Source organism: Bufo bufo, chromosome 5 (genome assembly GCF_905171765.1).
Source record: "Bufo bufo chromosome 5, aBufBuf1.1, whole genome shotgun sequence".
Classification (NCBI taxonomy): domain Eukaryota; kingdom Metazoa; phylum Chordata; class Amphibia; order Anura; family Bufonidae; genus Bufo; species Bufo bufo.
Window position 1 is genome coordinate 79,977,006 of NC_053393.1, and position 144,179 is coordinate 80,121,184.

Below are 144,179 nucleotides of genomic sequence, written 5' to 3' on the forward strand. Positions count from 1 at the left end.
CGTGGCCTTCTATCAGCAAGCACACCGCCATACAGAGTATAGTATAGTCCTAGGCCACATGACAGATGAACGTGATGTCACTGGCTGATCAGCTGATCTCAAACAGCTGATCTCCGGGGGTCCCCACGATCAGATATTGATCACCTATCCTGAGGATAGGTCATCATTAAAATAAATCTCGGAAAACCCTTTTAAGGGCCCTAGGAATTCATAGGAATGCTTGTTAGCAATAATCTGCCGATGTAAAGATGCCGCCAACTACCCCATGAACGAGCGGAATATTCATTTATCGTCTAAACAGCCTCTGCAGCTGGCAAACAATGATTCTGTATGAGGACGAGCGATGGCATTAGCGATCACTCCTCCCCATACTATGGAGGAGATCTCTGCATGTAATTGCATCGGTCTCCTTCACTGACAAGCAGACGATTGTTGGGAAGGAACGTTTCCTTCCTGACAATCGCCTGCTTAATTGTCCTGTGTAAAGGGACCTTAAAAGGCTGAGTTCCTATCTCCGGTAACTGTATCCAACATATATGCCGGATTTCAGCGGTACAAGAAATAAATACTACGCACAATATTTTTTGAATGGCCAAAAGCGTCCGGATTCCATTACAGTGAATAGGCAATCAGTGGTGCATGATGGTATCCGGCTACGCGGATATATTCAACTCCAGAAGTCTGTTCCTCCGCCAAAACAGACTGCCGGAGTTCACAGTGAACACATTTTTTCCAACCTATAAGAAGAACTCTAATAAGGTGTACATAATACACTGGGGTCTAGTATAATATACTGGAACCAACCAAAGAAGGTAAACCAAAAATCCCATTGAAAAATTAGAGAACACTCATATAAAATATATGTAGTTTATTAAGACAAAAAATAATAAATATAGAATAACGCGAAGGCCCAAGGTAAAAGGGGATGGGACGCCCCGTGTAGCAGGACCGTGAACCCCCACCCACACATATACCAGACTAACAAGGAAAGAGTGTCATAAAACACTAAGTGTAGAACCGCATATTAATGGGAGAACTGTAGATTCGCCCAGAGTAACATATAAACATATGTATTGCACACATGTAAAAGATCAAGAAGGTCACACATAACAGACTTGCCCACCACTGGTAACATTAGTGGCCATCACATAAATACAGACAGCCAAATCACATCACATCACTGAATACGGGTGAAACAAGAGTGGTATGTGTAAGCAATGACACTACAATAACATACTAGACATGTATAAAGCAAGACATAAATTACCCATGATGTGCGGGAACACAGGGTGTATGACCAGAGCTGCACCTCGACGCGCGAAAGGCTTTCCTTGTTAGTCTGGTATATGTGTGGGTGGGGGTTCACGGTCCCGCTACACGGGGCGTCCCATCCCCTTTTACCTTGTGCCTTCGCGTTATTCTATATTAATTATTTTTTGTCTTAATAAACTACATATATTTTATGAGTGTTCTCTCATTTTTCAATGGGGTTATTGGTTTTTCTTCTTTGGTTGGTTCCAGATGTGAACACAGCCTTAGGCCTCCTGCACACGAACGTGTGCGCCCCGTGGTCGTGCTGCGGCCCGCAAAATGAGGGCCGCAATGCACGAACACTGTCCATGGGGCAGCCAGAGCAGATCGCGGACCCATTCACTTTAATGGGTCCAAGATCCGGCCGTTCCGCAAAAATATAGGACATGTTCTATCTTTTTGCGGAACGGAAGTACGGGACGAAACCCCACGGAAGCACTCCGTACTGCTTCTGTAGGGTTCCGTTTCGTGCTTCCGTTCCGCACTATTCCGCATCTCCGGATTTGCGGACCCATTAAAGTGAATGGGTCCGCATCCGTGATGCGGAATGCACACGGAACGGTGCCCGTGTATTGCGGATCCGCAAATGCGGCAACGAGACACCTACGGTCGTGGCAGGAGGCCTTACAGGCTATAACGTCAAAAAAATGCATTCAATAGCTGTTGGCAGAGCGATCATTCAGCCAACAACTACCTCTCCCGATTCCCACATACATGTTTGGTTCGGACGAACATGTATGTGTATTCAATGGCGAGAGAGGAGAAAGACGCCGTCAGACACCTCCGACGGTGGCTTGTCTCCTGGGAGTACAAAAGGATGCAACGGAAAAAACTCATTTTGCGCAATCCTTCTGTCCCTCAACATCATCTGTCTGGGTGGATTCGGGAGCTCTCGGCAGGTTCAGCCAACAATACACTAACATGTATGGTAACTTTTTGTGGGGTTTAATGACCTAAAGCAAATGTACAATAAAAAATTTCATTGTAACATGAGATTACCAAAACGTGTGCCCTCAGATAGGCCTTAGGCCTCTTTCACACAAGCAATACAGATTGTGTCAGGATCTGTTCAGGGAAAAACGGATGGTTTTCCACGTAAATGTAATCGGTTTTTACTGCGATTGCGTTCAGTGTTTCAGTCCGGCCTGTATCTGGTTTGCATGTGTTTTTCACGCATGTGAAAAGAAAAAAATGAAGAATCACAATCTACATCTTCTGGCAACCATCAGTGAAAAACACATTGCAGCGGATGCCCACTTCAATGGGGCCAAGGGCTGTGTGAAATTTCCTGAACACAACGACGATGCGTGAAAATTGTACAGAGACCCATAGAAATGAATGGGTCAGAATTCAGGGCTCATGCACACGACTGTATGTATTTTATGGTCCGCTAAATACGGATCCGCATAAAAAAAACGGATGTCATCGGTGTGACGTCCGTGTTACATCTGCATTTTTTGCGGATCCATTGTAACTATGCCTGTCCTTGTCCTTAAAACGGAAAAGAATAGGACATGTTTTATTTTTTTTGCAAAACGGACTTGCGAACATACAGATATGGAATGCGCAAGGAGTCATTTGCATTTTTTTTTTTTGTGGCCCCATTGAAATGAATGGTTCCACATATGGGCCGCAAAAAAATCCCCGGAACGGACATGGGCAAAATATACGTTTGTGTGCATGAGCCCTCAGTCTGGATACTATGTGTTCATTACACGCATCACATCCGGACAGAAAACTCGCTCGTGTGAAAGAGCATCCAGATGAACGCAAAAAATAAAAAAAATAAAAAAGATTAAATTTGCTTACAAAGCCTTAAGTTTTTTCCTGAACAGATCCTGACACAATGCGTATCGCTCATGTGAAAGAGGCCTCAGGCCTCATGCATATCACAGATGTATCGACCATCCATACAAAATATAGCACCCATAGATGATTATGGACCCATAGAGGCATTTTGGGGGGAAAAAATATCTCAGACTTCTCAGCATTGTTTAGTTGCATTTTTACTAATATATTGTTTGTTTTTTATTGGTGTTTTTGCTTACCTTGCTTATTTTATAAGAAAGTAAGTACCCCCTATAGTGTTACGCTGTAGGGGGAAAAATACATTTGTGTAAAAAAAACTCCATTCAATGGGACAAAAACTCCAGAAAATAGGGGTTTAAGAAGGGTTCCATAAGTAAGTGAAGCCGTATCATTAGAATATACGGTATCTTACTGTCAGGACCCCCACGATAATTAGGGTATGTCCACGGGGAACATAAAGACTGCAGATTTCCAACAGAAGATTTGTGTGAGGCAGTTCCGCAGGGTTTTCCAGTACCAGCAATGAGGATGATATTTTAGGAAAATCCCATCCACACAATGTGAAAAAAAATAACCTGAGGTGGATTTTGATTCCCCGGCATGTTAGTTTATGCTGCAGATTTTACAATTTGCAGTACAAAGGGAGAAATTCACAGCAAAATCTGCAACAAATCCATGGCAAAAATTTTGGTCCAGTGTATAACTGCACAGTGACACACACCACCCCCTGCAGGGGCCTAAAACACAGCCCCATTCACCTGTGCAGGAGCAACGCCAAAGCAATCTTCATTCACATATAACAGTTTTGTGTAGACAGGGTTTTTCGACTGACCAGACACAATAGATGGACAGATGCACTCTGATTACCTGTCAGATGTCCAAGGCCAGACAAGCACTGCATGCAGTATATCGCCATTCATCTCGGGGAGACATCCAGCACAACAACTAATGTCAATGGACACAACTGGTCCCATTGGAAACTATTTCCTGTCATTGCTGAACTTTTATCTCTGATAAGTTCTCGTTCATAAATGTCCTACCTCTTCAAAGACTCATCTCTCAGAAAAGTGCTGGAAAACAGTAGCAGGTTGGACCACACTTTAGGTGGCCATACACTTTTGACAAACGTTGGTGTAACCCACCAGTTTAGTTGGGATCTGCCAACCACCTAATGTGTATACGGGTGTCCTGACTCACCACAATGGCAGAGGTCAAGGGAAAGAAGGGTTAGGCACGGTCTGTTGGATTTCAACATGACCAATTCTTTTTTTCTCAAGGGGTGTCTGGCAACAGATTATTTCCCTCTCCCTATTGAGAACAGATGCATGCCTGGTATCGGGAGGTTGTAAGGAATAGATATCAGGCAAACAAGTGTTCCACCAGCCACCTTTGGTTTTAAATGGGGTTTCCAGGGCTAAAATACTGATGACCTAAGGATAGGTTATTATTATCAGATCAGTGGGGGTCCAACTTCTGGTACCACCACCAGTCAGCTGTTTGACAGGGCCACTGGGAGACGCTCTTTAGATTGGTATTTTATTCTGTGTCTGTATAGATAGATGATAATAATCATAAGTTTATGATTACACAGGATGTTTCTGTTACAGAGGTGGCTCGAGTGCCCTGCTCACCTGTCTTGGAAATCGTCCTTCCAGCAGCCTGGACCCGCTTCCCACTCTCCTCCTTTTCCCTATGGATCTAGTCGCCTAGGTAGCTTTGTTCCTTCACTAAGTCCTGGGACTTAGCCTCTCCTTTCTGGCTCATAGGTCGCTTGTGCTCTTGCTGGCTCTCTAGGGGTGAGCACATTAATTCTCACCAGCCAATGGCTAATTACCTGTGGGTAATTAAGGCACCCTCCCCATTGGGAGGGTGCGTAAACAATAAGGTATCTTAGCTTGCTAGGTATTCTGTGAGGTTGTGCTGTTTTATTGTCTGCTTGTGTACTGACCTGTGCCTGTTCACCCTTTTTGGCCCTCTGATACCTGACCTATACCTCTTTACCCATGCTGCCCACCCTGAACTCGGAACTGTTACCATTTTGCACAGCTCCACTTGCCCTGAACTCGGCCTGTCTCTGACCACCTTGGTGCCCTGATGAACCAGTGTCTCTGACCACCATGGGTCAGCTGTCAACTGTACAGGGACTACTACAAGAAGTAGTGGTCTGGTGGTATCCTGTAGTGGATCCCTGTCTAGGGGTTAAAGAGTGAATATCAGGGATAACAACTTTAGACCAAAGTCAAATTTGTTAGTTGACACATTGGTTCCATACCTACAATTTTAGAATATTTTTTCTTTCCTTTTTTACATGTGGAAAAAAAAAGCAGCATAAAAGCTGTGAGTGAAGAAGAAAATTAATTTCGCCAAATTGTGAGGTCCTCTCTCCGAGTAATGCCTACTACTCTCATGCATAATTATATTTATGTCAACCATTAGCTGCTGCCACTCATTTCTGTGATCCGGTTATCACTAATGGGATAATGACTTTTGACTAAGTGAAGCATCAGGAAAGTAAGTGGTTACTGTGTGTGTGTGTGTGTGTGTGACACTGACCAGAAGTGCCAAAGTGGCCTTGGCAGAACAGAAAATCTCATTACCTCTGAGACAGGACATTTGGTGACAGACCTCCTATGTAACAAACACATCACAATGGGTGACAACTACGTTTCCTCTGATGAATTTCGGAATTTTAGCTCAGTTTTTGTGGTAGCAGAGATGATCAAAGTAAATACCATCTCTTTAGCACCAGAAGAGGTTTCACACTTAAGGATCGTCATTGAAATTTAAATTTCTTTCTCCTCTTCTTTGATGTAACATGAAAGAACTATTTAACAATTAACCTAATTACAGCAAAGGCATTTCTTTTCTTTGGAAGAATATATAATAATTTACTGGTCTCAAAGGTTTTGTGTGTTGATGAATAGATGTTTATAGTTTTTATGATTTTGATGGTTCCTTCATATAGAGTCTCAGGAATAATCACTAGCAGCTTTATCATTATTTCTATAACACCATAACACATGAATAATGAAATATATACATGCACAAGACAGGGCAGTGGAGTCAGAGTCATGGAGTCAGAGTCGAAGCTAGCTTTGGTCGGAGTCGGTAAAAATGGACTGACTCAGACTCCAGCTTTAAAAATATCTGTTATTAATATTGTGCAATTAATTTATTAAGGCTACTTTCACACTTGTGTCAGAGGATTCCGGCAGGCAGTTCCATCACCGGAACTGCCTGCCGGATCTGGCAATCCGTACGCAAACGGATGCATTTGTCAGACGGATCCAGATGTGAAAATTGCATTGAAATACAGGATCCGTCTCTCCGGTATCATCTGGAAAAACTGATCCGGTATATATATTTTTTTTTACAGATTTAAAGGTCTGCGCATGCGTGGACCGGAAGAACGGATCCGGTAATGCGGCAATTTTAATGCACTTATACATTTCAATGGAAATTAATGCTGGATCCAGCATTCCGGCAAGTGTTCAGGATTTTTGGCCGGAGAGAAAAATGCAGCATGCTGCAGTATTTTCTCCGGCCAAAAAACGTAAGAGGAACTGAACTGATGCATCCTGATGCATACTGAACAGAAGGCTTTCCATTCAGAATGCATTAGGATAAAACTGATAAGTTTTTTTCTGGTATTAAGCCCTTAGGACGGAACTCAGGGATAGTGCATTGCATTTTAAAAGCATTCAAAAAGCAGTCTGTAATAGTCCCCTTGTGGGACTATTAAGTGGTTAAAAAAAACAAACAAAAAAAAATAATTAAATAAAAAAATCCCCTAAAAAAAAAATTTGCCCCATATGTTTGGTATTGCCACGTCCGTAACATAAACATCATGTAAATTATCCCCTATGGTGAACACCGTAAAAAAAAAAAAAAAAAAAAAAATGACAGAATTGCTAATTTATTCTTGGTTGCTACCGAAAAAACATAATAACAAGCGATCAAACAGCGAAATGAAAATACAAGTCGTCCCTAGAAAATCAAGCCCTCACACAACTCCATATAAAGAAAAATAAAAAAGTTATGGGTCTTGGGGAGTGGCAATTTTCAAAAACATTTTTTCTTAAAAAAAAAGGGGTTTTATTGCAAAAAGAAGTAAAACGTAAAAAAACTATGTATTTGGTATCACTGTAATCGTACTGATCCAGAGAATAAAAATGTTATGTTATTTATACCGAAAAATGAACGCCGTAAAATTTATAACGTAAAAGCGCAGTGACAGTATTGCTGTTTTTCCCATCTCCCTCCCAGAAAGAGTTAATAAAAGTTAATCAGAAAGTTATGTGTACCCCAATATGGTGCCATTAAAAACTACAACTTTTCCCACAAGAAACAAGCCCTCATAAAGCTTTTTAGATGGAAAAATAAAAAAGTTATAGCTCTTGGAACGCGACAATGAAAAAAAGGAAGAAAAACGCTTGGTCACTAAGGCCCAAAACAGGCTGGTCACTAAGGGGTCAGGAGAGGTGACAGGTCCTTTTTTAACTAGTTTCTAGGACACCTTGCAGGCAGTAATACGCTATTCATGCACTATTTAAAGGGATTATTGCATTATTGATGTAAAAAATGAAAGTCAGACATCATATAGTACATGACAATACCTTTCTAACAAAGCTAGAACCAGTCCTGTACCTCACATAGATCTAGAGATCTCCCCATTCACTGCTCCAGTTGCTCTGCTAGATCATCTTCAGCCCGGCAGCTCAGGGGGTGTGTCCTTTCTGCTGCAGCTCTCTCCATGTAACTGCCACAGCTTCTAAAAGTACATATGGCCTGTGGCAGTTGAAGCTTTAAACTGAGCATGTTCAACCAGCTCAATGAGACGGACAAAAAAATAAGGAAAAGAACAAACAGCAGGTGGCGCTATACAGATACATTTATTGAATGGCTCACTGGCTATACAGAATTTTTAATTACACAAAATTACAAAAGTATTCAGATCCAGGGGCTGGTTTGAAAATGTAGAATATGTTTTGTGACACAATCTCTTCAATAAAATGTGCATATGTACAGTATATGCAATGATCCATGCCATTAATCAGTGCACTGTTAGCACAGATTATGAAGGCACAGCCCTTAGTTGCGATGTTAGGCAGAGGCATGTAGCTTTACAAGAAATGGAAATTCTTGTAATTAACTGTACTGCCAGGAGGCACAATGTTTGTCTCCTGTAAGGCAGTGTCTGTGACTGTACACATTGCAGACAGTTATCATGACTCATTTTTACAGAAAAGATATTAACTCACAGGGATACACCGATCTCATGGGACCCCACTTCAAAACGTATTATGACCACCAGACAAATTCATAATTAGTTTTTATTAAGTGGAGAGATTTTTAAATAATAAAAAAAAAAGGTCTATCTTACCAACTTTACCTGACTTCTATGTCGGAATATAGTGGAAGAGGTGCTGATTAACCCTATAATCAGACTAATTATCTTCTATTCCTAGTGGCGCACATGTATGCCAACATGTTGCCATTTTTGCCATGTGATTTTGAAAGATGAACATGCTTAAAGGGAGCAAGTCACCTAAAAAACGCCTCCCAAACTGCCAGCATTACCTTAAAGGGGTTATCCAACCCCTATAATGACCCCCCCTAATGCCGGGGCCCCTCATATAGGTTATACTTACCCCGCTCCCCATGCCCACACGGCTGCTATGGAGGCTCATCCCCGTCACTGCCTGCTATTGGCTGCTCCCCCCATCGCCAAATGTTTTGATCCGCGCAATGGGGAGATGCAGCGGCGGCCATGCGGGCATCAGGAGCGGCGTAGGTGCCAGGGAGCGGGATAAGTATGACCTTTGGGGGGGGGGTCATTATAGGGGTTGGATAACCCTTTTAAAGTAGCCAGCAGTATGTTTCTATAGATCCTTTTCTTCCTCAGGTCAGATGCGCCAAAATCTTGAAAAACAAACTTTAATCCCCTGCACACGCTATGTAACAGCGGAGTTTGATGTCAAGTGGGCAGCAGCCTCCTCGCGTCAAGTCAGGATAACCATGCCCCCTTTCCCCGCCCCTTCGCCTCTGATTGACAGCCGATATTTTTCGGCTGTTCAGCAAAGACGAATCGAAAAATTAACTGAAAAAAAGATACAAAACATCCTGCACAATATGATAGTAAATATGTGGATGTGCATGGCTACATTGATAGAATCCCAGAAAATACTGCATTAAAACAATAGATGCAAACATAATATATAGACTAAGCCCTAACTCTAATAATAAAATCTGAGACGCTCTGCCAATATATTTTGATCAAAACACATCTGTGCCCGCCTACCAGCGCCACGGTGGTCTCAGTCAGGCAGGTCCTACTCTAAACCTTCCTATGCCATTGGGTATCTACATTCAGGAGAGCAGACCCTGCACATATAGTGTGCTGCTCCTAGTCACCTCTGTGTGCATCCACAACCAATGAGAGGAGGAGCACACACAGCTATGTGTACCACCTAATCAAAGTTGCCTATTAGATTGGTGGGGCAAAAGTGCACAGGAATGCTACTCCCAGGATAGAAGTGCAATCACACTTGAAGGTGCCACTCCTTCAAGACAAATACAAAAAATTCATGTAAAAAAGATACAAAACATCCTGCACAATATAATAGTAAATATGCGGATGTGCATGGCTACATTTATAGAATCACTGAAAATAAAAATTTCTGAATGAGACCACCGTGGCGCTGGTAGGTGGGCACAGATGTGTTTTGATCAAAATATATTGGCTAAAAGAGTCTCAGATTTTATCATTAGAGTGAGGGCTTAGTCCATATATTATGTTTGCATCTATTGTTTTGGTGCATTATTTTCTGTTCAGCAAAGACGGCCGAAGATTTCAGATAAATTTACATTTTTTCAAAATTAAGTGGGAGAAATATTCATTTTAATTAAATACAAACTGTAATTTTTTAAAAAGTTGCATTTGGCCTCACCTACTTAAGGCTAGTTTCTGCCGGGATCCATGCTGCCGCTAGTGCACCGTGCCGCCGGAAGTCCGCTCTGGCCCCATTGACTATAATTCCGTCCGCCTCTCGGCATGTTTGCCGTGTTTCGGCCAGATCTCTCCGGCCCGCCCCCATTATAGTCAATAGCCCTAGCGGCAGCACGGATCACCCGGGCTGTTCCCCCCCGCCGGAACAGCGTGCCGGAGAAGGATGCCGCTAGTGTGAAACTAGCCTTATCCAACTTTTATGTTTGAAACAGTGAAACAGATGCTTCAAATATATGGAGCTCATTCTGAACACCGTATTTCTCACGTGTTCACACCAGAAAACTAGTGAAAATACATAAATCTCTCAAAGTTCAATCATTTTTCTGTGAATGTGTTAAGTGTTGTACTTGTATGAGCCAGAGCTGTGTGAAAAATGCACAATATAGAACATGCTGCGGTTTTTCCTGACCGCAGAGGTGATGCGTGAAAAACAATGTTCATGTGCACAGACCCATAGAACTTAATTGGTCAGGATTTGGCTCGTATGCTATGCGTTCACAACACGTGTCGCATCTGGACAGAAAACTCACTCGTGTGAAAAGCTCTTACAACACAGAGGTCACAACTCCTATCAGAAGTTTAAAAGTAGTAATGGAAGACCCCTGAAGTGAACGGAGTTATCGGCAGTCCCATAGAAGTGAATGGAAGAGCAGCCTACCTTGAACTGTGCACTCTCTATTCATTTCTATGGGACATCCTTCACTGTCGGGGCCCATTCTGGAGATAGATGCTGGTCCCAGAGGACATTTGACATTGGCGGCATATCCTAGTGACGCGCCAACAATGTATGAGGAGGCAGCACAATGGCTTAGTGTTAAAATTCAACCAAGAACCACATCTGCACTGGGTTTGTATGTTCTGCCCAGGTTTACATGGGTTTCCTCCAGGTATTCCGAGTGATGAGGATGTCTGTAAAGTGCTATGGACTATGTCAGCGCTATGACACAACCACTCTAGGCTACTTTCACACTCACGTTTTGGCTTTCCGTTTGTGAGATCCGTTCAGGGCTCTCACAAGCGGTCCAAAACGGATCAGTTTTGCCCTAATGCATTCTGAATGGAAAAGGATCCGCTCAGAATGCATCAGTTTGCCTCCGTTCCGTCCCCATTCCGCTCTGGAGGCGGACACCAAAACACTGCTTGCCTGACGAAGCGGAGACAAATGGCACACCATGTAAGTCAATGGGATGGATCCGTTTTCTCTCAGACACAATCTGGCACAATAGCAAACGGATCCGTCCCCCATTGACTTTCAATGCTGTTCAAGACGGATCCGTCTTGGCTATATAAGACATAATACAACCGGATCCGTTCATAAGGGATGCATGCGGTTGCATTATTGTAACGGAAGTGTTTTTTGCAGATCCATGACTGATCCGCAAAAAACGCTAATGTGAAAGTAGCCTAACTGTTATATCATTATAAAATGTTCCAGATATTGCTGTTACATACTTGTTATGGTGCTCCCTGGTGCTCTTTGATTCTGACGCCAAATGTCCACCTAATGTGTCCAGGCTGATTTCGCACATGCTCTGGAGCTCAGGCTGGTGCGCTAGAAGCGGCTTCTTCTCACCACCACTAAACACAATAGGTGGCTCTTTTGAGAGGGAATAGAAAGAACAGCAGGAGGCGCACTAACAAGTATGTAAAAGTAATATCTGTTTATTAATGAATTCATTGGAATAGGGATGAGCGAACTTGTGTAGGGTGCAAGGTTCGTGTTATCTAAGCATTCCGTTATGGATCCCTCTAGCGGAATTCTTAGATAACCTGAACCCAAACCTTGTACGGCGAACTTGAAGCACAAGAACGCTCATCCCTACATTTGAACACTTGTTGAATGTGATCTAAGAGAGAGTACATTAATATGTGTTCGTAAGACAGCAGCCTGGAAGCTGATGACTAATGGCTGTAGTAGTATGGGTGGAATAGTGTAACTTGAGCCTACCCAGCACAACATATGCCTGGTGCAACGTGTGCAGACACCACCCTGCTGTTTGCACTGCTACATAAACACGACTCCTTCAAGTTCACAATGGAAGTAGATCAGGAAGCTACACAGCTGGGGGTGAGCCCCTGCTAGGAGAAGGTGCACTGTGTGAGAAAATGTACTGTACTTGTGTGTCTGTTGTGATCACTGGGGCAAAATCCACCGTATTTAGAAGTAAGAAGCAAAGTAATTTTTAAATAGAAATTTGAAATAGAAACTGTGTAAAGCCAAAAGGGGTTGTTCAATTTCCCTCTCCACACCCCCCCATAAAAAGAAATCACTGACCACCAGAATCAACCAATTGTGTATATTAGTCCTATTTAGGACGATGCTGTGGCTGGGGTTTCTGCTATTTTGTCCCCCTGGAGTGTTCCGTTCTGGTTTTAACTGTTTTCATTGTGGTTTGTCCAAGAAATCTTAGTCTATAAATGTTTTTTCAGATTTCACCAGTTTTTGCATGTGTCTTTTTCTTGGTTTCATAGGTGCATTTTTGCATGCAGGTAGCACCCGACCTGTATAGATATTGTGAGTGTTGCCCGTCTCCACTCTATCATCATAAATGTTTTGTTTTTTTATCAAACAAGTTTATAATATCTAATAAATTTTATTATTTCATTATTCTCAGTTTTTTAAAATAATATTCTTATCTTTTCTTCTAGAGTCAAATTTTGGCATCATTTTGTCAATAGCTGGAAGCTTCTTGATCAGCATCTCCCTTAATCTGCAGTGAGTGATGATGGCCCTTATTTAGTGATCCTGTCTAATATTTAGTCCAAGCAGCTTCATGATGTACCCCATTTATCACACTGACAATTTGCTGCACCTTGCAAGACGTTAGTCGCATGATGGTTGTAGTACCAACAGTCTCAGAACATGGTTCCAACAATGTGCAGCGCGAGTCTTCCCCCAGATGGTATTGTGTGGGTATAGGTCAGGATTAGGCTACTTTCACACTGCCGTTCGGGTGTCCGCTTGTGAGCTCCGTTTGAAGGGGCTCACAAGCGGCCCCGAACGCATCCGTACTGCCCTAATGCATTCTGAGTGGACGCGGATCCGCTGAGAATGCATCAGTCTGCCAGCGTTCAGCCTCCGCTCCGCTCAGCGAGCGGACACCCGAACGCTGCTTGCAGCGTTCGGGTGTCCGCCTGGCCGTGCGGAGGCAAGCGGATTCGTCCAGACTTACAATGGAAGTCAATGGGGACGGATCCGCTTGAAGATGACACAATAGGGCTCAATCTTCAAACGGATCCGTCCCCCATTGACTTTCAATGTAAAGTCTGGGCGGATCCGCTCAGGCTACTTTCACACTTAGAAATTTTTTTAAACTATAATGCAGACGGATCCGTTCTGAACGGATCCAAACGTCTGCTTTATAGGAGCGGATCCGTCTGAGCAGACATCAGACGGACCCGCTCTGAACGGCAGTGTGAAAGTAGCCTTAGATTCAATGTACTCCTTCACTCTTCTGCTGCAGAATCTGAGACTGACAGTAATACTTTTGATAAGATAGCTGTAGTACGCCACTGTGGTGTACAGATTTATGGAAATGACTGACCAGGGTCGTGTCTTAAGGTGCATTTAGACGCACCAATTATCGTCCAGATTATCGGGAACGACGATTTCCAAACATCTGGTCATCTAAATGTGCCGCCGATTATGTCCATAGCTTGTTGCTGACGCCACTGATCGTGGCTTCTGGGCAGCAGATCATGCTGTCTAAACAGTGATGTTTTGCTCAGGAGTCATGATTCTGTATGAATGCGCAGTCCCTTCACTGAACGAGCAGCCAACTATTGGGAACGAACGCTTCCTTCCAGACAATTGGGCGCTCGGTCAGCCTGTCTAAATCCACCTTAAGTGTGGATGGTGTCTTAGCAGTATTCCCCTCACAGCAGTAATGTTTATAGCTTTTGATAGCAGTGTACCTTACTGACTCCAGATTCTAGAAATTCCTTTCTCTATCCAGAAGTATTTAATTAAAGATGGTTGCTCTTGGTAGATCATTAGTTAGTCTCTGTAGCTTGAGGACAGAAGCACATGGACTTTCTCTCTTCTCCTCCTTTCCTGCTAACACTAGACTATCCCAGACTAGGCTGAGCTAGCGGTGGAGCTAACAGTCCCCATATCAGCTTTCCTAGGGGCCATGCCAGAATTAACACCATCACTCCCATTCATTACCATACTGGGGATAAAATAAATAAACACAACAATTTGCAAGTACCGTCTACTCTGGGATACTGCACTTTCAAAATAGTAAAGGTGCGCCAATGTCTTCAGAGTTTTTATTGCATTAAGTGGTGGATTAAGTAATCCACAGGCCCTTGGTTTTTCTCCAGACCCAGCCCACCTGGGTCACACTGTGTTTGTAGTCACAGCACCACCAGCCACAGTTCACTACCCCATAGCTCTAATAACAGCAACACAGATGGTGAGTGCTCCCCAAACCCCACATTTTAGAAGGTTCAGGCTCCTTTCAAACTACGTTTCGCACATATATAAAAGGTATCAATGGGTCCCCATTTGACCCATGGAGACCACCTCCATTGGGCTGGTACATGTCAGTCTACCTTTTCTTCGGCTGCTTGGAGTTGGCGGTGGTTCATGCCCACCAGCATTCCTCTGCTTCTGGCGAAGATGACTGCAGGGATACTCAACCGGATCCTGTGCCAGATTTGGCAGGCCATGCCATCCTCCAACATCTTTCTGGTGGGTAGGGCCACAGGAGCAGTGATGCTGTTTACTGGATTGAACATATGCTGCCTGCCCTGACCCCAGCTCATCCACTGGCTACAAGCACTTGAGTCTTCTGACCTGTGTGCATCCGAGGTCAGTGAATGGAGACTACTTCAAGAGATACTGGTGGTTCCTCTGCAGTAGAGACCGTAGCTGTAAGCCAGATCTGTTCAGTGTAACAGTGGGTCTTCACCTGCTGAGTTACATGTAGTATTGTGCTATCTTCTGAGCTATGCAATAGAGATGTACTCAGCAAAAAGAAATGTACACCACAAGGTATATGTTTTTTATAACTTGAAAGTACAGGCATACTGTGGCATCCCTTGGAGGCATCCATCAAAGGTGTAAACCTGACCTTTACCACTGAAAGTCGTAAAAAAATCACATCACCTTAAAACTCCAGTATCTTTCTTCCAAGACCATTTGGGGAAGGAACAAGCTTAGCGGCCATTGCTGTAGGTAGACCACTGTGCCCCAGCCATTAATTGATACCAATTACTGAGTAAGAATCTCAAAACCCCTTCACTTTTCCACAATGCAGTGAGATTGGGGTGGTTTCAGTATCATGGATCCCACAGTACGTTTTTTCTGATTATGATCATCCAACGGGACTTTGATCACATCTGACCAGCATGTACACCTGGTCCAGATGCAAGTTTTCCCTTTAAAATATCAGGTGGATGAGCCTCAAGTTGCAATAATATTCCATACAGTTTTAAGGCTCTATACAGTGCACAATACTCAGTAAATCCAGCGCCTCTCCACCTCCAGACACTACTAAAGTGCTCCATACCTGCGTAGAAGCAGATGAGTCACTGAATAATGGTAATAAGAGATTCACGTCCCATTTAAGTACGCAATCACTGCCTCAAGGAACGTTTAAAATACAAAACAAAAAATAATTTAATTAAATAATTGTTTAAAAATAGGGAAAGATAACCCGGTGAACCCTGTACGGATAGGCAGAGATATTGCTCTGGGCTCAGATGAAGCACCTATTTGCAAGGAATGTTCACGGTATTAAATGACATTACTGGATGTGTCATCATCTGCTGTGATGTAAATCACCCACAGACTAAGGCTACTTCACACTAGCGTTAAGATTTTCCGGTATTGAGATCAGTCATAGGGTCCCAATACCGGAAAAAAGTACGCTTCCGTTTATCCCCATTCATTGTCAATGGGGACAAAACTTACTGAACAGAACGGAATGCTCCAAAATTCATTCCGTACCATTCTCATAACGGATCTGACCCGTATTGACTTTCAATGGAGTTCATGACGGATCCGTCTTGGCTATGTTACAGATGATACAACCGGATCCATTTATAATGGATGCAGATGGTTGTATTATCAGTAACGGAACGAGTTTTTGCTGAAACCTGCCGGATCCAGCAAAAACGCTAGTGTGAAAGTAGCCTAATAATGGTTTCTGCTGCTCAATAGTCAGTGTATCCATTCAAAGCAACATTTGTATAAGGTAATTAATACACTGTGGAACAATGTCCACTGCCTGATACATTGTGTGCAATTGTAGCAGCAATACCCCAGCTGGAGTGTGTGTAGTTTAACAGATTGAGGATAGGGTAAAGCTCAGATGGGTATCAGAGAATAATTGCCTTTGGGGCGATGTGCTCTACGGTACCACTATGCTGTAACCAGAGCTGTTACAGTATGAAAGCAAGTATTATACTCTCAGCTGTAAAAAAAAATTACCTATCCTTGGGGAATGACTTTACGCCCTTGATGATCCCCTTATGAAACTTGCGCACCTGCATGCAACATCTGTCTCTGCAGTAGGATTAGCGGTTCATGTATATTGACCCTAATTTACCCAAACATACAGGACACACACATGTCTTAGAAGGAGGACTATTGCCCAGCTGCAGGGTCTATTTGCGGCTGGATTATAGCTGAAGTCTACATACAGGCCCGGTGCTATAATAAGGCAGACCAAGCGGCTGCCTTAGGGCGCTGAGAGGGGGGGCGGAAAAAAATGAAACTTTTTTTTTTCATTAATCACTTGCATGCCACCGGCCTCCTGCGGCTGTTCTCCTCTGTGTGGTGGTCCTCATATCTATCTTCTCTCTGGGCTCCCGAATCCTGACAAGTTGTTTGAGGACCTTTCCACTCTGCCAATCAGTGGCCGCAGCTGTGATTCGTGTCAGGGCAGTGATTTCCCCGCTGAGCCAATCACTGGTCTGACACATGACACAGCTGCAGCCACTGACTGGCTGAGTGGGAAAGGTCCTCAAAGTCTGGTCGGGAGCACAGAGAGAAGATACCAGACACAGAGGAAAGGGGAGCTGCTGCAGAAGGGAATAGGCCCAGATAAGGAGCATAATTTTTTTACACAACATTAATAGAGGGGGGAAATGTGCCATGGAGGGGGTTGAAATGTGACATGGGGGGGGAGAAATGTGACATGGGGGGGATAAATGTGCCATGGAGGGGGATAAATGTGACATGGGGGGGGGAGAAATGTGACACAAAGAGGGTGATGAGACATGGAGGGGGAGAAATGTCACATTTCTCCCCCTCCATGTCACATTTCTCCCCCCTACATGTCACATTTCAACCCCCTCCATGTCACATCACACCCTCCTTTTTGTGGGGGGGGGGGGCGCCGAAATGTAGCTTTGCTTGTGTGTGCAAAAATCCTTGCACCGGCCCTGTCTACATATCTAGCGTTGGTCTCGCTGCTCATTTAAATTAGCCCCTGTGTTTACCGGGACAGGCATGGACAAAAATTCAGTGAAGGTAAAGCATGTATGTTGGCTGTGGACTTCACTGCATCTGGTTGGGGTTAGAAGTGTCAGACTCTTTACAATACTTAACAGACAGATTGGCAATCTGTTAAGAGGCTATCCGCTACAGCTGGGTATTGTAGAAATACTGATTGAACACAAAACATCTGAGTGAATTTATACCCTTTGGCCAGATTGGAGAGATTGTACTCTTTAAATGGAAAGAAACTCAGAGATAACGATTATACTGCCTATTCATCCCTATATGCAGCCTTGAAAAACTGTTCAGTTGACTTGTTTTCACCTAGAAAAGGGTGCTACCCTTCCTTCACTTTACAGCCCAGGGAGCAGTGTCGGCCTTGGGTGCCTAGGGCCCATCAGTAAAATTTATTTTGGGGGCCCACAGTAAGGATACATTCAAATATTACCTGCTCCCAAAGCAGCAAGACGCTACCAGATGATTGAATATGGGGGTCCCTGCAACAACTTTGAGAAGGTAGGTCCTGGGGAGAAGAGGACACCGGCAGCTTTCCTCTATACCTAGAAGTATACAAACTAGAAGACAGGTTGGCATTAGCAGGAGCTGCCCAAACCCACATGCAGTTGTGCATATATACAGGGGAGCAAATCCTGCACTTGTGGCCCGTTGCTAATGGCAATCCCCAGCAAAATGCATACAATGGAGGATGCCCGCGGCGAACCACAAGTACCACAATAGACATCCTACACAAGATAACAAGTGCGGATGTGACAATTAATATAACAATATAACAAAACACTAACAAACATAGGTGCACTCTGCAGTCTCACTATTCTCAAACTGATTTTAAAATTGAGAGATTAGTCAACATGTCCTACGGTGTAGAACATGTCTTAAGCCCGGACACCACGACAAGGTTTCTCAAGTAGCCCGGGACCCTACACTCTCCTACCTGAGCCGTATAGGCGATACCAGGAGCCAGTGGGCCAAATTACTGGAGTATAGGCCGACTCGCAAACAACTCACCAGTTACCTCCAGCATGTGGCCATGCTTGCAATGGGAGGAGGGAGGAGTCTGTGAGTCCCACTCGAGGCTTGCTGATATAGCCCAGGCTTAACAGGTGCACCCAAATGTGACCTGTAGATGGAAAACAGGCACATTTAAATAGGAGTTTATACACCTCCAGAAATCTATATATACAAACTAAGAAGACAGGTTGGCATTAGCCAGGAGCTGCCCAAACCCACATGCAGTTGTGCATATATACAGGGGAGCAAATCTGCACTTGTGGCCCGTGCTAATGGCAATCCCCAGGCAAAATGCATACAATGGAGGATTGCCCGCGGCGAACCACAAGTACCACAATAGACATCCTACACAAGATACAAGTGCGGATGTGACAATTAATATAACAATAAACAAAACACTAACAAACATAGGTGCACTCTGCAGTCTCACCTAATTCTCAAACTGATTTTAAAATTGAGAGATTAGTCAACAGGTCCTACGGTGTAGAACATGTCTAAGCCCGGACACCACGACAAGGTTTCTCAAGTAGCCCGGGACCTACACTCTCCTACCTGAGCCGTATAGGCGATACCAGGAGCCAGTGGGCAAATTACTGGAGTATAAGGCCCGACTCGCAAACAACTCACCAGTTACCTCCAGCATGTGGCCATGCTTGCAATGGGAGGAGGGAGGAGTCTGTGAGTCCCACTCGAGGCTTGCTGATATAGCCCAGGCTTAAATGTGCCTGTTTTCCATCTACAGGTCACATTTGGGTGCACCTGTTAAGCCTGGGCTATATCAGCAAGCCTCGAGTGGGACTCACAGACTCCTCCCTCCTCCCATTGCAAGCATGGCCACATGCTGGAGGTAACTGGTGAGTTGTTTGCGAGTCGGCCTTATACTCCAGTAATTTGCCCACTGGCTCCTGGTATCGCCTATACGGCTCAGGTAGGAGAGTGTAGGGTCCCGGGCTACTTGAGAAACCTTGTCGTGGTGTCCGGGCTTAAGACATGTTCTACACCGTAGACATGTTGACTAATCTCTCAATTTTAAAATCAGTTTGAGAATTAGTGAGACTGCAGAGTGCACCTATGTTTGTTAGTGTTTTGCTATACCTAGAAGTAATCTCAGCTCGTGTCTATAATAATACACTGGGAGTTTCTTTAGTAATCTATCAAGTTTTTTATAGGCTGGTTGAGGTGCTGTACATTGAATATATGTATGTAGTGCAGTAAGTCTACTGTGTTATGTGCCACTTGTACAGTGGATGGGAGACTAGGGGCCCACCAGGGGATTCACCTGTACCCCTGTGGGCCAGGTCCGAGCCTGCCAGGGAGTGCTAGAGTGAGGACTGCCACCATAAGTACTACTGCCGACCATCATTGCAGTATTACAACCACTCTGCGTCTTTTCCCTCCAGGGCTCACTGCATTTGGAATATTTTATATACTGTAGGAATTTTTACATGGTTAGAATTAACCATTTCTGTATTTAGAACTTGACTCTGTGAGTGTTAATCCACCTATTCCTACAGACGAACTCTCTTAAACCATTTTACTGCTCTAACTAGTTATTCCTGTTTCTTGTTTTTTACATCTATTTCTAAGTCCTTGAAAACGTGTTTTCTATTAGTTTTAAACAACTACATGTATAATATTTTGATGGCCAAAAGTTGATAATAATCAGTTGGATTATTTTCTAGTTTGCTTATGAATCTGGTGGGCAGTTGACTATGCTATAACCTTGGTGGAGTTTCTTGACCGGTTCTCTGTGCTTCAGCTAAGTGACCACATTAGGTATGCAAAGAGTCAAATCCGGGAAACAGGCAGAAGTCGGTATATGAGCAGACTAATGTAGAAACAGCACACCTTTGCAGGACAGTAGCAAACTAGAACTTATTGGCTGGTTATGATTAGAGTGCCTTTTAACAGGTGAAGAGAGCATGTAACCTATGGGCAGGAGTAGGCTTAACCTACAAGAAGGAGAGAAATGTCTGCACGAAGTAGGCCGCATCCTGCCAGGAGGAAAATGAGTTATTCTGGTGGCTGGGCCCAACAAGTAAGAGGAGAGATATGTCAGTTGGTCCAAAACCGCAGAGCCCCAGGAGTAGGGGAGCAAGTGAGCAGAATGCAGCCGTGCCTTGGAGGAGAGCAGCGATGAGCATAGATCATAACAGTATGGCCACCAGACTCTCAGACTACCCTATCCTCACAGTATGCTTCGGTAATCTGAGACCCTCCCCCCTGCTCTCAAACCAGTGCTGATCATCTAACCTATATCTTCTCCTGCAGGTTCCTTGCCACAGGGGGGCAGTGCCTCAGACTACCAAAGCATACTATTCCCCCTTTTTCCCTACTTTTCAATAAAAATGAATCCCTTTCTGACAATGGGTCTAAATGACCTAAACTAACATTATCAAAGAGACTTAGGATGATGTTCATTCATGTTATTTGAAGAAATGCACCTATCATTATACTGACCTGAAACTACGTAGAAACGTTTATCTCATCTATCCACCTTTGGGTCCCTTGTCTTGCCTTGATCCCATAACCTAATTTTCCCAATTCATAGTGGATACTTTCCACACTGAATCAAAGAACATGCTTTTGAGCCTATGGGAGTTATGGAAAGAGCTGAGTTCTACTTTCTTCCTCTTCTTCTTGTAAGTGAGACTCGCAGAAGTGGGACTTGATAGGAAAACCTTTAGGAAAGGTAACTCAGCATTAGAAACAACCCCCTTAAAAGGAACCTGTCATTAACTTTATGTTGATCTCACTGAGGGCAGCATAAAGTAGTGACAGAAATGCTGATGTCAGCGGTGTGTCCCTCATGAGCTAAAAGTAAGTGGTTTCCGAGAACCAGCATCATAATCATTGCAGCTCAGGCCTTGAGAGGAGTCAAATCTACCTGAGAAGAGTCCTGGTTATTATAATCTCCTGCTCTCTCACTATCTGCTGATGATGGCAGTTCTCTCCTAGAGAGAAAGGGAGAAAACTAGGTAGAAGACCTATCGGCAGGAGAGCAGGAATTAATGAATAACCTTCTCAGGTGGCCGTGACTCTTTTCCAGGCCCAGTCTGCAATGATCGTGAGTCGGCAACCACTTACTTTTAACTTTTAAATGGCAGCCCGCTGAAATAAACTCGCCTGTCTCTGTTATGCTGCCGTTAGTATGAACAGCATAAAGTTGAGACAGGTTCCCTTTAAAGTAATCATCCAGGCTTATCCATACTAAGGCTCCTTCCTTTCAGAATTTGTGTGTCATTTTTTTTAGACAAATTTGTGAGTGAGCCTACTCCCTTGGATAACAAGCATCCCCACATATGAATGATATCAGGATGATTTACTGTTGGAACACAAAATGATGCAAAGGCTTTTGGAGGATTGCCTGGTATCAGGAAGGGCAGCAAAGAAAAACATTAAGGACAGACTGACATGCTGCAGGAATTTCAGGGATTGGACTGCAGCGGACTGAAGTAAAGTTATTTTTTTCTGATGATGGCCCCTTCAGACTGTTTGGGACATCTGAAAATTGATTGTCCAGAAAATAAAAGGTGAGCAATACCGTGAGTCCTGTGACCTGCCAACAGTAAAGCATCCTGAGACCACTGGTGTGGTGTTGTTACTCATCCAAGGTAGTGGGCTCACTCACTCAATTCTGCCTAAGAACACTGCCATGAATAAAGAATGGTATCAGAACATCCTCCAAGGGGAACTTCTACAAACCATCCAGGAGCACTTTGATGATGAATAATGCTTTCTCCAGCATGATGGAGCACCGTGACACAAGACGAAAAGTGATAACTAAGTGGCTTGGTGAACAAAACATTGAAATGTTGGGTCCATGGCTAAGAAAATCCCCAGAAATTTAATCTCACTGAGAACCTGTGGTCAATCCTCAAAAAGCAGATGGAAAAACAAAATTGTGATAAACTGCAAGCACTTATTAGGCAAGAATAGGTTGCCGTCAGTCAAGATCTGACCCAGAAGCTAATATCTAGCACATCAGGGCGAATGGCAGAAGTATTGAAAAAGCAGGGTCAGCTCTGCAAATATTGAGTCTTTGCATAAACATGATGTATTTGTCAATAAAAGTAAAAAAAAGTTACAAAAAAGGTCCATCTTGCCTGACCTGTTCTTACCAGCATTAAGAAAATTGCCTTACGCCAGCCACATGGGTCATGGACACAAGGGTCTGAAGGGAACCTCATTGACTTCTATGGGAGAGTTTTCTAGACATGCTCTGTGACCTCTGAGAGTTCATTGTGCAGGGAACAGGAGTAGATATGCTCTAACCATCATTTATTGTGAATGGTTGATTTATTTATTTTATGTATTTATATAACGCTGACATATTCCATAGGGTTTTATATACTTTATCATCACTTGCTGTCCCCAATGGGGCTCATAATTTAAGGTCCCTATCAGTATGTCTTTGGAGTGTGGGAGAAAACGTGAGTACCTGCAGTTAACCCACTCGAACACAAGGAGGACATACAAACTCCATGCAGATGGTGTCAGATTTGAACCTAAGACCGCAATGCTGCAAGGCACCAATGCTAACCACTGGATCTAGTGTTATCTATTCATAGTTGTCATGATACTGGATTCGATACCAAGAAAAAGTATTGCGATACTCGATACCATGCAAAAAAAAAAATCACAAAAAATACCCACACATTAACCTCATGTTGCCAGCGCAATACGATTACAGTGATATCAAACTTGTATAGTTTTTATTTTATTGTGTTAAAAAAAAAGCCTTTGAAACAAATCTAAATTTTCTTTGCATTGTAATTTTCTGACAGCCATAACTTTTTTCTTTTCAGTCTACAGAGCTTTATGAGGACTTGTTTTTTTCTTTTTTAATTGATATCTCATATGTTCATCTTTTTTATTGTTTACATTTTTATATGTAAAATTGGGAAAGGGGGGTGATTTAAACTTTTAATATTTTTCTGTGTGTGTTTTTTTTTTTTACTTAATAACTTTCAGCTCTCTAAGGGAGTTAGAACCTGGGATATTTTAATCCCTTGTCCCATTCACCATAATAGTGACCTATTATGATGAATGTGATTGACATGCTCCCTGCTGAGCCATGCCTTGTACACAGCTTTGCAGGCAGATTACTATGGAAGGCCTGGGAAGCTTCAGCAGTGCCAAGGCTATCGTGGTAACCAATCGGAGCCCCGCAATTTCACTGTAGAGGCTCCAATTGGAAGGTAGAGGGAGCCGTCTCCCTCTGCCTACGCTCACAGATGCTGCGATCGCTATTGAACATGGCATCTGTGGGGGTTAATTGATTGGTTTTCTGCGTGATTGCCAATCCCATCGTGGAGCATATGGAGCGGGGCTCAGCACATACATGTACGGCGTTATGCGTTCAACTGTTAAAGGGGTTTTCTGAGATATTTTATTGATGACCTATCCTATAGAAAGGAGCCGTCCCATAGAAGTGAATTGGACGGCTTCTTGCAATTACACCTGCTCACCGCTGAGATGTTGACGGCGAATAGGTAAACAATAAAGGGAAGGCTGCGTTGGCGCGGCGCGCGACCTTCTCTTCAACCAGCTGATCGGTGGTGGTGGCGGGTGTCAGACCCTGGCCTATCTGATATAGATGGCCGATCCTATCTCAGAAAACCCCTTTAATGGGAGGCACATGGTGTTGTTTATTTGAAACCTCCATGCGCCTCTTATTAATAGTAAGTGACATCATTAACTCCATGTTGCCCATTATATCAGGTAGTACATGATGGGGGCCACTTGCTATTAATGTGAGGCACTAAAGTAATAAGACCATGTGCCCCACATTAATACATGCACACAGCATAAAGCCCATATCTGTAAAACTGCAGGAAACCTCCTCTTACTGGTTGCTGATAAGTTAAAGGACCTTTGATGATGTCATCACCATGTGACCAGTAACAAGTAGATGTTACTGGTCACATGGTGATGACATCTACAAGAACCGCAGTGAGTTTATTTCTTCTCTGCTGTCCTATTCCTCCCTGTCACCCCTCATCGGGCCACTCCATTATTTCATTGGTGGCATCGGCCGGCTGCTTCACAGTGAGGAGGGAGGGGCACTCTCCTTCTTTCTCCACTGTGCAGCCGCTTATGAGAACATGGCCACGGCTTCGCTTTGTGTGCGCCCTGTTCTCTGGTAGGGACTGATACTAAGCTTAGTATCACAAAAAATGCCAAACCGGGTATCAAAGTATCAAAAACTTTCGAGACTTCGAAACCCGGTGCAACCCTATTCATAAATGTTATCGGTTATTTTAATCCTGCCTGTGATGAATAATGAGAATGATTGCTAAATAGCAAGCGTCACAGAACAGTAATTGTTGAGGTATTAATAGACTTAGTTGCCAGTTTGAAAATTGCAAGTACTTATTTTTAAATATAAATAGTGACAAGAAAAATAAAAAAAAAACTCCAGAAATTCTTGAAATATATGTTTAACATAAAAACTAGATTTAGACAATGGGTCATTTTCTGATGACACAAGTTCCCGAGTTAATGCAAGTGAAAAGTTAAAAGCAGCCTTAGAGCTATATTACGCCCTGCAGAGGTGTTGACGTATGCAAGCATTTAACCCAAAAGGTTCTCTATGTAGTTTTACATGAAGTAATCTCTGCAAATGTTATTGTATATGATGAATTTGATGTGTTTATAAGATAACATGTTATCACCATTAACTTGATTCTTGCATTTCAGAAATACACACATGTCCGGCTAGCTCAGAGGCAAGACCCATTACCTTATTATAAAAGCAAGCTATGGTGGTGTGGAATCCTGCTGATGGGCGTTGGTGAGCTGGGGAACTTTGCTGCTTACGGTTTTGCTCCAGCTACACTTATTGCTCCTTTAGGCTGTGTTTCGGTCATAGGTAAGTAGTATTGCCTTCACTCACTAGCTGTCATGTTGGTTTTATACACTACTGCTGTTAGTCAGAACATATTTAAAGGGGTATTCCAATGACATAGGGTATGCTGTAAATGTATATAGTTGGAGTTCCCTCCTCTGGGACACTCGCCTAGACCTGTCCATCAGTTGCCTGCATAGAGTAACAGCCTATTAGTAAACTGATTATAGTGCCTTTAACTTTTTTTCCTGTATTGTGACTATTTACTCAGTGTGCTCAATAAAATAAATACGGTAAGTGTTTACTACTGTTTGTGCGGCACTAGTTTAGTTATAGTATGTCGCTAATTGTGACTTAGATTAATGACCATATTTTGTTAAAAAAAAGTCGTCACCAGGAAGTTCACTGTTAAACCAGGCCCAACGGAGGGCTAGCTCAGCTGAATGCAATGATACCATTCACTTATCGATCCATACTTTTAATCCATACACAAATTAGCAGTTAAGTGCATAGGAGGTGCAGGCCCAAGTCCCTCTGTGCACCCTTGTCCCTACTGCTTCCTATACAAGCTCCACCCTTTCCATCCTCATTGACAGGGCCAGGGGGGATGACTGTGCAGAAACCTGACCCTGTCCATCAAGTAAAGGGAGGGCTGGCAGAGGAAGCTGCGCAGCATGGGGTAGCAATCAGTTCAAACGCTCTCAGGATTACTATGCATTATAGCGATTTACTTATATGAAAAATAAAAGGACTAAAAAATACAAGCAAAGCTTTAAAACAGTGAGTATTGATTATACTTCACAAATAATACGACTGAGTGGATTATGAGGACACAGCTCTAAAACACAACTCTGCCCTCAGCACGCTGATGTCTAGTCCTGTCAATCAAGAAGTGAAGTTTGCAGCGCACAGGGGTGTTAACACAGTGCTCCAGGGATTCATCCCCACCACCTGGTGCTCCAAAGTGCTCATTTGCATATCAATGAAATGCAGATATTTCTGCTTTTGTTTAACCACAGACAAAAGATAGGTATCATTTTAATCAGCATGTTCAGCTCTACCAGACTGGTTTAATAGGGTTGATCATGCTGACAGAGGCTCTTTAATCAATGCAGAAATCCAAGTAATTCCAAAGAGTTCATTTACTTTATCTTTCAACTGTATATCCATGCTGTATTACTACCATTATTAGTCTCTGTTCACATCTGCATCAGAGGTTCTATGCAGTGTTTCACTGAGTTTCGGATTTGACAGGAAAGAAAACGCTACGTGCAGTGCTACTCCTACAGGTCAAAATCACAGAAACCACATCCAAACCTATGGATCCTGTAAAGATGTAATTTAAGGAAAATATAGTTATTTGAAAATATCATAAGAAAACTAAATAGAAATATAAGTCAAAGTACAACTATTTACATTTAAAGAGGACCTTTCACCTCTCCTGACATGCCTGTTTTAATAGCTTCATGCATTCATCATGTAATAACAATTCTGGAGCATCTATTCTTATGGCTCTATGTTGTGTCATTCCATTATTATTTCAACTATAAGTTATGAATGAATTGCTAGCAGTCTGCAGTAAGGGTACAGAGGGGTGGTAACAAGTTGGGGGGGGGGGGGTGTACCTGCACAGTCTGAAATGACAGCCCTGATTGGATAGGAGTCAGTCTGTGCAGGGACACACCCCCAACTTGTAACCTCCCCTCTGTACCGTTACTGCAGACTGCTAGCAATTCATTCATAACTTCTAGTAGAAATAATAATGGAATGGCACAACAAAGAGCCATAAGAATAGATGCTCCAGAATTGTTATTACATGGGGGAATACATGAAGCTAATAAAACAGGCATTTCAGGAGTGGTGAAAGGCCCTCTTTAACAATTAGACAAGTTATATGAATTTTATGAGAAATGACCAATATTGAGCAATGATAAATTATACTCTTATTGTTTAGTAACATAGTAACATAGTACATAAGGCCGAAAAAAGACATTTGTCCATCCAGTTCGGCCTGTTATCCTGCAAGTTGATCCAGAGGAAGACAAAAAAAAAAACTGTGAGGTAGAAGCCAATTTTCCTCACTTTAGGGGAATAAAAAATTCCTTCCCGACTCCAATCAGGCAATCAGAATAACTCCCTGGATCAACGACCCCTCTCTAGTAGCTATAGCCTGTAATATTATTACACTCCAGAAATACACCCAGGCCCCTCTTGAATTCCTTTATTGTACTCACCATCACCACCTCCTCAGGCAGAGAGTTCCATAGTCTCACTGCTCTTACCGTAAAGAATCCTCTTCTATGTTTGTGTACAAACCTTCTTTCCTCCAGACGCAGAGGATGTCCCCTCGTCACAGTCACAGTCCTGGGGATAAATAGATGATGGGGAGAGATCTCTGTACTGACCCCTGATATATTTATACATAGTAATTAGATCTTCCCTCAGTCGTCTTTTTTCTAAAGTGAATAACCCTAATTTTGATAATCTTCAGGGTACTGTAGTTGCCCCATTCCCAGTTATTACTTTAGTTTCCTCCTCTGGACCCTCTAGTGTTGTTATTAAAAAAGGAATGGCCCTTTAAGCCGATTCACAGATAAAATTACCAAAGCAATATCTCTGAGATGTGACATTTAGATACAGGAAGAGCGTTCTCAGGCCTTTTGGCCTTATCGGTTTAATGCACATTGCTGTCAGAGATTAGGCTTGAGCTGAGATAACAGATCATTTAGAAGTAAATGTCATGTTTGTTTTCCCCCTTGGCCTTCAATAAACTAGAATTCAGGCTCCAAGCAGAACACCCTGCCCTGTACCAGCAAAAAGATGCAGATATAAAACCTAAAGAAACCGTAACGTAATAATTACATATCACTTATTATACCATGCGGAGACTAATCTAGAGCAGGGGCCCCCTTTCTGTGTTTATCTTCTGTGCACAACTGATGTGATCTGCTGTTACTTTTTTGACTATAAGACTTTAGATTTATTCGGTACTATGTGCATCTAATGCATTTTTCATACTGATGTGAAGGTTTCCGTTTTTCATCAATACCAGTGAATCTTAAGAGACAGGCCCTATTGACTTGAATTATATTTTTTATGCCAAGATTGGCGCTGAAGGCTGTTCTTTTCTTGCAGTCTAAAAATACCATAAAACCTAGGGTTCTCGTAGATAGGCAGCAAATATGATGATGGTTGTCTTTACTGTTCTGCATTACTTGCTCTTCAACTCAACTGAAAGGACATGTATGAAGAATCCACCTTGCCTCCATTAATCCCAGTATAATCAATGGGGAGATTTATCAAACTGGTGTAAAGTAGAACTGACCTAGTTGCCCTTAGCAACCAATCAGATTCCACCTTTTATTTTCCAAGGGAGCTGTGGAAAATGAAGATGGAATCTGATTGGTTTGCTATGGGCGACTAAGCCAGTTCTCATTTACATCTGTTTGATAAATCTCCTCAAATATCTTCTAGCTAAAACAGCCTGTTTCTAAAACCACGTTCACACCTGAATTCCCACTGCAGAACAGCTCAGGAAATCTGCAACAAGCCTGATCCGGCACAAAAGACCAGATTCGGTGACCATTGACTTAAAATGGTTTGAGTGCCAGATCCCTGACGGATCTCAAAACTGTACAGCAAAAACGCTGATGTGAAAGTAGCCTTATTCATGTTTCTATTGTATTACATTTTGATTTGTCTGGGGAGATATATGTTTAATGTCCATACATGCCTCAGTGAGTGTAACTTGGGATACTGGATATTTATCATGTCTGCTTATAGTAAGCCAACTATCTTTATTACAGGAAGTGCAGTCATCTCAATTTTCTTCTTGAAGGAATCTTTGAGGGCATCGGATATAATAGGTAAGAATTAATGTTTGCCAATACATATGTGTAACACCCCCAGAGTGGTGTTACCACTCCTGCACCCTGCTTAAATCTCTAGTGGGCTAGTGTCATGGTCATTTATGGATGTACCAGACATTAAGCCCGTTACAATAACGGGCGCTAAAACAGTAAGTAGTGCATAAACATTAGTAGGAACAGTCTATATTAAATGGCAAGGGAACTTGACCACACTGACTGGTGGCTGAGACTGGTGGCTGCGGCTTGTGGCTGAGACTGCTGGCACTGAGTGCTGGCTGTGGCTGAGACTGCTGGCACTGAGTGCTGGCTGTGGCTGAGACTGCTGGCACTGAGTGCTGGCTGTGGCTGAGACTGCTGGCACTGAGTGCAGGCTGTGGCTGAGACTGCTGGCACTGAGTGCTGGCTGTGGCTGAGACTGCTGGCAGTTGGCACTGAGTGCTGGCTGTGGCTGAGACTGCTGACTGCGCTGTGGCTGAGACTGCTGGCACTGACTGGTGGCTGTGGCTGAGACTGCTGGCTGCGGCTTGTGGCTGAGACTGCTGGCACTGAGTGCTGCCTGTGGCTGAGACTGCTGGCACTGACTGGTGGCTGTGGCTGGTGGCACTGACTGATGGTTGAGATGGCTGGCACTGACTAGTGGCTGACACTGCTGGCACTATGACTGGCACTGACTGCTGCGTGCTGAGACTGGTGAGTCAGACTGCTGACAGGGGCTCCTCTCTATATGGCTGATAGTGCTGTGACTAACGAACAGAAATGGCGTCTGGGACTGACGAACAGAAAAGGTGGTGCTCCGACCGGCTTGCTGGCACGCTGGTGTGAGCGGTGCGGGGGGCGTGTTATTATTAGGGTTATTCCTGCAGTAAAGAAATCTTTTGCAAGAGGTAGTTGTGCAGTGTGTGTGTGTGTGTGTGTGTGTGTATATATAACACTCTTTTTATGAGGCAAGGTAACCAAAAAATGGCTGTTTTTTATTATTTGTTTTTTAACAATGTCCCACCTGACAGAGTAGATGTGAAATTTTTATAGAGCAGTTCGTAACGATGCGGCGATACCTAATAAGTCTATTTTTTTTATTTTATTTGGATTTACACAAAAAATAATTGAAAAAAATCATGTTTTTGTGTTTCCATTTTCTGAAAGCCATATTTTTTAATTTTTTGGGAGAAAGATGATGGTTTGATTGGTACAATTTTTGGGCACATATGAATTTTTGATCGCTTGGTATTTTTGGGCACAATTTTTATTTATTTTTTTTACGGCGTTCACCAGACGGGTTGGATCACATACGATTTTTATAGAGTAGGTTTTGGCGATGCCTAATATGTGCATTTTTTTTTTTTTTTTTTACACAATAAAAGCATTTTTGAAAAAAAAATAACATGTTTTTGTGTTCCATTTTCTGAAAGCCATATTTTTTTTTTTTTTTGGGCGATTGTCCTTAGGTAGGGTCTAATTTTTTTTCCGGGATGAGATGACGGTTTGATTGGTACCATTATGGGGCACACATGACTTTTTGATTGCTTGGTATTACACTTTTTGTGATGTAAGTTGACAAAAATAGATTTTTTGGGCACATTTTTTTTTTTATGGTGTTTACCACATGGGTTGGATCACATGCTATTTTTATAGAGCAGGTCGTTACAATAAAAGCATTGAAAAAAAAATCATGTTTTTGTGTCTCCATTTTCTGGAAGCCATGTTTATTTATTTTTTGGACGATTGGCTTATGTAGGGCCTCATTTTTTGTGGGATGAGGTCACGGTTTGGTTGGTGCTAATTTTGGATACATATGACTTTTTTTTATCACTTTTTATATCATTTTTTGGTGGGCAAAATTGCAATTCCATCAACATTATCCTTTTATAGATCAGGTCCTACGGACACGGCGATACCAAACATGTTTAATGTTTTTTTTTTTGTTTTTGTTACATTTTTAACCAAATATGTGTGGATATAGGAAGGTTTTTTAATTTTCTTTTAAGCAGGAGCCTGATCAAGCTTAGATATACCATGGCAAGCCGGATGTCTGTGAAGGCTTTCGGTTGCCATGGTTAACCATCGGGACGGCCTGTCACAGGCGCAGCGGCACGATAGGGGAGGGAGGGAGCTCCCTCCCTCAGTTTACCTTTCAAGCATCAGCCGCTGCCACAGCAGATCAGCGGCCCGATGGTTAGCCCCTCCATACAGTGGTCCCCTAAGGACCGCGGCATGGAAGGGGCTAAATGGCCGGAATCGGTGCCAGCACCGATGTCAGCCGTTTTAAGCAGAGTGAGCTATGCATCTCTTCACACGCCCACTCATCAGGATCTTCGCTGCACAGACTTCTGGGAATTGAAGGCGGCGTATGCGCACTGGCTGCTTCTCGCGCTACACTGCTGGTGAGCCGAGAGAGGAGTGGACGGCGGAGGGGGGGAGCTGTGGCCTGCCTATAGGGTCTCGTGGTATCAATGGGCAGTCAGGCTGCTGACACCCTGCAGGGGAACTTGTGTGGGGGAATTTGTGTGGAGCGCTGTGTCCTGATTGGACGCCCCACCACGCATGCCAGTGCATAACTGGTGACACACATACGGACGACAGCGCACTCAGACAGGGGATTTTATATATGTAGGATTTCCAGGTCTGTACAATGTGCATTCATAATCTTGTTACGTAACTGTTCAAGTGTAATGTGCCTTGTTCACCAGCAGGTGGCAGCAAAAATGGCATGAGCTACAGGTACATAGAGTGGAACCTTCTTTCCATTCTATCCCCCCCTCCCCACTTCCGTGTGGTGTGGTGGGGGCGTGTCCCACTTGCTGCAAGGATGGAGGAGGTCTAGTTTAGAGTTAGTTTAGTTTACCCCCTTCCAAGGGAGGGTGTGCAGCAGGTTCACAGGTTCACGTCCTTGCTGGACAAGCCCTGTCTGGATCAGCTAGAGCACCTTCAGCTCTGCTGGACACAGAGGCCAAAGCCTGAAGCCTCAGAAGCCAGGAGAAGAAAGTTTTCACCTGGAAAAGTCTAGAGTCAGACTACAAGAGAGAAGTTGCAGCACCCAGAGGAAGAAAAGTTATGCAGCTACCCTGTTAGTACAGCAGAGTCAGAAGAGCAACAGATGTAGCAGAGAGGAGTTTGCCTGTCGCAGTTAATGCTAAAGTCTGCTGGAACCAAGACAAAGCCTGAAACTGTTTGAAGAAACGTTTACTGAAAGTAAAGCTGTTATCAACTTCATCACAAGGTCTGGACTCAAATTATTTCATCATCCCCTTCATCAACAACCCCCCATTTTTCATTGCTTCGGAGCCAATGCCTAGGGTCTACTGTATCCATGTAGGAGCACAGTGACACGTGCATCAACATTAAGGGACTTTATAGGCTTACCCTACACCCCTCTGGCATTCCTACACCTGGGTACCATCTACTACATCACTAAAGGGCCCTGTGCCTTGGTTGCTTCATTGCAACTGGCGTCACGAAAAACAACAAATCTTTCCTCTTAAAGGGCCCTGGGGAGGCGCCTACTGCATATGCATATAGTTTATGTAATTCTGAATGGTGATACTGATTATTCCTGAATTCTGCTGCAACACACAACATGGCTGCCACCCTACATGTAGGTTAAACTTGCATGTTTTTGGTGCCCCAAGCCATATGGAGGACAGTAAGTGAACACAATCCTTAGGCTCTGTGTTTTTGACAGCAGCACAGCTCTTTCCTTTGAAACATCAGGAGGATTAGTTGGGATCCATTGGAAGATAGGGTTTGTAGCTTTTTTCTTTATGGTCATGGCTCCATGAGGAAGAGAATCCAGGACTGTACTGTGACTGAGGTTTACAATTTTAGAAATTACTTTACCTTTTGGTAAAGACACTGTTTGTTATATTCATATTATTTACTTTTATAATATGATAGTAAGATGCGCCCTCCCTCCAAAAAAAAGCAAAAAGTAAAAAAAAAAATTGCAAATATTCTATACTGTGATGGCTGGGTAATTAGCCAAGATTGTCAGAATTATCGCTCCCACAGATGAAACTTTACGCATATTTGTGAAAGGGAAATCTGTACACCTGCAGCCACATCTTTCATAGGAAGATGAATTCACCAGCACACCTCTTCACCAGCCAATTTGTCACCCTTTAAGCCACATTCACACATTCATGTCCGTGCTCAAATCCGTGAGAAGGTAGTCAGTGATACATCCGTGAAGCTGTCCGTGATGGATCCGTGTTGGGTTTGTGTGTCCGCTTTTTGTTGTCCGTGTGCCATCCGTGTTTCACTGACACTGAACAGCTAAAAAATTATTTTCAAAGCATCTCTTCCTAATGATCCGTGAAACACAGACGGTATCTGTGTTGCATCCGTGCTTTCACGGACACATAGACTATAATGGGGCATGAGTGGATCCGTGAACATGGACAAAATAGAGCAAGCATCCATGCTAAAACACCGACGCACGGACCGTGCTAAAACACTGATGTCTGAATACACACATTAAAAATTAATGGGGACGTGTGCTGTCCGTGAACACTGATGTGTGAATGAGGCTTTACTTTGAAAAGAGTTCCTGGGCGGCCAGAATTTGAAAAGAGAGATCTGTTGCGAAAATATGTGGCTTTTCATCAACGTAATAATTATGCCTGCAATTTAAAAGTCTGCGGCATGCTCATATTCTGTGCTGATTCTTCCTTCCATGTGCGGATGGAGTTTTCAAAACTGATTTCATGTGCACTGTGCTGTAAATTGCCACCACAACATAATTTTTTGTAAAATATTGAACATTCTGTAGATTTTTCCCACTACATATGGATGAGATTTTTGCAAAATACTGAGGAAGTAATTCAGAACAGTGAGCTACATTTACTGATGTGAATGCACCTAGACCTTGTAAAATGTGTCAAAATTTGGCTCAAATTGTTCACAATTTGGGGGATGAAGAAAATCCACTGCAACTAGGTCACCTAGAGAGAGGGAATGACTTAGCTGGAAGGGGCATGGCTTAGAGTCTTAGGGACTGTAACATTTCGTACCAAAGTTGTGCCAAAATTTAGAGATTTATCACACGGGAAATTTTTTGGAGTCCATTTTCTTGGTTTGCGTTGCCATAATGTGTGCCAAAGTTATCAAATGTCATACATTGTTTCATATAATTTGGCACAGCTTTAAAAATACCGCTTTTGTCTAGATGTTACTACTGTTTTTTTACACCCCACTACTGGATGAGATTACGACAGTTTTTTGCACTTTTAAAATAATTGGCAAAATAAAATCACAAAATGTCGCACATTTTTGAGCAGACATGGCATTCACCAAAATTTGCAGTTCATCTGCAGAAAATCTGTGTTTAGGACTGATAAATTTCCCTAAAATTCTGTTGCAAAGTAAGCCAAGTAATAGGTGGTATAACATTAGACAAAAGTTGTCTATCCTGCAGCGGAACCACTGGGAAAAATGTGGTGGCGGTCTATGTTTACAATGTCTACAGAATTAATACATTTGCTCCATTGTATTTTTAAAATGACCAATGCGACCCTGACCATGTAATCACGTGTTTATTATTTTAGAATTTGCAAGAAATTCCCTTACAGAGCAGATTATGGGCTGATGTAGTCGTGAGGTGACTCAGCTCGTAGCTGGCTTTCAATTTAAAACTGTCATCAAAATGTCGATTAATAGAAAGCAAATTGTATTCCAATTAGTTCAGTATTTACAGGCAGCATCTTGTTGCTCAGAACATCTCTGCCAGTGGAGATTTCTGGCTAGGTCAATACTAAATTCACTGTGGACAACTGTAACAATAATGACCTCTACAGGATACAGAGGAGCTTCATGTAAAATACAGATAAATGTATTCATATGTTAATCTAATATATAAAGCTGAGTGTATGTGTGTCCGCTAAAGGAATCCGCACCGTCGCATTTACAATCACGTAATTTGGCACACAGGTACATCAGGTGCCCGGGTCTCAGCTCTCTAGCACGTACTGTTCCTGAGATATTCCCCAAAAATGCAAAAATGGCACCATCACATGACTTACATTAGCCAATAGAAGCCTGCAGGTCTTTCTCCTCATATCCCAACTGCCATACACATGATCACATGACCCTTATTAGCCAATAGAGGCTCCTAGGCTCTTAGTCTCCACATGCACACAGTTTTACTCAAGGTTTCCATAACAACCCAGCCATTTTTCTTCACTGCTGTAGATCCACTTTAAAGGGCCAGGGCTCTGTGGATGACACTGTTAAGGGAGCAGAGCGCTGTAAATGTCACAGTTAATGGGGCAGGCTGCTGTGGAGGTCACAGTTAAGGGGACAGTCCGCTATGGACGTCAGTATTAAGGGGCAGATTGCGTTAGAGGCCACTGTTAAGAGGGTGGGGTGTTGTGGAAATCACTGTTAAGGAGATGGGGTACTGTGGAGGTCACTAATAAAGGGGCAGCCGCTGTGGAGGTCACTGTTAAAGGCGCGGGCCGTTGTGCAGGTTACTGTTAAGGGGGCGGGATGCTGTGGAGGTCACTGTTAAAGGGGCAGGCACTGTGGAGGTCTCTGTTAAGGGGCAGGGAACAGTGGAGGTCACAGTTAAGGGGACGGTCAGCTATAGAGGTCAGTGTTAATGGGCGGGGTGCCATAGAGGTCACTGTTAAGGGGCGGGGTTTTGTGGGGGGGGGGTCACATTTTAAGGGAAAGGAGTTCTGTGGAGGCCCCCGGTAAGGGGGCGAGTTATTGTGGAAATCACTGTTAACGAGACCGGGTACTGTGGAGGTCACAAATAAAGGGCCAGCCACTGTGGAGGTCACTATTAAAAGGGGCAAACGCTGTGGAGGTTACTGTTAAGGGGGCGTGTTATTGTGGAAATCACAGTTAAAAAGACGTGGTACTGTGGAGGTCACTAATAAAGGAGCAGCCGCTGTGGAGGTCACTGTTAAAGGGGGGGGCGCTGTCCTGGATGTTATTGTTAAGGGGGCAGGTCACTGTGGAGGTCGCTGTTAAGGGAGGAGGGGGACTGTGAAGGCCACTATTAAAGGTACAGCGAGGTACTGTGAGGTCGCTGTTAAGGGAGGAGGGGGACTGTGAAGGCCACTATTAAAGGTACAGCGAGGTACTGTGAGGTCACTGTTAAGGGAGCGGAGTACAGTGGAGGTCACTGTTAGGCTACTTTCACACTAGCATTTTTGCTGGATCCGGCAGGGCTCAGCAAAAACGCTTCTGTTACTGATAATACAACCGTCTGCATTCGTTATGAACCAACACGGATCATCCTAAACTCTATTGAAAGTCAATGGGGACAGATCCGTTTTCTATTGTGTCAGAGAAAACATTGTGTCAGATCCGTCCCCATTGACTTACATCGTGGGTCATGACGGATCCTTCTTAATACCGCATCCCATGATAGAAAGAAAACCACAGCATGTTTCGGTTTGCTCTCCGGTATGAGAACACAACCAAACTGAACAGAATGCATTTTGGAGCATTTCGTTCTGTTCAGTTACGTTTTCTCCCCAATGAATGGGGACAAAACGAAAGAGTTTTTTTCCGGTATTGAGACCCTATGACGGATCTCAATACTGGAAAATAGAAACGCTAGTGTGAAAGTAGCCTTAAAGGGGCAGTCGCTGTGGAGGTCTCTGTTAAGGGGTCGGGAATGGTGGAGGTCACAGTTAAGGGGACTGTAACCTATGGTCAGTGTTAGAGGCGGGTGCTGTAGAGGTCACTGTTAAGGGGGGCGGGCCCCTGTGGAGGTGGGCTGCTGAGGAGGTCCCATATTAAGGAAGTGGTGCACTGTGGGGGTTGGGTCAGTGTTAAGGGGTGGGAGGCTGTGGAGGTCACTGTTAAGGGGGCGGGGTGCTGTAGAGGTCACTGTTATAGGGGCTACTGTAGATTTATTTTAACGACACACAAACATTAAATGAAATATATGAAATATACCTGTGCTAAGCCGGGTCCTTCTGCTAGTATAGGACTATAAAGTCACATTATTATGACCTTCCTACTTTCGATGTCGGCAGTGTGTAGGTAATGAAGGAAGTCACGTGTGGTGAGCAGGCTTGGTGGATATCTTAAGAAGTGCAATAGACTGTCTGCACACATATCCATCATGGTAAAAGGGGCGATTTATCAGAGTTATAAAAATGGATGATTATTGGCTTTCGGGCCATGGGTGGCAGTATTTCTAAGACTACGGACTGGCACGCTACATATTCTAAAGTTCTACTTTATAACGGCACAACTTAATATTGCATACAATGTAGTGGGAAGCTGGAAAAAAAAAATCTATATTGGGTGAAATTGGAAAAAAACACCAATTCGACCACAGTTTTTGGTTTTGTTTTGTTTCTGCTCTTAGAATGAAGCAGCTCACCCCCAAAAAGAACCAGACGTGTGTCTAAAACAACAGTTTAGCGAATCCTACTGCGTATGGGGCTTCCGAAGCAGATGGATGGTCACTGCACCTCTGCTAACTACTCAAAAGCACTCTGCAAGGAAATTTACCAGTACCTTTCACAAATGTAATACGGTCACAGCTAGAAGAACGTTGTGAATAAGCAAAACTTCAATAATTTATTGGATATGCACTAAAATAGGGAAAGGTGTGAAGGTCCCTAAATAAACATACAAACATAAATATGTGCTAGGTCACTGGACATTCATGAGATGCAGCTAGACCCCACCAGTACCTATGGCTGTGTTATCCGGTGTGAAAACAGTCTCCTCCATTGGTACAGTTGCCACCCATGGCCTTGAAAAAAAGGCATACCAAAAGGGCAATATCTGAGGCTACGCAGAAACTGCTCGAGGCTCACAGACTACCAGGTGGCAACGAGGGACCTCCAAGTCGGTTTGAAAAGAGGGGTTATGCACGACAGGTCCTCAAGAGCGCATACCAACATTCGCTTAGCAGCAAACCGTCATACACTGTTGAAGCCACGGGCTAGGAGAGGACGAATCAAGTCTGTATTATTGCCATTTCTTATGAGGCACATAATAGTGTTCGAGATGTTCTCACCCAATTTTGGGGTATTCTTCAATCATACCCTGATGTGGGACACCTTGTGGGTACTACCCCCACTATCACATTCCGCCGGGGCCGCAATTTGAAAAGATAGGCTGGTTCACAGTTTTTTACAAACCCCACAGCCAGCCACGTGGCTTGACCGGCAACCCAGAGGGACCTTTCGCTGCAGAGGTTGTGTTGCCTGTGAGGCGATCCAACGGGGGAATAGTTTCACTAGTACAGTGACACAGAAAAGATTTACAATTCGATCTTTTATCAACTGCAGAACCAGTGGGGTATTTATTTAGCTACGTGTGTGTGCCGCCTTCAATATGTAGGCAAAACAGTACGGGAGTTTAGCGGAGGATAGGTGAACACCTCAACGATATCCGGCAGTTGTGCGGATACTCCCATCACACGTCATGTTTCCATTAAGCACGCTGGTAATGTAGGGGGCCATCAAGTTCCAGGACATTGAAGTAATTAAAAGGACCTTGATAGGTGTCGATCACGACAAGAAATAGCTACAAAAGGAGGCGAGTGACATTCAGGCTGCAGACTGTGCGCCCAGAGGGCCTGAATGAACATATATCATATGTCCTGTTTCCTGTAACTGTACACATTTGTTTCCGTTGCTTCTTCCTACCCTGGTTAAGGACATACTATTGTTTGAATACACTGTATTGCCCCCACCCCCCACCCCGCCCCTCGTGTGTCTCAAGTGGGGTTTACAATCCTCGTCATACAGCCCATATGTACTGTTTTCAATATAGCCTAAAGGGTTTATTTGTATCTACAGTGGCCGGTACATGTTATCTACATATTTCATATGCGCATTCATATCTATTTAAGCGTTATTTATACCCCTTCTGTCTTTTTTCCCTAACATTTTTAAAATCGCCGATTGCTCCCTGTATTATACTTATGAGTGTGTTGACACTCAGCACAGATCGCGGCATGGAGAGGGGGTGGGTCATCAGGGCGGGTATAACACCCGTGCCTCTGACATACCCACCACCAACGTGACCCGCCGGCTGCCGCTAGATCCGCCCAATAAAGGAGAGGGGTTCCCCCTATTTAAACTGCTGAGAGTGGCGGCCATATTACGGCCACCAAATCGCTGATGCTGTTGCCTCACCACCTGAGGCGTACAGCACCTCCATGTTTGTTTGTCCTGTACTTGACCTAGCTCCTGATGAGCCTCTACATGGCAAAACGTTGAGCTGAGAATTAGGTTTAGGGTACGGACATAGCGCATCCATATGTGATTAACTCAGGGCAGACAGCCTCTTGCTGGATTATTCTCTGGTCACTAGCCGTTGCAGCCACTGTTTTCCCACCGGATAAACACAGCCATAGGTACTGGTGGGGTCTAGCTGCATCTCACGAATGTCCAGTGACCTAGCACATATTTAGGTTTGTATGTTTTATTTAGGGACCTTCACACCTTTCCCTATTTTTAGTGCATATCCAATAATTTATTTAAGTTTTACTTTATTCACAACGTTTCTTCTAGCTGTGACCTCTGCTAACTAAGATGAATTGGCAGAAAATGCTTAAATTTTCTTGGCAGTGTCGGATGTGGAAATTCTGATGCTTGTCAAAGGGATGCCTTCTCCGAATGGATATATGTTAGCATGTCAGGCGGGAAGCATCAGAGAACAAACACTTTGCAACCACAGCTGGACGAACACAAGCTGTGGTAGTATTAATAAAATAAAAAACTAAACTTTCACCTAGGCGTTCCCCCGATGATTAGAGCACATCTGGCACTCCCCAGCAGTCACAATGCGGTCACACATTGTTCCTGCTGAGCTGTGTAGGAGAAGCGCACAGGCCGATTCCCAGGCCCGCACACTGCTCCTACACAGCCCAGCAGGAACAATGTGTGACAGCATTGTGAATGCTGGGGAGCACCATAAGCTGTGTAGAAGGATGAAGCAAGGGGCGGACAACTCCCTGCTTCACCTTTGCAATCAACTGTCTCTGCTTCCTAAGGATGCAGAGACATTTGAAAGCGGGACGTACCTTAGCCTTTCTAGACTGCAAGACAGCGGTAAAAATTTGGGACTGTCCCGCCCGATCCAGGACGGTGGGGAGGTATGCATAAAGTTCTAAAAAAAAAACAACACATTTTTTATAATGATCATCATCATAAAGATATGAAAGGGATTTTTCCCAATACAGAGACATTGATGGTTTATCCTCTACAGCTCTACTCATCAATACCAGATCAATAGGGTTCTGACACGCTTCACCCCCACAGATCAGCCATTACGGGCATCCACTAGCACCAAAAACATTGCAATGGAAGGAGCCTCAAATGAATGGGAGGCAAACTACAGTGCCTAGCACGGAGCCTTCTGTCCAATGTATAGTTTCCGATGCTAGCGACTGCCCTAAACAGCTGATGGGGGTGTCAGTGGCTGTTGGAATCCCACCGATCTAATTTTGGTGACCTACCTTCAGGATAGGTCATCAATATCTAAGTACCAGAAACCCCCTTAGAAAGAAAAAAACACGGCCTCATTTATCAAAACTGTCCAAGAGGAAAACTGTTCTTGTTGCCTGAAGCAACCAATCAGAGCTCGGCTTTCATTTCTTAAAAAGCGCTGTAAGTTTGGAAGCTGCACTGTGAATGGTTGCAAACTTGACTCGAGTTTCTCTTTTCTGGTAAATTAAGCCCATTATGTTCTAAGAAGAGCTGTGTTGCCCTTACAGTAATATGCGATATTGTCTGCTATTGTTATGAAATTTATAAAATATTAATATTCTGTAATAAATGTGCAAATGAAATGTACCTGGAAAAAGTATATGCTACATAAGAGATTTTTTTTTGGTTGGCTTGAGAAAGGCGGTAAATGTTAGGACAGAATGCTGGCGCTGCTATTTGGACACCGATATTTGGAGGGTTGCATTGGTCTTTATAGGATTATGTACATTTTTCCATTACTGTACTTTTATATAATCCGAGCTATTTCACGTTCTTGTTGCTTTCCTGTCATGTACAAAAGATTTACATACTTCTTTGTCTATGAGGATAAACTGTATACTCTTTGTGCTCCAAAATAAACATAGGAAATCACACCACGCGGAAAACAATGAAGTCATATTGGATTTTGGAAATAGTTTTGAGGATGATATTACTGGAATGCAATATCGCTAAATAGTTTATATAAATGTAGCATATATAATAAAAACTTAACACAGATTTCAACCAGTTTACCCATTCATACACGGAATCTGAGAGTGCAAAACCCAGAAGCGCTACATGTCCGGGCCTGGAACGGATCCCTTACCTGGCGATCGGGGAACCGTTTGCTGCCTGTGAAAGGCTGGGGCCTGCTGAGGCTCCAGTGCATAACACTGAATCCTCTAATTGTAAATAGATTTTTTTCCATTGATATATAGAAATGGCAAACTAAGAACTGAATTATGTTAGGCCCTTGTGGGCTTAAAAGAAAATAGAAATATATATTTTTTTAAGTTTTAAAAAATATATATGTATAATTACAATCACCCCCTCTCCCTAGAATAAAAATAAACAATGCAAAAAAAAACACATAATGGGCATTGCTGTGTGCGAAAAATGCCCTCTATTCAAATATAAAAATATTTATTCCATATGGCAAACATCGTAATGGAAAAAAACATCAAAATGGCCAATTTGCTATTTGTTTGTCATTTCACCTCCCCAAAAAATCTAATAAAAAGTGACCCAAAATTCACACACACACATCCCAAAATGGTATCAATAAAAACTGCAGATCATCCCTCAAAAAAATAGATCTAATTATAAAAATAAATAAATTATGGGGATCAAAATATGGTCCGCATATGGAACCATTCCTTTCAATGGGTCCGCAAAAGATGCGGACAGCACTCTTTGTGCTGTCCGCATCCGTTGCTCTGTTCCGTGGGGGGTGATCACCCCATACTCAAAAGTTACAGGGAAAGAGCAGCAGCAGAAAGGACACGCCCCCTCAGCTGCCAGCCTGAAATAGATTTAACAGAACAATTAGAGCAGTGAATGGGGAGATCTCTGGATCCATGTGAGGTACAGGGCTGGTTCTAGCTTTGTTAGAAAGAGATTGTCATGTACTATATGATGTCTGATTTTCACATTTTTTTTTTATCAAGCACGGCAGAACCCCTTTAACCACCTCCGGACCGCCTAACGCAGGATCGCGTTCCGGAAGTGGCAGCGCTGCGCAGAGTCACGCATATACACGTGCTCTTTGGAATGTGGGCCCCTTTGCCCACCTAGGCTGCAAAAAAGTTTGCACGCATTTGGGCCCCTAAAATGCCAGGGCAGTATAACTACCCCACAAGTGACCCCATTTTGGAAAGAAGACACCCCAAGGTATTTCGTGATTGGCATAGTGAGTTCATGGAAGTTTTTATTTTTTGTCACAAGTTAGTATAATATGAGACTTTGTAAGAAAAATAAAAATAAAAAAAATCATCATTTTCCGCTAACTTGTGACAAAAAATAAAAAGTTCTATGAACTCACTATGCCCATCAGCGAATACCTTAGGGTGTCTACTTTCCGAAATGGGGTCATTTGTGGGGTGTTTGTACTGTCTGGCCATTGTAGAACCTCAGGAAACATGACAGGTGCTCAGAAAGTCAGAGCTGCTTCAAAAAGCGGAAATTCACATTTTTGTACCATAGTTTGTAAACGCTATAACTTTTGCCCAAACCATTTTTTTTTTTTTACCCAAACATTTTTTTTTTATCAAAGACATGTAGAACAATAAATTTAGAGAAAAATTTATATATGGATGTCGTTTTTTTTGCAAAATTTTACAACTGAAAGTGAAAAATGTCATTTTCTTGCAAAAAAATCGTTAAATTTCGATTAATAACAAAAAAAGTAAAAATGTCAGCAGCAATGAAATACCACCAAATGAAAGCTCTATTAGTAAGAAGAAAAGGAGGTAAAATTTATTTGGGTGGTAAGTTGCATGACCGAGCAATAAACGGTGAAAGTAGGGTAGGTCAGAAGTGTAAAAAGTGGCCTGGTCTTTCAGGGTGTTTAAGCTAGGGGGGCTGAAGTGGTTAAGGTATATCTAGTCTTTGCTTGCAAATAAGCAGATTCTAAGGAGAGACGCCTCTGTCCCCCTATATTAAGGGATGCCTTTCAATGGTTATGGATCATTGCAGTGTGGTCCTCCACATGGTGAATGTAATGTAGGCTTTCCATAAAACCACTAAAAGGTGGCGATCCTAAAGGCAAACATATACAGGGAGTGCAGAATTATTAGGCAAGTTGTATTTTTGAGGATTCATTTTATTATTGAACAACAACCATGTTCTCAATGAACCCAAAAAACTCATTAATATCAAAGCTGAAAATTTTGGAAGTAGTTTTTAGTTTGTTTTTAGTTTTAGCTATTTTAGGGGGATATCTGTGTGTTGCAGGTGACTATTACTGTGCATAATTATTAGGCAACTTAACAAAAAACAAATATATACCCATTTCAATTATTTATTTTTACCAGTGAAACCAATATAACATCTCAACATTCACAAATATACATTTCTGACATTCAAAAACAAAACAAAAACAAATCAGTGACCAATATAGCCACCTTTCTTTGCAAGGACACTCAAAAGCCTGCCATCCATGGATTCTGTCAGTGTTTTGATCTGTTCACCATCAACATTGCGTGCAGCAGCAACCACAGCCTCCCAGACACTGTTCAGAGAGGTGTACTGTTTCCCTCCTTGTAAATCTCACATTTGATGATGGACCACAGGTTCTCAATGGGGTTCAGATCAGGTGAACAAGGAGGCCATGTCATTAGATTTTCTTCTTTATACCCTTTCTTGCCAGCCACGCTTGTGGAGTACTTGGACGCGTGTGATGGAGCATTGTCCTGCATGAAAATCATGTTTTTCTTGAAGGATGCAGACTTCGTCCTGTACCACTGCTTGAAGAAGGTGTCTTCCAGAAACTGGCAGTAGGACTGGGAGTTGAGCTTGACTCCATCCTCAACCCGAAAAGGCCCCACAAGCTCATCTTTGATGATACCAGCCCAAACCAGTACTCCACCTCCACCTTGCTGGCGTCTGAGTCGGACTGGAGCTCTCTGCCCTTTACCAATCCAGCCACGAGCCCATCCATCTGGCCCATCAAGACTCACTCTCATTTCTTCAGTCCATAAAACCTTAGAAAAATCAGTCTTGAGATATTTCTTGGCCCAGTCTTGACGTTTCGCTTGTGTGTCTTGTTCAGTGGTGGTCGTCTTTCAGCCTTTCTTACCTTGGCCATGTCTCTGAGTATTGCACACCTTGTGCTTTTGGGCACTCCAGTGATGTTGCAGCTCTGAAATATGGCCAAACTGGTGGCAAGTGGCATCTTGGCAGCTGCAACGCTTGACTTTTCTCAGTTCATGGGCAGTTATTTTGCGCCTTGGTTTTTCCACACGCTTCTTGCGACCCTGTTGACTATTTGAATGAAACGCTTGATTGTTCGATGATCACGCTTCAGAAGCTTTGCAATTTTAAGAGTGCTGCATCCCTCTGCAAGATATCTCACTATTTTTGACTTTTCTGAGCCTGTCAAGTCCTTCTTTTGACCCATTTTGCCAAAGGAAAGGAAGTTGCCTAATAATTATGCACACCTAATATAGGGTGTTGATGTCATTAGACCACACCCCTTCTCATTACAGAGATGCACATCACCTAATATGCTTAATTGGTAGTAGGCTTTCGAGCCTATACAGCTTGGAGTAAGACAACATGCATAAAGAGGATGATGTGGTCAAAATACTCATTTGCCTAATAATTCTGCACGCAGTGTACTGTACATTCAATAGCTGTTCAGCTGACAGCTTTGTCTCCCGACTCCTTTGTACACAAGTTTGGCTCGGCTAGAAGTGTACAGATGTAGCCAAGCCTAACGTGACTCTGATAACACATTATCTCGTGACTATGGGTACTTTCACACTAGCGTTTTTCTTTCCCGGTATTGAGTTCCGTTACAGGAGCTCTATACAAGAAAGGAACTGATCAGTTTTATCCTAATGTATTCTGAATGGAGAGTAATCCGTTCAGGATGCATCAGTTCAGTCCCTCTTACGTTTTTTGGCTGGAGAAAATAGCACAGCGTGCTGCAGTTTTCTCTCCGGCCAAACATCCTGAGCACTTGCCGGATCCATTGAAATGTATTAGTGCCGTATCCAGCATTAAGTGTTCCGGCAAAATGGAACCAGTTTTCCGGTCTGCGCATGCGCAGACCTTTAAAAATGCAAAAATAAGTAAATACCGGATCAGTTTTTCCGGATGACACCGGAGAGATGGAGCCGGTATTTCAATGCATTTGTCAGACGGATCCGCATCCGGATCCGTCTGACAAATGCCATCCGTTTGCGTCCGGATTGCCGGCAACGTAACTGCCTGCCGGAATCCTCTGCCGCAAGTGTGAAAGTTCCCTAAAGCCATTGAAAAGTCAGTGAACATTTTCTTGCCATTCTTTACATAATGCGTTAACTAGGGTTGTGTCACGAGGGTATCGAGAACCACGCCTGACTCCGTTATACCCGGGGTCAGGAAGTCCCAGCGGTTGGCTGCACGCTCTATTTAAGATAGGGCTGTTTTCCTTATGGTAGCTTTCTGGGTTTGCTTTGCAAACCCTTTTGGCTCACTCAGGGATCCGTAGCTCCTTCTCCTCAGCTGTTCCTTGTCCAGCACTCCCAAATCTCCTTATATTCCTCTCTCACACTTCTCTGGTTGCCAGAGATAGAACTTCCTGCCTGGACATCTATTCTGACCTTCTGGAGCTGTGTTGCTGCGTTCTCTGGTAGTTGGTCCAGAACACTACCCTCCGGATCCCTGTTGGACCTTTGTGGTCTATTGTGATCGCCCACCTGGGTGTATGTGTTTGTCTGTTTTGTCTGTCCTCTCCCTGGTGTTTCCCTCTTAGTGATAGTGGTGCGGACTAGCGATCCCACCGGCCCGTTCACTATCTAGGGCTCATTTTAGGGAAAGCCAGGGTTTAGGCACGTGATCGCCGCACGGGTGAGGAACCTGTCTAGGGACATCAGGGCAGTCAGGTGCCAGCCGCAAGGTAAGTTAGGGGTCACCACCTTTCCCTCTCCCTTGGGCAGGGCTTTCCCTTTTTTCCTCCCTGTGCGTGACGTCGGTCATTACAGGTTGAGCGAATTGAAGTATCTGATGTGGACTTCGATCAGAACTTCAGGGAAAATTTGATTCACCGTGAAGCCAAATTTCCTCGTGCTTTGTGGTAACGAATCAATTTCCTCTGAAATGGCGTTAAAAAAAAACCATACTTATCTCATCCGTTTGATGGTGAAGAGGCCGCTGCAGCCTTCTTGATTGAAGATCTCACGCAAAGTCTCGTGCTCGGTAATGTATGACAGCACCACGCCGCCCAGTGTGATGGCATCATCATGCACGCGCAAGACTTTGCGCCGGATCTTCAATCAAGATGGCTGCGGCAGTCACTTTGCGCTCAAATGGATGAGGTGAGTATTATTATTATAATTTTTTTTACCCCTAAAAGGCCTCCATTTTTACATCAGATGCTGCAATAAGTGATGAACCCGACATCTGAGGGGTTCAATGACGGGGGGCAACGCAATTTCCGTTCCCTGTAATTGCGCACACTACTTACAAAGAAATGCTGTTCACGAAGCGATTTTCTTCGTGAAATTCGGCGAAGCAGCCGAGTCGAAGCTCAACACTAGCGTTAGCCATCAAGTTAAGCTCGGCTGCATCTGTATGTGTATTCAATGCTGAGAGCCAGATAGGCTGCTATCAGACCTATCTCCAGGGAGAACAAAAGTATTGGGCGAAAATATTCACTTCGATAGGAAATAAGTATAGAGAGTCAGGGTTTGCAGTAAAGCAATGGGCTTCCTTACTGGAGGAACTCAAGTGCAAAACAATACAGGCAATGCACTGAGCTGGCTTCTCCAGTTAACCCTCTGGTAGCAGAAGTTTCTGTGCTGAGAAAAGGCCTGAGTTAGCTGTCCCTCTCTTTATTAAAAGGCTGTTAACCTGGCCAAGGGACTGGTGGCACAGGGTCTGTGGATCCAACTCCTGGTCAAAGGGCTGGTGACCCAGGGTCTGTGGATCCAACTCCTGGCCAAAGGGCTGGTGACCCAGGGTCTGTGGATCCAACTCCTGGCCAAAGGGCTGGTGACCCAGGGTCTGTAGCATAGTATTCCCATCTTAGCATCTTCTTCTAGTCAACCCTGCAGTCTGACAGAGTCTCCCCTACCAAACACTGGTCCCTATCTGCAGATATCTAAGGGCTCTGACTGCTCTACTTTTACACAGTCTCTAACTGATCTACAACTTTCTAGTGGAAGAATTGAAGCTGGAGAAACAAAGCCTAACAGAAACAATGTTGCAGTTCAAGGCTGCCATATACTTGCATTGGGCATCAATACCAGTCAATGGGAATGACTAAGCCATTTTCAGTCCTAAACAACAGTCTTATAGAGGTAAAACAGACGTAACTAACAGTCTGACAGTGCTAAACCAGATGGTCAAAACTTTATTGTGTCTGGCTTTTCCCTCCAAAACTCAGCTCTGCATAGTCTTTTATGACCACAGCGGAAAATGACTAGCTTCTCAGTGTAAAGACTGAAAATTCACAAGTCTCTTAGTGTGAACTGGCCGTGCATTAACCCTTTCCACAATTCAGTGCAATAACGAAGCAATTGAACAGGGTATATCATGAGAAATGCAATTCAACAGTATAAAAAAGTATAAGTGCAAACAGTAAAAATCATAGTGCAAAATACCCCTTCAAAGTGCACTAAAGTAGTCACTTAATGGGTTTGCATATCAGCAATAGGGGCAAATGTCCACAAAATGTCAGACTCCAAAGTACCATTGCTCCATACACATACACATTAAACTGTAAGCCGAACTCGCTGTTCTCGGCAGGTTCGTCCAACAATACGCTAATGTGTAGCAATGGTTGGTCTTGCTTCCAATAGGAAATGTTTTAGGGATTTTCATAGGTGTATAGATATAAGTAAGAGATAATTAGACTGCCTCAGGGGGTACAGGACTCGCCTTAGTATAAAACAAAAGCTTTCTTCCAGAAAAATACAGTAAATGTTTTTTAAAAAACTGTAAGGGTACGTTCACATGACGGATTTTGAAAACACCCTTTTAAAATCAACGCAAAATCCACTCTGATTTTAAAAGCGGGCTTTCTGTGCAGTTTTTGGGGTGTATACTGTACTTCAATGCAAGTGGAGGAGTATTTTGTTAGCGTTGATTCCACCCTCCAAACACTCCAAAATCAATACCAAAAACCTCACTGTGATTGAGCCCTAAGATCCGTTAGGGGCCTTCATCACAGATTTCATTAAAAAAAAGCCAGACTAAAGAGCACAACATGTAGCCAGATATGAAGACGGAAACCCGATGGACCTCATGGTAGTCAAGGGAGTCCATTGGGTGCCTCGGTGCCCCTAAGGTGACATATCATCATTTTCACTGTTCTGATCCTAAGACAGAACAGAACATTGGAAATGAACACTGGATATGTGAAGTCTAAATGTTCTTTCTTTGTGTTCAGTATATGTGTGTGTGTGTGTGTATATATATATATACACACACACACACACACACACACACACATCACATAGTAATCAGCAAACCGTCTCTTCTAAAAATATTCTATCTCTTCTATATTGAGTCATTTCACATGATATATTCCACTAGATAAGCCAATATTGGGGAAAACTAAGCCTTTGCATTTAAACACATCACTTGCGATTCATTTGCCCCCCTTCAACAGGCAGAATACATTGTGTCCTCTTCAATGCACCCATATCTACTTTGCAGTGACAGTGCAGTGTAATTACAGCTGTTCATCCCATACACTTCAATGGGAGAAGATATCAATTACACTGCACCAGCACGATATAATAGATAACATGAATTATCTATTATATTTATCTAAGCATTGAAGAGTTCACAGCAGTGGCACCGCAGCCCCTTCAAACAGCTGATTAGTGGGGGTGCCCAGAGCTGGACCTCTGCCTCTCTGACTTGAAGACAGATCATCAGTATCTGTAGCCTTGGCAATGCTGTTAAGTGCATTTATATATCTGTATGCAGTTAGCTCCCCCTTGTGGTAGTCAGAAAAAATAGTTTTCCTATGAAATTATGAGAAACATCAGCACAAAATATTGCAGTTAATGGCAGAATTGAGGACATTAAAGGGTAGAGCATTTTCTGGATGCTTCTTTGAGGAGCGAGGCACATGAGGGGCCCAATGTGCACCTTATGTCACTCTTGAACAGTGCCTTACAGATAGTGGGAGGAGAAGCTAATGCGGGTCTATTTTTCAGGTCGACACCTGTATTACATATGGACTGAATTTTCTAGCTAGAATGTCACCCTCTGATGGTCGAATTCATATAGTGAATTCTCCTTTTCACTTCAGACAGATTTGCAGGGTCAGCTCTTTAACCAGACCATAGAAAACAGGGCAGAACAGATGAAAGCTCTGAATCTAAAGTCAGGGAGTGATTTTTCCACCACTGGCTTATTTATTTGCAGGATTCCCACACCGATGTAAATTACTGCAGTCATCTTTGACCAGAATTCAGATGGCATACACATGTTTCGAGGAATTCAGGCCCCCGCTTTTTGCCTTCTTTTTTCCATGTCTTGGTCCAGAAATGACTTAGCATTTACTTGGAAGCAGACAAGGTTGTGGGTTTTTTGTAAAAACCAAACTGAAGAGAATTAATGAGATGTTTGCCATATGGATGTCAATGCATTCCATCATTTTGTGTTGGCTCTACAAATAACATGGCGCTCCTCATTTCTCATATTTATCCTTGATCTGAAGAATTTTTGGACAGTAGCTCTTGCTGTCAGTGAACTTTGAGTAGACTTGCTTGTGTGTGTATATACGGCATCTTTCATGCTGCTGAACTGCTCCATTATAGGAACAGAAAGACGAAAACATTGGAAACGCTGGAACTGGTGCATAAATGACCCGAATGGAGCCAAACAGATCCCATTGACTATGATGAATGTTTAGGAGACTGTTGTCTATAGCGGAGAAAAAAGGCTTTTCTCTGCTCTGTTTTTGACTAAATGTGCAGTTGTGAACAAGCCCTAAAAAAATAATACATACAGTTGTATTAGTAAATACATATACTCAGCCATAACTTTAAAACCACATCCCTAATATTGTATAGGTATCCTTCTTGCCGCCAAAACAGCTCTGACCTAAGAAGGCATGGAGTCCACATAACCCCTGTACAAGGCTCTTTTCATCTGCCCCCTAGACATAGACTGGAGTGGAACAAGTCCAAAATTGACCAGAGATGCCCCTTTTCTGGTCCAGATGTGCGACAGTTCCGCAGAAATTGGGGCTGCAAGTATGAGCACAGTGTTCCTAATCTCAATCGTCTTCTCAAAGAAGACGGCCAGTAAGTATCATATAGTTATATTGTTGGAAAGGTTGGCAAAAGACACAGGTCCATCAAGTCCAACCCATAATTCTACAGTGTTGATCCAGAGGAACTGCTAGAACTGAAAATCTGTCATAGGAAATCTGGTCTGGATAAGGGGATGATCTTCTCAAGGTGGTGTTCTTTTGGAGAGAATATAATGTTTGGGTAATCACACATCTCAATTACAGTTGTATTGGAATAGATCTGGTATGTTTCCCTTGAGAGAACTCTTAAAGAGGTTTTCAAGGGATAATAATTTTTTTATCAAGTGCTTGCAGTATGTCCCCTAAAATAGAAGAATAATAAGTAGCTGCTCCCCACCGCTGCGGTCCTTCACGTTGCCTCCGCTGTCTCTCTATCTTCTGGTCCCCATGCTGTTTACATTCAGCTGGCCATAGTCACATGCACCGCTGCAGCCAATCCACCGACTTCAGTGGTGATGTCATGCTTGTAACCACATCACCACTGAACCCAGTCCTTGGCTGCAGCATGGCAAGCCGGAGGCAAACAGTGCAGGGACTGTAAGATGGAGGCAGCAAAGATGATCAGAGCAAGTAAGTTTAAATCTTCTGTTCCAGGGGGCAGGCTGCAAGCACTTGATAAAGCCTCTTTAAAGTTAGAAGCAACCATTTATGGAACTTAAAGCTAATTAAAACCAGATAGAGACCCATATCCTTATTTCTAATCAGTTTTTATTTTCTGACTGTAGATTTTTGTAACATATTCTCTGTACGTGATTATGGGGGTGGCGATCTTGCAGGAGCTACTGTAAACAGTATTTAGGAATATGCTTTCCTGCAGCCACATAGAAAAAGTCACAGTAGGCAGGAGATGACTCGTCGACATCCATGGGAGAGTCTTCTAGGCATGCTCTGTGATCTGCACAGGGGTCATTGTGCAGGGAGGGGGGAAGATGAGCTGTGACATCACCTGGTGTGAATGGTGGATCCTCATTTATCTATACAGAGAAGTGTTCTCTTTCATCATAATCCTGCCTGCCTATGATAATGAGATGACTGCTGAAAAGCGAACTCTACGGAACGGGAAGGGTCTATCCTATGATTAGGCCTAGTAGCCACTTTATAATTTTAAGGTTATATGATAATGATATAGAGAGTGACATGAAAAATTAAAAATAACCACCAAAAATACATAAAAAATATGTTTATTATAAAAACTTGATGCAAACACATTTCCTTTGGTGAAAATGGTGAGTAAAGGAAATTATGGTAAAATAATTACAGCTCTTAAAAATACTGATATAAGATTACATTTTTTTTTGCACTCAGAAATAAATCCATAAAACACATCCAGATATGTCTTTTTCTAATATAATGTTCCATATTAAGAGGTGCCATGGCATTCCTTTTTTTCATTTAAAATCTGGCCCACTGTGAGACCTTAAATATCAGCAGTGCCCACACTGGCGCTGATCCATTGGACTGAACTGACATGTGAAATGCGTTCCTGCTGGCCGGGCTGGAACTGGATGCTCGATGTGGCACAACTGGCATTGAGTGCCCATAACCTGTTCTTATGTACCGTACCGATCCAGGCCAGTGGCATCACGGCACTGCAGGAAATATTCGTATCAGAAAGATACTGTCATATATGGAAGTAATTATTTCATGTTGAAAGAGCTTTGTCAGTTTGTATAATTCCAAGTTTTCCCCTAGGAAGGGTGTAAGCTGAGAGAGTTCGCATTCCAGATGTATCATCTTATAAATATTTGTTTGGCTACATGTGAACAAGTATATCATTGTACGAAGACGGCGGAATCTGTAGCTCAGCCTTGTGGGCTCACATCAACATTGTAACTAAAAACCTGGCAGTGTAATAGCTTTAAAAAAAAATGTTTCATTTATTTACGACGTGTGTGCTCTTCATTACACTGGGGTTCATGTGTGGACGTTAGTGTCATGACTTTTTTACACTTTTTCTTTTACATTTTATTTTTATTATTTTTATTTTATTTATTTTATTGCCAGTTTATATCAAGTAGAAAAAATAAGGAACAATTAAAGGGGTATTCCAGTTGTTAGACGTTATCCCCTATCCACAGGATAGAGGATAACTATTAGACCGGTGGCAGTCCTACTGCTGGGACCCCTACCTCTTGGAGCCACCTGTAATAAACAGAGCATCAGGGCAAGCATGCGAATTGCCACGCCATTAATCTCTATGGGAGTTCTGCAGACAGAAGTTCAGCGTTCACAAATCCCTCAGAGAAGTCTGAAGTGGCATTTTGCATGCACGACCTGCCACTCTGTTCATTTTGGGGGGCTCCGAGGTGTATGAGGTCCCCATTCTTGTGAACAGTGGGTGTAACCTAATGTGAATTCAAAAGATTTGAGAATTAAGAAGCTTATGCAGGCTTAGTGAATAAATATATTTACTAAGTGTGATTATATATACGATAACACAAACAAATCACATACAGAATAAGGCTACATGCACACGAACGTTGTTTGTTTCCGTGTCCGTTTTTTTTTTTTGCGGATAGGATGCAGACCCATTCATTTCAATGGGTCCGCAAAAATGTGGACAGCACACTGTGTGCTATCCGCATCCGTATGTTCGTTCCGTAGCCCCGCAAAAAAAATATAACCTGTCCTATTCTCGTCCATTTTAGGCATTGTTACAATGGATCCGCAAATAAAAACCGGATGGCATACGAATGTCATCCATTTTTTTTTTTTTTTGGCGGACCGCAAAACTCATATGGTTGTGTGCATGTAGCCTAATAAAAACTAAATAATGCTATAACCCATGGCTGTCTTCCACGTTATAACAGATGACCGACACCCCAGGGTCTACAAGAGATAAGGAAAACAATACTTACATCCTACCTAGGATGAAGTTCCTGGTCAAATCCCAATTAATTTATTAGTGCAGACCACAGTTATTCTCATCAGCCCCTCCTCCAATGTGCATCACACATGTCTCTGAGATCACTCAGGAATGTGTTCTTATCAGCATAATGGGGGACGGGTACGGTCTCTAACCCACTTCATTACAAGGAAAACTTGTAAACTATTACACAGAGTATTAGGCCCCTTCCACACGAGCGAGTATTCCGTGCGGGTGCAATGCGTGATGCGAACGCATTGCGCCCGCACTGAATCCGGACCCATTCATTTCAATGGGTCTGTGTACATGAGCATTCGTTTTCACGTATCACATGTGCATTTCATGCCAATCGCAGCATGTTCTATATTCTGCGCAACGCTGGCCCCATAGACATGAATGGGGCTGCATGAAAATCGCACGGATTCATAGGTTGCTGAGAGATGTTGTTTGCATACCTTCAGTTTTTTATCACGCGCGTGCAAAAAGCATTAAATTGCATTGCACCCATGTGATAAAAACTGAACGCGATCGCAGGCAAAACTAAATGAACTTGCTTGCGAAATCGCACATTTTTCACTGAACGCTTCTGGACCTATTCCGCTCACGCTCGTCTGCAATGGGCCTTAAACAGAAGGAGACAGAACCAATCAGTACTTAAAAATACCCTTTCAATACATTGGGGTTTCTAGTGGTAGGACCCTGGCCTATCCTGTGGATAGGAGATAACTTGTAACAACCAGAATACCTCTTTATATTCCACAGCTAACTAAAATAAATAAATAAATAAAATACCAAAAATATAAATAAATAAATAAATAATGGCTGACCAGCCTCTGTTATCCGTGGATTTTCCTTTGGCTCACTATTCCAAAATAGGGAGAGTTTGCAGATGTTTGCCACCTCCTCCACATACTACTGCTTACTTCCAGAAACAGTGCCACACCTTTCCATGTTTTGTGTCTGGAATCGCAGCAGTAAATGAGGTTGACATGCAATACCACAGACGACCTGTGGATTACATATGGCAATGTTTTGGGAAAATAGGAGCCATGTTTTCCTAATTTTAGACAATCCCTTTAAAGGGAGTCTATCAGCAGTTTTCTAGATGCACAACTGCTGACAGACATATGTAGGGGCAGGGGACAGGAGGTAGTACATATTCACTGGAGTGCTTTAAAAAGGAGGGCTGAATGTTGTGGGTGCCACTCTAGCAAGTGCACTGGGGGCTGAAACGCCGGCTGCAGTGCTTCAGGTTCAGTGTATAAGCAGCTCCAAAGGTGCTAGTGCTTGTAGTTGTCTTCTTATTGCATTCTGCAACCATCATTTATAGCAAAGGGGGGGGGGGGGGGGGGGGGGGGGGGGACTGTGGAGCTGCGCATACCCTGAGCCTTCAGGCCCACCCTAGTGCACTTGCAGGAGTGGCCTCCACTGCATTCATATTTTACAGCAATCCAACTTATTTCTGTCAGCAGTTTTGTATTGATAAAACTGCTGACAGACTCCCTCAATATCCAAAATGACTGTCTTACCGGCAGTCGCTTTAATTTGTTAAATAATTATTTTGATTAAATGAAAGCTTCTTAGCTCTTTCAGACTTCTAAATGTCAACTGTATATATATAATGGGAGGCAGCGCTGTCGTTTGTGGGCTGGTAGTGGGCTTATTGGTTTGTTCTGCAGATGGCTGCCACTTGGCGCTGCGGCGGGTGTCCACTTACGGCTTAGCTGCATTCAGCGGAGCTAAGCCGCATCCAAAGTGAACAATCATGGCAGAAATCGTGGCAGTTTCTGCCTCAGTATGCACAGCGGATTTTGACAGTGCGAAGTGTGAATGGGCTCTTAAAGTGATTTTGCAACATCCAAGATTCAGACATGGGGAGGGCTGGTGTTTCATGCCAAGCAGTTTTCCCTTTGTTGTTGGTAACCACTTCAGTTTACTGCTATAATTTACAATTGCAGACTGGTTACTGGAGATTCCTAGACGTACCTGTGCAGTTATAGGGCAGTGCGCTCCGAGAACCATTCAGATTACACAACTCATAAAAGAACTAAGTGACTAGTGTAACTAAATGACTGCTTGAGAGTATTATCCGATCCAGTTGTGTCACGCTAACTTAGTCATGTGATTTTTATGCCTCACTTTGATGTTTGCCACTTAGAAAAAATGAACACGAGAAAGATATTTTTCAAGTTTTTCAAGTTTTATGGTTTTTTTTTCCATTTAGTCACTGTCTGAACACCAAATTTTCCAATGTATTTAGGACAGAAAATGGGTTGAGCTGCAATATCAGACAACATGCCTGTCTTATCTATACATAGAGGTGATATCATCACAGGCAGGATTAGAATGACAGATAAGCAGGTAACTGCAGTAAACTGATCTGTACAGACTAAAAAGTGGCACCTATTATTAGGCTTAGTGGCCAGTGCAAAAACGACAGGGATTTATGTTTTTTTTGTTTAAATATAGATATTGACATGGAAAATTTAAAATAACATCATCAAAAATTCTTTAAAAATATGTTAAACAAAAAAACATGATTTTAACAATAGGTCATTTTCTGATAATACATTCCCCTTAGATAGTCCCTGTACTTCTAAAAAAAAAAAAACATCGTATGCCATAGTGACATATAAAAGGTTTTGATCAGTGGGGGTCTAAGTGTTGAGACGCTGTCTCTCCTTGCACACAGTCTGCAAATTGTGGATTCATAAAACACCGATCCCGGCGGAGTGCATTCCATTTTTTTAAAACTTCTGTAAAAATGTCTTATCCTTGTCCGCAAAATGGACTAGAATTGGACATGTTCTGTTTTTTTATGGGACCGCGGAATGGACGTGCCGATGTGGACAGCACACGAGGGTGCTGTCCGCATATTTTGCGGCCTCATTGAGATAAAGGGTCTGCATCCAATCCGCAAAAAGCGTAGATTGGATGCGGACTGAAACTATGGCTGTGTGCATGAGCCCTGACACAAAGGTTTGTAAAAGGACAAGTACTCTTTAAAGGGAACCTGTCACTACAAAATGCTGTGCAATCTGCAGGCAGCATGTTATAGAGCAGGAGGAGCGGAGCAGATTGGTTTATTGTTTTATAGGAAAAGATTCAGTAAAACCTGTAATTTATAAAAAATTAATCTCTGCTCTTTCTGACTTCAGTTGTACACAGGGTCTGTGATTGATAACATTCTGTGTATAAATGTGTATACAGAGATAGCTGCCAGTCACTTATAGTTTTGCACGGGGGTGGTCTGAAATTCAGAAATAGCCGAGATATGAATGTATAAATTGCAAGTTTTACAGAATATTTTCCCATAAAACTATATCTCAATCTGCTCCGCTCCTCCTGCTCTATTATACGCTGCCTGTAGATTGCACTGGATTTCATAGTGACTGGTTCTCTTCCAGCTTTTTTATACTGAGCTTATGTCTTCAGTATAAGTGCACAAGAAGAATTTCTTGTAACCATATTGTCGTAGGGGGATAGGATTTCATGTTGAAACACTGGCTAAAATTTATGTATGCAGCTGTAATGCTTCTCATTAATTTTAAGTGTTTTATAACTGTCTTGTGTCCAGTTTGGCTTTGTGTTTTATCATGATATAATCCATTGATCATTGTTTTTATCACTCTCAGCTCAGGAGACTTTAAATTTCAATACCTTTTAAATACTTTGCAGATAAAGTATCATTGAAATGTCGCTATACTATACTGCTTCTACCTGTGTTTCTGTATTTATTAATGTATTATTTGTCTTACAGGTGGGACACTGGCAGTCACAGGGACTTATCTTCTGGTAACCTTTTCTCCGAATGCATCTCAAGATATTACAGCACTGAAAGTAGAACGCTATGTTGTAAGCTGGCAGTTCTTGGTGTACTTGGTAAGTGTTGGATTTGGACAGAAATGGGGTCTTGTCAGGTGAATAAAGCAATATTTTTTTTGGGCCTTTTATGTTCTGAAATATCTCTTATAATTGAAGTATTGACATGAAGCAGATGAAGATAAAGTTGTAAAATAAATACAGTAAAAGATGTCTTCCAGCAGTTTTGACCATGCTAAACTGCTGACAGCACTAGGTAGGGGTTTGGGATTATAGTACAAACCTACCTTTTGTGGAGTTTTTGTCATCAGAAGCAGTGAGAATATAAACTTTTATTCTGCCAGATGCTGCTTCTCAAGTGCAGTGGAGGCGGAGCTTCAGTGTCAAGTGCATTGAGCTGCTTCACGGCCCCTCCCTTCTGCTCTGACATTTGTAGCGGTCTCCTGGTTGAATGCTACAGTTGTTCCTCAGACGGGAGGGGCTGTGAAGCAGCTCAATACAGAGAGCCGTCTGCACTTGCTGGAGCATAATCTGGCAGAATAAAACTTAATATTCACACTCCCTATGATGTTTGTCATGCCCGTCCATAAAGCTGGCAGCAGCTTAGCGTTGTTAAAACGGATGACAGATTCCATTTAAAGAGGTGAACTCATCAAAAATGAAAATCTGAAAAATATTGCTGCATATAGTAAAATATGCTGCATTTCCTAATAAAATTGGTGCTTTGTCAGGAGGAATTTCTGGTGTCATATAGGACAAACGTCATACTTCAGGTTTCCACCAGATATCTTAGTGCCCTATTGCAAAACATAGGATGGGTCCTACCCCCAACTCTGTCCTGACAAATGTACTCTTTGTTTTAAAGTTAAAATCCATCATTTTATAACTTTATAGGGGTCGGAGGTTCGAGCTCCAAATTCCCTGTTTTTTATTTATTAATTTTTTATTATTATTATTATTATTATTATTATAATAATACACAAGGGGTTGCTCGGTGCACATGGATTTACCCAGCTTGTGATCTCTCAGAGCTGACAGTGTTAAGGGACGGCCTTGGTCCTGACTTACAGCCTTTATTATAGTTTAAAGCTGCTTTCATAATTCTACAAGCTTCGGAGCTGAAATCTCTCAACAACCCCATCAGTCTTTACATCAGAGACTATGGTATAATGTAGGGAAAATAAACTGGTTCACTTTATTTTTAGAGCTCAGTTTAGCTGTTAGGCATATGTCCAACAACAATCTTGTTGACTGTTTCCCTTAACAGTCAGCAGAATTGTGAATGCAGCTAGCCCAGTACAAGATAAATAATACAACATACGGTATCTATCAAATGACTACATTTTTATGTATCTTATGCCTTTAAGGTGCCGTTCGCACAGCTGAGCGCCTGCTATAATTTGGCAAAAGCAGTAGGGCCCCACAGATTACTAAGGAAGGAAGTGGTAGCTCCTTGCAGTTTGTTAATGGGCGTGAGGTTTGCTGGGGAAAAAAAAATTGGGGGCCATTAAAAAAAACATATTAATTTACCACTTATTTCATTAGCAATCTGCAGGGACCTGACAGCATCATGGCCGCCGCTTGGCTATGAGGCAAGAGTACACTTGGAAGCATCCTTATGTAATTTATAAATAGGGTGGACACACATGGAACATCTGCCTTCAGACCCTACAATACCACCCCATTGGGCATTTTCCCGCTCAGGCCTCATGCACACGACCGTATTTGTTTTGCGTTACGCAAAATACAGATGCTGTCTGTGTTGCCTGTGTTGCATCAGCATTTTTGATGGATGCTTTGACTTCAATGGGTCCGCAGTCCGCATTTTGCGGACAAGTATGGCCTTGGCAGAACAGACATACGGATGCGGAAGGCGCACAGATCGTCCATTTGCTTTCTGCATCCATATGTCCATTCGGCAAAAAGATGCGGACCACATACCCATTGAAAACAACGTGTCCACAAATAAAATGTGGGCGACATACGGTCCAGACCCCATCCGTATTTTGGGCATCTGGGATATGCTTGAGGCCTAAACCTGCAACTGCGGGAATCTGGACTGGCTGCTATTGAGGACTTCTATTGTATATCATGTTTTTGCAGTTTGATTTCTTTTGGAGAAAACGCACAGATGTGCATTACTAGATATGTTTCATTAGCGTTCCCCGGTATCAATTAGCGGCTGCTTCGGTCATCGGCGCTGTGCTGGTAATCTCTGCCGCCCTCTTCCTGACATCCCTCATATTGATTTATCTTCCCATAAGCGCGGCAGTCACTTGGTTCTCCTATCTATCCTGTGCAAATGTCACTGCATAAACACAGCCAAAGAAGAAGAAACTGTAGCTGGGGTGCACCCCATGGCACTAAGAGTGTCATCGATTTCCTGTGAATGGAGTAAGAGGAGAAATTTGGAGCACTCCACAGTTATAAATTCATTTTTATTATGACAATTTATGTCATCCTTAACTTAATGGCGTAGTACATTCCATAACCATCTGTTCACTATGTTTACTTCGTCAGTAAAAATAAGCAGCGCAGTTTAAAATAAAGCCGCCCGGATGAATAAGATTATTCCCAGCCGACCGTAAAACCTGTGATATATAGAAATGTTCTATCCCCCTGGTATACATTGCTTTCTTATTCCATTTATAATGCAGCAAAAGGCAACACTGTGGATTTAGGTCTGTTTTAGTCAATACTTGTATCCTCCATGAAATAACAATTCCGAAAAATCTTTTCTTTGAGATCTGCATTGATATGGTCCTCTGTTATTTCTCCTGGAAACTTAGCATCATACTAACGGGTAGGTATTTCTATTTCTCTCCACAATAAGGGCTCATTCACACGACCGTATGAATGAGTCTGCATCTGTTCCACAAGTTTGCCGTGTGCTTTCCGCATCCGTAGTTCTGTTTCGCGGCCCTGCAAAAAAAGATAGAGCATGTCCTATTCTTGTCCGCAATCCCGGACAAGAATAGGCATTTTCTATTATAGTTGCGGCCATGTGCGGTCCACAAATTGTGAAACACACAGGGGCCAGTATCCGTATTTTGCAGATCCGCAAAACACTACGGACATGTGAATGCGCCCTAAAGCATCCCTCTACACAGTCTGACATTGTCAGGAATGATTGAATACGGTCACAGTGTGTAGGGACACTCCCCATTTGCAAAGGGAATGGTAGCAACCATTTGTCAATTTACGAGAGGAATTAGAGAGGAAAGGTACAATTCAGCACTGCCCTGCCGCCCCCCACTTGTCACCGGGGCCGCGCCACCTGAGGCGATCGCCTTGCCTCGCTTAATTGGCGGTGCGGCCCTGGCTGTGTGCCATGAAATGGATCCTGTACCAGCAAATTCTAAAGCATTCCTACAAGGACACAGCTAAAGTGAAGCCACTTATACTTAAAGAAGTTTTTCCAGACTAAATAGGTCAGCACTATCTGATCGGTGGGGCTCGTGGATCAGCTATTTGAGAAGGCACTACCACTAGCTTAGCACCGTGACCTTCTTGCAGCTTTGCCTAGGCCATGTGATGTCTCGTTCATGAACTGAATGGGGCTGAGCTGCTATACAATGTACGACGCTGTCCTTGGTGAGCTGAGACAAGGCCGCGGCATTGCTGCCGGTGCTGATGCCTTCTCTAACCGGGTGTCTCGAGTGTCGGACCCCCACCAATCAGATACTGATAACCTATCCTGAGGATGGGTCATTTGTATAAAAGTCTCAGAAAACCTCTTTAAAGGGACATTCCTGTCAAATACATTTTATATCACATATTAACAGCCTATATGTGAAAATGCAGTGGAATTTTTTGTTATAAATAAAAGGGTGGATAGTTTTCTGGATATAGTTTTTTCAAGTCACTCCATGAATTTTACTTCCTGTCCTGGCCTTTTTACTTCTTCTTAGTTTGAACTTTTAGCATGGCAGACAGCCTCACTTCACTTTTTCAGTCAGGCCATCACTGGGACCAGAGAAAGCCCCCTGTAGTGACCTTGCACTGAAAAGTGCAATGCTCTTCTGTGGACATCTTTATCAAGTCCTATCAGGAGAACTATAGAGATGTTATCCCAATCTACACCTGCTATTATCACGAGGGTTACCTTGCAGATAACCTCTTCCACTCACAACAACAGTAAACTGGCACTCCCTAACCCTTTCTGATAGACGTGTCATTTTAAATGCTGCTTCTTGTCCGGACCGATTTAGCCTGGAAATGTAGTTTTATATGGCAATCCTTCACTTTGACTATTAGGTGGGAGTCCTGAGCTAGGGACCTTGTTTTTGATGTCCATGTGGGTATCTTATTGAAATTTTTCCAAAAGTGATGTATACAGCACTATAATTGACTTACAGTGGTCCTTAAAAGTTAATTTATAATAATACACTTTATTTAGCACCAAAATGTTCCACAGTGCTGTTTTAGAACCCTGAGAATTTTCTATATTTCTGCATGTATTTGACCTAAAACTACATCAGATTACCAAATCAAACAAAGTAGATAAAGATAACCAAATTAAACAAATCAGTAAAAATGTATAAACCGGGTAGCTTATTTATTATGTAAAGGCTGATCGCATAATTTTCACCCCTCAGATGCCATGGTCAAATGTGACCATGGCACCTGGGCAGTCCGGAACCGGGAGCTCCTGTAACAGCGTTCCCTGGCTGAGATCAGGGAACCTGTTACGCTGTACTAATAGACCAAACCCTCAAGCAGGCTTCAGCAGCTATTAGTGAAATATACCAATACAGGCCACTAGGTGGCAGCACTGTATTGTTATATTGAAAATGAAGTGTTAAATGATGGCTATATAGCCATCAATGAGCACAATGAGCAATATAATGATTGCCAGTTATAGTCAAATGGCAAAAAAAATAGTTTGCAAAAATAAAATAAAAATTGAAAAATCTGATAGTTCAAATCATGCTCATTTCCTCAAAATACTTAACCAATAAAAAAAATAAACATCATGGGCATCGCCGCGTGCGAAAATTCCTGTACTATTAAAATATAGCAATATTAATTCCATATGGCGAATGACGTAATGGAAAAAAAAATAGCCAATTTGCCATTTTGTGTCACTTCAACTCCTCAAACAACTTTTTATAAAAAGTGATGAAAAAGTCACACACGCTTCAATATGATATCACTAAAAAAAAAGTACAAAAAAATAAGTCCTCGTACAGCTCCGTATGCATAACTACAAAGAAAGTTTTAGGGGTCAGAATATGGTAATGAGAAAAAAGTTAATTTTTTTCGGTTTTTAATTTGTTTTCAGTATTAAAACGCAAGAAAAACCATGCAAGTGTGATATTGTTGTAATTGTATTGACCTGGAGAATGAAGGTTACATGTCAATTTTGAACTCTGTAAAGAAAAAATATAATTGCGGCAGAATCGTTGTGTTTCTTCCAGTTCCACCCCATTTGGAAATGTATGCAACCATAAATGGTGCTATTAGAAAGTACAACTTGTCCTGCAAAAAAAAAGTCCTCATAAGGCTATGTGAACGGAAAAATAAAAAAGTTATGACTGTGGGAAGTGAAAAACAAAAATAAAAAATCTCCTGGTCCTCTAAGGGTTAAAAAAGAATAAAGATAACATTTTGGAATGGCCAAGTCAAAGTTTTGACCTTAATCCTATAGAAATGTTGTGGAAAGACCTGAAGTGAGCAGTTCATGGGAGGAAACCACCAACATAAGAGAGTTGAAACTGTTTTGTATAGAGAAAAGGGCTAAAATCCCACCAAGCCGATGTGCAGGACTAATCAACAATTAACAAACACGTTTAGTTGTAGTTATTGCTACAAAAGGGGGTCACACAAGATAGTGTCAAATATTTTTGTTTTATTTGATGATTTTTATCTACTTTTAGAACTTGTGTGAACATCAGATACAGGTCAAATTTATGCAGAAATATAGAAAATTCTATTGGGTTCACCAACTTTCAAGCACCACTGTACTATAAGGGAATGTGCCCCAATGTCCACATATTGGAAGTCCCATTCCCTTGATTCAGTACAGTCTACACTGTATAAGCACAACGTTTGAAATCCAGTGTTCCTCACTGGAGGCGGTCAATGGCCGGGTTTGGTCACAGAAGCAGCGTACAGTCAGTGAAGAGAACTATATTGGAGTAAGGTAGAGAGACTTCCCATATCAGGATATCAGGCAGCCGCAGATTCCATGATAACATTATATGAATGAGATACTTTTAAGACTGTTTGCCGAAATGGCAGCAGAAGATGCGAATATTCAAGATGCCTATGTTGTCCAATGATCCACCAAACAGAATGTTTCCAGAACAAAAGTGATAGGACATTTTACCCCATTCTTGGAAAACTGGATTGCAACTCCACTCATGTGATCTATGTACTTGAATGCCCATGCAATCACATATACGTTGGGAGAACAATACAAACGCTAAGAAATAGATTGAATAAACACCGATCTAATATCAAAAAATTATATTTGAAACCGCGTCCCCAGACACGCTGCAGACTTTCATGGAGGGAGCACAATAGGTTTCAGAATCACCCCAATCGAGCAAATACCCATATGCCAGCGGGAATATACCTAATATATAAGAAACATTCTATGTTTCTATAGGGGCAAAGGTTTAAAAGTAATATCAGGAAGTATTACTTTACTGAGAGAGTAGTGGATGCATGGAATAGCCTTCCTGCAGAAGTGGTAGCTGCAAATACAGTGAAGGAGTTTAAGCATGCATGGGATAGGCATAAGGCCATCCTTCATATAAGATAGGGCCGGGGCTATCCATAGTATTCAGTATATTGGGCAGACTAGATGGGCCGAATGGTTCTTATCTGCTGACACATTCTATGTTTCTAAATGTACTGGATCTTTGAATTGAACAGTCTAAATCCACACGGACTTAAAGGGAACCTGTCACCTGGATTTTGTGTATAGAGCTGAGGACATGGGTTGCTATATGGCCGCTAGCACATCCGCAATATCCAGTCCCCTACTGTACGTGAGATGAGTCCTGTATGTGAGAGGAGTCAGGGACAGGACTCCTCTCAGGTTAATTTGCATATGTATCAAATCGTTTTTATACACAATAAAAGCACACAGAGCTATGGGGACTGGGTATTGCGGATGTGCTAGCGGCCATCTAGCAACCCATGTGCTCAGCTCTATACACAAAATCCCGGTGACAGGTTCCCTTTAATGAGGCATTTGAAATCAACTTATAAGCCTCATCCCAATCACCACAATACATTGCCACGAAAAAAAAAAAAATTCATCAATACCAGCATTCTCATCCTTCAGCTCTTTTTTTTTTTTTTTTTTACTAGCCATTTTATGTATTTATATCCAGTTCTTATCCTTTTATAGTTATTTATAGTTTTCCTTCCACCTACATTATACATACGGTATATAGGCTTCCAGCTTATACCCATGTCCCCCTTTCTCTACCACCATTATATATATATTCTTTCTAACAATAAATTAGGAAGCTCCTATATACTCCCTTTCACCCTACAACTCTTCATATAGGTTATGACACCGAATAGTGACACGAGTACTCATGTAAGTCTAGACAGTATCATATTATCATATTTAATAGTAATATATCGCATGCATTATATATACATACACAGGTGAAACTCGAAAAATTAGAATATTGTGCAAAGTTCATTTATTTCCGTAATGCAACTTAAAGGGTGAAACTAACATATGAGACAGAATCATTACATGCAAAGTGAGATATCTCAAGCCTTTATTTGGTATAATTTGGATGATTACGGCTTACAGTTTATGAAACCCCAAAGTCACAATCTCAGGTCCCCTTTGCTCAGGGGGTATGGATTAATCAGCTGACTACAGTGTGACACTTTGAGCCTAGAATATTGAACCTTTTCACAAAATTCTAATTTTAAGCTGCATTACTGAAATTCCTTTAAATTTGCATTACTGAAATAAATGGACTTTTGCACGATATTCTAATTTTTCGAGTTTCAACTGTATATAAAAAGTTTTTTATGTATATTCCTTTTGGTATCATCTCTTATGTATTATATATTTAATTGCACTGTTTACATTACTAATTTTAGTCCCTCATTTTTTATGTATTCATAATGTATTACCTATACATTCTTTTTTTTTTCCTCCTATGTATCGTGCATTTAATTGGATTGTCTATATAACTTATTTATTTCAGTTCCCCATTTTTATCTCTTTATTGTATTGCCTACACATTCTATTGGTCCCCCCCTCATAAGTTTTAGTATATCTGCACCTTTTTGCCCCTAAGTAATGTAAGTTACATTGGCTGCGGTGGCTGAAGATAGGATGAGCGTTGTTCTCTCCATGACAACGCATCACGTGACTCCAAGCACCCCGGGCACCACCCACAGCCTTTTCTACATACTGAATATTCTCTCCCCACACTGTATTGGCTATTAATGTCAACCTGATGAAGGGGATCTGAACTCCCCAAAACACGTTGGTTTTACTTGTGCGCATTTTTCAATGGAATAAAGAAACCTTTCAACATTCAAGACTGTCTGAATTGGGTTTGAAGCGCCGGAGCAGGATTTCCTTTTTACCATATCAGGATATCAGGCAGATTCCATAATAACATTATATGAATGAGATACTTAGACTGCCGCACTTTTGGAAAATTTTCAACAAATAGGGCACATGGATTAGGGTTTTCTTTGTTAACCCACCCCATGAATGCACATGTCATGTACTTGGGTGGACTTACAGCCTCTTAAATTTCACATTTAGCATTTTATACTATCCAACAGCTGCAGCAAGCATTGTTTTTTTAGATAAGTATGGTGAGACCGCTCTGGGCATTGAATATAATAGAGAGATTAGGTTGTTCTTTAAGGGATTAACTTTTTCTTTTTCCTTTTTGCATCTCGTACAATAAGGGATTGGGTTGTCCTGAGAATGAAGACATGAATTTGAACAATGAAATGAACTTATGTTGAGTGAAGATAAAGTCCACCTTAGAAAGGGATTATTTTATTTCTGTCTGTTATCTTTATGTTGTAGCCTCGATACCATAATGTTCATATTGTACAACTTAATCATTTCAACTATAATACATAGAGATAAAGTTCTGAAGTGATTGAAATGCCTATTTGCCTCATCCTTACGTTCACTTTGGCCATAAAATACAAATGTCTGTAAAATAATTTAAAGGTGTTGTCCACAATTAGAAAAACATGGTGGCTTTCTTTTCATAAAAGTTACCACACCTGTCTACCGCCTGTGCGCGGCATTGCAACTGATCACCATTCATATCAGCAATACAAGACACGACCCAGGCAATGGAGCTATTTTTATTTTTAAAAAAATCAAATGTTCTTAATCCAGTACAGCCCCTTTAAACTATTTTTTTATGTAAAGGTTTACACATCTACAAGCTGTATCTACAGTAATTAGGGACCAGATGGGCCGTGACAGCAAAAGGGCCCTCACACTAACAAGGGTGTGAGGGTGTAAGGAAGAGGAAGGAAAAACATGTATTTGATTACACTGGCTTGTTATTTGAGAAAAGAGACCAGGAGACCACAATGCAGTCCATAAAATACCAATTCTGAACCTTACTTTCTGGTTTCAGAGAATAGACATTGACCGTTATGTGGGAAAATGTTGGAGAACTTTGTAGGAAAAGACTTCTCACACTTGTAGATTCTGAACTAATGTGAAATTGTTGAATTGTGGTACACAATAGGGATAGGTACAGTGCTGCCCGTAATTATTCATACCCCTGGCAAATTTTGACTTAAAGTTACTTTTATTCAACCAGCAAGTAATTTTTTTACAGAAATGACATAGGTGTCTCCCAAAAGATAATAAGAAGATGTACAAGAGGCATTATTGTGGGGAAAAAACATTTCTCAGCTTTTATTTACATTTGAGCAAAAAATACGCACTGTGGAAAATCTCAGAGGACGTGGTCGGAAGCCAAAAGTGACACCTGTGCTGGCCAGGAGGATAGTTGGAGAGGTGAAAAAGAATCCAAGGATCACCACCAATGCCATCCTGGTGAATCTGGGCTCTGCTGGTGGCAATTTGTCAAAAGGCAGACAATCCAACGGACACTGCACACTGCTGGGTTCCACGGATGCAGACCAGGCACACAAAAGCTCGCTTGACCTTTGCAAAAGCTCATCTGGACAAAGAAGAAGACTTCTGGTCTTCTGTGTTATGGTCAGATGAAACAAAAATTGAATTGTTTGGTCACAATGATGTTTCCTTCATTTGGCGTAAAAAAGGAGAAACCTTCAACCCAAAGAACACCATCCCCACTGTCAAACATGGTGGTGGGAACCTAATGCTTTGGGGGTGTTTTTCAGCCAATGCACCAGGGAACCTAATCACAGTAAACGGCACCATGAAAAAAGAGCAATACATGAGGATTCTCAACGACAACATCAGGCAGTCTGCAGAGAAACTTGGCCTTGGGCACCAGTGGACATTTCAGCATGACAATGACCCAAAACACACAGCAAAAATGGTGAAGAAATGGTAGCAGACAACAACATTAACGTTTTGGAGTGGCCCAGCCAGAGTCCAGACTTGAATCCAATTGAGAATCTGTGGAGGGAGCTAAAGATCAGGGTGATGGCAAGAAGACCCTCCAACCTGAAAGATTTGGAACTCATTGCTAAAGATGAATGGGCAAAAATACCTGTGGAGACATGCAAAAAGCTGGTCTGCATTTATAGGAAGTGTTTGATTGCTGTAATAGCCAATAAAGGCTTTTCTATTGATTATTGAGAAGGGTATGCATAATTTTGGACTGGATACTTTTTGCTCAAATGTAAATAAAAGCTGAGAAATGTTTTTTTCCCCACAATAATGCCTCTTGTACATAGTCTTATTATCTTTTGGGAGACACTTATGTCATTTCCCGTCAAAAAATTACTTGCTGGTTAAATGAAAGTAACTTTAAATCAAAATTTGCCAGGGGTATGAATAGTTATGGACAGCACTGTATTTGAGCTATATGGGTAAAGCCTCATTCACACGTCAGTGTTTTGGTCAGTGATTTCCATCAGTGATTGTGAGCCAAAACCAGGACTGGAGCCTCCGAAGACATAAGGTATAAGGGAAATATCTGCACCTGTTCTGTGTTTAGAGCTGCCCCTGGTTTTGGCTCAAAATCACTGATGGAAATCACTGACCGAACACTGACTGTGGTCTGGGCTGTCAGGATATATTGGTTGTAGTTCAACGGGCAAAGAAGAACAGGAGGATTGGTCTTTACTTGGTCTTTCAAGACTCAGACATGGTTAAATGTCAACATATGTACCCAATATTATATCAAACGTGTTTGCGGTTCTATTTCCTTCATTGAAAGGATTATACCATACCAGAACTTATTTAGACTCTACCACAACATTAGAAATTCATTAGATTATGGCTTTGATTGTGTATCTGTAAAGCAAAAACGTTCTGACCTTTTGCGGTATGGAAAGTTTGTGGAATGGATTACAGACATATGCCAGGCTCCTGATTGAAGTGAGACGCCTTGATCCAATGATAGACGGGTTTCTTTATTAGTGTTTTTATACTTGTGTGGATCTTTTCAGTATAAAATTCAAATCTGTTTATGGTTTTGCATGCTAGATTCAAAATTTTGTGAAAATTGTGCCTGGATTTGTACTCTTCATGGATGGAAAAATGAGATAAAGAGGTCCTCATATGCTTTTATTTTATGTCCATGTGTGATAATTAAGCAGCGACTTGGTGGCAGCCATGTGATCATCTATAACCATCTGTTAATAGATTTTTACCATATTTTTCCTTCTTGCAGATTGCATAATTGTCTATGTAAAATAGGCAAAGATGGATTCCATTCACCCCATTTACCCAAAAAGTGCATTGCCTTCAAGATCCCTCAAATTAATAAAGGACTACTTATTAAACCCTAGAATAGTTTGTCACTAGTCCATGCAAAACTCATGGAGAAATAAGTCTTTTCTGTACAAGCATCACAGCACTTTATTTTATGTACATACTGGGGAGATGTTTTATTATGTTGTAGAATGTAGATTTTTCATGTGTCCTCTGTGTATTCACATATAAATAATGGTCGGGGTGCAGCCACACATTCAGGTTTCTGGATGCAGTTTTGGAAGCCAAGACCAAGAGTGACTTCAAAAAGGAGGAGGAGTATTATCTGTCCATTATTTTTTCTCTCCTTTTATAATCCACACCTGATTGTGGCTTCCAAAACTGCATCAAGAAACTTGACCGTGTTCCCTAACACAGAAATAAACATATGGTTGAGTAGGCATACCTTTATAAAGTGTGGTACAGCCCATTTGCAGTTCATATTTTTCTTCATTTTGTAACACACTTCAAACCTCAGATTGATACCGATTTTACACTTGTGAATTTGTCACCAGCATTTGTAAGCCAGAACCAGGAGAGGAATATAAACCAAAAAACTATCAAATGATTTGTGTATCTGTTCCTGGTTTCGGATTACAAACATTGACGCACAATACCAACCAAAATACACTCTTCTGAAATTAGCCGAAGACTACTGAGTCTTCAGAAAGACCACAAATAAAAGCTTAAAGAAGCACTCCCACAAGAAATGTTTATTCTCTGTCCTGTTAGAAAGGCAAATGAAGTAAACTGTAGTGAAGGTAATTTTCTTACCAATGATGGTGAGTTATAACCTCCCTTCTGATTCTCAGCTGTGTCATATGACCAGCACTGTGGTCTCCAACTGACACAGGACAGGAAGTCAGTTACTTCTGTATTCATTCCTATGAGACTGACATTGAGGCTCCCATAGGAATACATAGAGAAACTGACCACACATAAGATGTGTTATTTGGAGAGGCAAATTGATGGTCACATGACACAGCTGAGGATCATAAGGAAGGTTATAACTCACAAATACAGTCTCTGGTAAGAAAATTACCTTCACTACCATTGAGAATTAAAAACAAATGTGTGTTCTTCCGTATCAGTGAGCACAGAGAAATAAACTCCTATATTGAAAAGTGTCCCATAGTCCGTTTACTGTGAGGTTAATATTTTATCTGAATGGCAATTCTCATTATTAATAGTAGGTGTCGAACTGGGATTAGAGTATAACAGCTCTATTGTTCTCTTGATGAGCGTAGATAATAAAGTCCACAGACGAGCACTGCACTTTTCAGTCTGATGCTCTAATTAAGTCACTACAGTGGACGCTCTCTCTGGTCACATTGATGGTCAAGCAGGGCTGTTTGCCATGCTGAAAGCCCAAACAAAGTGGAAGATAATGAGCAAGGACAGGAAGTAGAATATTTTGAGTGACAAAAAAATTGTATCCAGAAAACTACCCACCCTTTTGTAATGAAAAAAAAACTACAATATTTACCTTTTTTTTATTAATATGTGATAAAAAAAATTGTAATGAAAGTGTCCCTTTAAGAACCATACCATACAGTCTATTTAGCTTCCAATATCCACATGTTTGCAAGGGAAGGACCATTTGAATTTGTAGATGTTAAGAAAATCTTATTTCCTCGACAAATAAATTTAGTTTTTTCCAATTTTAGCAGCCTACTCCTGGAAAACAGATTTGTCCAATTCATGGTTGTATGAGGTCATTGGACAGAATAGGGGTTGTGTGATAATTGCTATAGGAAAGGTTAACTGGCTGTGGACATCATTAGCGAGGTGTTAGAATATCATTACCGCTCAGGAACAGGCTAAACACTCTAATGTAGCACAGACAAATGAAGAAATTGGTTTCGTACTCTTACTTTTATATGGTAGGGTGATGCAGTGCCAGGGTAAAGGGTTCGTTTTCGGGAAACTTTCCGTGTACAAATGTAACTAAATGCGAAAAATTGATCCCACGTAGACCATGTTTTCATGTCATTTTGTCCACTTTCTTACATCATGCACCCTTTCTATGTTAATTTGGCCAGACAAGCAGAGGTTTCAAAATCTTATATTAATCAACAGGGGCGGACTGGACATAGACCCCACAGGGACATTTCCCAGTGGGCCGATGCTCCGGAGGGACTCTTGAGCCCTTCTCACAGCCGCTGGCCTGGTTCATAATGATCTGATGCTCTCCTGAATTCAACTGCATCTCCATCTTCAGGACAGTGATGCACTTGCAGCGAGGGTGGTGGTATTTTGTGCTGCACTGTGGTATTTGGTTCTGCAGGGGTGGTATTTTGTGCTGCACTATTGTTGGCCCTGCCTACTTGTGTTGTCCTGCCTTCTGTCAATTTGGACTCACCTACAACAAACAGCAATTTTTACGTTTCCAGGGCCACTTTAAGTTCCCAGTCTGCCCCTGGCTCTAAATATATAAGAAAAATCCTATTTTAGTTAGAACTGGTGCAACCTTGTCTGATAATGCTTACTACACCTCTTAATACATCTTCTTTTATCTATACATATTTGGTATCTATACTATATACCAGGGTGTACACAGATACTTCAAGGCAACGCAAAGTGCAATGCCCCAGGTTTCCGACAAATTTATGTTTTTTTTTATATTTAGCAGAAGAAATTTTAATTTAAATAAATTGTAATAAAAGTTTTGCTCCATCCCATTCGCTTTTTCTGACTTTTATGTTTGAAAAAGTGAAACAGATGCTTAATAGATATGGCGCTCATTCTGATCATCATATTTTTCAGTGTATTTACACCAGACAACTGGCAAAAATACATTGCTAAATCTCCTGCTTCCCTTCTATTATAAAGCTGGTTGCCCCATTTTCTGCTACTGTTTGCAGCCTCCACTAGGGGCAATGTAGGCACTTTCTGTTTATCACTCCCCCAGAGTCCAATAAGAAGAGCATGCATTAAAGTGAGTCTGTCACCTCCAAACTTGGTTTCTAAGTAGGCATACCGCCATGTAGGGTAGAACCCCTGAAACATAACCATACTTTTCTTGTGAAAATCTGGTCCTCTAATCTCAAGAAATGCTTCTTTTCATTTTTATGTAAATTATCCTGCTCAGCGGCATATTTGCATTGAAACAGATTTTGGAGGTGACAGAAAACCTTTAAGCTCCTAAGGCTACTTTCACATCAACATTTTGGCTTTCTGGTTTTGGATCCAGCAGAGGATCTCAAAACCGGGCCAAAACGGATGCATCAGGATGTCTTCCATTCCGGTAGCATTTCGTTTTGTGACCACAGAACAAGCCGGATCCGTCACTAAAAACAAAGTAAGTCAATGGTGCCGGATCAGTTTTTTTCGGATCCTAAAAAAAACTGATCCGTCACCCATTGACTTACATTGTCTTTAGTGACGGATCCAGTTTGCTCCATTTCGATTTAACATAACCGCGATCTAACAGAACGGATGCATCCTGGTGTGTTAAATCAAACAGAATCGTTTTGGTCACAGACAAATATTTTTGGTAGGGATTTGCTATGAATTTCAACGTATTAGGGTGAATGCCACTATCAAAATCTGCAGAAAGAATTAAAAATCGGCATCTCATGTCAAACTGTATAGATTTTTTTTCTGCAGTGTGTGGATAAGATTTGTAAAAAATCTCCTCCACTTTTCTGCTACTCTGATTATCTGTGTGCTATCCGGATCTATGCTATTTTCAGCAATATCCACCACTTTTGCCAATTTTTTGTCCATGACTGATCCGTTCAAATGCATAGGTCCAGACAAAAAATAAAAAGGATGCACTATGGCATCTGTTACGTCTGTGTTTTGCGAATGGAAATCTGAACAGCCCTCTGAATCCAGTCTAACTGTTTTATGGTCCTTACGTAGATTCAGTTTAGAAGTACCTAGAAGATGGAGTATCTCAGTCATAAAGTGTATATCACTAGCGCTAAAGAAAAGCTAAGGTGGGGTTCACACCAGTGCTTCAATTTCCAATGTTCTGCTCTGTTATAGTAACGGAATGGTCAAATGACAGTAACGGATGGTGCCCGATGGATCCCATCAACTATAATGGGATCCATCAAGTTTCCAAAAATCTTATGCTATTGTGTATTTTTAACGGACTGGAGTGAAGAGATTTACACATAAATTGCCACTACAGTGGGTTGTAACCTTGCACATTACTTGTGTATGATCTCTTTTCTAGGTACTCGAAGTAATAGTATTCTGTGTCCTGCTGTACATCTACAAGAGGAAGGGGGTGAATCACATAGTGGTCCTGCTACTTTTAGTCGCTCTGCTGGGTGAGTTTTCATTGCTTTCTGATAATTAGTGTTGAGCAAACTTATTTTTCAAGTTTGGCGTGCAAGGTTTGGGTTATCTAAGAATTCCGTTATTCCATAACTTATGGTCTGTGGTAGTGGAATCCATAACGGAATTCTTAGATAACCTGAACCCGAACACAAGTTCGCTCATCCCTACTGATGATATCTAGATCTGAGCATCATGTTCCTCTCTCTTTCCATTAGTATTTGTTTACGGTAAATCAAACTCTTACTGGAGGCCATCTGGTTGGTGTGTGATTCACTTGAAAGACTTTCTGAGAATGTTGTAGTTCCACAGATTGCATTACATCCAATATTCCACATATCAAATTTTGTTTCAGATCATGGACATTAGACCCCTTAGATGCCTTGGTCAATTGTGAACATGGCATCTGCCTTCCCAGGGTCTGAACGGCTCACCCGCACTGAGATCGAGGGAGCCGTTCATTGTCTGTGGTAGCCTCGAACCTGCTGGAGGCTCCTATGCCTACCACTGCAATGTTCCTATGGAGAACTCCATGGGAACATAATGAAACTCCAATAGGTAATTCATTTCAATCTATGGGAGAAGCGATCATATGTAATATAAAAGCAAAAAAAAAATTTTTTATTAAAATATTTAAATAAAATACAAATTCAAATCACTCCCCTTTCCCCATTAAAAATAACCAATAAAAAAAATCATTGCCAAAACGCCCGTACTATTAAAATATTAAGGTGTTTATCCCATACGGCAAACGCATAATGGGGAATAAACAATAAAAATGTCTGATTCGCCTTTTTTTTTTTTGCTTGACCTTCCAAAAAATAGAATAAAAAGCTATAAAAAGTCATACATGCTCCAAAATGGTATCAATATAAACTACAGATCGCCCCGCAAGAAATGAGCCTTCACACACAATGTGGCAATGCAAAGAAAAAATATTTTTTTCAAGTTTTCTTTTTAAAGTATATAAAAATAAAAAAAACAATGTAAGTGTGGTATTGCTGTAATCGTACTGACTCAGAGAATGAAGGGAGCAGGTCAGCTTTACTAGGGGACCGCCATAAAAATTAAACCATAAAACTGAATGTCGGAATTGTGTATTTTTTCCCAATTCCACCCCATTTGGAATGTTTTTCCAGCTTCCCAATATAAAAAGGTGCCATTAGAAAGTACTTGTCCCGCCCTCATATGTCTTATGTGAACTGAAAAACAGACTTATTCTACAGGTCAGTACGATTACAGAAATACCACATTTATACAGTTTATCTTGTGTTTTAACACTTAAAAAAGAGAAAAACTAATGGAAAGAATTTATTTTTTCTTTGCATTGCCATATTCTGACCTTCATAACTTTTTTTATAGGTATGTCTGCAGAGATGAGTGAGGGCTCATTTTTTTCGGGTGATAGATAGTTTTTAATGATACCATCTTAGAGTATGTATGACTTTTTGATCACTTTTTATTCTTTTTTGGGGGACAGGTGAAAAGATGAAAAAGCAGCGACATTTCGACTTCTTTCCCATTGCGGCATTCACCATACGGGAAAAATTATATTTTATTAGTATGGCCATTTATTTTTTTTATTATGAGGAAAGTGGGTAATTTGATTCTTTTATATATTTTTAAAAACTTTTTTACACATATTTTAAGTCCCCTTAGGGAACTTTAACAAGCGTTTGTTTGATCACTTATAGATTATCCTATAGATTGCAATGAATTACCATTGCAACCTATGAGAGTTGCTCTAGGTTCCAATGGAGCCAGTCACCTGCAAGCCTCCGTAGGGAACTTCGTTTTTCCAGCTTCTGCAAGTGTAATGAAAAAGACAAAGGTACTATTACATTTATGTATAGCTGTGCTATAGGACAATGTAAGCACTGTATATGGCCATATGGAGGTGACAGACTTCCTTTAAATAATCTCTGCTATTATATGTGTCTTCTATGTGTGTACTGTATGTATATAGATATTCAGTATACATAAGATAGATCTTCATTACACGTCTTAGATCTGTCTCTTATTCATTTCAGCTTCGGTAACAGTGATTTCAGTAAAAGCTGTGGCTGGCATGATAACAACGACCTTCAAGGGGGAAATGCAGCTTACGTACGCCATCTTCTACGTCATGGTAGTTGCAATGGTCGCATCATGTGTCTTTCAGGTCAAGTAAGTCATGTCGCTGTTAGCAAGAAGTGTGTCCTCCCGTCTGACAGCCCTCAGTTGTCTGTTTGACCAGACGGGTCCTTCTATAGCAGAATCTTAATGACTGTTCTGTCTGTGTTTGCGGTAATATGTCGGCCTGTGCTTGCTTTTGTCTTAGTATTGCACTGAGAAATAATTGATGCAATAGTTAAAATCAGGACAAAGAATCAGTATAATTAATCTTCATTAGTGGAAGTCAGTGCAGTTTCATCATTAACTAGACATGGAAATGTCAGCTTCTATTCTCTGTGCTTTAGAAGTAAAAATAAAATCACACAAATGCACCCAGAAATGTTGGATAGCTACAAAATTTGGGAGGCAGCCATGTCTCAGGCAGATGTGTAAATGATTACAAGTGTGGTCTGCTTAGACATTGTGTCTTGCCTCAGGAGGGCGTAAAAGTGCTTCCACCATTGTCCTATAAAAATGCTCTAAGAGGCTACATTTGGGTAGTGTACTTATTGGTGAGAGATCGTTGACTGCTAGACATGCCTCTACGACGCACTTGAAGACTTTTAGCCCAGTTGATAGACTTTGAGAGTGGGCACATTATTGGACAGAGAACCAGGATGGTCATTTTGATGAATTGTCCACTATCTAGGCCGTTCTGACTTAACGGTTAGGAGGTGTTGTGAGCAGTGGTTACGTGAGGCTCTGGACGGCCCAGACAAACCACCAGTAGAGAGGAACGTTTAAACCGCTGACAAGCATGAGCAGCTACCACAGTTTCATTGACACACGTCCCGGCCATTTTCCCAGTGCTTAGAAAATGGAAATCTGCTGTCATTGACAGCCAGCCACCTTCACTTTCTTTTGCAGTGGTGTCATAAACAAGAAACCTGGACTGCTATGGACTTGGACAGTATCATCTTTAGCAATGAATCCAGGTTCTGTTTGAGTTACCATTACTGTTGGGTTGAAGTTTGGAGGCCTCGTGTTGAGCGCTTTCATTCTGCCTTTGCTGTGGAGCAGCACACTGTCCCAACTGCTGGTGTAATTATATGGGGAGCCATCGCATATGACAGTCTGTCACCCCTAGTATTGACACAAGGGACACTAACAGCTTAGTGATATGTGTAGGACGTCCTGCAGCCACATGTGTTCCTTTCATTGCAGGGCTTCCAACTGGTATTTTTTAGCAGGATAATGCTCTTCCACACACAGCAAGGGTTTTCCAGGAATATCTACACCAGATTGCACAACTTCCATGACCTGCCCAGTCACCAGATTTATCGCCAATCGAGCATTTATGGAACCAGCTGGAACTTCTGCAACCTACAAATGCCCAGCTTTAATATCTGTGGGCAAAAATGCTGCAGGATACCATATGGAACCTGTATGTCAGGCTAGAGGAGGCCCAACAGGGTCTATATCCCCTTGTTAGGCTACTTTCACACTAGCGGCAGCCTTCTCCAGCAGGCTGTTCCGGAGGGGGAACAGCCTGCCGGATCCGTGCTGCCGCTAGTGCGCCATGCCACCGGAAGTCCGCTCCGGCCCCATTGACTATAATGGGGGTGGGGTGGCATGTTTGCTGTGCTGTGGGAGGACCTCCGGCCCGCCCCCATTATAGACAATGGAGCCAGAGCGGACTTCCGGTGGCATGGTGCACTAGTGGCAACACAGATGCGGCAGGCTAGTTCCCTGACGGAACAGCCTGCGCGAGAAGGCTGCCGCTAGTGTGAAAGTAGCCTTAACTTGTACAGTTTTTCCCAATAAAGTTAATGATGAAAAGTATACCACTCCCTGGCATACTTTTGTTGCAGATTTGGTATCAAAGGGGATTTGTGGCCGAATCTGCAACTTTTCCCCACTCACGCCACTTTTCCGAGGTGGTAGAAAATGGGAGTGTGGTATGGGCGGGGAAGAGGCCGAGCCAGCCGTCCCGTCTCTCTATCATTTTCTACTCCTGTTTTTGGCATAGAAAATGACTTCAATCTGCGCCAGCAAGGGAGCTGGCATAGATTTAAGTAAGTCACACGGCCAAAGTCTAAGTGGCGCCTCTACATAACTTAGGCGCATCAAGTGCCAGCACAGGGTTATTAAAACTTTGGTCTTAATAAATGACCCCATTATTCTTTTGCTCCAATATTGTAATCACTTACACACATCCTCATTACATTCACACATAGAAAGTTTCATTCGGTTCCAACAACTCCTACTTTTTTTTTTTTGTCAATGAGTGTATGTTCCAGGACAGCAAGTAAAATAAATTCACTGCAAAGAAAACAGCTAATTAAACTGCACTTCAAAGAATTCAACATCTGTCTGTGATGAATGTTTCATATCACTTCCTACGTAAGATGGGAGTTCGACCCAAATAGAATATTGTACGGAATGAATAAAAAGACCTGGCAACTATGAATATGAGAAGCTCTTGAATAATGCAAAAATATGTTGACTGTCTCTAAGGAGATTTATGTAACTAAGACATTGATAACCTATTCATAGAATAAGTCATCAATATCCGATCTGTGGGGTTCCGATACCTGGAACCCCTAGAAATCAGCTGTTGCAGTGTACAGAGCCAGAACACCATAGCTCTATACACCGTGTAGTGGTCATTCTTGGGTACTGCAGCTCAGATCCTGTTTTACTTGCAGACCCATGGTACGGCGATGGATGCGAAATTCGCACCCAGTTTCGCCAATTTATTAATGCCGTATTGGGAGCATATATACACTCACCTAAAGAATTATTAGGAACACCTGTTCTATTTCTCATTAATGCAATTATCTAGTCAACCAATCACATGGCAGTTGCTTCAATGCATTTAGGGGGGTGCTCCTGGTCAAGACAATCTCCTGAACTCCAAACTGAATGTCAGAATGGGAAAGAAAGGTGATTTAAGAAATTTTGAGCGTGGCATGGTTGTTGGTGCCAGACGGGTACCAGATTTCAACCTAAAAGAGCATCTTTGGGATGTGGTGGAACGGGAGCTTCGTGCCCTGGATGTGCATCCCTCAAATCTCCATCAACTGCAAGATGCTATTCTATCAATATGGGCCAACATTTCTAAAGAATGCTATCAGCACCTTGTTGAATCAATGCCACGTAGAATTAAGGCAGTTCTGAAGGCAAAAGGGGTTCCAACACCGTATTAGTATGGTGTTCCTAATAATTCTTTAGGTGAGTGTATATTGACCCCTAAATAAGTAGAGAGAAGGGTGATGGCAGTCTTATTCTGTGGAAAAGATACATAGATGACTGTCTATGTATCTGGAAATAAAAGGAAGTCGCTCTGAGAGAATTTATTGTGTATATCAATGATAACACTTGGAATATTACATTTACGGAAAACATTAGCAGAAAAACAGTTAACTTCCTCGATTTAGAAATTATAGTAGAGGATGGGTTAATCCATACGAGGACCTTTTTCAAACCCACAGATCGCAATGGTTATATCGATGTCAGCAGCTGCCATCGTAAATGTTCCAAAATAAGAGATTATGATGAACAGAGTAGAAAAATCCTACAAAGGACTGCGAAATACGGCAAATTACATACGGTCGTGTGCATGATCCCTAAAACTGAGGACACAGGGCTCTTTACTCATTGTGTAGCGGTGTCCTGTGGGAAGATGACATGGATTGCGGTGAGAACACATGGAGTCTCTCTGTAGAGAATGGTGCGGGATGCAGTACCTTGTCGCATTGATGGGATTGATGTAGCCTATATGAGTGTTAATTTTTCTTACAGGGTACTTAGTATCCAGGAATTCACGTGTAACCCATGTGGGGCAATCATGTGGATATTGATCCGTTCAGGAGTATCACTTTGCACGGTACTGCTATTTTTGAACAGTCAGGTGAACATGTAAATGAAGAGAAAGTTTTGATCGTTGTTCTATTTTATTTATGAGTGTTTTACATATATGCATATGATTATTTAAATGATTGAGCAATACTGAAAAAAAGGGCCATAATAACGAGGAAATGGTATAAGGACATTTTTAGCAATGAGATCAAGAGTGAGAGGATATGATGTAGTGATAAATACCGCTCATACCCGAAAGTGAAACTAAAACACCCCAGACGAAGCGGGAGCGAAACCCTGGTCGGGCTTTATCATATGTTCCATGTGATGTTCAAGATTACGATTTTGCGTGAGAAGCATATCCACCACCGCTCGTTGGTTCAGAATCTAAGAAGGAGGAAGGATAAGGAGGAGATTGGAGGAAGCAGCATAAAAAGAACCAGTGATTTTTGTGTTACCTCTACGCTTTCCTTTATTGCAGCGCGGACCCTAACCCCTTTTTATAAGCTCAGATCCTATTCAAATTAATTCTAGGGAATAGGATATACTAGGTCTGTGATGGCTAACCTCCGGCACTCCAGCTGTGGTAAAACTACAACTCCCAAGATGCACACTTGCTTGGCTGTTCTCTGAACTCAATAGAAATGAATGGAGCATGCTGGGAGTCGTAGTTTCACCACAGCTGGAGTGCGGAGGTTAGCCATCACAGAACTAGGGTATCCTATTCCCTAGAATTAATTTGAATAGGATCTGAGCTTATAAAAAGGGGTTAGGGTCTGCGCTGCAATAAAGGAAAAAAAGAAATGGTTACCAATACAATTTTTACTATAATTCTTTCTGTTCAGCGGTTCTTTACAAAAGCTGTTTGAAAGTCAATAGGTTCCACATCAGGAGGACTCATAGGACTCTTAGCTTTGTCAACAATTCTATGATTCATTCCCATTTCCTATTAATTATTTTATGTCCTACCCCAACTTTTCCTTTAGTTCTTTAGTGGTGTGAACTCCCTCTTATAGGGGATGTCCAATTTAGAAAACCCATTTCATATACCCTATTAGGACAGGAAGTGGCTCCTATTGTTCGGTTTAGTGGACAGTGCAAGAACTGAAGGATTTTAGGATTGTGTCTAAATACAGATATGGGAAATTAAAAATAACAACACCAAAAATGGCCACAGTGAAAATTCCCCTATAGGGACGCTGCTGGGGAGTTCAATACTTACTGCCCGGTTTCCCCACTGATTACTGCTGATCGCTGGTGGTTCCAGCAGTGAGACTTTGTGACCAGCTTATTGGCAAGGGCCCTTCTAATAAGTTAGAATTGTCCAAAGCGGATACACCCTTCAAATATATGTTATATTCTATTTCCAATACTCAGTAGATGGATATGCAACTTAGGTGGGGGTCCAATGCCAATCAGCTGTTCAAAGAGACCATGGTGCTCCCCAGAGCCTCCAAGCACAGTCCATTGGATAGCGGTTATGCTTGGTATTGTAGCTCAGCCTCATTCACCTCAATGGGATTGAGCTGCACCTAGGCTATGTGACCGATGAAGGTGACATCACTGGCCTAGGAAGAGGCCTATGCTCTCACCAAGCGCCATGGCCTCTTCAAACAGCTGATCAGCAGCAATTCCAGGAATCGGACCCTCCACCAATCTATATCATAAGGATCAATATTAAAAACTTGGTCAAAGCCTTACTGCAAAAATCTACCCTACCCTACAATTGTACAGAAAGATACCTGATTAAAGTCACACGCCCATTGCTTAGGCTGACCACACACATTAGATAAGGAGGAATAGTTGTTTGGTCTAAAGCTATCTCTCCTGGCCCTCCTCCCCCATACACAACTCAGACTGAGCATACATCTGTCCTGAATGTGGAGACGTCTCTGGCAGTGGCTTATCTCCCTGATGACGCTGTTGAAATGGATATGCCCTTGGGGGGAGAGTCGGGTGGCCCCATACACATTAGATGGCAGGCTGATCCTGCCGGAATTGGCGGGCTCAACCAACATTTTGTTTAAAATATATGAAAATCTCTCCAGTAATCCTATGACAACTCGACAACTCTTCTTTCTTTTGGTGTGACATTTATGTGTTGTCATTGGGCCTTGTTTTGATCCAAATCATCATTCAAATGAATCTACACGTCCTAGCTACCAGTTAAGATGATAACTTTGATGTGAATGGAGATTGGGATCCCTAAAATATCCCTTTGACATCAGTTAAAAGGGTTCTCCAGGAATGATTTACAATGGTTGGCGGCAACCTGTCCTAGAATGTGACCAGTACTGGTTGCCACCACTTGCAGAGCTGCCTAGGGGGAGGGGGAGCACTGCTCTACAATAGATGGTAATGATGTGATCCTACCTATGATATCCCATTATGGCTGAGCCGCCTGACAGGAAAACCCACCAATTTGTAGTATAGGCAAGTGCCAGAGCATAGTGGGTAGTGAGGCCCGCTACCTTCGGCAGCTCTGCAATTGGTGGCAACCTGTACCGGTCACATTCGAGGACAGGTTGCTGGTGGCCATTTTAAATCAGTCCCAGAGAACCCCTTTAACAGTCAGCAGTGGAAAAGCGTGCCAATGTAGACATCAAGACAGTAACTTATATTAAAGGAAATGCATCACGAACAATTTTTTTCTGCCAGTTAAAACCAGATAGTAACACATATCCTTTTTTTTCTTGATTTTCTAATTGCAGATTTTTTAAATTCTGTTTCCTGAACATGATTATAGGGGTGGCCATCTTGCCTGAGCAGCTCTTAACAGCATTTAGAAAGCATTAAGAAAATTTCTTTACGGCAGCCTCATGGGCCATAGACACAATTGTCAGGAGGGGACCTCATTGACTTCCATGGGAGAGTTTTCTGGGCATGCTGTGTGACCTGTGCAGAGGTCATTGTACAAGGAAAGAATACATAAGATTTGACAATCACCTATTGTGAATGGTGGATCCTGTCTTATCTGTCATTCTAATCCTGCCTGTAATTATATCATCCCTGTGTTCAGATGAGCAGGTAACTGCAGTAAAGTGATCTGTACAGACCAAGAAGTGGTTCTTATTATTAGGCTTAGCGGCCAGTGTGAAAACGGCAGGATTTTATGGGTTTTGTTTGAAGGGGTCGTTTGGGTTCAGAGCTGAACCCGGACATATCCCCATTTTCACCCAGGCAGCCCCCCTGACAAGAGCATCAGAGCAGTTCATGCTCCGATGCTCTCCTTTGCAATGCGCTGAATCGCGCAGGGCATTTTCTGGAGTTCCGGTGACGAACCGGGCTGCCAGATGAAGGCTTCCGCCCAGCAGGGAGCCCAGTGACGTCACCGGCACTAATGGGCGAACTTTAGCGCTGCCCTAGCCTGTAAAATGGCTAGGGCAGCGCTTAAGCCCACCCATCAGAGCCGGTGACGTCACCGAATACACTGCTGGGCGGAAGCCTCCGCCCGGCAGTGTGTTATTGTAAATAAAAAAGGGCCTTGCCCTGCGCGATCCAGCGCAGGGCAAGGGATGCTAACATCATGGGGGCTGCCTGAGTGAAATTATGGTTATGTCCGGGTTCAGCTCTGAACCCGGACAACCCCTTTAAATATAGATATTGACATGGAAAATTAAAAATAACATTATCAAAAATGCTTTAAACATATGTTACACATAAAAATGGGATTTAAATAGGTCATTTTCTGATGACACATTCCCTTTAATCCCATCTCATCACAGGAATAGGGTGTTGTAAAAGTATTTTTTACAGCTCAAATGTTCGGAAAAAGAGGCTTTTATATAATGCTTTGCCTTAGTTTTATATCAGCGTCTTAGACTCCTGTTCGTAGAGAGAAGAGCACAGCACATGGCTTATATTTCTACTTGGGTTATTGTCTGTTTTCCTCAACCATAAAGGAAATATAACTGAAAATAAGTGTAGAAAATGAAATTTAATTACGACCATTTGTCTTGTACGCTGCAAGTGCATTACTCAGGGATTCGTTTCACATCGTGTCCGCTCTTTCCTTTTGGTTTTTGATCTCAGAGGGGTACTTATTTATGTAATTTGGCTTCCTGAGCGCATTATGAAGTAATTTGAGGTCCCGTTGAACACTGCTCTCTATAAAATATTCATGATGCTGGTAAATCTTTATTAAAACGTCCACCGCATTATTCTCACTTGTTTTTCTTTTATATGTTTTTTTTTTTCTCCTGGTTTTAGGTTTTTAAATCAGGCAATGCAGCTTTACAATGCAACTGAAGTGGTGCCAATTAACTATGTGTTCTTCACCACCAGCGCTATCCTTGCAGGTACTGTACTATTATGTCATAGTATATAAAAATGTCCAATAAACTGTATATCATGTTTATTCTGCCTTAAAATATGACTTCATTAAATCAGTCAGCATCCGTTAAGTTATAGCTAGTTGTAATGCTATTGACTAATTTCTGACAACTTTTATCTCAGTGGCATTTTATTGGATTACTAGTCAGAGGTAGCGCCAGCTTCAATAAAAGTCTCATTTTCGTGTTTGTTCTCCTTCCAAATCAATACTTTCCTATTGCATTCTGTTTTGCTCTTGGCCCGAGGCTTTCAATTGCCAGCCTTATAATGTGTGTAATATGGTTCATTTTAGCTTTATTATAAAAGGACATTAAACTTATTTCTATGAATTATAGAAAATTAGCTTGACGGGCAAATTGACATTAAATTTGCTACGTCAATATTTGAATTGGAAGCATTCATCTTGCATATTACTAAAATAAATCAGAACTCCAGCCATGTTTGAGTCATCTTTGGAGGCACTTCATGTGCTTGCATATGGAGCTTCTCTATGACACCAACACCTCGCACACCCGCTGATCAGCTGTGACCTTGTAGCTCTGGCCCAGGAACTAGACCGCTCCGTCCATTGTGTAGTTGATGAAACTAGTAACCACCGCACTGTACTCAATGAACTAAATGGGTGCAGCGCAGCAGTTACCAGCTCTGTGCAGGATAGGCTATCAATATTAAAATCCTGGACAATCCCTTTAACAGATAGAGAGGTCCCTGGTGACAGATTGCCTATAAATTTGGCAAATAATGGAAATAAACAGGTCATACTTTATGGGTGGTTCTTAGCTGTTGGTGGGTAGCTGTAGGAATTACAGCAGTTGCTGTCAGTTCCAGACCTAAAGACCCCTTAGCCACAGAAGGAGACTCCGGTTTTATAAATGCAAAAGGTAGGAGGGGTCTCTGTTACAGATTTTGCATTGAGACCAAATAAGTTCAAGTCGCACCGCTGTGGAAAACAGTAGTTCAAGTAGCTACTATTCGTTATCCGCAACCACCACATCACACATACAGTATACAGCACAACACAAGGACAAGAGAAGGATATTTATTCCGCTTAGGAGATACTGGGATGATGGATCTTCGAAAATATGAAAACTTTTTGCTTTAATATTATATTAACTTACTTGCAGTTCTCCTTTAATGTCATAGATTTAAATGGAATCTTGTAGGGGTATGCAGCGAGCCCCAGGGGAGGTGTAGATGATGGGAATAGTTGCAATCACAGTTTGGATGCTCCCTGAGCTGTGCAGTGACCGGCTAGGTGCTACACTTCTTCCCTTCGGAACATACCCTGGTGGTGAGGTTCTCTTTCCTGGTGTCGGTTGGGGTGCCATTGGGGGTGATGAATTGTGTAATTGCAGGGTGCCTAGCAGCCAATGGTGTTGGTGCAGTATGTCTATGAAGGCGATAAGGACACCAAGTTAACAGTTGAACGCTTCTTTACTGAAGAATCAAGTTTACGTACAGTTCTTACACAAAGTGAAATCTCCACAGTTCTTACAGTTTACATGGCTGCGCTAGTAGTTAAAAGGCCAACATGTCTCTCTAAAGCAGTTCTCCTCACACTGCACTTCTCTAACTGTCTTCATCATAAGCATCTAGAAATAGGCATGTAAAATACTTTTTTACTATGCACAACAGATTAAGTTCTGCACTATTTGTATATTGCTGTACTCGCAATGTCCTCAGAGGGGTGAAGACCTTTAGCAAACCTCCAAAGTCTGCACATTAAGTACGTCCAGGCACCTGAACAAGTCAGCTATGGAGTCCAATGTCCTTTTTGATAGATTTCCTCCACAGACTTTATGTTCCTGCACACCTCCGCTCAACACTGGAATGCTTTTCAAGTTCTCTTTTGTCTTTTTCTTCACCTTTCCTCTACATCCTTGTTTCTCTATGGTTGCTACTTATCCAGAGCTGTTTTCTGCCTTCCTTCCTTTTGCTGTCTAGACACTGACCCTTTTCTGCACTGTCACCTCACTATGGGGAAAGTAGCACAGCCCCACCAAACAAAAAATAAAGCACATTGTTAATCCTTTTATCAGGGGACCACTGCCATGGCAGTGGGACACTGTATATGTAATGATACCTTTCACTTAGCGACCTGTTGTGTCATTCTGGAGAGTAAATACTTCTAATCCATATGCAAATGAGCAGTTAAGTGCACTAAGGGTGGGCCCCTTAGTGGTAGTTTGGGGTGCCCTTGGTGTTAAGGAGTTGTGGGTGCAAGGTAGGGTCCCAGTGATGGGCAGTGGAAGCAATGCCATACTGTGGAAATACAGGTATTGGTGCATGCAATGATGAGGCCAGGTTTTGTAACAAACAACAGTTCTTTACTTGGCAATTAAGTTCAATACATCGGTCACAGTCTTTCTCATGCATGGACTGGCAGATCTTTCACAGGTTGCAATTTCCACAATTGATATAGTCTGCAGATGTGGTGGACAGGCCTAGATGTTTTGTCTTTGGGTCAATCTCCCTGAAACTTTGCTTTTCTTTCCCACACATACAACTACAGAGGTGCAATATTTCTCCTGCAACTTTTAAAATTACTTTTTCTCCAGAATGAAGCAGCGGATCGCTAAGGGAAATGTATCATTCTGTAGATAGGGAAGAGTATGCTAATCTAACATAAATACCTTTATAGATTTACATATAGATTTGGTTTTAATTATATTTTCTCTCGTCACTTCACAGGAATAATTTTTTACCAGGAATTTCGGGATGCCTCCTTACTGAATATATTCATGTTTCTTTTCGGGTAAGTCATTTAACGGTATTTGTTTGTTAGTCTTCTAAACAGGATATATTGACTAGAATACAAAGCAAATCTTGGCACAGGAAAGGCAACTCTTACAATAATCTTTTTTAAACCCTCTCTTCTATTCAACTCTGTGACCTCTTCTAAATTTAAAGTGGTAATTAGAGAATTAGAAATCTTCATAGGTTGCTTTGTCACAGCATTCTAATGGTTGTTGGGCAAAATCTCATTAAGCAACCCTGATTTGTCCTTCATGACTGGCACCAATCTAAATGATACATGCCATGGGGAGAATACGCGGAGAGGATGGGAGTGGTGTCTGAAGCAATGAGGGTGATCATAGTCCTCACGGTCGCTGATCCCAATCCAACTGTCTGTCCTGCCCTGTGGGCAGTGAATAGAGGAGTGCAACCCTATTTCCCCTTGAGGCACACCACTGCTGGTGGCTCCAGCCTGCTGGTGTCTGGGGCGGCCTTGTTGTCAGAATGACCACTGGGGTGCAAAGCAGGATAACCAGAGGTTGGATGATAATGATTGAGTATAGAGACCACAGACCAGGCCAGCTTGATTATAGCAAAATAAAGGATCTCTTTACTGAATAGATTATAGGAGTCACAATACAAATACATGCAGCAAACACAGTTCTCAAGTACTTCACAGAATAGGGTTTTTTCCCCCCCAAAAGGCTGTATATAGAAGGTGGCAATGATGCTAGTAATCCTCCATTAGTTTCTCTCTCTAGAAAAATCAACAATTTCCCCAAATGACCACAGAACAGAGGATAGGATTGATAATAGCAAAATTAGTGGTAGCAGTCAGTACTCACCCTTATGCTCCCCAAGGCCATGCAGTGATGGGAAGGACACACCTTTCTTCTCTTTGGGGCACAATCTGGTTCTTGGAATTCTCTTGCCTGGTGTTAATGAATTATGAGGTGCAAAGCAGGGTCCCTTGCAGTGTTGCAGTAGGCAATGATGAGGCAGTTCTTACCTGAAAAATCAAGTTCATGTAATGTAGTCACAGTTCTCAGTACGCATGGGCTAGCAGATCTTTCAAGATCTGTGCAATTTCCACAGATCTTACAGGTTTCACAACTGTAGTAACAGTCAGTAAGCCAAGATGTCTCCTTAAAGCAATTTTCCTCACACTGCACTTCTCTAGCTGACTTTTGCATAAGCATCCAAGTGTCTCACTATGCAAACTCGGGGCCAATTCCAATGTCAGACTAAACTCTGCACTTTTTTACAGGTTGCTGTTCTCGCAATTAGACTTACTACAGGTTTCCACTGCGGAATGTAGCGGGCATATCCGTAACCTGCCTTTTAGGTTTGTCCAGGGTTGGAAACCTTTCACTTGCTGGACAATGTCTTCTATACAGTTTATAAGCGTCTTGTTAAGCAGTTTATCTCCACAGGGCTTTTACTCGCTCCTCCTCTTGACATTCGTATGCTTTTGATGTTCTGTTCTCCACCTCTGTTTCTCTGGCTGGTTTTCTCTCTAGAGCTGGTTCTCTGCATCTACAGTACAGACCAAAAGTTTGGACACACCTTCTCATTCAAAGAGTTTTCTTTATTTTCATGACTATGAAGGCATCAAAACTACGAATTAACACATGTGGAATTATATACCATATTTTTCGCTTTATAAGACGCACCTGATGATAAGACGCACCTAGGTTTTTGAGGAGGAAAGTAAGAAAAAAATATTTTGAACCAAAAGGTGTGCTTTTGGTAGCTTTTGAACTAATGGTGGTCTGTGGATGATGTACTGTTATGGGGATCTGGGGATGACGCACTGTTATGGGGATCTGTGGATGACACTGTTATGGGGGGATCTGTGGATGACGCACTGTTATGGGGGGATCTGTGGATGACGCACTGTTATGGGGGGATCTGTGGATGACGCACTGTTATGGGGGGATCTGTGGATGACGCACTGTTATGGGGGGATCTGTGGATGACGCACTGTTATGGGGGGATCTGTGGATGACGCACTGTTATGGGGGATCTGTGGATGACGCACTGTTATGGGGGATCTGTGGATGACGCACTGTTATGGGGGGAATCTGTGGATGACGCACTGTTATGGGGGGATCTGTGGATGACACTGATTGGGGATCTGTGGATAACACTGATGGGGGATCTGTGGATAACACTGATGGGGGATCTGTGGATGACACTGATGGGGGATCTGTGGATGACACTGATGGGGGATCTGTGGATGACCCTGATGGGGGGATCTGTGAATGACACTGAGGGGGGATCTGTGCATGACACTGATGGGGGAATCTGTGGATGACACTTATGGGGCTCTGTGGATGACACTTATGTCATCCACAGATCCCCATAAGTGTAATCTACAGATCCCCCATCAGATGCATCAGTGTGGAGGGAGGAGGCGGAGACACTCATGGCAGGGCCCGGTGCAGTGACTCTACTCTAATACACCGGGCCCCGCAACTGTTAAACATTCAATCTGATCTATATCTAATAGTATATGCTCTGTACGGCTCTTACTGTAGTACCGTTATTATAGCGCAGACCGGCATCTCCATCGGTCATGCGCCACCTGCCGCAGCTCCCTCCTCATGCGCCGTCTGCTCCAGCTCCCTCCTCATGCGCCGCCTGCCTGCTTATCTCACTTTATGAATGAACAGGCAGGCGGCGCATGACAGAGGGAGCTGGGGCAGGCGGCACATGACAGAGGGAGCTGGGGCAGACGGCGCATGATGGAGGTGCGGCAAGCGGCGCATGACCGAGGGAGATGCCGGTCTGCGCTATACTTACGGTACTACAGTAAGAGCCGTACAGAGCATATACTATTAGATATAGATCAGATTGAATGTTTAACAGTTGCGGGGCCCGGTGTATTAGAGTAGAGTCACTGCACCGGGCCCCGCCTTCTCCCTCCACACTGTCACTGATACTTCGCTGGCCGCGCTGTGCAGCATAGCGGCCAGCGAAGTATTCGCTTTATAAGACGCACTGCCATTTTCCCCCCACTTTTGGGGGGAAAAAAGTGCGTCTTATAAAGCGAAAAATACGGTACATAACAAGCAAGTGTGAAACAACTGAAAATATGTAATATTCTAGGTTCTTCAAAGTAGCCACCTTTTGCTTTGATTACTGCTTTGCACACTCTTGGCATTCTCTTGATGAGCTTCAAGAGGTAGTCCCCTGAAATGGTCTTCCAACAGTCTTGAAGGAGTTCCCAGAGATGCTTAGCACTTGTTGGCCCTTTTGCCTTCACTCTGCGGTCCAGCTCACCCCAAACCATCTCGATTGGGTTCAGGTCCGGTGACTGTGGAGGCCAGGTCATCTGGCGCAGCACCCCATCACTCTCCTTCATGGTCAAAAAGCCCTTACTTTCAAAGTTTTCCCAATTTTTCGGCTGACTGACTGACCTTTATTTCTTAAAGAAATGATGGCCACTCATTTTTCTTTACTTAGCTGCTTTTTTCTTGCCATAATACAAATTCTAACAGTATATTCAGTAGGACTATCAGCTGTGTACCCACCTGACTTCTCCTCAACGCAACTGATGGTCCCAACCCCATTTATAAGGCAAAAAAATCCCACTTATTAAACCTGACAGGGCACACCTGTGAAGTGAAAACCATTTCAGGGGACTACCTCTTGAAGCTCATCAAGAGAATGCCAAGAGTGTGCAAAGGAGTAATCAAAGCAAAAGGTGGGTACTTTGAAGAACCTAGAATATGACATATTTTCAGTTGTTTCACACTTGTTTGTTATGTATATAATTCCACATGTGTTAATTCATAGTTTTGATGCCTTCAGTGTGAATCTACAATTTTCATAGTCATGAAAATAAAGAAAACCCTTTGAATGAGAAGGTATGTCCAAACTTTTGGTCTGTACTGTATATTCCTCAAAGCCCAGACAACCACTGTCTCTACACTGATTTGTGTCTACAAATGTATCTACTGCCTATGGGGAAAGGTTCACAGTTCCACCTAGAGGCTAGTATCTGCGGCCTAATAACTGTTAACTGTGTTTTTTCACATGAAAATTCATGATCACATAAATCACACTTTTGATCTTTATGCAGCACACACATATCATTTACACACAAAAAAAAACATTTATGGGGAACCACTGCCGTAGCAGTGGACATTTGTATGTGCAATTCTTAAAATCTATCTGCTATGCGGAGTCTGCAGGGTGCAGTCCTAGACCAGATAGCCAGTATGTCTCAAGTGTGGCGCATACTAGATGCAGTAAACCCAGACCATGTAAAGTACAAAACCATAAGTGTGTATTCCTTTAAAGAGTCACTGTACTTTCACACAATTTCATTTAACAGAGAATGTAATTAGGAAATTTGTAAATCACTTTATTTAAAAAATATGCCTGAATCCACCTGAAAAAAAGCTGTAAAGTCATGGCCACTAGGGGTCTCACTTCTACCTAAGTTGCAGTCCACTGCCTGTTATCAGGCAAGATCTGTCCCTGGTAACAAAGATTTAGAAGATGGCTGACAGGTAGGGGGGCAGAACTAGCTGATTATGAGCCTGATAGAACCACTGCTTCGGAACATCTCAGGAGCCTCCTACTTTTCTTTAAGTGTGATCTCTCCCTCCTTTTCAGCTTTCCGAGCTCAATAGAAGAAAACAAACATAGTGAGTAGTAAGGGAAGTGAGGTCACTGCATACAGTGCTGGCAGAAAGGAGATGCTGCCTGCTCCTGAGAGAAATACATCTAGCTGTGCAACTGAAACAGGGAATAATATGGCTGAAATAAACTTTAGGGAAGCCCAAACATAAATGTTCCTTCACAGTTCTGATTGTACAAAGAAGCACAGCCATTTTGCAAACTTAAAAAAAAAAAACTGTCAGGTAGTACGGTACGCTTTAATGGCTCAGTCCAAGCACAGCCTCCATGGTCTTCAATCCCAATCTCAGAGGTAGTACTCAGCAAAGTTGCTTTTTTTCTGTGAGCTTTTACTCGCAGGAATGGAGTTTTGATGGAGAAGAGTTTTTTCAGGGCCTATTTGGCAGAGCACACCAAAACAGGTCTTTTCTCTAGCTTTGATTGCTAATCAGGGGAAAATGGGACCATCCTATAACCTGGTAATTGTAACTAAGGCTGTCATTTGAACCATTTCCTACCGATATACATAGGGGTAATTTATCAAACTCGTGTAAAGTAGAATTGGCTCAGTTGCCCAGAGCAACCAATCAGAACCCTCCTTTCATTTTTCAAAAGAGCTATCCAAAATAAAAGGTAGAAGCTGATTGGTTGCCATAGGCAACTCAGCCAGTCCTACTTTACACCAGTTTGATAAATGATCCCCTATGTATATAGGTAGGAAATAGTTAAACTGGCAGCCTTAGTTACAGTTACCAGGTTATAGGACGGTCCCATTTTCCCCTGATTAGCAATCAAAGCTAGAGAGAAGACATGCTAAAGAGTCTCTTTGGATCACATTGGGGGTCATTTATCAAGACCAGAGTTTTTGACGCCAGTCTTAATAAACCATGCGCTGGTTGTGAACCCGCCCAAGTTATGTAGAGGTGCCGGCCTCTACATAACTTTGGTGTATCCACCACCAGTCTAAATCTACTCCAACTTCCTTTGTTGGCGTAGATTTAGAACATTTTCTATGCCTAAAACAGGCGTAGAAAATTATAAATGAGATGGGCCTGGCGTCCCGCCCCCTTAGCTGCCCATGCCAAGCTCCCTTTTTTAGACCTGGCGTGAGCGAGGAAACATTTGCACTGCAATCTGAGACAAATACGGAGGCCGTGTGACTCCGTACTGAACTGTATGGTCTCCATGTCCTGTATGGGCTGTGTGCACATGGCTCCACCGTTTATACGAGACTTTAGAGATGAGTGGTAATTGTTTTTGGTTCAATGTTTAAATAACATGTTTGCCATTATCTTTCTATGAAATACAGATATCAATTAAGCAGTATACATGGAGGCCTTGCCTTGTTTTCATTAAATGAGTACTAAAAGCAAGTTTTGGATTCTTGACAAGTCGATCTAATTCCAGGCAATAAAAAAGCACTTTATAAATGGGCCATCCATTAATTAGTCTAGTGCTCCGCGGTGATGATGTCTGATTTAGGCTTATTTTCAAGTCTCTTAGACCAAAAACGAGGTTTCGTTTTATTCCATTTAGCCGTCTCAGAAAGTGAAGTGCTTCACCAGACAATGAATATCATAATTAACAGGGATAATTGCCGCAGAAAGCAGCTCCGTGTGTAGGAAGACGAGCTTCTTGCATATTAATGCCTGATATTATGAAAGACATAAAAAAGTGAAGGGAACTAAAACGATGTTGTAATGTGTTAATCTGTGCTTTATGGGAAGTGGTTTCCAAATGAAATTATATTTTTCCATGTGAATGAGCCAATAAAGGAGTTGTTCTCAATCAATCATTATAAATTTATGTTTTAATCTTCGTTTTAGTTTTGCTTATCCTTCGTACCTCACTAATATCCCATTTTAATGAAAAAAGGTGACAAGGCTTTATGAAACGTACCACAATAAGGATGCTATGAATAGACTAAGACGAATGTTGTTAGTAAAAGTAGTAACTCCTGCAATTCCTTAAAGGTGCTTTCACGAGAAGATAACCCCATTTCATACTGCAGCGGTCCAGTGATCAGCTGTTTTTCAGTTGTCCTCTGGCCCTTGGTCATAGGCTCTACAGTGAAAAACCATGGCAGGCCTGTCAAGTTATGGCATCTTGAGGTTGGACGACCCCAAAAACTATTCAATAGCTCAGCACTCAGTGCTGGTAGTACCACGCCTATGTCTATACAGACATTACATTAGTTATATACTAGTGTTGGTTGATTCGGATTCATCCTGCTTTGGACGAATCCAAATCTTTTTGCTGCTTACAGTAAAAATGAGGAGTTCCTGCGCCAAGTGCCTTATACTGCATTGTCTCGGCTGCGGCCGAATAAACATGGTCGTTAGTAACGAAGACTATGTAGTGGCAAGTGCTGATCTGTATTACAGAATGAATCCGAACCCGGACAATTCGTTGATTGTGCTCAGCAGGAAGACATTTGATGTTACAGAGCCCATTTCGTGTCCTGTCATTGACAGCCAGCCACCGTCTCCTTCGTTTCATGAGTGAGAAAAGTGGACTGCTATGGACTGGAACCGTATGGTCTACCGATGAATAGTAGCGTAAATACTTGACTGCCACTCCTTCCATATGGGGAGATATAGACAGATCTTGTGATCTGCAGGGGCCATCACAGTTTTCTATTTGTAAAAGTCACTCAGATTCTTTCACTGCTCGATACATGAGCTTCCAGTACTAAAGAACAGGTCCCAATGTAACAAGGTCATCAATTCACTTCATCTGTCAGTGTTTTGAAATGTTACCGGAAGGCCTCATGCACACGACCGTAGTTCTTGCAGTTTTTGTGGCTCGGATGCGGACCCATTCACTTCAATGGGGCCGCAAAAGATGCGGACAGCACTCCGTGTGCTGTCCGCATCCTTTGCTCCGTTCCGCGGCCCCGCAAAAAAAATATAGCATGTCTTATTCTTGTCTGTTTTTCAGACAGGAATAGGCATTTCTACAATGGGCTGCCAGTTCCGTTCCGCAAATTGCGGAAGGCACACGGACGGCTTCCGTTTTTAGCGGATCCGCGGTTTGCGGACCGCAAACAACAGCACGGCCGTGTGCATGAGGCCTAATGCTGATCCGTGATGTATATAATATGGTTTAGTAGATCTGAAGTTGCTATTATTTGTTCTTTATGGCTGTATCTGAAACAACTCCCTCTAAGCCATGTTCTATCAAACATTGGACTGACAACCTGAGATTTCGTTGCCAGATTCTCATAAATGCTTTGTGACATTTCTAAAGGAGAACAAAACTGCTTGACAGCCATGTCTTCTGGGAATGGATAGTGCTGGTTACAAGGCATCCTTTCATTTTAATACTAACTTTAGTTATTTTAAGTAATTTTTTAGTGAGAGAGCTCAAAAAGAACAAGAGTCAAAAGAAAAGAAAACTAAGGGTACTTTCACACTAGCGTCCCTGGATTCCGTCAATCTGTATGCAAACAGATACCATTTGTGGACGGATCCGTCTCACAAATGTATTGCAATACCGGATCCGTCTCTCCGGTTGTCACCCGGAAAAACGGATGCAGTATTTATCTTTTTCACATTTTTAAAGGTCTGCGCATCCGGATCCTATTTTCCGGAACACTTAGTGCCGGATCTGGCATTAATGCATTTCAATGTAAAATAATGCTGGATCCGGCATTCCGGCAAGTGTTCCGGAATTTTGGACGGAGGAAATACCGCAGCATGCTGTGGTATTTTCTCCATCCAAAAACCATACAGTGACTGAACTGATGCATCCTGATGCATACTGAACGGATTGCTCTTCATTCAGAATGCATTAGGATAAAACTGATCAGTTTTTCCGGTATTGAGCCCCTAGGATGGAACTCAATACCGGAAAAGAAAAACGCTAGTGTGAAAGTACCCTAAGATAACATTATTCATATTTATGAAGTAACCCTTTTCGTTTTCTGGATTCTGCAAATCAGATAGCATCCCTTTGGCCATGAGGTCACGAACCAAATTAGATGGGGCTATATCTCTTCTCGGGCTCTTTTGTTATAATTTGCATACTATGTTTTTAATTAAAAGTGTAACTGTCATTTTAGTTTATTTTTATATATAGTGTAGAGACAGGGCTGTTAAACATTTTTGTAATATACTTTATTAGGGGATAGATGTTTCTTTGTTCTAGAAAATAGGGTGTGAAGAGGCTTCTTAGGAAAGCCTAACCATTGCTAAGCTTAAAGCATTGCTAAGGACAGTCTGTCTTCAGTCTTCAGTTCTACTGAGAACTGAAGATGCCTGTGTGCATGGGCGTCCGCAGAAATTTTTCCGGGGGGGGCATAATTTTATTGACATTGAAACGGGCACGTGTATGAAGCCTAACTGCAGATATAAGAGGGTGGAACGGAACCCCGTTTGTGTACAGGGACTAAACTTTAAAATAGGAAGCCACCACAAAAGGAAAGACCAATTCTTCTTATTTCACTTGAATGTCTATTAATTCTATATTATTTTTGCACCCTTTGTTATAGTCTCAGCAATATGTTAATTAGCATTTTGTCGCCAACAAATGAAATGTTGTGTTCTGTACCTGAACGCTTCCCGTAGATGACCCCATAGTATTCCTCTCCCCCTTCCCCACAGTACCCACCATAATGTGTCCCAGTATAAAATACTACTGTACAGAGCCCTCCATATAACATACCACTTCTTTGTAGCCTCGCCCTCAGTAGATGCTCCTATAGTGCCCACCAATAATGTGTTGGCAAGAAGTGCCCCCATAGTGCCCCCCAATAATGTGCCAGTAAGAAGTGACCCCATAGTGCAATCTAATAATGTGCCAGTAAAAAGTGCCCCCAATGATGCCCCCCGGGCCCCGGCCTTAATGTCACATTTCTCCCCCTCCATGTCACGTCACCCCCTTCTTTTTACATCACCCCCTTCGCGTCACATTATTTCTCCCCCCCTCCATCATGGCAGCACACTTCCCCCCCCCCCCCCCCCCCCCCCTTGAATGGCACATTTATCCCCCTCCATGGGCCAGTGGCAGCAGCACATCTCTCCCCCCCCCCCCCCACATAGCACATTTCTACCACTCCATGGGCCAGTGGCAGTGCACTTGGCACTGTTGGCAGCAGGACATCTCTCTCACCCCCCCATTTCTCCCACTCTATGGGCCAGTGGCACTTGGCAGCAGCACATCTCTCTCCCCCCCCCCCCCCCCCCCCCAGCCCCATGGCACATTTCTCCTCTCCATGGGCCAGTGCTATATGGCAGCAGCACATCTCTCCTTCTTTCGCCCCCCCCCCCCGGCACATTTCTCCCACTCCAATCCATGGGCCAGTGGGCTGGCAGCAGCACATCTCTCCCCATCCCCCCCCCCCCCCGGCACATTTCTCCCACTCCAGACCATCTCATGGGCCAGTGGCAGACATAGGATCCACCATGATCCATCCACTTGTTGTTATCTTTCTTTTTCTTTGTACCAAATATAAATACCTGTAATAACATTACTATTGTGACTGCTGGAATAGGAACTTGGAACCGATCTTGGCTCAGGGAGTGACTGTGACAGGCAGGCCCTTGACCCTTGATGCGCCGCGCTCGCTCGTCGCTCCTTCTCTCTGGGGGAGGAGCTCAGGCTCAGTGGCAACGTCACGTGAAGACGTGCCTGTGCGGCAGCTGCGAGCCTGCGGCACGCTCCAGCAGCCACTGCAAAGTCTAGACAGGCCAGGCAGCGGAGCTCAGAGAGGCCGCGGGCCCCGCCCCCTCCTCACTCTTTCAGGCCGGGCGTGCGCTTTCACTCAGTGCTGTTAGTCAGCCGGCGGCCGCCCGCAACAAAATAGCAGTACTAGTAAGTAGTAGGGTTAGTTTGCGGCGGGCCAGGGGGGGGGCACTTGCCCCTCCCTGTGGACGCCCATGCCTGTGTGTAAAATTCAGAGGCTTCCAGCCTCTTGTCATTACCCCTGTCCCTGACTATGTATATATGCAGTGTCCCCACCTCAAGTGTTAGGCTAGTTTCACACTAGCACTAAAATCTTCTGGCAGGCTGTTCCATCAGAGGAACAGCCTGCGGAGTTCTTAGTACCCGACGTAGCTGGTCACTACCTTTCTGTGCCGGAGCCCATTAAGTGTAATGGGATCCGGCCTGTTTACAGCATTAGTGCTGGGATATGTCAGGAGAAAAAATCCTGGCACTAATGCTGGAAACAGGCTGGATCCCCGCCAGGTCCCATTATAGTCAATGGACTCTGACAGGGAAAGGTAGTATCCGGCTATGCTATGGAACAGCCTGGCAAAAGATTTTAATGCAAATGTGAAATAAGCCTTAATGTATTTTACTTTATGCACTGTATGTCTCGCAGACTGTATATTAGGGAGCAGTGAGGCCCTTGTTACTGACAGCCCCACCGCTTCCTTAGCAGGAAGTGAGATCAGTCTGAGTGAGTGAGTGTAAAAGCAGCTTCTGTGCAAAAGGGACAGCCTATGTGCCAGCCCTTCAGGGAAGAAGTTACTGAAGAGTGTACAGTTCTACAAGTGGGAGTGCAAAGCATTCTGTCGGAGAAGGTAAATGTCAGAATTTTGGCTACAGACTTCAGGCTACAGACTTCCTTGCATGTGGTGGGATCTTATGAGCTTCTAGTTACCTATCATACCAAAAGAACAGTCTGATCACCTGTTTAGAGGATGTACTATGTTGAGGAGATACCAATATAGTGAGAGGAACAAGTTGCACTCCTTTGTTGAGCTTAGACAGTAGATTATAAGAAGGGGACTTGACCCACTGCCTCTTGTACATAGTCTTGAGAAACTGCACATGGTAACTGTAAAGACTGTACTTGACATATTTAGTGTCTGTGTAAACCATCTATTGAATCACTTCAGTAAAGTACAGTGGACTTGTTGCAAACAAACTTGGTCTCATCATTGTATCACACTGCACTACTGTGTGTTTCATCAAATCACTGCTCGGCCTCAGGGAGCATGGTTGTTATACATGTGCATAGAAACATAGAATGTGTCGGCAGATAAGAACCATTTGGCCCATCTAGTCTGCCCAATATACTGAATACTATGGATAGCCCCCGGCCCTATCTTATATGAAGGATGGCCTTATGCCTATCCCATGCATGCTTAAACCCCTTCACTGTATTTGCAGCTACCACTTCTGCAGGAAGGCTATTCCATGCATCCACTACTCTCTCAGTAAAGTAATACTTCCTAATATTACTTTTAAACCTTTGCCCCTCTAATTTAAAACTGTGTCCTCTTGTGGTAGTTTTTCTTCTTTTAAATATGCTCTCTTCCTTTACCGAGTTGATTCCCTTTATGTATTTAAAAGTTTCTATCATATCCCCTCTGTCTCTTCTTTCTTCCAAGCTATACATATTAAGGTCCTTTAACCTTTCCTGGTAAGTTTTATCCTGCAATCCATGTACTAGTTTAGTAGCTCTTCTCTGAACTCTCTCTAGAGTATCTATATCCTTCTGGAGATATGGCCTCCAGTACTGCGCACAATACTCCAAGTGAGGTCTCACCAGTGTTCTGTACAGCGGCATAAGCACTTCACTCTTTCTACTGCTTATACCTCTCCCTATACATCCAAGCATTCTGCTGGCATTTCGTGCTGCTCTATTACATTGTCTTCCCACCTTTAAGTCTTCTGAAATAATTACTCCTAAATCCCTTTCCTCAGATACTGAGGTCAGGACTGTGTCAAATATTCTATATTCTGCCCTTGGGTTTTTACGCCCCAGGTGCATTATCTTGCACTTATCCACATTAAATTTCAGTTTCCAGAGTTCTGACCATTCTTCTAGTTTTCCTAAATCCTTTTCCATTTGGCGTTTCCCTCCAGGAACATCAACCCTGTTACATATCTTTGTGTCATCAGCAAAAAGACAAACCTTACCAGCGAGGCCTTTTGCAATATCACTTATGAAGATATTAAACAAAATCGGTCCCAGTACAGATCCCTGTGGAACCCCACTGGTAACATTACCTTGTTTTGAATGTTCTCCATTGACTACAACCCTCTGTTGTGCCCTAACTATCACTGCCCATCACCCTGCCTATCTGACTTTTTACACAGTTAGATCTTTACTAAGAAGGCCATTTACACTCTGTTTTCTAGTACAAAGAAACCTCTTTCCCAATAAAGTATATTACAAACAAGTTTAACACCACTGTCCCTACACTACATTAATAATAAAGTGAAACAACATTTACACTTTAAAGTATACACAAAGAGCATATGTCATCATGATCAACCCTTGTAAACCAGGCATACTGCTTGGTAGGGTTGATCATGATGACTGCAAAGACTCCTGTCATGCAGCAATCCATTTTGTCATTTTGGAGAAATTAGTACTTGAATGTTTATGCTAATTAAGTGTTCAAAGCACCGAGGGGCAGGTCTAGCTCCTTGGAGCACGGCTTCGCCTCTGGGTTTCCAATCTTAGCAACTACTCTTTCTTCCACTGATTTACAGGGCCAGGCATCCTCACTGTTCCAATGCCTGACCCTGAAATCTTGAACATGCACCAGTGAGAGTTCAATCATTGCATGCGCAGTTCGGCTTTCCATATTTGGTTGGTATTTTGCAAAAAATGACAACTGAAGTAGGTACAAAAGAAGCACATTCGCAGTCAACTGTTTCCTAATGTGGTATTTTGGCTCTTACAGTATCTGAACAGTGTGTGCTTAGCTGGAGAGACCCTATTTTTGTAATATACGCTTGACTGCCTCATCTGTCATGTCAAATTTCAGCCTGAGTTTTTCAGTGACGAAAGGCTGAGATATTTATAACTGTGGTTAGAGAACTTTTCTTGTGAGCTAAACAGATTGAGGGATTAGCAAAGTATGGAGATAACATTCACAGGACTCCACTAAATAATATTGTTTGTTCTCTTCATCTATCAAGGATCTGTGTTCTCGTCATTTATGAAGCCATTTGCTTTGGTTACCTTCCACCACCTGATTAAGCCTTTCTTATAAACCTCCAATGTTATATGTTTTCCATCTTCTCAAGCCTATAAAATGATATAGTGTAATAATGAATATTAAGACACTTCCTTTTATACAGGCTGGCAGCATATAGCGCTTTACATCTCTGGGTATATTCATTGTGTTCCTGCAGGTGCCTCTTATCTTTCCTTGGGGTGTTTTTAATTGCGAGAAACCAGAAGAAGCATACTTCCCAAGAACCTTATATCAACTGTGGAGAAATTCCTGGTAAGTGTAATAATTATAGATTATATCGATGAGTATAAATCTGTAGTTTATGTGTTCCAGTACAATTGCCAATATTGCACTGTGTGAATTTATGACGGGCAATTACTGTACTTCCTACTAATGAGCATCTCACAATCAATAATTAGTTCAGTAGATAGATGACCACCAAGAGCGGAGAGTCATTCTGTATGTGCCGTCCTTTTCCTACTCTAGTATCTCGCCGCAGTGAGACTACAAGTAACATATTGTTGAGCTAGAGTTTACTATTGATTCATTTAGCTCCCCCATCTGTGTGGCTAAATAATTTACTAATTCAGTAGTTCAAATTAAGGGGAAAGGATGATGGTGGAGTAGAGTATATAATAGTAATAATTTTTTCATTGGACATGTTTACAGGGATGTCCAGGATTCTAAGGCTACTTTCAAATTTTCTCTATTATTTCCTTTCTTCTGCTTCATTATATTAGCTGTAATGGGATCCGTTAGGATTCCATTCGGGAAAACTTTTTTTAGCAAAGACAAGCAGGACTTTTCTTTCAGCTATTTTTGACGAATTCTGTAATGAAAGGCCCGAACGGAGCTTCCTTGGCAGATGTTGATAGTAGCCTAAAAAGAGTCTTTTTTATATTCTGCAAACAGCATCCTATCTGACCATGGCTTCTGTCTGCTATTCATCATTCAGTTCATCATTATTCAAGTGAAAGTAGAACATTTTTTTTTATCTTGAACAACCCATTTAGGCTGAATTCACTCGATCAGAATTGCGTGCAGATTTTCTGCACGGATTTGCATGCGGAAAATCCACACCATAGGTCATGTACATTGTGTTCTATGAGAATTTGAAATTCTCATGCACACGATGCAGATTTTTTCCACGCGGATTTCGACCTATGGTGCGGATTTTAAAATCAGCAGCATGTCAATTTATTTTATTTTTCCTGTCCGGATTATCTCTATACACTTCAATGGGAGAGTAATATTCGCACCAAATCCGCATGTAAATCTGCACCAATTGATGTCCTGCGAACACCTGCAGATTTCAGTGCGGATTGTCCGCACATAAATCCTGAACAAGTGCATTTACCCTTAAAGTTGTTGTCCAAGAATGGCAGGGATTTTGGCAAAACCCCATCCCCAACTTGGCCAGACCTGTAAAGGGAAGCTTACATACCTGCTTCCCGGCGCTGGTCCCTGCTCCTTCTCCTTCCAGCCTGTGATGTTCCGCTGCACTTCTGCGCTGAAATCGTCCAGTTTGCCACTAGCCAATCACTGGCGGCAGCGGTGACCGATTATTTACTCTGAGTCATCTTAATTAGCAGCTTATTGAGGGACCAGGTTATATATGCCTATAAAAGTCTATGGAGATGGGAGGCGGAGAAGAGAGCTACACAGAGACAGTGCTGCTGGGTCTGATGAGTTTTTTGTTTTATCTCACACCATTGCTTCATTCACAGCTACACTGCTCAGTACTGCTCTATAATATCCTCTATGCTACTGCAGTTTTTAAGGGTGCGCAACAGTGAGATATGCTGTGTATGGGAGACATCATAGCAGCTTGTTGCAGCCTACTGTGGATCTGAGTTCAGGGACAACTGACAATTAGAGCCTGCAGAGGGAAAACTGGTAAATCATGCAAAATACAAGTCCTTTATTAGCCAGATATATAATCACTCATGTACACACACAGATCTAGTGTTATACCTTATGTACACACACATGGCAGCTTGTTTGCTTTAAAGGGAACCTGTCAATTTATTTCTGCTGCCCCAGCTAAGAGCAGCATATAATAGAGGGAGATATATACAGGTACAGGGAAAGCTGTCAATCATCCTGTGTGGGCGGAGTAATCAGGACACTCACTGTCTCTCTTAGGAGTCCTAACAGGGTTTACTCTGCTTTTTACTCAAAAGTTTACAAAATGCTCCCAAAGGGAACAAAAAAGCAATGCACAAACACAATATATCATAAAAATCTAACGTTTATTCACAGAAAATCAAGAACACATAATTAGAAACATAAAAGGGGCAAAAAACATCAGATAATGGTAATAGTGACCACAAGTGCTGTACCGAATCAGTGGCCCGTGATTCAGCACAGCATTTGTGGTCACCATTACCATTATCTGATGTTTTTTGCCACTTTTATGTTTCTAATTATATCTTCTTGAATTTTTGTGAATAGACTTTACATTTTTACGATATATAGTGTTTGGGCATTTTTGTTCCCTTTAGGAGCATTTTGTAGGTTAATATTATGTGCATAGATATGCCCTAGGTATTGCTGTTTTGAGGCCGTTTTTTGTGCCTTTTACTCAAAAGTCCTGCAAATCGCATAAATGTTTATATCACAGGACTCAGCCTCTCTTCTCCTATCATATCCTGCTCTCATATAGGACAGCAGAAATCACCTGACGGGTTCACTTCAGGTTATGAATGTGGTTCGTGTTGACATACCAGCAAAGTGCAGGTGGTAGGAGGGAGCAATAGTAGAAGTTTGCTTTGATGAGATGTCTGTCTGAATGACTGTCCCATATCAGTGTTATCAATGGCACATGCTAGGTGGGGCGCTTGGTACTAATTTTACAATGGTGCCCAGGAGCTTTCAGATATACTTCTGTCCTGGGCCTACTGGAGGAATAAAGCCATGCAAAACACCAATCTCAACAATTGTCCCCAATGTGACCAAAGTGTAGGAGGTAGAATTCATGTGTCCATATTTTCGGTCTCTCAATATCTGTTTATTTTCTGCTGAATCTGTCTCCTCCTACTTCTCATTTTCTTAGCCTATCATTGGCATTAGGGATGGGCAGTCTGCACAAGAGAGTGAAGGCTCTGAGTAGGTAAAGTGTGAATCTATAGCTGTTGATTAACCTGATATAACATCATTAAGAACTTATGGAGTGAAATTCGGCAACTAATATATCAACAGGGTAACCATGTCTTCCTAATTTTCAAAAACTTTTGCATTATCCATTTTCATTAAGTGGGTTTTCTGGGAGTTTAATGTTGATGGCCTATACCACAGTCATTCACAAAATACTGCCACCAGCAGCACAAAATACATCCTAAAAACTTCCACTGACAGCTGTGAGGAGGGTCCAGGCGGCCCCCTGGGCATCGGCCCGTCAGGAAATTTCCCTGTAAGGTCTATGTCCAATCCGTCCCTGCTCACCGGAGTTGATCATGGTGGTGCCAGAAGTTGGACCCCACCTATCAGAATAAATGACTTCTCCAGAGAATTGGCCATCAATATTGAACTCCCGGAAATGCCCTGTTGTTGAACTTACTACTAATAGGATCTCATACTACTTTACTAGTAAAAGTTTATCATTGTTTTATGCCTTTCTATTGAAATGAATGGAAACCCCATGGGCTTGCACATAAGAGCAGGGGTGGACTAGGAACTTAAATTGACCCTGGAAAAAAACCTAAAAGTGGCCTCAAGTTGTAGGTGAGTCCAAATTGGAAGAAGGCGGGGCAACACAATTAGGCAGGGAAAACAGAATTAGGTGGGGGCATAGGGCAGCACAAAATACCGTTGAATTCAGAAGGGCACTTACGACTGCTAGCCAGGTCCAGAAGTATCTGATGCTTCTAGCATTAATGACTGCTAAGAGCATCAGCATTATACACCTGGCCAGTGTCCGCGAGGAGGGTTTGGGTGGCCATCTGGGCACTGGCCCACCTGGAAATTTCCCTGTAGGCTAAATGGCCAGTCCTTTCCTGAATAAGAGTGCCTAGTTCAACATAGGAGAGCACTAATTTAAGTAGGCACAGATGGCTTGAGGTATGACTTAGCAGGCACAAGACTGATATACATGGAGGGGGCGGTAAGAAACCAAAGAAATGTCTATATATATATATATATATATATATATATATATATATATATATATATATTTAGCTTCTCATACAAATTTCAGTTGTCTTTGACTTTAACATCTTTTCCCAAAAAGCATAAACAGCTGCTTTAGTAAGTGAAATTCTATGTACACTAAGAAAAGAGTAACATTCTTGAGTCCATGTTTGGTGGTCAGAGATCTGTTCTCAAGAGATAATTGTCTGGATGGTTGTCAGAGTATAGATTAAGGGGGTAATTTATTAAGACCAGCGTTTTTAGACCGGTGGATCTGCTGAAGTTATGAAGAGGTGTCGGCCTCTACATAACTTTGGCGTATCCAGAATCAGTCTAAACGTAAGCCAGTTTCCTTGCGGTCTTACATTTAGACCATTTTCTACGCCTAAAACCGGCGTTGAAAATGGTGAATGAGACGGGTCTGCCGTCCTGTCCTCTTCCCCACCCACACAACGACCACTTATTTAAACCTGGCCTGAGCAGGGAAAAGTTGCAGATTGCCGCCCAAATAACCTTTGAACTGCAATCTGTGCCAGAAATAAGCCTAATATAGGTGTATTTCTAGATAGTAAATGACCCCCTTAGTTTTTCCTTTGATCAGAACAAGTGTACATGTACAGACATTGGCCCGTAGAACCCCCATAAGTCTGTTTTGATTATTTCCATGTTGACAGATGTTTGCCCCTCCAAAATAAGGACTCTCCATGTCCTCATGTTTTCCACAATTAGGTATTTCCACAGGCAGGGAATTGGGAGCGTTCATGTTGAATGCAGCATACTATAAGAATTCCAATTAGGCCCGGGCCAGAAGAGGTCCCAAAAGTAGAGCATTATCTCATTCAATCTTGTGAGTAACAGTGAATCATGTTAACTGCAAGGTGAGAAGGACATGAGCTGCACTCGAATCGTCATCTGCAAAATATTCTCAGTGTGGCCATAGAATAAATTTTACAGTAACAGCTTTAGATAAAGACTAAATGTTTTTAACATGCTGATATTAAGATTAAATGTTCCCTGCAGAACGTTGAATCTTGAAATATATGAACATTTTATTAAAGGGGTTGTCTGATATTAGAAAAAAAAATGTCTGCAAAACTTGGAATGGGGTTCCTCCCCACCATGACCACCTTCAGCAGCAAATTCAGAACATGAAAGCTTCTGCTTATTTTTGTTTCCCTAATTCACAGCGATAAAGCACAAAATTATGTCACAATAGTGGTATAATGCACAAAGTGATGTCACAGTAGTAGGGGGTAATGCAAACAGTGATGCACACAGTGGTGTCACAATAGTGGAATAATGCACAAAGTGATGTCACAATAGTGGAATAATGCACACAGTGATGTCACAATAGTGGAATAATGCACACAGTGATGTCACAATAGTGGAATAATGCACACAGTGATGTCACAATAGTGGAATAATGCACAAAGTGATGTCACAATAGTGGAATAATGCACACAGTGATGTCACAATAGAGGAATAATGCACACAGTTAAGTCACAATAATGGGATTTTGTGCAAAGTGATGTCACAATAGAGGGATAATGTGCACAGTGTGGGTACAGCACAGATATTTTACAGTGATGTCACAGTACAAGCATCTGGTCGCTGCTTGTAGCATCTTTTGCCTGACTGGAGGTTGCCACCAGCCTCTTTCTTTGCATCTCCTTTCTGATTGACAGGGCCAGTCAATATGATCATGAACCTGGTCCTGCCAATCAAGTAGGAGGAGGAGGGACTGGTGGAGGAAGTAGGAGGAGCAAGGGTGCACAGACTGGCTTGGGCCTGCCCTTGGTGCACTTAACTGCTTATTTGCATGTGGCTTCAAAGTCCCTTATCTCCAGAGTGAAGCAACGGGTCGCTAAGTGAAAGGTATCATTACATTCAGTTGGGAGAGCATTACAAGACTAGAGTTTTTCTAGATTGTCATCTCCCATTGCCTTGTGTGCAGGTAATATTTCCCATGAACAACCAGTGAAAGTAATGCAACTAACATCCTACTGGGAAAACAGAATGTAAAGATGTTTTTGTAATTAATTCTATTTTTTCTGTTTGCAGGAAAGGAAACAATGGATAAAATCCAGCCAAATTCAAACAGCATTACATATGGGGCTCTGCATGATTAGCTACTCACACAGCAGCCAAGCAGAGAGATGAAAGTCAAAGAAAAGAGGTCGTGAAGTAGCAGCGTTTATTTACTGCGCAAGATTTTCAGCGCTGTGTCGTCTCTGTGTCTCAGATCATTTTCCGTATCGTTTTCATGTGTTTTATGCAAGAAAACTTGTTAAGTTTTCTCGAGAACCTTTGATGTCTTCACAGTTTCAAAACTCAAATGCTGCACAATCTCAAGAGTTTGGACTGGTCTTCATTTGCTAATGATAAACTCTGAGCAGTTGCTCTGTATAATTGCTGTATATGCCCTGCGGAAATTGCTTGGTTGTTTTTTTTTATCACATCGTCTCAGGGAGGTGGACGTTTGGTAGAAATTTTCAGATTCAGGTCGTATTGCTAAGTGTACAGAAGTCATGTATGTTTCAAGGTACCTCAAGGCATAAGGAGGGGGCACGGTATTGTGCAGATGTTTTTTTTTTTTTTGCAAACTGTTTTTATTGGAACTTTTTACCAATGCGTAAAACAGACTTTTTTTTTTCAGTTGCACACAAGTTGCATGAAAGTCGCGTGACCGTTACAAATGAAGCTGTAGTGATGTGGAGCGAATTGGTTCTGTGGTTGCATCATCTATGTCCAATGCTGGAAACCAATCCTTCTATGGAGCTTTGCAAGAAGGGATTCCAGCACCTTAAAGGGGTTGTGGTCATCTTGGACTTTGATGGCATATCGCTGGGTTGGGACATGCCATCAAAGTCAGATAGATGAGGGCCCCACCTCTAAGACCCACAGCTATCTTGGGCCCCCGAAAGGGAAGGAGAGCACACCGCATATGTCCAGTATGCTTTCCATTAATTTCTATGGGAGTTCGGAGAAAAGCCGAGCAAGCATGCTCGGCTATTTTAGATAGTCCCATAGAAATGAATGGAGAGCGCACCGTGCAAGCGCAGCCACTGCTCCATTCACTTCTATGGGACTGCCGAAAATAGCCGAGCCAGCGCTCTGTTGTCTTCAGAATAGAAAGGAATGGAGGACGGCCACGCATACGCAGCTATTCTCTGCGCAATTTCAAGTATCCATTCTTGAGATAGGTGCTGGTCCCAGAGGTGGGACCAGCACCTATCTGACATTGGTGACATATCCTAGAGATATGCCACCAATGTCTCTGATGAGACAACCCCTTTAAGGCTACATGAACACGATGCGTATTATGCCTGCATTTTTAGTGTAAAATATCCACAGCATAATACGGTATCAGCAAAGTAAATGAGATTTTTAAAATCTAGTCTACGCCGTGGGCAAATTTTCAGTGCAGAAATAGACATGGTCCTGTAGTTCAGATTTTTTTTAATCTGCAGCACGTAAATTGCCTGTGTGGATTTTCAGTGCAGATTTCACACTTTGCAATGCAAAGTGTGAGATGTGGGGAGAATCCGCAACAAAATACTTGACTTAATCTGTAAATAACATGTGTGGATTTTGTGCAGATTTTGTTCTGAAATGCAGTGAAATCCACAGGAAAATTTGCATAAACTACACTGCTCTGTGTACGTACCCTTGAAGAGAATCTGATGCCCTCTACATTGCCTTGTAGGGTTAATCATGGTGACTAAAATTTACCTTTTTTCTCTGCAATCGGTATGACCGATGCAGCGACATTTTATTTTTATCTATATGCAAATGAGATGCTTGGAGCACCCAGGGGCTGGCCTAGACCCCTCGGAGCACCAAATCACCTCCTCCTCTCCCCTTTGTCACTCCCCCTTCCAATGAGATTGACAGGACCAAGCATCTTCACTGCTCCAATGCCTGGCCCTGAAATTTTGTGCATGTGCCAGTGGCAGTACTATGGGCTCATGTGCATTGTAGATCTTAGAGCGGGGACACCTGCAAGAGACCTTCACTGTGTTGGAGAATGCTTAAGGTATCGGAGCAGGTCCCTGCTGACAACACATACATGGTTGCCAATCCAAACTTGTACCTGTGTGAGTGAGTCGGGAGGGATAGCCAGCGGCCGAACGATCGCTTGGCCAACTGCTAATGACTGTGTATGGCCACCTAAACAGTTAAAAAAAATCTCCAAAGCACGTGCTTCATATTCTCCACAGGGAATTGGGGAAACACTGTATTTTGGTGGCTTTCATGGCATAATGTAAAATTAGGAGCCATGAAGTGAAATTAAAAAGTTATTTTGCTTTCACATATCTCTGTTACTTGTAATAAGAACTGTACAGGCTCGTCAGCATCTATCTAGAGACTGGTGGTGGTCAAAGCATCACAGATGTCTCAATAACATATGTGAAGATAGGAATTTGAGTGGCAACCTAATCACTGCCTTTAAACAAAGATTGTAGGCAAAGTAAGAATATCTGTTTTATTCTAACCATAGGATGTATAATATATATATATATATATATATATATATATATATACTCCCCAATTTATGAAGCAGAACTACAGGCTGTAGCATGGCCCAGTATGATGTTACCTTCCATCAGGCCTTTATAGATAGGTGGGCGTCATAACTTCAAAATGGAGGCACCCAACTGAGAAAATACTAGAGGAAGTCCCACGGTGCTGCACGCTAAACTGAATTTTTCATGTTGCTTGAAGAGTTTTTGATGGATGATTGATGATATCTAACAGTAACAATTTCCTCTATATTCACATCAGCCACAGTCCATTCCACTGGAAATTTTGCATATATGGTATATTTTTGTTGAAAGCTGCTATGTAACTAAGTGATGAACATTGCAGAATGATCCGTTAGTTCCTGCTTGTTTCTCACCCCTAATGCCGTTATGATGTATGTTTTTTTTTTTTTGTGTGTGTATTTTGTGGCTTTACATTTCTGTTTATAAAAAGGTGCTGAATAGTCCTTTCTGATGTGCCCCCATATGTTGTAAATATGTAGTGTGCATACATTCACTGTATAGAAGGAGTGCAATAAATTCTTACAAACTGGAAATCGACCTGATTACATTTTTTCATTGGTGTTTATGCCTTTCATGACGAAAATCAAAACATATTTTGTTTTCAGACCTATGTGTCTCCGTGTAAACAGACTACAGACAAGCACGGTGTAGTCTGAGTCATTAGTTCCTTCCATTTGTCTCTTATTTCTTGCTGAAGTACATTTGGAAGGTAAGCACAAAGGAGATGACATGAGTCTGACTTTGGGAGAAGACTACACAGTGTTTATTTATAGGGTGTAACCACTCAAAATGGCAGACTATTTCTAATAAAGGTCATTTGCCAAATGTAAGTATTTTACATCTATTCAAGTAATTAATATTACTGGGCATTGGATGAAAAGGTGAATGTATCATTTTGAAAATTTATTTGTATCTTCTGAATTCTTGATTCCAAAAAAGAGAAGAGAGAGGGTCAAGCATGTATTTTGGCTGTATTTTAGGCTGTGTTCCCAGCACAGTCCGTGCCTCCTTTTGTGATTTACCACAGGTAAGCGCAGCAACTCCTTTCCTTTCTTCCTGAATTCATTAGTTTTCTAAGAAATGACAAAAGTGAAAACTACCAAAAAGTTTGTAATACTCCTTTGCTAACAATCTTCACTTGCTCAAAGTATAACACATCAGTGAAGCTTGTGGTAAAACAGCTCTATGGACAAATTTCACATGACGACTTCAAAAGCATCTTTCAGCATGATCAACGCTATTAACCAGGCATACAGCCTGGCAGGGTTAATAATGCTGATAAAAATGATACCCTTATTATGACTCTCAGTGGTCCCATTACTGAGAAAATGGCATTTTTATTTATATGCCAATGACCTAACTGGAGCATCGAGGGGCTGGTCAGAGCCCTTGATGCACTTTATATATTTTTTTTGAGATTTAAATGAATAAAATCAAGCTTTATGGAATCTTTCCCATAAAACTATATACGGGTGAAACTCGAAAAATTAGAATATCGTGCAAAAGTTCATTTATTTCAGTAATGCAACTTAAAAGGAATTGCATTAATGCAGCTTAAAATTAGAATTTTGTGAAAAGGTTCAATATTCTAGGCTCAAAGTGTCACACGCTAGTCAGCTAATTAATCCATACCCCCTGAGCAAAGGGTACCGCAAAATTGTGCCTTTGGGGTTTCATAAACTGTAAGCCATAATCATCCAAATTATAACAAATAAAGGCTTGAAATATCTCGCTTTGCATGTAATGAGTCTCTCATATGTTAGTTTCACCTTTTAAGTTGCATTACTGAAATAAATGAACTTTGCACGACATTCTAATTTTTCGAGTTTCACCTGTATATACACTCACCTAAAGAATTATTAGGGACACCATACTAATACTTTTGCCTTCAGAACTGCCTTAATTCTACGTGGCATTGATTCAACAAGGTGCTGATAGCATTCTTTAGAAATGTTGGCCCATATTGATAGGATAGCATCTTGCAGTTGATGGAGATTTGAGGGATGCACATCCAGGGCACGAAGCTCCCGTTCCACCATATCCCAAAGATGCTCTATTGGGTTGAGATCTAGTGACTGTGGGGGCCATTTTAGTACAGTGAACTCATTGTCATGTTCAAGAAACCAATTTGAAATGATTCGAGCTTTGTGACATGGTGCATTATCCTGCTGGAAGTAGCCATCAGAGGATGGATACATGTTCTCATTCTGTTTACGCCAAATTCAGACTCTACCATTTGAATGTCTCAACAGAAATCGAGACTCATCAGACCAGGCAACATTTTTCCAGTCTTCAACAGTCCAATTTTGGTGAGCTCGTGCAAATTGTAGCCTCTTTTTCCTATTTGTAGTGGAGATGAGTGGTACCCGGTGGGGTCTTCTGCTGTTGTAGCCCATCCGCCCTTAAGGTTGTGCGTGTTGTGGCTTCACAAATGCTTTGCTTCATACCTCGGTTGTAACGAGTGGTTATTTCAGTCAACGTTGCTCTTCTATCAGCTTGAATCAGTCGGCCCATTCTCCTCTGACCTGTAGCATCCACAAGGCATTTTTGCCCACAGGACTGCCGCATACTGGATGTTTTTCCCTTTTCACGCCATTCTTTGTAAACCCTAGAAATGTTTGTGCGTGAAAATCCCAGTAACTGAGCAGATTGTGAAATACTCAGACCGGCCCGTCTGGCACCAACAACCATGCCACGCTCAAAGTTGCTTAAAACACCTCTCTTTCTCAAGTCAAAGCCACATAGACTCATTTGCCTCTGCAGGTTTTCCTGTGAAATGCACTTAGATAATGAAAAAAAGTAAAAAATAAATAAAATAAAATAAACTATATACAATATGGTAAATTTAAATTGGTCATGAAAATGATGGTAAAAATTCAATATTTCTGATGAAGCAACATATATACAAACTGAAAAGAATGGCGTGGTATTAAACAAGCAGGAAGTGCTCAAACCCACATGCAGTTGTGCATATATATTCAGGGGAGCAAATCCTGCACTTGTGGCCCGTTGCTAATGACGATCCCCAGCAAAAATGCATACAGTGGAGGATGCCCGCAGCGAACCACAAGTACCACAATAGACATCCTACACAAGATAGCAAATATGTGGATGTGATAATCAATATAACAATATAACAAAATAATAGCAAAGACAGGTGCACTCTGCGGTCTTACTAAACCCTCAAACTGATTTTAAAATTGAGAGATTAGACAACATGTCCTACGGTGTAGGACATGTCTGAGCCCGAGCACCGCACCAAGGTTTCTCAAGTAGCTTGGGACCTAACACTCACCTACCTGGGCCATGTGGGCAATGCCAGGAGCCAGTGGGCAAATTACAGGAGCATGAGGCCGACTCACAAACAACTCACCAGTTACCTTCAGCATGTAACCATGCAGGCTACATTTAGGTGCACCTGTGAGGCCTGGGCGATATCAGCCAGTCTTGAGTGGGACTCGCAGACTCCTCCCTCCTCCCATTGCTAGCATGGTTACATGCTGGAGGTAACTGGTGAGATGTCTGTGAGTCGGACCTTTACGCTCCTGTAATTTGCCCAGTGGCTCATGGTATTGCTCACATGGCCCAGGTAGGTGAGTGTTAGGTCCCGAGCTACTTGAGAAACCTTGGCGCGGTGCTCGGGCTTAGACATGTCCTACACCGTAGGACATGTTGGCTAATCTCTCAATTTTAAAATCAGTTTGAGGGTTTAGTAAGACTGCAGAGTGCACCTGTCTTTGCTATATTGAAGTAACATATAACATACACTGATTATCATGTCCATAGAGCCAAATATAACAAACTACAAAAAAAAAGTGTCTAAAGCGAAAAACCAGACCATTTACAAGGCATCTAAGAATAGAAGACCAAATATTCTGAGGAACAGCTCAATGACTGATTCAAATGCCTTTGTCAGTATAATTGCTGTCGAATACGAGTGATATACCAGTTACACTATGGCCATGTGAGGTTTGTGCTAAGGAGCAATCAGTTCAATGTTTTCTCGGTTCTCGCTATAGCGCTATGGTAATGTCTCCACAGTGCCCTGCACAGCTAATGGCCTGTTCTCATATCAGTGTGATGGCTTTACTAAAATAAATAAATGACCCATTACAAGCTACATCTTAAAATACATTTTATTTATCAGTATAACAGGGGAAGGATAAATTATTAAGATTCCATTAACTGATAGGGTTATGTATAAGCAGGTCAGAAATGCCTTCTAATATATTTCATTGGGGGGGGGGGGGGGTGACTAAGAACAATGCTTGCCCATGCAGTGTCCCACTGCTAAATGCCTCTGAGGAAGCAATTGAGTTGTTTTGGGGTGTATCAACCTTTAAGGAGAGAGGTGCGTACTAAAAACACTTTGGAGATAACCTGCATAAAGCTTCCCGACTCCATAGTATACTAGTCTGGAATAATAGCAATCTGCTAAAGGACCTTGCAGAGCATTGTAGCTCTGCATTGCTGCTGTTTGATGAGAAAGAAAGAAAAAAAGAGATATTGCACCCCTGTGGCTGAACCAGGAAGAAAGTACGGATACTAGAAGACTGAGTCAGAGAGGGAAATATCTAGGCCTATCTACCACCTTTCTAGATGATTGAGAATCATAAAAGTTGCCACTTGAGGGAGATCTGTGGCTCCATGCATCATCTCAACTGTGACAACTACTGTGAGTACATGTATTTGCATCTTGCTGCAACTTTCAGCAGAGAACTGTTGCTTATTGCAAATTCGACCTCATCGTTGCATGCGCCAACACCTGCATTGCTACAGTATAACATTGCCTCTCACTGATAGTCCTGTCTACCTGCCTTGTACCCCACTACTCACCAACACCAAGGGCACCACGAGCAACCACTAGGCTGGAAATTATCACCAAGCTGTGCCCTGTGGGGAAGAAGAGGTTGCCCCTCCATACAGTGTGCACCAGCCCCAGGGATGGTTGGGGATAACCAAAGCCACTGTGCTGACTACCACCACCATCGTGCCCCTACTACTACTTCCATCCTTTTGCTTCCTGCCTGGAATCGCTTCAACCATATGGCCGCCCATAAGGGTATATAGATATCATAGAGGGCTTCTCCTGATCAAGACATACTATAACGAGCCAGGACAGAGATCCACTATGCAAGCCCAGATCCAGTGCTGGCTAACCCGTTCTTTCCTTTCAGTACTTGGGTGGCTCTACCTTTACCTCTTAGGCCATATAGCAGTAGCATAGCCAATATATATTGTGGATATCGATGATGTTTAATTTTAGACAGCAAAGTTTTGTATGGGCCTCATTTACATTAGGGACAGCTACAAGCTGGGTGTCAGACAGCAAGTATCAAATGATCCCCCAGCATAGCCGAAGGAAGGTCAGTTTCCCATTGAAGTCCCATAGAGTACCCATAAAGTCTGAACTTGATTTTCTCACCAATCAATCACCTATCAATAGTTTCAAAGAAGAAGACCGGCACTTCGCAGATGTAGATCACAATGTAGATTTATTCAGTCACATATTCAAGTGGCATAGTGACGCGTTTCAGCACAAGTGTGCTTTCATCAGACTGCAATGAAACATCTTACACTCCAGCTATTTATACATAAATGAGACACTAAGGAACTGACATCATCAGAGGAGCTCCGCCTCCCTCATTAAATAAAAATTTGCATATCAAATAATCGCAATGAGAAATTCGCAATGAAAAATTCGCAATAGAAAATTCGCAATAACATATCCACTCTGTACTGGCGAAGATTTTCAGTCAAATAGTCCATTTTGGCAGTGATTAATCACGCTGAAGAAAGAAAAAAATATATTTATCGGATTGCATAAGGCCGAATGCCTTATAGGAAGCAGGACACATTGTACTCACGATTGAGGCCCCTAGGCTCCATTGTCTGAAGACGATGGATCCAGTAAGCCTCTCTTTTCAATAACAATTTATTTCTATCACCCCCTCGACGGGGTAATGATACACCTTCAATGATCTGATACCTCAACTGCGAGATATTATGTTTTTTATCATGAAAATGAAGGGGTATTGGAAGTAATAAATTCTGTTTGCGGATAGTAGATTTGTGTTTACTTCATTCTCATCGAGGTTTCCCCCACATATAATAATCCACATGGACATTTAAGAATGTAAACCACAAATCCACGAATGAAGGACAGACTAAGTAAACACAAATCTACTATCCGCAAACAGAATTTATTACTTCCAATACCCCTTCATTTTCATGATAAAAAACATAATATCTCGCAGTTGAGGTATCAGATCATTGAAGGTGTATCATTACCCCGTCGAGGAGGTGATAGAAATAAATTGTTATTGAAAAGAGAGGCTTACTGGATCCATCGTCTTCAGACAATGGAGCCCAGGGGCCTCAATCGTGAGTACAATGTGTCCTGCTTCCTATAAGGCATTCGGCCTTATGCAATCCGATAAATATATTTTTTTCTTTCTTCAGCGTGATTAATCACTGCCAAAATGGACTATTTGACTGAAAATCTTCGCCAGTACAGAGTGGATATGTTTTTGCGAATTTTTGTGCAAATTTTCTATTGCGAATTTTTCATTGCGAATTTCTCATTGCGATTATTTGATATGCAAATTTTTATTTAATGAGGGAGGCGGAGCTCCTCTGATGATGTCAGTTCCTTAGTGTCTCATTTATGTATAAATAGCTGGAGTGTAAGATGTTTCATTGCAGTCTGATGAAAGCACACTTGTGCTGAAACGCGTCACTATGCCACTTGAATATGTGACTGAATAAATCTACATTGTGATCTACATCTGCGAAGTGCCGGTCTTCTTCTTTGAAACGTTTGTCTGGACGCCATTCCACAGACACGTGCACCGCGAATTCAAGAAGGTAGTGCCGCCCTGCTTTTACTAGAATCACCTATCAATAGGTCATAAAATGTTCATCATCGTTGCCTTACCACCACTCACCACCAAGATTAACGCTGAGAAAGGGTCTGGTTGCCAAGACAATTCCTGAGAAAGGAGCGGTTTGCCAACACAAAACAAAACCTTAGAAAGGGCCTTTTTTTCAAGACTAACATTGAGAAAGGGTCTGTTTACCGAGACCAACAATGAGAAAAGGGTCTGTTTGTGAAGACCAATCCTGAGAAAAAGCCTGTTTACAAAAGACCAAGCCTGAGAAAGACTTGTTTGCAGAGGGAAAAGAAACAGGACACATTGTACCTGGTCTTTTCCTAGGTAAATTAATGAGATTCATGGAGATTACTTCCATTTGGCAGTTTTGTCCAAGCATGTACATCCAGCTCTTCTCTAAAATAATGGGTCTAAAACCAGTCTGTTCTCAGAAATTAGTGGTGGTCCCAGTGGTCTATGGCTACTTTCACACTAGCGTTTTGGCTTTCCGTTTTTGAGATCCGTTCAGGGCTCTCAAAAGCGGTCCAAAATGGATCAGTTTTGCCCTAATGCATTCTGAATGGAAAAGGATCCGCTCAGAATGCATCAGTTTGCCTCCAATCAGTCACCATTCCGCTCTGGAGGTGGACACCAAAACGCTGCCTGCAGCGTTTTGCTGTCCACCTGACGAAGCGGAGCAAAACGGATCCGTCCTGGCACACAATGTAAGTCAATGGAGACGGATCAGTTTTCTCTGACACAATCTGGCACAATAGGAAACGGATGCGTCCCCCATTGACTTTCAATGGTGTTCAGGACAGATCCGTCATGGCTATAGAAGACATAATACAACCGGATCCATTCATGACAGATGCATGTGGTTGTATTATTGTAACGGAAGCGTTTTTGCAGACCCATGACGGATCAGCAAAAAACGCTAGTGTGAAAGTAGCCTGACCCTCATTGATCAAAGTTTTATAATCTAAGAAATCAAGAGGTCATAAAACATTATAATTGGAAGCTCCCTTTAAGGCACATTCTCTGCTGCTAGTCTCTTCTAAAGCACCTTGTAAAAAATATGAATGCTATCTGGAAGAGGGTGTTTACACAAGCCACCATCTAATCCCCAAATTGCTTAGTTTTTACGGCTAGCTATAAATTCTAGTCTCATCTGCAACTGCAGGGGGAAACTTGGGAAAAGTTTAGTTTTATTTGGATTAGAGACTGAGAATGATTTGTTAGGCGTACTGGGAGATAGATCAAATATTCAAGAGTTTTCTAATGATAACTTTTGCCTGGAGACTTTTGTATAAATATGCACATACTAATGGGAATGCAGAGCGATCGGCTGCAGTTAACAATCTGAAAAGGGCACTTATTAAAAAAAAGGTTTATTGAGATGGATGTTGTTTGAATAAGTGACATTTTACAGCACAGCTTTAGCCACAATAATAGGGTCTGGCAATTTTTTTCTTCCTTGTATACCAAATATTATATATACAAACCATATATATAGATATAATAAAGAAATAAAATGAAAATAAATAAAATGTAAATGAAATAACTTCTAGAAATGTATTATGTATGGAACACAATATCTAAAATGTAAATGGAATCCCTCAGAAATCCTTAAAGATGGACATATACCTTAGATAGCTGTCAACTGTAAGCTTGTTCAGCTGACAGCCATTCCTCCAGACCCCCTCATACACCTGCAGACTGGGTTCAGCCAAGCGTGCATATGTTCTTCACAGGGAAAGCAGAATAAACTGCCATACACCTCTAGGGGTGATTTAACTCCCTTGAAAACATAAAGATTGGGCACCCAACAGTCAGATCCTTATCTTCCCAGACATCTGTGATCGGGGGGAGTTGGGAAGGCCCCATACATATTAGATTGTCAGTTTCATCAAGCCAAAATTAGCAGGTTCCTCTAACATACAACTAATGCATATGGCCGACTTTACCTAACGTTTTCCAGAAAAAAAAATATTGTTTCCATATCCTCATGATAGGTCCCAGAAAATACCTTTAGTAAGTGATGGACCCAACTCCTAATTGTTCTTCTAAGTTCTTTCTTTGTTGTAGACCTAGTGAAGAAGGATGCACTTGTGTAGCCTCTCTCTACTCTGGCTAATGAAGGTCCTGAATTAAGAACCCCTTTAAAATTACTTGTAGAGTATTTGAAAATGGGTGTTGTCAAGCACACAACCCCTTTAAATGCTAAAAACTATTATCTGCATAGAAAGAATGTAAGTGATTCTTCCATTTTGTCGCCACAGAATAAGAATGGAGCCGACACGCTCATTACCAGCTTCTTCATTGATGTTGAACTTATTGACTAAAAAATGTGAGTAATCAGGACAATATGACAGGTTTTACTATGTTTCGTGAACTTGAAGTGACCAGAATAAAATTCTGACATCCATCACCCTTCAAGGATTGTCTGGAGAGTGACAGGTTAATTATTATTCCTTCAAGACTGTTCCGTAAGCTCTTGGAAAATTAAATATTACAAGCCTGAGGTCTAATTAGATTAGGATCTTTCGCCAGACACATTGCACCCTAGGGAACTGTTTCGGACATAATTATTTAGTACTATTTGGATATTATTAACATAACATTTCTTAGATTTCCTTTTTCTGCATATTGTAGACAAAATATAATAAATATAAGTAAAACTGTGAAAATTAACCTACCTGTTCCTTAGGGCTTTTGATATTTGCATCATGACAGCTCCCTCTATGGGAATAGAAAGGTTTGACACTTGGTTGCATTTAGATTGATATCTGAAAATTAGTGACTCTTGAAATGCAGGAGAAATTCTGAATAGCTGACATCTGACTGACATCTTAGGCACTGTCATATATTATTATGAACATTTTATTCTCCATTCAAAACACTTGTGATCATGTGAACTTCCATGAAATGAAGAACTATTCCATGAAATGAAGAACTATAAAGGACAAATCCAAAGTGGACATACAGTGGGGAAAAAAAATATTTGATACACTAGAGATTTTGCAGGTTTTCCCACAAAGAATGGAGAGGTCTGTAATTTTTATCAAAGGTACACTTCAACTGTGAGAGACAGACTCCACAAATCACATTCCAGAAAATCACATTGTATGATTTTTAAATAATGATTTTGCATTTTATTGCATATAATAAGTATTTGATACAATAGAAAAACAGAACTTAATATTTGGTACAGAAGCCTTTGTTTGCAATTACAGAGGTCAGACGTTTCCTGTAGTTCTTGACCAAGTTTGCACACGCTGCAGCAGGGATTTTGAACCACTCCTCCATACAGATCTTCTCCAGATCTTTCGGCTTTCAGGGCTGTCGCTGGACTACATTGAGTTTCAGCTACCTCCAAAGATTTTCAATTGGGTTCAGGTCTGGAGACTGGCTAGGCCACTCCAGGACCTTGAAATGCTTCTTATGGAGTCACTCCTTAGTTGCCCTGGCTGTGTGTTCCGGGTCATTGTCATGCTAGAAGACCCAGCCACGACCCATCTTCAGTGCTCTTACTGAGGGAAGGACGTTGTTGGGCAAAATCTTGCGATACATGGCCCCATCCATCCTCCCTTCAATATGTTGCAGTCGTCCTGTTCCCTTTGCAGAAAAGCATACCCAAAGTATGATGTTTCCACCCCCGTGCTTCACGGTTGGGATGGTGTTCTTGCGGTTGTACTCCTCCTTCTTCTTCCTCCAAACACGGCGAGTGGAGTTGATACCAAAAAGTTTTATTTTGGGCTTATCTGACCATATGACCTTCTCCCATGCTTCCTCTGGATCATCCAGATGGTCATTGGCGAACTTCAAACAAGCCTGGACATGTGCTGGCGTGACCAGGGGGACCTTGCGTGCCCTGCAGGATTTGAATCCATGATGGTGTAGTGTGTTAACGGTAATCTTTGAGCCTGTGGTCCCAGCTCTCTTCAGGTCATTGACCAGGTCCTATCGTGTAGTTCTGGGCTGATTCCTGACCTTTCTCAGAATCATCCTTATCCCACGAGGTGAGATCTTGCATAGAGCCCTAGACTGAGGAAGATTGACAGTCATCTTGTGTTTCTTACATTTTCTAATAATTGAGCAAACAGTTGTTGCCTTCTTACCAAGCTGCTTGCCTATTGTCCAGTGGCCCATCCCAGCCTTGTGCAGGTCTACAATTTTGTTCCTGGTGTCCTTAGCTCTTTGGTCTTGGCCATGGTGGAGAGGTTGGAGTGTGATTGATTGAGTGTGTGGACAGGTGTTTTTTTTAAACAAGTAACAAGTTCAAACAAGTGCAATTAATACAGGTAATGAGTGCAGAGTAGGAGAGCTTCTTAAAGAAAAACTAACAAGTCTGTGAGAGCCAAAATTCTTGCTGGTTGGTAGGTGATCAAATACTTATTTCATGCAATAAAATGCAAATTAATTACTTAAAAATCATGTGATTTTCTAGATTTTTTTTTTAGATTCTGTCTCTCACAGTTGAAGTGTACCTATGATAAAATTACAGACTTCTCCATTCTTTGTAGGTGGGTAAACTTGCATAATCGCCAGTGTATTAAATACTTATTTTTCCCATTGCATACATCTGGCAGAAAAGTGCTGGCCCCTTTATCTATAAAAACTAACAAAATGATAACCTAATTTCTTAACAATTTAGTATCATCGAATTAAATGATCTATCAAACTATTTATAATCTATCTACACTGCCTGTCCAAACTAAAAGTCGCCACTAAAAAAAAGCCTTTAGCTTTGATTACGACACACATTGTTTCAATAAGCTTCTGCAATGTCACAAGATTTATTTCCATCCAGTGTCCATCTCCAGCACATCCCAAAGATTCTCAATGGGGTTAAGGTCTGGACTCTGTGGTGGCCAATCCATATGTGAAAAGGATGTCTCATGCTCCCTGAACCACTCTTTCACAATTTGAGCCCGATGAAACCTGGCATTGTCATCTTGGAAGAACAAATCCATTGATGGAATAACCCGGTCACTCAGTATGTTCAGGTAGTCAGCTGACCTCATTCTTGGAGCACATACTGTTGCTGAACCTAGACCTGACCAACTGCAGCAACCCCAGATCATAGCACTGCCCCCTAAGGCTTGTACAGTAGGCACTATGCATGATGGGTGCATCACTTCATGATCATCTACCTCTCTTCTTACCCTGATGCGCCCATCACTCTGGAACAGGGTAAATCTGGACTCATCAGACCACATGACCTTCTTCCATTGCGCCAGAGTCCAATCTTTATGCTTCCTAGCAAATTGAAGCCTTTTGTTCTGGTTTGCCTCACTGATTAGAGGTTTTCTTACGGCTACACAGCTGTTTAGTCCCAATCCCTTGAGTTCCCTTCGCATTGTGCGTGTGGAAATGCTCTTACTTTCACTATTAAACATAGCCCTGAGGTCTACTGTTGTTTTTCTTCGATTTGATTTCACCAAACGTTTAAGTGATCGCCGATCACGATCATTCTGGATTTTCTTCCCGTCAAATTTCTTCCTCGAATACGATGGATCCCCACTATCCTTCCAGTTTTTAATAATGCATTGGACAGTTCTTAACCCAATTTTAGTAGTTTCTGCAATCTCCTTAGATGTTTTCTCTGCTTGATGCATGCCAATGATTTGACCCTTCTTAAACAGTCTAGAAATCCTGTGTGGCGCGAGATTACATCATCACGCTGGCTGGTGTGATGACATCATACATCACCACGCCAGGTGGCGTGATTATGTAATCTCGCGCCGCACAGGATTTCGTCGGAGATCTTCAAGCAAGATGGCGGTGGCCGGCCTGCCGTAAGCAAATGGAGGCGGTAAGTTTTATAAAAAAAAATGCAATTGTTAATTTTGCACTCAGATGCCGCGATCATCTATGAACGCAGCATCTGAGGGGTACAATGATGGGGCGGCGCTATTGTAGCTCCCTGTCATTGCACCCGCTACTTTAAAAAAAAATGCGCTTTGTGACTTTGTAATTTGTCACGAAGCAAATTTTTTGTGTGAAATTCGGCGAATCAGCCGAATAGAACTTTTAAGAAATGCACTAATTTCTAGTGCCTACAATACTTTCTTGCTATGCGTGTGGATAGTTTGTAGTTTTGTACGCCTACCACATTTTTGAGAGTTTTATTTTTTTTGTTTGAATTTATTTTATTTTCATCTTTTTCATAACATACAAATAGGGCGTAACACCCAATATAAGCATTATTAGACAAATAGCGGCATTGAGTTATAGCAAATATAATATGGGTACGCAGACCCAAATACACAATAAATAGAGAAACAACGAGCTTTAGAACAAATCTCCAAGAAAATCACAGTGTGAAATATAATAAAAAACAACATCTTAAGAACATCACTCGCAATATCAAAGGATCAACAAGTGTGGAAAATATCATGCATCTTGCGTGAATTGGAATCTTACATATGACAATCTGCCTGACCAAATTTTGTTTATACTTTGTGTGAGTAACAATACTTCAAAGACCAAAGAGGGTCTTGTTCAACAACCCACCTATCCTACTATGTTTGTGTCCCTAATCTGTATTCTGCCCAATCTTCCTTTCAGTTGTTCTAGTAAATACCATTCTGTTAAGGAAAATGGTTTCATTAGGAATTGAATCTCATTGTCTGACATGTGCTTGAGAACAAAATATTTCCATTTTTTTTAACAATTTATGAGTGGATCGTTCTTTTGACTGAAAGGTCGCCAAACGTTCTAGATGAAACAACTGTTTTAGTTGTGTAATGATAGTGCAAAATGTGGGGATTTCAGGTTGCAGCCATTGCTGTAAGAGACATCGTTTAGCAACTATACAAATTGAGTGAAAAAGATCAGGAAGGCTTCCCCCATCATTTTCTTCCTCTTCACAGTGAAAAAGGAACAACATTGGGGTCAATCTCAATTTTCTCCCCCATAATTCCTCCACCATATCACCCACCTCAGACCAGAGCTGTCTACTACTGGAACACGTCCAAAGTCCATGAAAAAGGTCTGTATGACCTATTTCACATTTAGGACAGTGTGTTATATGGTCGGGTTTGAGCGGGTGAGAAGGTACATTGAAACCAAAGATGGCCCTATGGATAATTCTCAACTGTGTCTCTCCATATCTCATTTATTATATGCTTCCTAACTCGCAACCATCCCTTATGCATCAATTGTGTAATGTTTACTAAACCTAGCTGCTCCTCCCATTTTTGAAAACTTCCTTCTCTATCATTTAATAGTTCTTCAGTTCGCAATCTGTAGTATAAGTGGGAGACTAAAGTTGTCCCTCCCCCCAACTCCAATATTTTGTCCAAAATATTATGTTTTATTTCCTTGTGAACCATTAGTAGATTTGAGTGTATGGCTGCCTTTACTTGAGCATATTGTATAGTTTGAAAAGGGGTAATTTATCTATCACCTCCGACTCCCCAAGCCATCTTGGCTCCACGGGATGTAGCAAGTGCTTGACCTGTAGGATTCCCTTTAATGCCCACTCTTTAAAAAGACTATTTGTAAATCCTTGTGGAAACTCCGGGTTATTCCACAATGGAAGGTGTTTAGATATCCTATATGATAACCAAAACTTTTTTCTCAGAATTCTCCATGTAGCAATGGTATCCTTGATGAGGACAGAGTTTTTAATCCAAGCAGGAATGCTAATCAATCTCGCGTGTAATAGGGCTACCAAGGACCAGGGAGCGCAGAAACCAGCTTCGAAAGGCAAGGCAGAATAAAAGCCAGTGCCATTAATCCAATCAGCAATGTGTCTTGCCATACAAGCCAGGTTATAACCTCTTACATCTGGGAAAGCTATACCACACAATTCCTTAGGGGCCATTAGCTTACGCAAACTAATTCTTGGGCGCTTGCCGTGCCAAAGAAAGGTTGTGAAAGCTTTGTTTATCCTATTTATGTCAGCATGCTTCAAGAGAATAGGTATAGTTTGTAGGGGATATAATAGTTTTAGTTTTTTTTTGAGTTTTGCACTCTTGTGATTATCTTGGAAAGCTTGCAAAGTGTTTAGAAGAAGGCCAGGGACTACTATCATTAGGAGACTGTCCTACACAAACCAAACATGGAATTGATTCTTTTATATATTGATTGAAAAGAAGCAGGTTACATTGCCAAGGAGCCCCAAAAATCATGATCAATATATGTGGCTGGGTAATAAAACTCCACCCCAACACAATGCCACCTTTATAAAGCCTAGAGCAGGGGTAGGCAACCTCTGGCACTCCAGGTGTTGTGAAACTACAACTCCCAACATGCATACTTGCTCTGCCCTTCTCAGACCTCTCAAAGAAATGAATGGAGCATGATGGGAGTTGTAGTTTCAGAACAGCTGGAGTGCCGAAGGCTGCTGACCTCTGGCCTAGAGCTTTCTTCATACTCCTCGAAGAAGAGAAGGGCTGTAGAACAGATGCCATGGTTTCTTGTAAACGTGTTTGATAACAGGTGTCAAGAGGGGGAGTTGCCCGCCATCCACACTGTCCATAAGGAAGGACAATGGAGCCAATTTCACCACTGTCCAAGTAGTATTGCTGATGTACCTACACTCTTGGTCTGCTGTACACTGGCTACCATAAAGTGGACTTCCATGAATTTTGGTGCGCTACCTTGGTGCAGAGACTGTCTACCACAAAATTAAGGCCTGGAGTTGTATGACAAGTTAGACGAGCATCATTTGGAATAGTGGAAACAGAAATGCAGGGATTCATTAGTGTAGTTGCCACTCTGCCAAACCTTTCTTGACAGGGTTTATTCAGACGAACAACACAAATATCCGGAGGGAAATTCTGAAAGTGATCTTTTTGTGAGATTATAGCTGTAGGCAACCGGAAGCTAAAATGAGAGGTGCATGCCAAGCCTTCATCCACACATTGCCGTACATGGGACACCGCGTTCGCTCCACCACAGATCTGCTCTCCTCTGGTTAGGACGTCATGTCAAATGACATTATACACACTACTTGTTTAAGTAAACCTCCTGTTTCCTACACAGAATTCAGCCCAAAGATATTTTTATTCAGAGCAGAAAACCCTCCAAACCACTAACAGGGAAAAACAAACTTCTCCATTCTTTCCAGATCCGTTTACTGGATGGTAATTAGCTTCCCAGATGCGTACGCTCAGTGATCCTGGAAGTGTGCAGATCACTGCCGCGAGGTGAGCCTGCTCTTCCACATGCTAAAGTAACTTACCAAAATGAGGTGATATTTGAGATCTGGTCCTAAAAAAATATATGTACTCTGTTAGGGAGGAAGTAGAAATTGTCGACAATGTTGTAGATTTTACCGAATTTTAACATCTTTAGTGTAGATTTAGGTTTATGAACCCTGATAGGCCAGGACATGCCGATAAATTTGTATACATTAGCAAATCTATGGATGAAACAGGGGAAGACTGTGTGTTCTCTGAAGCCCGGGCCGGAGACTAATGACGTCACCAACCCAATGCAAAGACTGCTTTTAATGCGGGGACGTTTAATTACCGGGGGAGATTTATCAAAACTGGTGTAAAGAAAAACTGGCTTATCAGATTCCACCTTTCACTTTTAAGAGCTGCTTTGGAAAATGAAAGGTGGAATCTGATTGGTTGCTATGGGCAACCAAACTATGTTTTCCTTTAAACCGGTTTTGATAAATCTCCCCCATTTATGGAGTATGACTATGGAGTAGATTGTAATTCACGCTGCTGTCATGGTGTAAAAGATAGATTCCATTAGTTGTTAGGTCCCTTAACCCCTTCAGGACCCTGGGATTTTGCATTTTTGCGTTTTCATTTTTCACTCCCCGCCTTCCCATAGTCCTAACTTTTCTATTTTTCAATTCACATAGACTTATGAGGGCTTATTTTTTTGCGGGACAGGTTGTACTTTCTAATGGCACCAATTACGGTTGCATACCATGTAGTAGGGAGCAGGAAAAAATAAATCCCAAATGGGGTAGAATTGCAAAAAACTGCATTTCTGATAAAGGTTTTTTTATTTTATTTTTTACAGTGTACACTATGCGGTAAAATTGACCTGTTATCTTCATTCTCCAAGTCAGTGCGGTTCCAACGATACCACACTCGAATAATTTCTTGCGTTTTAATACTGAAATTATTATTTTTTTAAAACCTTTGAGGAAATGTTTTTTTTTTTTTTTTCATAACCATATTCTGACCCCTATAATTTTTTGTAGTTACAGTATGTGTACGGGGCTGTGTGAGGGCTAATTTTTTGCGGGACGATCTGTTCTTTTCAGTGATACCAATTTTAGTGTGTGCAACTTTTTGATAACTTTTTATAAAAAAATTATTGGGTAGTTGAAGTGACAAAAAATGGCAAATTGGCTGTTTTAATTTTTTTCCCCGCTACGCCATTTGCCGTATGCCATTAATATTGTTATATTTTAATAGTATGGGCATTTTCGCATGCGGCGATGCCCATGATGTTTATTTTTTTTATTGGTTAGGTATTTTTATTTTAAGGAAAGGGGGGTGATTTGAACTTTTTTTTACGTCACCTTCGGTGACAATAACTGGCAATCATTCGATTGCCCACAGTATTCATTGTTGGCTAAATAGCCATCATCGAAGACTTCAATTTCACTATATCAGGGCTGCCCAACCTGCGGCCCTCCAGTTGTAAAACTACAACTCCCACCATGCCCTGCTGTAGACTGATAGCTGTATGCTGTCCGGGAATGCTGGGAGTTGTAGTTTTGCAACAGCTGGAACGCCACAGGTTGAGTATGCCTACACTATATCAATACAAGGCTGCCACCTAGTGGCCTATATTGATTTATACATCTAATTGACTCGGAAGCCGACTTGGGGCTTCGGTCAATTAGATCGAGGTAACAGGTCCCCCAATTTTAGCCGGGGAAAGCTGTTACCGGACTGGAAGCGTGTGACTTCCGGTACCGGTCTGCGCAGATGCCGTGGTCACATTTGACCACGGCATCTGAAAGGTAAGATTTAAAATAGCAGAGAGCCTGCGGCGGGCGCAGTGTTTAGGGATCGGACCCATGACGTACAGCTACGTCATGGGTCCTTAAGGGGTTGGCTCATCTTGGACATTGGGGGCATATGGTATCTCTAGGATATGCCCCCAATGTCTGACAGGTGCTCAGCTATTTTCGGAAATCCCATAGAAATAAATGAAGGGAGCTCCGTTCTAGGTCCTCTGGGTTCTGCACCTATCAGACATTAGTGGCATATCCTAGCGATATGCCACCAATGTATGAGGTGAGACTAGGAGCGAACTGGGAACTTAAAGTGGCCCTGGAAAAAATTAATAAAAGTGGCCCCTATGTTGTAGGCAGGCCCAACAGAACTACCTTAATGCATCACAAAATACCGCCCGGCAGTACCATATACCATCGTGCAGCACAAAATACTGCCTCATCAGAACCAAATACCACAGTGCGGCACCAAATACTGCCCTAGCAGAACCATATACCACAGTGGGTCAGTGCGGCACCAAATACTGCCCCTGCTGCAGTATTTAACTGTATCACAGTCATGAGGATAGCGATCATACAGTTGAATTCAAGAGAGCACCTGTGCATAAATACTTGATACTCCTAGCATTAATTAATGCTGAGAGTATCAGATGTACCCTGCCGGCAGCCATGAGGGGGGCTTGGGTGACCCCTTGGGCATCGGGAAATTTAGGGAATGTAGGATCTATGGCCAGTTCGCCCCTGGGTGTGATAACCCCTTTAACGTAGGTCCCAATTTCCATAGATCTCCGAGGACCATCTCTACAAAAACCATTGAACAAACAACTGGAAATAAGCTTTCATATAAGACGTGATATTCAAGGGCATTGTAAATGAAGTGTGTATGGGACTTTCCATCAAACGTATCATATATAGGGCTCCGTGCCATAAGGACTGAAGACTGAGAGAACATGCATTCTGATCAGAACTTTGTAGAGCCCAGGTGTCCCTCCTCAGATAACTCTGTACGAGAAGCGTCTCCGCACGGATCACAGCTGACTGGGAATGTTGTGATTTTTCTGGGTTAGATAAGTAGAATATGGAGCAGCTGTGAATTACAGCTTACTGTTTTTTACATCTACGTCAAACGCTTTGACACTTGTTTATTGACTTTTCAGTGTTTTTTGCAGACTAGAGCGAGGGGAAATCGAAGATCTCATTGCAAAGTGTGAGGTTAGTTCAAGAGCAAGACATCTGTGTATAACAAGGCTTCAGGATATAGAGAAAAACTCTGCTGACGTATGGGTCATCTTAAAGAGGTCAGCCATCATGATCGGTCCGTTTTGTATTCCCCAAAAAAACTGCTGGAGAATTTTTTCGCAGAACTTTGTACCGTTCCTCTATTATTCCTTCCAGAACTCTATGAATATAGTCACAACTGAGTATTACCATACCTTTCGTCAATAGGTAGACAATCTGAGTTCACATTACTATTTCTCACTGACGTGCGCGATTCGCATTTACCATGGACAGCACACGTACCCATTGATTGTAATGCGTCTGTTCACACATCAGTTTTTTTTTACTGACTGTGGGTCAGTGGAATAAATCACTGAGACATGCACTACTTTTGGACCTAACACGCAGATTGAAGTCTATGGGTCCTTGGAGAAAAAAAAAAACACATGGACACGACATTGATGGCATCCGTGTTTGGTCCGTATTTCATTGACCACTGATAGGAGATGCTTTAGGAATTAATTTTCAGCTGAGCAGCATCTGTGGAATATGGGTGACACACGGAGGGCAAAACACGGACCAAACACAGAAATCTTCACAGATGAAACACCACGTACAGATTTTTTTTTCACGAACGTCTAACGGACATGGAATCGTGAGCAAGGCCTTATACTGTTGTCGCCTAGATGGCACACTGTCCAAGTGTATTGACAGTAAAATGGTAACACCCTGCGGTCAGTTTTTTCATATAGTTTCCTGGAGGAATAAAAGAGGAATGACAACATAGAATTCTAAGAAAAGAAGCTCCAGAATTGTCATTTATGCTGAATTTACAAAAAAAAGACGTGTTAGGGTGCATTCACATCACCGTGTAGCTTTCCGTTCTTCTGATCCGTCACAAGAAGAGAGAGAGAAAAAAAAAACGATCCTGTTGCATCAGTTGTCATCTATTAGAGCCATTTCAGTCTGAGATCCGTTTTCTTAGGATACTTTCACACTAGCGTTGTTGCTGGATCCGGCAGCGTTCAGCAAAAACGCTTCCGTTACTGATAATACAACCGTCTGCATCCGTTATGAACTGATCCGTTTGTATTATCTTTAACATACCCAAGACTGATCCGTCATGAACTCCATTGAAAGTCAGTGGGGGACGGATCCATTTTCTATTGTGGTAGATTCTGTCAGAGAAAACGGATCCCTCCCCATTGACTTGCATTGGGGGTCATGTCGGATCAGTCTTGCACAGCATCCCAGGACAGAAAGCAAACTACAACATGTTGCGGTTTGCTCTCAGGTATGGTAACGCAACTAAACGGAACGGAATGCATTTTGGAACATTCCGTTCTGTTCAGTTTTGTTCCCAATGACAATGAATGGGGACAAAACTGAAGCGTTTTTTTCCGGTATTGAGCCCCTATGACGGATCTCAATACCGGAAAACTTAAACGCTAGTGTGAAAGTAGCCTTAGATGGGAAAAAAAAACATGCAGTACTTTTGTTTCTGTCTAAAAAAAACGGGGTGTAGCTCTATAGGGGGTGCAGTGTTAGTAGTCAACCCAGACCATGGCCCGAAGGCGTCTCCACCACACAAGACGACACTACTATTACCTATAGCAGAAGGAAGGTGGCACCCCATTACAGATCTAGGCATAGCCAATGTGCATCAATGATTATACATAATACACCCACTCAGGTCTGCTACATTCATACAACGGTGGTTTAATGACCTATTGATTAAATTACGTTTTTATATTACACTTTTTTAATTTGTGAAGGTATTTTTATTTTACATGTACTAAAATGATCCCAAAACATTGCAGTTTTTTTTAACCATGGTCACAGAGGTGACAATTGCTGTGTACACATGGACACCAGCCATCTCTAGATAAGATGGTAAAGCCACCGAGGCCGAGTGCTGCAGCGGTACGTGTGACGTTACAGCTGAACGCCGTACAAACGATATAAATCCCTATGTTTCTCCTCAGTATTCTGCGGCATCGCCAATGATGATGTAATGATCGCACTCGTCTCGTTGTGGATTCACAGCTTGGTGCAGAGCCCCCCTTAATAATCCAGCACTGTTAACCTCATTACATACTGCGGACGGTAAAATCCTGCAGTATTTATCTGGAGTAATACGTGAGGATGCTGAAGTGGTTGCCTAGCAACAGCCAATAGTACAGTCACCTGCAAAGCAACGAGCACAAACTTCAGTCGGAGATGTTTCCATGAACACCTCAGGGACAGCTCAATATTAGGCAAGAAGATCAAACCGGCGGTGTAAACTATACAGACTAGACCGGAGGAACATATCTAATCACCCATCATCTGTCTTCTGTGTAATCTAGAATAATGTATAGCTTTCACTCTCTAATGTCTATATCTCTGTATCTATCATTTATCTATCCATCCACCTATTATAGATAGATGCCAGGTACATAACGACTGGACACATGTACCTAGCCTATGCCCACAGACGCCCTCCTGAATTCAACTGTATCGCTGTTCTCACTGCTATACTGTAGTATTTGTTCTCCTGGGGCAGTATTTCTGACCTTGGCTACTTCTGTTGTCCCCACCTACTTGCATTCACCCCATCTCCTGTCAATTTGGAACCACCCACAACATGGGGCCACTATAAGTTCCCAGTCTTCCCCTGCTATCTAGGCCCCACATTAGGGGCACCATTGGTCTTGGTGGCCTGAGCACCCGTAGCTTCTCTCAGTTTAGGTGTCATTTTAGTTTCTTACGGGCACTGTGATAACTCACTGAATTTAGGATGGGTTCACATCACGTTTTTCCAATCCTTTTTAACGTATATTAAAAAAAAACGAATATGTTAAACGGATGCCCCAGACTGATGCCATACGTTCACCATGGACTTCCATTGTAAAAAAAAAAAAAAAAAAAAAGTGAACATACACTATAGGAACAAACGTATTTCAATGGGTCTGTGTACATGAGCATTTTTTTTTCATGCGTTGCGTGAAAAACACAGCATGTTCTATATTCTGCGTTTTTCACGCAGCCCTCGCCCAAGAGAAGTGAATGAGGCTTCAGTGAAAAACGGATTGCATCCGGAAGTGCGGATGTAATGTGTTTTTCACTGATGGTTGCTAAGAGGTTTGTAAACCTTCTGTTTTTTTATTACGCGCGTGAAAAAACTGAACGCAATCGCAGACAAAACTTGCTTGCAAAATGGTGCGAGTTTTATAACTGAACGCACCCTGAATCAATCAGCACATGAGAGTCCATTAAAATACAATTCAGTATTATCGCAGCTCCCCTTTCCCAAAGTGACTGAATCATAGTGATTTATGATGCAATAAGCCCCTATCTGATCGCAGGTCTATTGCACTGTGCTCACAGGATTATCATCATCCATCACTATGATGTAGACTGTTTGGGTCATCTAAAAACCTAATAAAAAAAACTGCCACAAAAAGCTGTATCTGACACCACGCTTACAGAAATTTTACCACTTACCCCATCATAATGCAGTGTCCTAGCCTGACCCGAACTTGCCCCCCTCCCAATCTCATGGCCCCTGCGGGTTTTATATTGCCCCAACTCAGTTCAGTACAACCATTGTGTGGTTTGGGTATTGTAGCCATAATATAACGCTTGTACTATGGTTAGCCGAGACTGGTCCAATTTAATATTTTAAAGCTACACTGCTCAAAAAAATAAAGGGAACACTTAAACAACACAATGTAACTCCAAGTCAATCACACTTCTGTGAAATCAAACTGTCCACTTAGGAAGCAACACTGAGTGACAATCAATTTCACATGCTGTTGTGCAAATGGGATAGACAACAAGTGGAAATTATAGGCAATTAGCAAGACACCCCCAATAAAGGAATGGTTCTGCAGGTGGTTATCACAGACCACTTCTCAGTTCCTATGCTTCCTGGCTGATGTTTTGGTCACTTTTGAATGCTGGCGGTGCTTTCACTCTAGTGGTAGCATGAGACGGAGTCTACAACCCACACAAGTGGCTCAGGTAGTGCAGCTTATCCAGGATGGCACATCAATGCGAGCTGTGGCAAGAAGGTTTGCTGTGTCTGTCAGCGTAGTGTCCAGAGCATGGAGGCGCTACCAGGAGACAGGCCAGTACATCAGGAGACGTGGAGGAGGCCGTAGGAGGGCAACAACCCAGCAGCAGGACCGCTACCTCCGCCTTTGTGCAAGGAGGAACAGGAGGAGCACTGCCAGAGCCCTGCAAAATGACCTCCAGCAGGCCACAAATGTGCATGTGTCTGCTCAAACAATCAGAAACAGACTCCATGAGGGTGATATGAGAGCCCAACGTCCACAGGTGGGGGTTGTGCTTACAGCCCAACACCGTGCAGGACGTTTGCCATTTGCCAGAGAACACCAAGATTGGCAAATTCGCCACTGGCGCCCTGTGCTCTTCACAGATGAAAGCAGGTTCACACTGAGCACATGTGACAGACGTGACAGAGTCTGGAGACGCCGTGGAGAACGTTCTGCTGCCTGCAACATCCTCCAGCAATGCCAGCATGACCGTTTTGGCATTGGGTCAGTAATGGTGTGGGATGGCATTTCTTTGGAGGGCCGCACAGCCCTCCATGTGCTCGCCAGAGGTAGACTGACTGCCATTAGGTACCGAGATGAGATCCTCAGACCCCTTGTGAGACCATATGCTGGTGCGGTTGGCCCTGGGTTCCTCCTAATGCAAGACAATGCTAGACCTCATGTGGCTGGAGTGTGTCAGCAGTTCCTGCAAGATGAAGGCATTGATGCTATGGACTGGCCTGCCCATTCCCCAGACCTGAATCCAATTGAGCACATCTGGGACATCACGTCTCGCTCTATCCACCAACGTCACGTTGCACCACAGACTGTCCAGGAGTTGGCAGATGCTTTAGTCCAGGTCTGGGAGGAGATCCCTCAGGAGACCGTCCGCCACCTCATCAGGAGCATGCACAGGCGTTGTAGGGAGGTCATACAGGCACGTGGAGGCCACACACACTACTGAGCCTCATTTTGACTTGTTTTAAGGACATTACATCAAAGTTGGATCAGCCTGTAGTGTGTTTTTCCACTTTAATTTTGAGTGTGACTCCAAATCCAGACCTCCATAGGTTAAAAAATTTGATTTCCATTTTTCTATTTTTGTGTGATTTTGTTGTCAGCACATTCAACTATGTAAAGAACAAAGTATTTCAGAAGAATATTTAATTAACTCAGATCTAGGATGTGTTATTTTTGTGTTCCCTTTATTTTTTTGAGCAGTGTACTTTCAGATTAGCGACTTTCTGAACGGACCATCGGTCCAATTCACACGACAGTGCTCAGTCCAGGAAACATGGTCCATGTGTCGGCTGCATCTCCCGGACAAACTGCCGTTCCCCTGACCTGAATGGATTGCATCTTAGTAATTTACAAAGCAATGGGTTCCTACCTGATTGTGGGTCTATTGTACTGTACTAACATCATGTGAGTACAGTACAATAGACCCACAATCATGTGAGTACAGTACAATAGACCTGCGATCAGACAGGAACGGACTATCATAAATTACTATGATGCAGCGAGTTCAGGTCAGGGGAACTGCGGCCGACACAAGCCCCATGTTTTCCAGAGTGAGCACGGTAGTGCGAATCAGGCCTTAGGCCCCTTTTACACAAGCGAGTTTTCCACACGGGCGCAATGCGTGACTTGAACGCATAGCACTCGCACTGAATCCTGACCCATTCATTTAAATGGGTCTGTGTACAGGAGCGTTTTTTTCACGCATCAGTTCTGCTTTGCGTGAAAAACGCAGCATGTTCTATATTCTGTGTTTTTCACGCAGCCCTGGCCCCATAGAAGTGAATGGGGCTTCAGTGAAAATTGCATCCGGAAGCAAGTGCGTTTTTCACTGATGGTTGCTAAGAGATGTTGTTTGTAAACCTTCTGTTTTTTATCAAGCGCATGAAAAACGCATCAAAACGCATCAAAACGCATTGAACTCGCGCGGAAAAAAATGGAACAACTGAACGCAATCGCAGACAAAACTGACTGAACTTGCTTGCAAAATGGTGCGAGTTTCCCTGAACGCATCCAGACCTAATCCGTCACGCTCATGTGAAAGAGGCCTTAGAGTGAGTGCACACAACGCCCAAAAAAAAAAGAAAAAAACACAAGCAAATTTGCAATGAAATCCACTTCTATTACGTTGCAGATTTTGGTGCACATGGAGTAAAGATAGGGCATGCTGGAGATTTTTCAAATTTGCAGCAACATTTTTACACTGTGAATAGGGTATTACTGTTTACAGTCTTTGATGGGAGTCTGATTAAATCCAGAGAAAAAGTACTTTTATTACATATGCAAACAGTTATGTGCACAGAGGGCGGGTCTCAGCCACTCCGTGCACCCTTGCTCCTCCTGCTCCCTCTCTTCGACTGACAGGCCTGTTGAGATGACTATTCAGGAACCTGTCCCTGTCAATCAAGGAGAGGGAGGGGCTGGCAGAGAAAGGAGGAGCAGCAAGAGTGCACAAAGTGGTTTGAGCCCACCCTCGGTGCACATAACTGCTCATTTGCATATGGAATAAAAGTGCTTTTTCTCCAGAATTAATCAGTGGATCACTAGGTGAAAGGGATCAGCAGCAGAGTTAGGCCTCTTTCACACGGGCGTTGCGGGAAAAGGTGCAGGTGCGTTGCAGGAACATGCTAGATTTTTCCGCGCGAGTGCAAAACCATGTAATGCGTTTTGCACGCGCGTGAGAAAAATCGGCATGTTTGGTACCCAAACCCGAACTTCTTCACAGAAGTTCGGGCTTGGGATCGGTGTTCTGTAGATTGTATTATTTTCCCTTATAACATGGTTATAAGGGAAAATAATAGCATTCTGAATACAGAATGCATAGTACAATAGGGCTGGAGGAGTTAAAAAAATAATAATAATTTAACTCGCCTTAATCCACTTGCTCGCGTAGCCGGCTTCTCTTCTGTCTTCATCTTAGCTGTGTGCAGGAAAAGGACCTGTGGTGACGTCACTCCGGTCATCACATGGTCCGTCACATGATCTTTTACCATGGTGATGGATCATGTGATGACCGGAGTGACGTCACCACAGGTACTTTTCCTGCACACAGCTAAGATGAAGACAGAAGAGATGCCGGGCTGCGCGAGCAAGTGGATTAAGGCGAGTTAACTTATTATTATTTTTTTAACCCCTCCAGCGCTATTGTACTATGCATTCTGTATTCAGAATGCTATTATTTTCCCTTATAACCATGTTATAAGGGAAAATAATAATGATCGGGTCTCCATCTCGATCATCTCCTAGCAACCGTGCGTGAAAATCGCACCGCATCCACACTTGCTTGAGATTTTCATGCAGCCCCATTCTCTTCTATGGGGCCTGCGTTGCGTGGAAAACGCACAATATAGAGCTTGCTGCGATTTTCACGAAACGCACAAGTGATGCGTGAAAATCACAGCTCATGTGCACAGCCCCATAGAAATGAATGGGTCCAAATTCAGTGGGTCCATTTAATACACAAGCTCCGATTTCATCGCCTCTCTCCGGAGCCGACGTAACTGCGGATGTTCAGCTGCAATTACCCTGCTGACCCGGTTCAAAGTAATAGATCGATGTACAGCAGATCAATAATTCTTATATTAAACACAGACTGAAAGGTAACATAGTATGGCTTCTAACCAAATGGATGCATCCCACATCATGTGGAACCATAGTGCTTCCTGAGCCAGCCTGGGGGGTACAAGGGACTAATTAAAAAAACACAGGAAGCTGGGGCTTGAACGATCGGGCTATTTCCCACAGGGGGAGACCAAGCTCCACTTCACCAGTAATTCACTTATATTCTATGATATAATCCCCGTCCCTTGATGTATGTACCAGTTAATTTACTAAAATACTAACAGTTGCCATGCTCCAGTGAAAGCAGAACACTGCGTCATTCCTAGCTCTGACCTGCTGCTCCGCTGGCTTTTTCATCTCCAATAAAAGTGAAATAGAAGCAATGGTAAAAGCGTGAAGGGAAACACTGAAAAACCAAGCGCCCGCAGGAACGGTTACAGAAATGGCATAGCACCAGTCTATTACTCTGCAGAGTAGGCAGCGTGGGGTGTCCAGGTTCCTAAATATCACATTAGGAAAGCATCCAGGCAATGCAGTTAGCCACAGCATCATTCCAGCTTTAGAACATGAATAATTGTCTTTTACCAGGTTACTGAGCTTTTTAGGGAACCCAGAATTAGAAGACTAAAACATAGAAAATAGAATTTGGAATGTTCCAATACTGCCATCTTGTGGCTGAAATAAAATGCTACGTTTAATGTAACTCCCTGATGTAATTTTTACTTTGAATAGGATGTCAGGGCATTAGGTTTCCAGTGCCGTAGGCAGAGGAGATACATTTTAGCCACATTCTCTATTTCTGAATCCAGTACTTGGTGTCCACCTCATCTCCTCAGGACCCAGTGCGGTCTGTTGCCCCAATCACTAGTCCACAACTAGACTAGCAGGCAGCGAGAGTGCAGGGATCCTGACATACAGACAGCATGGGGCAGGCATGCAACCATTAACAAGTGTACAGTCAGAAGAAGGCTTACACTTGCAATAATACAGCATATAAACACATGTACCATACCTGCACAGATGTTTCCCATGCAGATCCTTTTACAGTAATATCTGCAGACATTTTTTTGCTTCAGGGATCTTGTCACCCTGCAGTTGTGTCTCAGTTTTTGCTGCATCAAAATTGTGATTTGCATACAATCTTTCATTGTAATTACTGGTATTTGGTTTGTGGTCTAAGGCTGTGATGACTGTTCCAGAAGCATCACAGCTCTGCTGACCTGCCCTTGTCTCCTGCATTCTGGCAGCACGGACCGCCTCCCGCTCTCCCCTTCTTTGCAGCGGGCTCGGCCGCACGGGATGCTTTGTCTATCCATGCCAGCAAGGCCTCTCCTCCTTTGCCCGAAGGTTGTGCACGCTCCCTCAATGGCAACCTTGGGGTACTTTAGGCACGTTCCCCTATGTGAGGGTGCCTGAGCAACAGGTTCTAGTTTTCTAGAGTCCTCCAATGTATGCTGTTTTACTTTTGTCACACAAACGGATTGGCTCAGGATGTGTTCAGTGAGACTCGCACCATTTTGCAAGCAAGTTCAGTCAGTTTTGTCTGCGAATGGGGTGTTCAGTTTTTTCCGTGCGAGTGCAATGCGTTTTGATGCGTTTTTCACACGCGTGAAAAAACAAAAAAAAAAAATAATGAAGGTTTACAAACAACATCTCTTAGCAACCTTGAGTGAAAAACACATTGTACTCGGACTGTATCCGTATTACATCCAGATGCAATGCATTTTTTCCACTGCAGCCCCACTAACTTCTATGGGGCCAGGGCTGCATGAAAAATGCAGAATATAGAACATGCTGCGACTCTCACAACGCAGAACTGATGAGTGAAAATCACTGCTCATGTGCACAGACCCATTGAAACGAATGGGTCAGGATTCAGTGCGGGCGCAATGCGTTCACGCACCGCACCCACGCAGAAAAACTTGCTTGTATGAAGGGGGCCTTAAGCCAGTTTTCCAGGATTCAGCCACCAGCAAAAAGACTGAATCAGCTGGGGGGTGAGTGTGAGGGGTATATCTAATGGGCAGAGGGTACCTTGCCATTCTTTCAGGATTTGCCACTGAAGGGGTCTGGAGTGAAGTTGGCTCCAACTGACCGCTGGTATAGTGGAAGTCATTCTGCCCAAGACCGCCAATGCTTGCCTGATAGTAGGTATTTTGTAGACATCAGAGACTGAACCCCCCGTATTAATCTCTGAATCTTGTCTTGGGGGAGGATACAAAGTAGATTTTTCGAGTCCAGAATCATTCCAAGAAAGACACGTACTTGGGAAGGTATTAAATGTGATTTTTCCCAATTTATTTGCCAGCCGAGATCTTCTAGGATCTGCACTACTTTTTTGAGGTGTAACTCGAGAAGGATTTCTGACTCCGCTACTACCAAGAGATCGTCTAGGTAAGGAATTACTAGAATGTCTCTTTCTCTTATATGAGCCATGACCTCTGCCATGACTTCCGTGAATAGTCTGGGAGCCTGAGAAATCCCAAAAGGAAGGGCCATATATTGTAGGTGATGAATGTGACCTCCTATTGAAACAGCGACTCGAGAAATTTTTGACAGTCTACATGAATAGGGATGTGATAGTATGCATCTCTTATGTCTATTGTAGCCATAAAACAGCCCCCAAAAAGAGGTTTTAAAACTGACTGGATCGACTCCATTCTGAATTTTTTGTAAGAGAGAGACTGATTTAGATCTTTTAAATTTATGATGGTTCTGAATGTTCCATCCGGTTTGGGAACCAGAAAAAAAGGGAAGAGTAGAAGCCCCTGCCCGGAGGGTGAGAGACAAACTCTAGGCAAAAACCTTCCCTTATGACGCTTAAAATCCAGGGGCTTGAGGAGATTTTTTCCCAAGCGTGAAGGAAGTGAGTAAGTCTGCCGCCCACAGGAGAGAAACAGTCATTGCTAAGAGGGTTTAGAGGCTGAGGACAATTGGGAATTTTCCAAACAGGAAACCCTTAAGTCAACGGACAAGGGTTTCCCAAACAGTCCCCCCAAGCTGGTACTTGCCAAGCCTAAGCTGCTATTTTCTGCGATCTGATGAGTGCAGGTACATTCAGCTTATCATAACCGTTGACCTTATTTTTTGATCCAGTGTCTCCTGACCACCCTTTGAGCCAAATAGCTCGCCTGGCTGAATTAGAGAGTGCCGCTGACCTAGCGTTTAATTTCAATGCATCCGCTGAGGCGTCAGAAATAAAATCTACCGCTTTAAGAATAGTGGGAAAAACGGCTAATAATTGATCTCTCTGGGTTTTATTCTGAATGTGAGATTCAATTCCTGTAGCCATAACTTTAAAGACCTAGCAGTGGAAGTGGCCGCAATATTCGGCTTAAAAGCTTGAGCTGAGGTCTCCCAAACCTTTTTGATGTAGACTTCCACTCGCTTATCCATAGGGTCTTTAAGAGTACCCAAGTCCTCAAACGGTAGAGCCGATTTATTATAATTTTTTTTTAAATCTTCACAACAGGTGCATCCAACTTAGGAGGCCTGTCCCAAATAAATGAGTCTGCCTCATCAAAAGGATACTTCCTTTTCACAATTTTAGGGATAACATTTTTTTTATCAGGTTTTTTCCATTCCTTTTGTATCAAAAATTTTATATTCTCATTCACTGAAAAAACTCTGGATTTTTTCTGCCCTAGGTCGTCAAACATGATATCCTGAACAGACCTTGGGTCTCTGGATCAGTCTACCTTCATGGTAGCACGGACTTCTTTTAGTAAAGCTTCCGTATCATCTGAGGAAAAAAGTGGTCTGGGCTATCTAGGATTTCCCCTGGTTCACTTTCTTCTAATGGATCCGAGTCAGATTTCTTATTAGCCATGCCTGAACTGCCCAACTACGGAAGGGAGGCTCTCTTTTTTTAAAATTTTTTCAAGGAATCAGAACCTCTGACTTCACCATATCCCTAATATTCTGCAGAAGGGATGGGGCTCTTCCTCTATTACCTTCTCAACACAACGTTGACATTAAATTTTGACCAAGAGGGTGCAAGTTTCTTTTTACAGACGGCACATTCTTTCCCTCTGGCCCCTTTTTTTATAGTCTAAAAGGCAAGACAAAGGAAAAAGGAGATTTAGAATGACTAAAGGAAAAAAGTGATGGGGAATGATGCCCCTTACCCCACCAGGAGTACCGGTCTGCTCTCATGACCCTCCTGCTGATCGGCGCATCAGGCACTCTCCTCCTCCATGGTGTGTGGGATAGAGTGATTTCCGGGATCCAAATCCGGCTTCCTATGAGGCTGGCTGGGCTGCTGCTACTGACCGCGCGCCTCCTGTGGGTGAGAATTCCCTCGGTAGGGTCCTGCTGGAGCTATCTGCGGCCATTAATAGGAAATCTACATCCTACTTTCGGAACGCACGCTGTGTGCGTTCCAAATACCGGAAGTCCCGCAGCCGAGATCCGGATCTCGCTTGTCTCGCGAGATTTTGTCCCTCTGCGATGCTGTAGTGAAGAGGGAGGCCCCGGTCTGCCTGAACACTGTCACCTCCCAGTGCAGCCAGCACTGCAGAGTAGCGGCATCGTGGCATAAGCCGGACACTAGCAGCAAGCAGCAGACTTCCGTCGGCCGCTCCTAGAGGAGACTTACGCCGGGACAGGTACCAACTCTCAGGGGCCCTGCAGCCTAAATCCTTTTGCTCTCCACGCGTCCTCTGTCTAGGACAGGAAACAGGAACTGGTGGTCTTGGGGCCATGCTCCTCCTTAAGAGCTCTCCACGAAAGTTCCTGTTTCCTGTCCTGGATGGAGGCGGTCTCTCAAGGGTGCTGTCATGGGCGTAAGGGAAAACTAGATTCTCTACTGTTAGAGGGATTGCTACAGAAGGAAGGTAACATTATCTCCTGGTTCCGGTGGAAATCAGATAACATTTTAGGGAAAAAACCAGGATCTAGTCTGAGAATGATTCTATCATCGGTAATACGGAGATATGGTTCTTGTATGGATAAGGCTTGTATTTCATCCAGCCTCCTTGCGGATGTGATAGCAATAAGGAAAGTGGTTTTCAGAGATAGGTGTTTAATAGAACAATCTGACAGAGGCTCGAAGGGGGCGAGTGTCAGGCCTGTGAGCACCACATTTAGGTCCCAAGTAGGGATCCGAGACTTTAGAGAAGGACGGAGCCGAGAAGCTGCTTTCATAAATCTTATAATCCACCGGTGGTTGGCTAGATCTTGATCAAAGAAACAAGCTAGGGCTGAGATCTGTACCTTCAGGGTGGAAGGTCTAAGACCTAGCTCAAGACCTTGCTGGAGGAACTCTAGGATTTTTTGAAAGTTAGGAGGTCCAGAGTTTGGGGCGGGGTTACCAATCCAGGAGCAAAACCTCTTCCAAATTTTCAGATAGATCGAATAGGTGACTTTCTACTTGCCTTAACCCCTTAAGGACTCAGCCCTATTTCACCTTAAGGACTTGGCCATTTTTTGCAAATCTGACCAGTGTCACTTTAAGTGCTGATAACTTTAAAACGCTTTGACTTATCCAGGCCGTTCTGAAATTGTTTTTTCATCACATATTGTACTCCATGACACTGCTAAAATTGGGTCCAAAAAGTAAATTTTTTTGCATAAAAAAAATACCATATTTACCAAAACTTTTGAAAAATTTGCAAATTTCAAAGTTTCAGTTTCTCTACTTCTGTAATACATAGTAATACCCCCAAAAATTGTGATGACTTTACATTCCCCATATGTCTACTTCATGTTTGTAGCATTTTGGGAATGATATTAAATTTTTTGGGGATGTTACAAGGCTTAGAAGTTTAGAAGCAAATCTTGAAATTTTTCAGAAATTTACAAAAAAACAATTTTTAGGGACCACTACAGGTCTGAAGTCAATTTGCGAGGCTTACATAATAGAAACCGCCCAAAAATGACCCCATTCTATAAACTACACCTCTCAAGGTATTCAAAACTGATTTTACAAACTTCGTTAACCCTTTAGGTGTTGCACAAGAGTTATTGGCAAATGGGGATGAAATTTGAGAATTTCATTTTTTTGCCTAATTTTCCATTTTAACCCATTTTTTCCACTAACAAAGCAAGGGTTAACAGCCAAACAAGACTGTATCTTTATTGCCCTGACTCTGCCGTTTACAGAAACACCTCATATGTGGCCGTAAAATACTGTACGGGCACACAGTAGGGCGTAGAGGGAAAGGTGCGCCGTATGGTTTTTGGAAGCCAGATTTTGCTGGACTGGTTTTTTGACACCATGTCCCATTTGAAGCCCCCCTGATGCACCCCTAGAGTAGAAACTCCATAAAAGTGACCCCATCTAAGAAACTACACCCCTCAAGGTATTCAAAACTGATTTTACTAACTTTGTTAACCCTTTAGGTGTTGCACAAGATTTAATGGAAAATAGAGATACAATTTCAAAATTTCACTTTTTTGGCAGATTTTCCATTTTAATATTTTTTTTCCAGTTACAAAGCAAGGGTTAACAGCCAAACAAAACTCATTATTTATGGCCCTGATTCTGTAGTTTACAGAAACACCCCATATGTGGTCGTAAACTACTGTACGGGCACACGGCAGGGCGCAGAAGGAAAGGAATGCCATACGGTTTTTGGAAGGCAGGTTTTGCTGAACTGGTTTTTTGACACCATGTCCCATTTGAAGCCCCCCTGATGCACCCCTAGAGTAGAAACTCCAGAAAAGTGACCCCATTTTAGAAACTACGGGATAGGGTGGCAGTTTTGTTGGTACTAGTTTAGGGTACATATGATTTTTGGTTGCTCTATATTACACTTTTTGTGCGGCAAGGTAACAAGAAATAGCTTTTTTGGCACAGTTTTTTTTTTATTTACAATATTCATCTGACAGGTTAGATCATGTGGTAATTTCATAGAGCAGGTTGTCACGGACACGGCGATACCTAATATGTATACAATTCTTTTAATTTATGTAAGTTTTACCCAATAATTTAATTTTTAAAACAAAAAAAAAAGTTTTAGTGTCTCCATAGTCTAAGAGCCATAGTTTTTTCAGTTTTTGGGCGATTATCTTAAGTAGGGTCTCATTTTTTGCGGGATGAGATGTTGGTTTGATTTGCACTATTTTGGGGTGCATATGACTTTTTGATCGCTTGCTATTACACTTTTTGTGACGTAAGATGACAAAAAATTTCTTTTTTTACACCGTTTTTATTTTTATTTTTTTTACGGTGGTCATCTGAGGGGTTAGGTCATGTGATATTTTTATAGAGTCGGTCGATACGGACGCGGCGATACCTAATATGTATACTTTTTATTTATTTATGTAAGTTCTACACAATGATTTCATTTTTGAAACAAAAAAAATGATGTTTTAGTGTTTCCATAGTCTAAGAGCCATAGTTTTTTCAGTTTTTGGGCGATTATCTTAAGTAGGGTCTCATTTTTTGCGGGATGAGATGACGGTTTGATTGTTACAATTTTGGCGTACATGCAACTTTTTTGATCACTTTTATTACCTTTTTTTGGGAAGTAAGGTGGGCAAAATTTCAATTTCATCATAGTTTTCCATTTTTTATTTTTATGGCGTTCGCCGTTCGGGTAAAGTAACATGACCGTTTTATAGATCAGGTCGTTACGGACGCGGCGATACCAAACATGTGTAGGGAATTTTATTTTTTTCATTTTTAATCGGTGATAAATGTGTTTTTTGTTTTTTACTTTTTTTTATACCCAGACCCACTTGGTTCTTGAAGATCCAGTGGGTCTGATGTCTGTATAATACAGTACAGTACTCTATATAGGGTACTGCACTGTATTTTACTTAAACTGAACAGATCTATGCTTTTAGCACAGATCTGTTCAGCACCATGGACAGCAGGACGGCTGAGCAGGCGTCCTGTTGCCATGGGAACCTTCCTCGTCTGCCACAACTTCGCAGACGGGGAAGGGTGAGCACGGGGCTGAGGGGGGCTGTCTAGGGGCTCTCTCCCTCTCCCATCGGGGGGCTGCAAAGGCACAGCAGCCCCCCGATCGGAGAGGGAGCTCCCTGAGCTGTTAACCTTTTCCATACAGCGGTCCGTACGGACCGCTGTATGGAAAGGGTTAAACGGCTGACATCGCATCACTGATGTCAGCCGTTTATACCAGGGTGCCAGCAATGTGCTGGCATCCTGGTATACCCACTGTACACCAACGATTATTCAATGGGAGGCGGGCGGGGGATCGTGATCCCGCCTGCCGCACCGCCCGCAACCCCCCCCTGCACCTCCCACCGGGCTAAAATCATTCAGAGGTGCAGGGGGGGGGTGATAAATATATATTTTTGCCACACTAAAGTTTCTGATCGCCGCGGTCAGGGACCGCGGGGATCAGAAACTGCAGAAATCGCAACAAACCGCAGGTCTGAATTGACCTGCGGTTTGTTGCAATCGCGGACATGGGGGGGTCACGGGACCCCCCCGCGCATTTAGCCGAGGTGCCTGCTCAATGATTTGAGCAGGCACCTTGTTCCGATCACAGCCGGCCGGGCGGCAGTGATCGGAACACCACATGACGTACCGGTACGTCATGGGTCCTTAAGGACTCGGGAAACATGCCGTACCGGTACGTCATGCGTCCCTAAGGGGTTAAAGAGGACCTTTCACCAGAATAAAGCATCTAAACTATACAGACGTGTAGAGCGGCGCCCAGAGATCCCCCTGCACTTACTGTTATACCTGGGC

General features: G+C 42.3%; 1 protein-coding gene across 1 annotated transcript; it reads left to right on the top strand.

Moving 5' to 3' along the window:
- Positions 1-25,283: 25,283 nt before the first annotated feature.
- NIPAL2 (NIPA like domain containing 2) lies at positions 25,284-106,730 on the top strand (the record flags this gene model as incomplete). The annotated part of the gene is made up of 9 exons (XM_040433856.1): positions 25,284-25,482; positions 29,265-29,324; positions 57,374-57,495; positions 73,509-73,605; positions 75,643-75,778; positions 83,777-83,865; positions 86,591-86,654; positions 100,364-100,458; positions 106,375-106,730. Coding segments are annotated over 9 exons (930 nt in total), but the record flags the coding sequence as incomplete, so codon positions are not given.
- Positions 106,731-144,179: the final 37,449 nt, after the last annotated feature.